Raw genomic sequence first — 144,179 nt, forward strand, 5'->3', positions numbered from 1 at the left:
GCATATAGTGAAAACCTATAGGTATCTACTCAGATGTAAGCCCCATTAAATTTAATGGGACTTGCTTCCAGGTAATAATAATAATATCTGTCTCCTGAGAAATCTCTATGTGGGACAAGAAGCTACAGTTAGAACTGGATATGGAACAACTGATTGGTTCAAAATTGGGAAAGGAGTACGACAAGGCTGTATATTGTCTCCCTGCTTATTTAACTTATATGCAGAACTCATCATGCGAAAGGCTGGGCTGGATGAATCCCAAGCTGGAATTAAGATTTCCGGAAGAAATATCAACAACCTCAGATATGCAGATGACACAACCTTGATGGCAGAAAGTGAGGAGGAATTAAAGAACCTTTTATTGAGGGTGAAAGAGGAGAGTGCAAAATATGGTCTGAAACTCAACATCAAAAAAACGAAGATCATGGCCACTGGTCCCATCACCTCCTGGCAAACAGAAGGGGAAGAAATGGAGGCAGTGAGAGATTTTACTTTCTTGGGCTCCATGATCACTGCAGATGGTGACAGCAGCCACAAAATTAAAAGATGCCTGCTTCTTAGGAGAAAAGCAATGACAAACCTAGACAGCATCTTAAAAAGTAGAGACATCACCTTGCCAACAAGCGATGGTTTTCCCAGTAGTGATGTATGGAAGTGAGAGCTGGACCATAAAGAAGGCTGATCGCCGAAGAATTGATGCTTTTGCATTATGGTGCTGGAGGAGACTCTTGAGAGTCCCATGGACTGCAAGAAGATCAAACCTATCCATTCTGAAGGAAATCAGCCCTGAGTGCTCACTGGAAGGACAGATCCTGAAGCTGAGGCTCCAATACTTTGGCCACCTCATGAGAAGAGAAGACTCCCTGGAAAAGACCCTGATGTTGGGAAAGATGGAGGGCACAAGGAGAAGGGGACGACGGAGGATGAGATGGTTGGATAGTGTTCTTGAAGCTACCAGCATGAGTTTGACTAAACTGCGGGAGGCAGTGGAAGACAGGAGTGCCTGGCATGCTCTGGTCCATGGGGTCACGAAGAGTCGGACACGACTAAACGACTAAACAACAACAACAACAACAACAACAACAACAATTTATTTATACCCTGCCCATATGGCTGAGTTTCCCCAGCCACTCTGGGCGGCTCCCAATCGAGTGTTAAAAACAATACAGCATTAAATATTAAAAACTTCCCTAAACAGGGCTGCCTTCAGATGTCTTTTAAAAATAAGATAACTGCTTATTTCCTTGACATCTGAAGGGAGGGTGTTTCACAGGGCGGGCGCCACTACCGAGAAGGCCCTCTGCCTGGTTCCCTGTAACCTCACTTCTCGCAATGAGGGAACCGCCAGAAAGCCCTCGGAGCTGAACCTCAGTGTCTGGGATGAATGATGGGGGTGGAGATGCTCCTTCAGGTATACAGGACTGAGGTAAAGAATTAAAAAAGAAGTGCAGCCTGAGATTCTGTTGCAAAGGATGACTGAGGCAAAAGCTGAACCATTTGAAATGGGAAAGAAGCAACACAATGAAACAAAATCTGGAAACACTCATCTTAAAACCAAATAGTTCACAATAGGTTTAGGGGAAAGAGAAAGCTGCTATTTTCTTTAATGGTCTGTAAACGAAATGTTTGTAATTTGAAAATCCTGCACTAAGGTGTAAATTACAGAATGACAAAGCAGTCCCTTGAGATATGCAAAAGTCACCATCCTTTTTCATTAGGCGCTCCTATTCTATCAGGAGTTTTTAGGGATGACGTTCTGTCTGTACTTATTGGAGTAACTTCTTTATAAATACACAGCAGCATTGCATCACTTGTACTTTGAGCCAAAATGCGTCTGGGACACAAAAGTGGTTTTCTTTAATGCTTAATTGTTTTACTGTCCCTCATGAAGAAAACCAATGACAGATTACTAAGTATCACTTTTTCAACAGGGAGTCCTTCGTAATCACCATGATCTAAAAAAAACCATACAGTCCTTTGGAGAGAGAGAAATCTATCTTTCTTTCTTTCTTTCTTTCTTTCTTTCTTTCTTTCTTTCTTTCTTTCTTTCTTTCTTTCTTTCTTTCTCTTGCGTTCTTGCTTTCTTGCTTGCTTTGTGTGTGTGTGTCTATGTATTTATTTATAATCTTTAGACTGAATTAGAGCTGGCAGTAGGTGCTGTGTATGAAACTAAACATAATGGTATCTGTAATGGTTCTAGGGGTTGCTCGTGCGTAAGCCGGTGCTTATCTCCCCGGCTGGGTGCAAACACCTGGCTGGGTTGCCTAAGTGAACCTTTTCTGTCTGGACAGCAACTCACCCGTGGCTGTCTCAATCGCTGGCAGAATCCGTCAGTGGCCGTTTCTTAAACTTCTTCCAGCAAAGAAGCTCAAATCAAAATCAAATCAAATATCTTTAATACGGTCAGTGACCAGGAAGCAATTTATAAAATATGACTTTAAGAGCAGTATTGTGTTACAAGTAGCAGTAAAAATATGGCCAATTCTCAGAATTGGTGCTTATATTTATGACCAGGTTTCGAGTTTTAAGTTTTAAAATTCAATTCAGAAGTCACTACTGTTTATTATCGTTCCTTCGATGTTTACAGTTTGAGCTCCTTTGTAGACATCATTGCTCATCTTATTCTTGTTGCAATGTAACAGTACTTTGCCACGGACCTGTTAATTTCGGGCTCTTTGTCAGCTAAGAGGTGTCTGATATAGGTGTCGTCTGTACTACGAGGTATTTTCCTCAGAATCGGTTCTCCTGAGCCCACGCTTCCTGGCGTACACCGATCGCAAGCACAGTCTTGGTGAGTTCATCCATCGACCACGGGCGGGGCGCTCTGGACAACTCATCTTTCACTTCGGGGTCCAAACCCGCTTCAAACAACATTTGTACTGGTTCAGAGTCCAGATCCCACCCGAGCTTGTGGATTAACATCGCAAAACGCGACCAGTAGTTTCTGACGGACAGGCTCCCCTGCTTGCACCCCATCAGCTCCCTCCGTGTCACACTTTGCTCAACCTTGCTGGAGAACATCGCGTCCATTGCCTGGTAGAATTTCTTAAGATCTTTCAATGCATGATTCCCAGTTGCCATTAAGGGCCTGATCCATTCGCGTGCCCCATCCTGCAGATGTCCAACAATGAAAGCCACCCTCTCCCCGTCATCAGCAAAGTCATTTTTCTGCAATTCCAAAGCGTATTGAATTTCCGTTCGGAAAGCATTGTAGTCTTGGGGCTTTCCACCAAACTTGTGTACCAGCCCCGGGACTTCCTCCCTATCGGGGTGGCTCTGACCTGTGCATCCTGAGCCCGCCTCTTCTCCAGCCGCGCAGACAGGGTAGCGACATGTGCCTCCAGGTCTCGGTTCCTCTCGACCAGACCTCGCACCATGGCTTCTTGCTCTGTCTCTCCAGCCGGCCCTGTTTGGCTCATCGTGCTGCCTCTCCGGGGCTGCGCACAAGTAACGTCAGAGACTGACGGATTGCTGTAATGGTTCTAGGGGTTGCTCGTGCGTAAGCCGGTGCTTATCTCCCCGGCTGGGTGCAAACACTTGGCTGGGTTTCTTAAACTTCTTCTAGCAAAGAAGCTCTTTGACGCCTAGTCTCCTCCTACTCTCTCTGCGCGAAAGCCTTCAGCGCAAGGAGGGCGTAGGCAGCGGAGGACCCCTACTCTCCCCGCTGGTCCCAGGCAAGGAGTCATGGGGCCACCTCGCCGCTTCCCCCATCTGCCCCCTTCTCCACTGGTGCTACGCTGATTCTCTTCCCCAGAAGATGGGCTGCTTCTCCCAATCCCTGGACGCTCTCTGGAATCCCTCTGGCTTTTGCTCTCTCCCTTCGGCACTGATGGCAGTTCCCTGACAGTATCTGAGGATTCTATTTCAACACTTGTATAAATCTTAAATCACTCTTAATTGAGTGTGCACGTGATACTGTATGGATCATATTTTATGACAGAAACTTTTTGATAAACGAATCCAGTTTACACTTGAAATGATATCAGTTTTCCTAGCAGGTAGCTGAGAGACAAAAATATTTTATAACCACAAGACATTGTGCTATGTTTGTGGCAGTGAGGTATCTGATAGCAGGTTGCTTTTTTATTATGTTCAACACCGCACACACGCATGCATGAGCACACACACAACCCAATGTGTGAATAAATGAATGCATGCAGTTTCATTATGGTGCAACACCCCCACCTATGTACACGTTGGGACAGATCATCCAATTGACTTTTACACTTGTAAAAATTGTGTGGGATCACTTGGTTGATTTCTTGAAAATCAATTTGGGGATTCTGTGTGATTTCTACACGTATCCGAGGCAATCATATAACCCATCCTTGTGTATATGTAGGTATGGGGAGCTGGGATGAGGGGGAGAAGCTTGTGCACTTCACACATTGGACTGGTTAAGGGAGTAGATATCATCAGAACCAACTGACTGGTTGGCTGAGATGTTGCCTGGTCTTCTCAGTCTAATGACAGAGGGCACAAAGCAATCAGCACAGTTTTGATTATGTGAGAAGGGGCAATTGTTAGTCTGGCTGGTGTTAAGCCTTCCTCCCATGAAGGAGAAGGCAATAGATTGATGGTGAGGGAAGAATCCCAGAAAGAAGGGAAGCTATAGAGAGAAATCCCAGCGGAGGTGGGGAGGGAGGGTGAGAGAGAGAGAGAAAATGCAGAGCATGCAACAGAATGATATACATGAAGCTGCGGAAAGACAGAGATATGACGGGAAAGACTAATGGATCACAGGCAAGGAGGCAAAAACCAGGCCATTTTTTTCTTAGCTCAAATTGTTTGTTTCCATATGTTGCCATATTTTAGCAAACAGGTCATTAAGGCAAAATGCAAGCATTATCCTGACAAGAAACAAAATATCTGTATACAATTTAGAAAAGAAGAAATAAAAAAATTAAAGGCACAGGCCTGCTAAGGTTTAGCACTTTGAACTCTAACCAACCGTAACTGGAAAAAAGTACGGATGTGTGTAATTCTCCAAGTGAAAGTAGTGAATTATTTTTTTTTAAGTCTAGTAAAGCAGATCAGTAGTTGGGTGTCGATTGAGGGTATTTGCTGAGCATCAACATGACAGCGATGGGGGATTGAGGATTGGAGTGATTGTTCTGTGGTATTGTGGCACTGGACAAGGCTGTGGTGTAATTCTTGATTTTGTGGGGAAAGTAATGTTATTATTTGTTTTAATATTAAATAAATGTGCTAAAGAAAAGAAAAGAAAAGAAAAGAAAAGAAAGCTTTAACTTTGGCAGAATCATGCGTCAAGTTTAAACAATGGGATAAAATAAATAGGTGCCACACAGGAACTTTGGTCCAGGCTGTCTAGTGACTGAGGCTGGCTGTGTTTGAACAATAATTCACTGTGAAAAGTGAGGGATTTAATCCATTCTTGAAGATGCACTGTGGTGCTGAGACAAAGGTAAGCCAGAGCATTCTCTCCTGCATTGGACAATATTAGGAAAATACATCAGTAAGATGGATGTCTGTCCACTCACACCAATGAGCTACACAAAGGTGCAAGGGGGGTGGGGGGGTGGAATACGAGTGATTATATCAATAGCTGCAAATGAAAAAGGCCATCAGCAGAAGATTAATTACTCCACACCCTCTACCCCTAATTGTCCCAAAAAGAAAAGAGAAGAGAGGAACTTCTGTTATTAGTGAAATGCCTGCTAAAGAGTGGGAAAGTTTGGATTCTGCAGCACAACCCAGCATGCCATTGTGAAACCAGGGATTTTCAAAGATGCAGCTAGGAAGAAAAGGGAGAGGAGATCAGAAAGCCACTTCGCTGTGTTTCGAGATACACTTTTCCCTGCTGCTGTTCCTACTGGGATTTAGTATTTAGAGTGCCTTTGCCCCGGAGAAAAGTCCATTACATTCCTGCCCCTCTCAACATTCTGATGGTACCTCTCCTGCCTGTTCCAACGAGACAATTCAGGAAGAAGTAGGTGCTCCTTGTTCACTTCAGTGAACGTTGCACTGGTGCATACCTTTGTGTGCATGGCGCCCGGGGAGGTTTGGATTGATCTTCAGACGAGTTGCTTACAAAGCCCCAGCTCACTGCCATCTCTGCAGCAGGCTCTTCTGTGCTGCCCATGCTGTGAGCCGGAAAGGAGGTTCCGGTAAAAGGGGATACTTAGGCAAAGGTCAGCCCCTTGCCCCATCAGAGCCAATCGGGGACAGAGCCTGGCAGCAAAGGAAGAACTTTAACCCTGTGCTCTCCTCCTAGGCTAGAAGACTTCAGCACCCAGGTTGCTGGTGGGGCTGACAGATTGCCCCACACAGCGGTGGGCCTGTAAGCCTGGCAGCTCCATCCTGGTGCCCAGCTTGTGGACTGGGGGTGAGACATCAGTTAGTTAGCAGGTGGGCTGGCCAATAGCCATATCCTTGCACTATGCCATGTCAGACTCTGCTATGCTGTACCCACACCCGGTCATATTCCTTTTGTAAACCACTTTGAGATTTCATTTACAATCAAGCAGGTATATGCATTTTATGAAATAAAATGAATGAATAAATATTTAACCTATCTCATGCCCTGGTGTGTCCACCACTCTTGAATTAGTCTCTCATTTGTGTGCAGGGCAGAACACAGGGAGATAATTCAGTATCAACTCCTGTGAACAACCTGCAATTTAGTTTCTAACAGCTATAAAGAAACCCTTTGTTCTAGAGCCATTAACATCTCTTCCGTTTATGCTTTGGAATCTCTGGAAGAGTACCAGAATATAAGATGTGACGAAGATTCTCTCTTAGTTTTCTTTACAGTGATCTAGTAGAATCATTTTTTTTTTTTCAGTTTCACCTCTCTGACTGCATTATGCTCTTCTGAAGAGATGCTAATATCTATGTGGTCAGAATAGTTATTGGGCTAAATCCTCCCCCTGCTGGTACATAGATGCAATTAGCTAATACCAGGCAGCATGGAAACAATGAAATGCCAAACACTCCATCTGTCCCTGTTTATCAGGGCAAGCCCCCGTTGCACAAGTGTCTCCATTTTCATCTGTGAAATACTGGGAGGTATGAAATGCAAAAGGAAAATGAACTTTCTAAAGTATACTTATTTGTCCTTCGGTCATAATTCCTTACCTTTAAGAAGAATGCTGGCAGAGAGTGGGAGTTGGCAGTAGAAATCTTCCTCAGGTGGAGCAGAGACGGCTATGACATGTGCCATAGGAACAGGATAAGGCCCATGATTTATAGCTCACCTTTCAAACCCAGTGGATTATGCAAGGCAACTTGCATAAATACCTTCAACAACTTAACATCACTATATTTATTTAAAAGATAAAACTGTTTCATTAGGTTTTGTATCAAGCTTTATGTACTTCGTACCTTGCAAAATGAAAAGCAGCACTAATCAAGTTTATCCAGGTTTATCCATCAAAGGTCTTTCTTTGAAAGCATAATAACTGGCTTCTCCTAAAGTCAGAGAGAGGGGAAATGGCTGGGAGGAGCTCCATACCTCTACTGAGAACAAAGTGCTAAACCCAGCTGGGCAGCAGCAAAGCTTACCAGAGTGGTGAAGCCCCTACTGCATCCGCAGCCCCAGTGCTCACTCTGGCCAGGAAAAGCAGGTGCTTCTGGTGTGGAAGCTCCATGCCTGACACAGCAAAGAGGCCCTGCTGCAGCTTGTGCATTGCTTGGCTGGCTTAGACTCCAGTTGATCCTTGGCAGCCCTGACTCTGTCCCCTCCCCACTTCCAAGATGGGGGTTTATACTAGCTGCTGGTGGTGATGGCTTCTGCACATCCATGCTTTCGAGGAGCACAGCAGGGATCTCAGTCCCCCTCCCTGCAGAGCCAGGTGCAATCAGGCAAAACTGGGAAGAAGGACCACTTCTTCTCATCCAAATTCCTGACAGTGTTTGGATTGCTTTGCTCTGTGAGTTCATAGGTCACCTGAGATTTGAACCATTGCTCCCTTCAATTCAAGGTCTTGGTTGAAAGACAGAGAAACTAACATAGCAAAGAACATAGGAAGCTGCCTTATCCCAAGTTGGACCATTGGATTGTCTAGCTCAGTAGTGTCCACATGACTTGCAGTGACTCTCTGGGGTTTCAGACGGGGATCTCTTCTAGACCTACCTGGAGATTCCAGTGTTTGAACCTGGGACCTTCCACACGCCAAGCCAGGGCTCTACCACTGAGCCACAGCCCTTCCCCACAGCTTCTTTTTCACACTTGTGGAAGGTGACTATGGCAAAGGAGTCACTTATGGCTTTAACTTCCAATGGGGTTTACCCAGCAGCGCTTCTCAGATGCTTTGGCCGTAGCCACTTCCTTGATGCATATCCATCCTTCTGCTTCTTTTGCCCATGCTCCCCTCCACAGCCGGTTATGCCTCTACAGTCGTGTGCAAACATTACCACCTGGATTCTATGGGTCCCTGGTAAAAATGAGAAAGAACAGGAAAACATTCCCAAAGTGTCAGATAGCTGAGGAGAAATAGTGAGAAGGTGCAAAATGCATAACAGGATTATAGCTCATAATGTGGAAATGCTACACATTCCAGCATGCTCATTAAACAACCTGCCTCAGAAAGTGGGTGGAAATTATCTTTCTGGGTCAACACTCCAGTAGCAAGCTGTTGAAGCAGAGAGAGAGAGAGAGAGAGAGAGAGCACAGCCTGTGTGAGAATCACAATAATATCTATTTATTGTTCATTTTTACAGGGAGAAAGACTTGCCTTGACTTGGAGAGCCCATTTGTTAACCACAGGAAGTGGTGGTTTTGTTGTGCAGGTTTGATGTACGAAAACGTGTGTGTTAGTGACATGGGGTTGAGGCAGGGAGAAGAGTGAGTTAACAAATTAGCTTTTAGCTATTAAAGCACAACTTGGTATTTCAGTACCTTTAATGATCCACAAGGGATGGAAGGAATAATAAGTACCGTACTGAGGCAGTGTTGACATAAATAAACAGAAAACATTAAAATGAATGGACTGTATTAAGAGACCTCAACATTTACATGATCTTCCAAGGAAGATGATCTCCCAGTAACCCAATTCATTAGCCACAGTTCAGCATTTCAGGCAAATCCATCTATTAAACAGAAGGCTTCCACATATGGCAGGAGTAGCCAACACAGAGACCTCTAGATGCCAATGAACTACAACTCCCATCAACCCTGTCATGCAAGCTGTGACTGATGGAGGCTAGGGCCCAAAAGCTCTGGAGGTTGCCGCATTTCACTACCCCGATGTATGGTAAGGCTGTGCATTGGCTGTGTGTATCCTGAATAATGAAGAAAATTCTGTAGCTATAGAGCAGGCTTTCACATTCTAGAATCGGACTGTTAGCAAGGTGTGTTGAGACAGACCAGGGAGTCCTCAGTCTTCAGAGTAACTCTGTTGCCTTCTTCCCCTCCCCCCCCCAAAGTTAAACACCCAACCTGCCCCCCTTTTCTGAGAAATGAACCTAAGATGACTGAGTTCAAGGGGGATAGGCTGTAGAGTGGATAGATGGGGGATGATGATGATAATTTATACCTGCCCATCTGGCTGGGTTTCCCGAGCCACTATGGGCAGCTCCCAACAGAATTAAAAGCACAATAGAACATCAAACATTAAAAACTTCCCTAAACAGGGCTGCCTTCAGATGTCTTCTAAAAGTCAGATAGTTGTTTTTCCCCCTGACATCTGATGGGAGAGCATTCCACAGGGCGGGTGCCACTACTGAGAAGGCCCTCTGCCTGGTTCCCTATAACCTCATTTCTCACAGAGAGGGAACTGCCAGAAGGCCCCCAGAGCTGGACCTCAATGTCTGGGCTGAATGATGGGGGTGGAGATGTTCCTTCATGTATACGGGGCCGAGGCCATTTAGGGCTTTCAAGGTCAGCACCAACACTTTGAATTGTGCTCAGAAATGTACTGGGATCCAAGGCAGGTCTTTCAGGACCAGTGTTATATGATCTCGGCAGCCACTCCCAGTCACCAGTCTAGCTGCCGCATTCTGGATTAGTTGTAGTTTCCGGGTCACCTTCAAAGGTAGTCCCACATAGAGCACATTGCAGTAGCCCAAGATTTGAAGCACAGGTCTACCTTTTAATATGAGTGAATTATTTTCCCAGTGTGATCCAATCACAGTGATTTGGAGGAGGGAATTTGAAGTAAATAAGCAGAGTTCTTCATGTGGATTATCATTCTCCTCCAAGTTTTGGCTGCAAGAGCAAGGCATAAGTGGTAGTCAGACAATTGAGATGGCCTGCTTCTTTCCCAGCCATTATTTTCCCGAACAAACAGATCAAAGTCATGCCCCTCTTTCTTTTATATTCACAAAGGGTAATGGCAGCTGGTGAGGGGGAAAGCTGATTTTTCCTCTTAATATTTATAATGTTGGTAAAATAGCCTAACACAATAGCACCTACTCCTATTTGTCTGAACTTTGCCAGATTTCTCACCCAGGGGCACCTCCTTCATGCCCTCAGGTTTCAAACTGATTGCCCAAAATATTAAGGGAGGGAATAGGATTTCTATTTACACACAGAGAGACACAGGTAATGTCTGCCCTTGAAGGAGAAATGCTATACCTATCTGTCAGAGCTGCTTGAAGATCCTAGCTCACAGAGGATCACGCTAGCCAGCGATCATTAAGTAAAAGTCTTTATTGAGTTACAGTTTCCATTCTCAAGCTGCTGCGTGCAACTCTACGTCTAGTAGCTAGATCGGTGAAGCTCTGTCTGAATCTCCGCCCCTTGTACACCAACTTAATATCCTCGCCCTGCTCCACCTTTTCCGCCTGACTGCTCTCCTCTGGGTCCCTCTGCCCCCCGGGGTCTCCTCCCTCCGGGATTCTTCTGACGCTGACCCCCCGGACCCTCCTGTCTCCTTGCGCCGGGCTTTAGGACCTGGCTCCCTTTCCGGGCTGCCTACTGCGCCGCCTTCCTGTGCATTTGAACTTGGCGCGCGCGCCCAACCTTCCACCTTCCGTCTAACCGTCTCTTCGCTCCCCAATGGAGGTGTGGCCACTCCTGACTCGTGCCCTCCCTCCTGTGGTGAGCTGCCAGCGCTTCCCCCCTGGCTCCCTTCCTCTTCCCTGCTTCCTGGCGGTGACGCTGGTCCCGATTTCCAGCTGCTCCCCCCTGAGTCCCCTCTGGCTCTATCTTCCTGGGGTGCCCCCCTAGACTCCCCCCTTGCCCTGGCCACTGGTGCTCCTTTCTGTGAATCCTCTGATTCACTGGAAAGACTCGGAGATCTCGGGTCGTCGTCATCACTCATCTTTTCTTCTGCCTCCTCCCCTTCGCTCTCTGTTTCCTCCCTTGCCCGTGCCTCTGCTCCTAAACCCCTGACACTATCTTTCTGAAATTTAGAAGACTTCATCTTCTCAGAAGGGGTGACTATGGCTGCAATTTGTGTCCAATTCTGGCAGGGGGGGAAACAGAGACTCTTTCTTAAAAGAAAAAAGAAAAGAAAAATGCCCCTGCATGAAAAACCTTGGGTGATCTGCCAGAAATTTGGCAGTTTTAACCCACTCTTAAGGAATCCCTTTGGCTGCAAATTTCAACCACTAGTGTAAAAGGGAAAACAAAAGGGAGAGCCATCTCTACAGGCCCATTATGGTCAACAGAGCTTCAGATTTAAGAAATCAGATGGAGACCCAGAACAGTCAATTGACTCAGAGGAGAGGTGAATGCCACAGATATAAGACAACTCTTTTTTCTTAATAATTTTTTTAATTGAAATTTTCAGCATAACATTTTATCCAACATATATCATCCTCAATTTTTTATTACCTCCTATTTTCCCCTCCCCCTCCTCAGAAAAAAGAAATAACCCACCCACCCACCCCTCCAGAGACTTCCTTCAGCTCCTCCCCTTGGTTTTTCAGCACATGTTAATCTCTGCATATTATTAAATTGTAAAGAGCCTTAATTTATTTATCTGTATGTTACCCATAATAAATTTGTGCATGTTTATTCAAAAGCTGCCAAGGAGTCCAGTTCATTTTGTTGTTTCTTTAAGTACTTTGTAAAAGGTTCCCATTCTTCTTTAAAGACACATTTGTCCTTATCACATAGTTTGTGTGTCAGTTTCGCCAACTCCGCATAGTCCATCAGTTTCTCTTGCCACAGTTCTTTGGTCGGGAGAGATATAACTCTTGTGGTTGCTGCCTACTGCTAATATATATAGATAATTAACAGCATTTTTTTAGCAGATATTGTAACGAAAAATGCTTACTCAAAGGCCTATTATATATTATTTATTTGTAAACATTCTCTAGTCATTTCCTACAATGGGATAAACTAGAGTTATCAAAACATAAGGCCCACAGTGTTCATCAAAATACTGAGCCATCTTAAGGACTCAAAAAGTGACACTCTTAGCAGGAGAAAGGGAAGGATTCACCAAAGGCACCGACCTTGTGGTGTAACAGTTAATATCTAGAAATAAAATTGCTTAGGGTCAAACCCAGCTGGAAGTTGCATCATTCCCTGATTTGAAAGCCCCTCCCTTGATCCCGATGTAATTGCAGAGATTAGTCAGTAGGGAACAAAACTGCAAAGTCCTCAAGACACACCAGTGCAATATGTGCATGTATGATTAAAAAAACACTTCTGGTTATCAGGCATAAACCTCCCTGGGCGTCAGTGCTCTGAAGTAGGCAACTAAGAGAGAACTCAGGGCCAGCTTTAGTATTAGGGAGCATGAAGGAACCACTCCAGGTGGCAGATTCTTGGGGAAGCAGCAGCAGCAGCACCTTGACTGTATTATTCTTTTGGGGGACAGAGTTGTGTGTCGTGGGGCCTGCAACGCCATAAGTACCTGCTGCTGTCAGATCCAGCGAAGGGCACTACCACATCACCAACATTAAAATAAGATCCAGCTGCCATTCTGGTCAGCTTCTGCACCATGACTGGGGCTTCTTTTTGTCCTTCACCACACATGGAGTCATAACCCAAAGTTGTTGTGACCTTCAGTGAGAAAGAAGCTATGTACATTACCATATGTTCCTTGTAGGAAAGGCACAAAGACAAACAGTTCTACATTATGACATGCTTCATGCCACCTGTTCAATACATTAGGCATACAAATTCATTAAAAACATTTCCAGCCCATGCAGACTTTTGCCTTCTATGGATTTTCCAGCTGATGAGTTCTTGAGGGCAGGGGAAACAAATGGAAATGCTCATCTAAGTTTAACAGTCTTGGGATGTTTAGCAATTGCTGGCAAAGTGATTTCCAAAATTGAAGGATTGCTATGTATGTACAAGACCCCTTCAGCTTATGCTTTCCAACCATGCGGCTACAAGCTCAATTACAGCTACAGTAGTAAAACACTGAGGAGGAAAACAGTGTCAATTAGCTAAGGCTTGTAACCACCAGGTCATGCATAATGTCATTTTTTGGATGCATCAGGGGAGAACAAAACCGTGCAAGTGCACCCACTTGTGGCAAATCTCATTAAACCGAAAGATGGCTGGAATGAAGTTGCCATTGCCTAGGAAGTCTAACATATTTATTAATTCCTCCCCCTGCGCATAAGCGATGCTGACATCTCATGACCCTGTAATGACTTAAGTGAGTCTTGCGTTTCTATCACTTTTTAATTCTTATCCAGGAATGCTTCTGATATTGCTTTTGGGCTGTTACAAAGCATTTGCCATTTGTGGCTGGGTGGATTAATTTGTCTTTGTGCTTCCTTTGTTGTGGCTCTCCTTTCTCATTCTGAGATATATCCTGCATTTGGGAAAGTTAGGATCCTTGCCCAGAAGCATAAGAACAGGAGTAATGCCTTCCCGAAACAGCCTAGGGACCAGAGGTGGATTTAGGGTAGTGTGACTGGTTCCTTGGTGCCGAGCTGAGGGAGGAGAGGGCAGTGGTGAGCAGCTTGCACTGACCGGACCCTCTTCCAGAAAATCCCTTTTACTTGGGACATTTTGGATTGCTGAGCAGCAGATGGCACAGAGCATGTGCCCCAATTTGCTTGCACCAATCAGCTTGTTCTACCATCATTGGAGGAGGAGGCTGCCAGATTTTGTCCTTGCACATATTACCTAAGTCTGCCCCTGTAGGCACCATCTAGTCCAGCATTCTACTGGGTTGCCAGCTACCTCTGAGCTAGGACAAGCAAGGCATGAAGATGGTGAGAAGGAAGCTGGTTTGTACGAAAAAGACCATTGAACCACCCAGCCTACACTAGGAGGAGCCAAAATGGTGCTCTCCAGATGAGACTGGATGTCAGCTCCCACCAGCACCAGCTAGCATGGCCAAAGGGCAGGGATGTTGGGAGTTGTGGCCTGACACATCAGAGAGCACATCAGAGAGCAACCATGTTGGTGTCCCCTGGTCTCTGCTGACTGACAACAGCTGTCTGAGGTTTCAGAAAGGGATGTCTCTCAATGCTACCTAGAGATTCATTGGTTTTATTACAATAGTTGCAGGCCACCTCTTAGGGCTTTCCCTCCCAAGGCGGAATCCAACGTATAAATTCACAATATAAAAATCAACAACAAATCTAAAAGTATAAACCACCGTAAGGATACAATTCATGGACAAGAATCAGCAACGGCACTGATCACAGTCAACCCAGTAGGAACATTAAAACCAAATAAATAATTATAAACTACCTCAGCACTGCATTTACACAGCCACCCAATAAAATCCTGATTTAAGAAGAGGCCCTTGTAAACAAATGGGTCTTTAGGGTCCACTTAAAGGCCTGCAATGATGGGGTCAGGCATATTTCAAAGAAAATCACCCCTGCTCATAAGTTGTGATTTGACAAGGGAGGTAGGGAAGCCGTTGTTGGCACCAGGAAGTGCTGCTGCTGCTTTACTGCACAAACACACAGACAATTTAAATGACAAAGAAATCATAAATGTTAAATGTATATACAGGCATTCAGTATATTAGCTACTTTGCCTTTATACATAAACTTTGCAGTATGATAGTGCTGAAATATTAAGATTAATTAGTTAATTAATACCCTCCTGGTAGCTCTTCCTTTTCACCATTGTTCTTGCTCCTTGAAGCTTTTCTTTAGTGCTGGGGTTGGGAATTCACTGGACTACAGCTTCCATCATCCCTGAACATTGGCTATGCAGACTGGGGCTGATGGGAGTTGGAGTCAAACAATACTTGCATTGGAGCTGGGTAAATATATTGCAGTGCTGTGCAAAGAGAAATAGTTTGGTGCAGTGGTGGCCAAACTTGGCCCTCCAGATGTTTTGGGACTACAATTCCCATCATCCCTAACCACTGGTTCTGTTAGCTAGGGATGATGGGAGTTGTAGTCTCAAAGCATCTGGAGTTTGGCCACCACTGGTCTGGTGAGACTGCTGGTTGAAAGGATAAAGAAAACTTAAGATTTATTATTCATGGCAAACAAAGCCATTCTGAATAGAGGTTTTGCAAGATGGAGTCAAGAAGTTGACAACACCACATGCTAACTCATACTGACTCTGGCTGAGCTTGGAGAAGCATCAGGAAGGAAGTAAAGCCTGAAATGGCAGGATCGACTTTACCACCAAGCAGTTACTTATCAGTGAGGATGAAGAACAGGTTGCTTTTCTGTCTGTAGCCCCCTACTGGTTCAGGTAAAGGTAAAGGGACCCCTGACCATTAGGTCCAGTCGTGACCGACTCTGGGGTTGCGGCGCTCATCTCGCTTTATTGGCCGAGGGAGCTGGCGTACAGCTTCCGGGTCATGTGGCCAGCATGACTAAGCTGCTTCTGGCGAACCAGAGCAGCGCACAGAAACGCCGCTTACCTTCACGCTGGAGCGGTACCTATTTATCTACTTGCACTTTGACGTGCTTTCGAACTGTTAGGTTGGCAGGAGCTGGGACCGAGCAATGGGAGCTCACCCCATTGCGGGGATTCGAACCGCTGACCTTCTGACTGGCAAGCCCTAGGCTCTGTGTTTAACCCACAGCGCCACCCGCATCCCACTGGTTCAGGTAGCTTATTGCAAACATTGTTGCTGTACTCCCAACTATCTGGAGGGCCACAGGTTCCCCACCCCAGCTTTAGTCCTTTGCTTCCCGCATGACCTGCCTAAGATTACAAGCTGAGGGCATTCACTCAAAATGCATGCCTTCCTTGAATTATTGTCCAATCAGATCTAGTTTCTCAGAGCTGCAGGTAGCTAGTATTGAATTGTGGGGAGGGGGGATCTACAAGGTGGTTTGGACAATCCATTTCGGATGAATCGATCTGTGTCAACTAATTTGAATGTTCTTGATGAGAAACATGCAAGCTGGCAGTTTAAAAAGATTCTGGCAGGCCATTTCAAAGGTCTTTGGGCGAGCGAAAAACCCTTTTCATGCAGCAGTAACAGGAATCTATCATCTTGGAACTGTGTAAGGTATTTCCCCTGAGGAAAGGAGTCTAAATTATCTCCAGAGAGGGAGTGTTTCACTTTCAAAAATTATAGCCAAATGGGAAAGTTGACTGAGTTGAAGTAAAACACGGGAGAGGGTCTTGTCTCATCATGTTATCTTGCTTTGTAAAGGTAATGAAAGTTTGCTTGAAATATTTGGCATGCCTAATAGTTAACATGAAACAGAAAGACTGTCAGTTTTTGCTCTTTTAAAAAAACAACCTGCTTTGAAGAACAAGTTTCAAGCATTGGATTCCACCTTACAGGGTTCTCATCATCAGTTTGTGGTGTCACCAAAATCATTTAAAAAGTTTTCACTTTGAAAGCACAGGTACCATTACTCTAACAAAATTGCTGTTAACTAAGGAACGGATGGACCCACCTGTTTCTGTTCCATATCAGTTGTGCATGCATTCAAATACGGCCTGTTCCATCCCATTTTGTAGATTTACAAGAGCAGTACACACATGGGTTTTTCTAGTGTACAAAATAAGTGTTAACGGGTTGGGGTGTGTGGGGTGTTAGGGGAGAAGTAGTACCTCTGGTGGGGGGCACGTTATGCTCCTTCTGGGGTAGTTTGTCCTTTGTTGACCCCATCCTGCACTCAATTCTCACCTGTGACTCCTAGAAGCTGGGTGAATCTGTTAATTTCAGCTTCTTTCAATTTCACATTTTGCCAATTCTGTTTAGTGATCATCTTTTGGGTCCTAAAGCATACCCAATCCATCTCTGGCTTTCCCCTCCTCCTCAGTACTAAAATCCTCTAGCTATCAAGTCAACACATTTCTTTGGCTCTGGACGTCTTGCCAGGCTTAGCCCCACCTCCAGAGGAGCGTCTGGTGGATTCTCTATGTGGGGTAATCAGAGGTGCCATGCAAGGCGTGTTTGGGGCTGGATACTTTGTGCTGTTTGACAATGACAGAGGGCTCCTCAGGGTCCACAGTGGCCATGGAGATCTCTGTGGAGTCCTACACTTCTGCCTCAGATGAGGTTCCCCTGAAGTTATGGTTGGGTTTGACTCTTGCATAGACTGAGGAGCAAAGTCCAGAGTCAGAGGTTTGTAAGACTGAACAGAATCCTCTTAGCCCTTTATGTCCCCTGATGCCTACTGAACTGGTAGCTGCCGTACCACCTTCTCACCATCTGCAGAGGTGGCACTGAAGCATCACAGAGAGAAGGCCAGATGTTCTTCCCTCCCACAAACTGTTCAATAAGCATCCCTCAGCCAGGCTCCCCAGCTGAAGACCTTCTGCTACCCAAAAGGGGGCTTAACATATCTTTCTATTTTTCATCATTTGTATTTTAATTATCAGGATTTGCTGAACATATGAGCATGACTTTCTAATCAACTATGTCTCCCCTCTTTGCCTCATTTGTCATACATAGGTACTTCATTTTGCTACTCACTGAGCTCATTTCTTAGCCCCTACTTGTATACTAAGGCTTAACTTGAACTTTAGAACCTTAGGAGTATTTATTAGCTTTAAGAAGCCATATGTTTTATAACCCCTTCTTGTTAGGTCATACTTTTCCCCCTTAGTACAGATTCTGAGCTGGCCCTCAGATTTAAGATTCCTTAAAGCTATCAGATTGCACACAGAGTGGAAAAAGCCATGCAATTATTGGGTGTTACTCATTAATGGGAATTCAAATGGCGACTGTTAACAGTCTATAACACCAGGAAGTAGGGCGTGTGTTTTTCCATGAGTCATAAAAAGAAAGAGTCTCAGTTACCACACGACTTTCCTTTCACTTCCAGTGTGACAGTTTATGTCTGGGTCAGTTTATTATTGCAAGGAGAATCTGCATACTAGCTGCAAAGTGCTTGACCAAGAGGATTTAGAAAAGGGGGAAAAAATAAACACTTGCAATTAAAAGATTCAGACCCATTAAAGAAGTCATACTACATTATGCATTTAAACAAACAAGCAAAAAAGGTTTAAAAGCACTTCAGGGCAAGATTGTGTCCAGTGAAGGCTCTTAGTTCCATTTAAAATGACAGAACACACATGGATTAGTCCAGCGTATAAAATCAGTGTTAATGGGTTGACTACAGGGAACTTGTTCTTTAGCTATTTTAACCTCCTAAAATGAATGACTTGTTGGATGTCCTTGTGCTCCCCCTCCCCCGCCCCCAATGAATGAAAGCACCATTATAGGTTTCTCAAACGGTTTTCATCAAAAAGCATCGCAAAGTATGTGCTATGGAGCTCATTATTCCTACAGCATATTTACCAGATGCTTCACAAACTTTATCTATGGATGCATGAATCTGTAGATTTTGGCTTCTCTCAGTTTCTCATTTGGTCCATTCTTCAGTTCTCCAAATTTTCACAGGTTGTTCATTTTAACTATATTTAAAATGATTCATGAAAAGTCATCAACCTTTTGTGCATATTTTTGTATTTGCTTTTGCCTAATATACACATTTTCTGCAAATAGGTTTTCCTAATATAGTGCAGTTTTGTATGTTATGTATTTTTATGTGTGCTTAACCCCCTAGTGTTTGCATTTTTGTATACCTTACTTGGCTGGAGAACTGCACTGCAAAGTCCAGAGAACTGTGGGTTTTGAAAGATGGCTGTGTTTTGGTTTGTGAAAGTGCAAACTTGGCAGACTTGTCTTTAAAGGCAAACGAATTTCTCCCCCACACCTCCTCTTACCTCACAAACAATCATGTGAAATAGGTAGCTGAAATTTCCATTTTAAAGACTGGACTTGCTCACATCATTTGATCATGGTGACTGGCAAGCAAGGGCCAGCCATCACATAGACATAACATATCAGAGATAAAACTTTCACATGAAGTATGCCAGTTTTTTCACTTCTGACCCACCCCCCTAAAAAAAAACCTGCTTTGAGAAACAAGCTGCAACCATTAGAACCCACCATATAGGGATTTTGGTGTCACCAAATTCATTTTAAAGCAGTGGCAAAACGAGGGGGATTTAGCTGGAAATTTTGCCCCCGATGAAGCATCCAGTGGGTGCCATTGAAACTCTGAGCTTCCCAGCCAACCTGGGATGAGCATGGACTGCCCAGCCATGCTGCTCCATAGCTCCAAAGCAATTTGCTTTTGGCTTTCTCAGCTCCCTCATGTGCCTCTACACTCCTTGGCTGCAGGCAGCTCCCTCTGTCCCTCCAGGGCTCCTTAGCTAGGGCAGCTATTTCTCTCCCTGCACCCAAGAATTGCCACTACTTCGGACTAGTGACATGAATGTGCTAGCCTACTTTCATGGTGGATTAGACCGGGGTAGGCAACCTAAGACCCGGGGTCGCCTTCTAAATCTGGCCCACGGACGGTCTGGGAATCTGCATGTTTTTACATGAGTAGAATGTGTCCTTTTATTTAAAATGCATCTCTGGGTTATTTGTGGGGCATAGAAATTCGTTCATTCTCCCCCCCCCCAAAAAAAAATAGTCTGGCCCACCACATGGTCTGAGGGGCGGTGGACCGGCCCACGGCTGGAAAAGGTTGCTGAGGCCTGGATTAGACTATTGATCACTGCTACAGTTGGTTTCATATTATCAGGAAAGGACTTAGAGATATGCTTAAATGGACTAGTGAATTGAGATGCTTTGGAGGGGAAGTCCTGATTTAACTGCTGCATAAATGAGGAGAGAGCAGAATACAATCTCCAAGAATCCACAGAGTTAGCCACAATATGTAATCTGTTTAGGGAAACCTGTAAATGGGCCCTGGTAAATCCCTTCCAAAGTATAACCAAACTCTTCTGAGTGCAATGGAGAGAGGGAAAATGTGTCGGACTTTTTCAGCCCTGCCAAAGAAACATTTAGAACCGCTTTAGAGTGTATTTACAAGCTAAGGTCAATAGCAAAACTTCCCCACTCTGCAGTGTATACAGACAGCATCATCTGGGCTGAGTTTATGTGTCAAGACAAGTGATGACAGATTGTTACAATTAAGCAACCTTCTAGGGAACACAAACCAATAATGGGCAGGACCAGATGGGAACATGGGTAAAGCAGCACATGTGAATTCTACCTTTGTACAGTAGACTAGATTCAACACTCTCTCAGTCCTCCATCCAGGGAAGCAAGCAGCATTCGCAGAATTCAGGGACACTTTCCAACCAGGCAAAACCACTCAAAGAGGAGGCAACTGGAAAGGGGGTGCAACCCAGGAGACTCGCAGGTGCCACCGAGAGAGGTTCCCCACATCTTTAAAAACACACACACACACACACACACACACACACACACACACACACACACCAAAAGAATGCAAATCAGTCATCAATCCAGGACTATACACCAATTTCCTAATATTGTAAGCCAGGGGTTGGCAACCTAAGGCCCATAGGCCACAAGCGACCCACGGGGGTCGTTTAACCGGCCCCTGAACTGCCCCCGAACCGAGCCACCCACTTGGCAAGTCCCCGTGCCAAGCACAGCCAAACCAGCACAGCACGGGGCGGGGACTCGCTTCCATGGTGCCAGAAATCGCATCTGCGCAGACGATGGAAATCCAGCCCATGGAGGGATCTCTGCTGGAGTGACCCAGCCCAGGCGAGGTAAACCTTGCTGACCCCTGTCGTAAGCTGCTGATCATATCAGAAAGACTGTGAATTTGAGGAAGTCTAGAAAGATAAAAGGAAAAGAAGATCTATTTTTTTCCAAGGGACTGATCAAAGAGAGAAGATGATGTTTAAGACCTCACTACTGTGGAATGAAAACTTACAGCTAGAGACAGAATGAAATGTTGTTAAAACTGATGCTCAATCCACTGGGATTCAAATCAGAGGAAATCAATTGCTTTTTGTCAACTGCTATTCTCTTAACTATTGATTTCAGTGCAGTTTTCCCATGTACCACACAATTGAGTGTGATTCCAGCATTCAGATTAAATGACTTTAAGTGCACCTAAGGGTTGGGACTTAAATGTTTTTGCATACTGAATCACTTTAAAAACTACCAGAACCAGAAGCCACAGAAATATTAGCATGCACTGCATAAATATTACACCTTTGTATACTGTGCAGGTATGAATGTACCTGCTTTTCAGCAGAAACTCCATTATAAACCAAGGGCTATGTTCACAATTGGCCAACCTTCTTCTGCCCCATGCTCTCATATGCACATGCAAATGCACAGAAAGAGGCAGGCAGACCCTTCTCTCTGGTTGGATCATTACCCTCTCTCACCCCTGCCTACTCTATTTATTTGTTTTGCTGCCACTGGAAGAATCAATAGGGTCTTGCAGTGGGTGGTGGTGGTTTCAGGGGTCAAATAATAATAATAATAATAATAATAATAATAATAATAATAATAATAATAATAATAAATTTTATTTATATCCCGCCCTCCCCAGCTAAAGCCGGGTTCAGAGCAGCTAACGACAGTAAAAATAGCAGTTTACATAAAATCACAGTCAATTAATTGAAATACATTCTAAAATCAATTCAGAGTCAAATTAATGGCAACCACTGGGCTAGAGTTCTATGAGGATTGCCAAAGGAGGGGGTCAGACTGTGCCCTGGCCAAAGGCCTGGTGGAACACCTCTGTCTTGCAGGCCCTGCAAAAAGATGTCAAGTCCCATGGGGCCCTAGTCTCTTGTGACAGAAAGTTCCACCAGATCGGGGCCATGGCCGAAAAAGCCCTGGCTCTGGTTGAGGCCAGCCTAACTTCCCTGTGGCCCAGGATCTCCAAGATGTTTTCATTTGAAGACCATAAGGTTCTCCGTGGGACATACCAGGAGAGGTGGTCCCCTAGGTATGAGGGTCCTAGGCCATATAGGGCTTTAAAGGTTAAAACCAGCACCTTAAACCTGATCCTGTACTCCACCGGGAGCCAATGCAGCTGGTATAGCACCGGGTGAATGTGATATATAAAGCCACTCTTGTTGCGAACAGTCATTCCACTTTTTCCACTGCATTGTTTCTCATATAATTAGCACACCATTGCTTTTCCTCTCATCTGGCTGGCCCAGTTGAACTTCATGGCTGAATCCAGACCACATTGGTATGGAGCTAGGCTAGAGGGAAAGTGCCTGAAGCAGTAGATTATGGGGGGGGGAGGTGTGGGATTATTCAGATCAGCTCACTTGTGTGCTCCTTTTGATATTAAAACCAATCCCCGCTTTATATCTGAACTAGACAAATTGTGTCTAGTTTTACCCTTAGCTATACTTTCAAAATTGGTCATGCTGGGAAATGATCTCAGTTATTCAAGCTGCCAGTTGACTTAATCTAAACATTCTGACCTGGAAACACTGTGGGCAACAAACCATAGAGACAGCAAGTGCAGATCTCACACAAATCATGATCAAAGTGGAGGACTCCATAATTTCTAGTTCTTGTTTATGCTACATGGTGAATGCAACATGCAAGATCTCATGCTTCCTTGCCTGAAAATGCAATAGTGGTAGAAGAGCAGTAACCCATCTTAAAGCTGACAGAATCTGTCGAGTTACAGCTCGGCATCCAAAGAAAAATCAGTCTCACACCATGATAGGTTCCGAAATATGGCTGCTCCTAGGGCTAATGCAGCACAGCTTTTATTGTGTGAAATCAGAAAGATACAAAATACAAGCCAAGCAATTTGTTCTAGCCAGCAGATAAAGACCTTCGTACTAGACCATGCGAGCGATCAGGCCATGCTACGTTAACCAATCATTTGGGACAGCACGAGCTGTTCACGCGCTGTTCATGCTCCAAGGATGCTTCTAGCTATGAAATCACCCTGTAACAATAAGAACTTTGCTCATGCTCTCATGTACAAGCAATCATTTTCCCACATGTCCCCTTTTCTTGTTTATATTATTAGAGGAAAAGAGGGACCATTAGTCCAAATCGTACACTTCATTGCCTAAGCGTCTACACTTTGCAACATAAATTCCTCTTGTAACCCCTGTGGTGGGCCGTGGTCGGTACCACCATGCAGTGCATTGGGAAATCAAAGAGGGTATGCATTGAATGCAACAACACACCATAATGAAGCCAGCAATACATGCAATTACAATCAATAATATTTTTCTTAACCATAATCCATTAGGTAACCAAGAAGACAACCACTCCCATGGATCAAAACCTTCAGGTGGATTCAAAGGATTATGGGCTATCATTTGTTCCATATGATCAATAGTAGCAGAGATATTGGTCGATTGATCAGTTATATACATGCAGCAATGAGAATGAATTAAGGCACAAATTCCACCTTTAGAAGCAAGGATCACATCTAAAGCATAATGATGTTGAAGAACTACATTTCTTATTTCTGATATTTCTTTGTTAATCATTTTTAAAGCCAAAATGGTGGAATTAAACAAATTTTCTGTCCAGTTTGCCAATTTATGCAAATCACGGTAATTCATGGCTGCACCTAAAGAAGGCAGAAGGGACCTAGAGATGGCTGTCCCTGTATATTGAGAAATAGGTGATTGTACTTCCCTTCTGTTACGCAAACGGACCGCTGGGAGCTTATCTATTTTATACACCAAGGGTACTACTATACCTAACGTGCAGGTACCAGAAAAGGCAGATGGGATTTCTTTGTAGGCACGTGTGCCACAAAATAACCATAAATCAGATTGAAGCAAACATGTAGTTCTGCTGCTCTTTCTCATCCAGTCGAACCAAACATAAAAGTCTCTACACGCAGCTTGTTGTTCATAGGTCATGTAAGTTGTGACATTATTAATTAAAACCTTTGGTCTGCCACTCATGGTTGTAACATTAAGAAAACAAGAAGATCCATTAATGTATTCATATGTCCAATTACAATATGGATAATGACCTAAAAATTTTTTGCTATTGTGATTAAAATGAAAACAATAAGACACTATTTTTGCAAGCAACAAAACACAGGGAATAAACTTATACGATTATCCTTCATATTATTGCTAATCTTATATGAAGCATTTACTGGAATGCTAGAATACCACCACCAAAAAAGCTCAAAGCTTTGTGAAGCTTTTAAAAATCATTTTTCTCAGCAGCTAAAAGGCAATAGCCAAGCATAGTCCGCTTGCTGTAACTAGAAAGATTGCAACAAGGTCGAGAACAGAGCCCATTGTCTTCGCGGGCCATGTTAAAGAACCATATTGCAACTTGCTTTCTGTCCGGGAACCATGCCAAAGCACAAAAATGAAACAACTGGAACACACTGAAATCCCTCACCCCTCCCTTGCCAAGAGTCCACAATAGTTCCAAGACAGCCCTCTGTACATGCTCAGGGGAACACATCATAGGGCAGGACTCCTGAGGGAGGAGAAAAAAAGAAGAGAACTGGGGGGTAAAATCCAAGTGATGCCAATAAGGATGAGAATGGTAAATTAGTCCAATGGCTATTTCCGAGCAAGCTGTGTGATATTTCGTGGCTCGATTATTGGCATGTAAAAACCACAATCCAGAAGAAGTCACACAACTATTTCTGCAGATACAGGAGCCCATTTGCTGTAAATAAGTCTGATGTATTGCTCCTTGTACTGCTGAGTCAAAAGTCCAAGCCCAATGAAGCATGATGATACAGATGGGATGGTCGCTATTAGGAGGCAGCAAAACTGTAATGATGTTTGGTGGTTGAAGTGGTTTCCCAGGGAAAAGGGGGGCCAATGCAGTAGGGATGAAGATGGCCTTTCAGCGTGCCAGGAAACACTGGAACAGCTGTGGAAGAGCCTCTTCCATTGCAGAGGTGATTGTGATCTTGTCTGCTGGATCCTTATGTCCTTTAAGGGCAGAAAATAGTGGAGACAGAGTGGAAGTGGGCAGGTCCAAATAACTCTTTATCCAATTCAGCTGTCCAAGAATTTGTTGTAAATCCACCAATCTAAGATGACCAGGAAACTGTAGTTGAGGCGTGACTGGAATGGCTGCACATTCTGTCAGCTTGTGTCCCAGGCACGTAATAGGTAAGGTCCGCTGGATTTTCTCCTTAGCCACTGTCAATCCAACAGGTTTTATCCTTTGCAGGATTTTGGGACACGGCGGAGGACAAGGCCGTGGCTAGCAGGCTGTGGCTAGCAGTGCCCACTGACTGGCAGGCTGTAAGCATATCAGCAATGGCTATATTTGATGTTGCCATTAGAAGGCGCAGCGCTTGCTTACAGTCCTCATTTCCATCATCAAACGCAAGCTGGCGTACAATCAGTTCTTGTGCTGCCAGGTCCTGAACTTGCCGCTTGAAGGTATTATACAAGCGATCAACAAATTGTCCATAGGGCTTTGCAGGGCCCTGTCTGATGTTTCCACATCGGCCATCACGCTCATTCCTGTCATCAGGGACAGAGGCCAGAGCCTCTTGGGCTGAGGCTGTGGTGGCTGCCCAATACATAGGATCAAGGGCCAACTGTTGGGCAATAGGAAGAAAATTGCCTCCTCCCGTCAGCCCATCGAGAACATCGGTTTGAGTCAGCATGACGGGGGCTGGGGGTGCAGGAGCAATCACAGGAAAGAGATTTGGAGTATCAGAATCAAAAGGCAACAACGGAGCGGCAGCACTGAGAGATCTTTGAAGAGGAATGGTAGGAGCGGTGCCAGATGCCTTGGGTGGAGGAGGTGGAAGAGCGGGGGGTGCTGCAGAATTTGAAGAATGCAGGGGAGTGACAGGAGGAGCCGAAGGGAAAATGTCCGGCGGTTTAGGAGGTAGGTTTGAGGCAGGCAAAGCGGGGGCCGGGAGGGCGGGCGAAGAAGCTGTTGCAGCAGCCAGAAGAATGTTTGAAGGAGTTAAGCACGACATAGCTTTGTAGACGTTACACCAGGCATGCAAAACCTTGACATCAATCTGAGGATGATTTTGAAAGAAGTGTCCATTTTTTTTCCAATCATCTAACTCCCAATTTCCGTCCTGGGGGAACCAGGGGCAGTGAGTGTCCAGGGCTTTTATAAGGGACTTAAGGTCAGCTTTCCGAACAGCAAGGTTGTTACTGGCCAAAAGGAATTTAAGGTCTTTAAAAAAATTTTTCTGTGGTGCAGAGAGAGACTTTCCCATGATTGCAAGAGTTGCAAAAAGAGCAGGGAGCACTTACCGGAGGGATCCTTAGGAGGATGAGGGAGGCGCCTTTTGCCCTGTCCGGGCGGAGATAAGTGCTGATAAGTCCGTAACGTAGTCCAGAATCACATTCACACGGGAGCTCTCACCGGGGATCCACTACGTGGATGAACGACGCGTCTGCAGCCCTGCCGGGCTAGGTGAGGCTGAACGTTGTAAAACAGCATGAAGTCCGAAAGAAATCACATGGGAGCACTCACCAGGGATCCACTACGTGGATGAACGACGTGTTGGTGAGTGCTGAATAATGAAAAACAACGTGAAGTCCGAAGGCAGTCACACGGGGCACCAATTGTCGAGTTACAGCTCGGCATCCAAAGAAAAATCAGTCTCACACCATGATAGGTTCCGAAATATGGCTGCTCCTAGGGCTAATGCAGCACAGCTTTTATTGTGTGAAATCAGAAAGATACAAAATACAAGCCAAGCAATTTGTTCTAGCCAGCAGATAAAGACCTTCGTACTAGACCATGCGAGCGATCAGGCCATGCTACGTTAACCAATCATTTGGGACAGCACGAGCTGTTCACGCGCTGTTCATGCTCCAAGGATGCTTCTAGCTATGAAATCACCCTGTAACAATAAGAACTTTGCTCATGCTCTCATGTACAAGCAATCATTTTCCCACAAGAATCTTTCCCCACAGAGGATCACAGGGGTTAAACTGCAACACACATGACTTTGTAGTGGGAAATGATGCTGGCCTTCCTGCTGTGAAGATCATAACCTTTAAAGGTGTTTCAACATATTTGAAATAAAGAAATAATACTAAAAAGCAATATAATGGCATTTAAATAAACAATAAAATAAACTGTAATCCATTTTAATTTACACAAATTTTAATATAAATTAAATAATATGCAATGGGTAGCATTCAGCTAATAGACACATTGAAATGAATAGATATGACTTAGCTGCATTGATTTCAGTATATGAAATCAGTTGAATACCGCCCTAAAATTCCCTTGCCATGTCACTAAATATGGAAATCATATTCAGCAAAGGCTTCTGAGATTACCCTAAGCATTGCCCTCCCTCTTTCAAGGATATGCTTCCAGCCACAAGAAATAGAAGCATGTTGAGTTCAAAACTGTGTCCCTGAGCAGCTAAGTTCTGCACCTCCTGTGACTCCATCTGTGCTTTTATAAACTCATGGTATACTGTACACATTGTGCTGCCTAAAGATGCAATACAATAAAGTAGCCTTCATATGATTCCTTGTGGAAGATAGCTACTGGAATAGCATTCATGCTGGCTTGCAATAGTTCCACAACAGGACAACTCCAAAGAATTAAGGCCTTCTGTTTAGGCCCTTTTCCAAGAAACTTTTTTTTGCACTTCTATTCATATAAAGCGGCAATTCCACACATTTTTTTCCTTTCCCAATCCTTCCCAGGCCCTCTTCCAAATGATTTCTTCCATCCGACCCTTCCCACTTCTATAATCAATGCAAAAAAAGTTTCTTTGACTCAACAGGCTTAATCAATTCCTGAAATGAATTTCAAATAGGCAGGAAGGATCATAGTTCAGCAATGCATTATGAACACTGAGCATTGTAGTCTGGCACTGTCTCCCTCGCTTCTCCACTTGAAGGGCCCAGTGGCAAGCTAACCATCTATTTATAAAGAAGAATGCTTTGATATATTTGAACAGCTCAAGTTTTAACACAGTTTTGGCCCATATTCCCCATTAATATGAAATATACTGAGAAAATCTATCCTGACATTTTTATGAATGGAGCCCTTTGTTGAGTTTCAGCTCTGAGACATTATTTATGGGTTTTGCTTAACGTTCCTGCGAAGCTGACTGAGCCAGGTATCATTTATTTATTTTCATATTTTTTTTTAAAAAAGCATTCCTTGTGACCAGCAAGATTCCTGGAATGTGACAGTTTATAAATTACTTTCAGCTTTGTAGAACAAATGACATCTTAATTGGAAACAACACTTTTTATCCCAATATATTGTGACGGAATCCTATACATGTCTACTCATAAGTAATTGGATCTAAGTGCTTTAGGATTTAGGATTACAGCTTCAGTCTCTCTAAGTTTTCTGCTTAAATGTTAGACAATGGAAAATGGCCACGTTGTGCCACTGAAAATACTAGATTATTCCCCTAACCCCAAGAAAGAGATACGCTGCCCCCAAGAGAGGTTTAAAAGCAGTGATCAGAAGATTTCATCTGTTTCTCTTTAACCCCACTACATATCTGAAGTCATAACCAAACTGAAAGGGATATGAAGTAGGAAGAAATCTAAGTCTCACACTCCATGCATACTGCTATGATCAGGAGACCTATTGTTCTATTGTTTTTCAATTCTCCCTCCCATTGTGTGTGTGATTTTAATTTAAAGGCTTCACTAAAAGGGCATTGGGGTCAGCTAGATTCCCCCCCCCCATAAAAGTGAATTGAGGGGGGGACGACAACGACAATGAACCCTGGGCATTCAACTGTAATTTAATTCCACAACAAGTACTTTCTGTGAGTGAAGGAAGTCAAAATACGGACGTGTTAATGATTGTTGTTGTAATTTTTAAAAATGCCTTGAGGTATTTTTCTAGGGGGGAAATTTTGGGTAAATATCAAGGTATATAAGACCCCCTAGGAATGAACATTAATAGTGCTGATTCCAGTAGGCAGCCCTTCAAAGATGGGAGAGACAAAACTCATAAACTGGTGAGAGAATTCTCTTAGGCTGCATCCGAACTTTTTGGATATTTAATGCAAAGTGGAAATGGTAGCATTGTGGGCTCTTTCCTGGTCTTGGACCCCTAGCAAACGCCCTTCCTTTCTACCTTCTGACTGTCATGATTACATATCCCAGATACCATTTCTGTATAGTTGTAACCTGTGCTACAAAAATGTACCATAATAAAACTTCTTATTTAAAAATGAAAGATTAAATGGAGCTTTTGTCAAGTACACCTCATCAAAAGTACATTTCTTAAAACTTTAATTAAGGTCAGATTGGTTAAATTTGATTACAGTCAGGTTAGCAAAATGCCTTTTTAAAAACGAGTTTAGAAGGCTTAAGATCTTGCATGTCATTAAATTTAGTTGTCAAGACAGTAGCCACCCAATGGTCCTGTCCTAATCTTGAAAAGTAGTCCACAGGGCAGGACCATGGAGAGTTCCAAGTGAGCAGTTCACTCCCATTAATCCTAAAACTGAACTGAAGCATTGTATGCCTCCAGGGCCAGATCTCCCTTTTCAGGCTTAGCCCTTCTCAAGGGATGGAAATCTAAAGGGACAGGACTCTGCCTTGGAGTCTATAACCTTTTGAACTCTTGGACAAGTCTCTCAAACACTTGTTGCCTGTGCTGACAAATGGCAACAGATCCTTGGAAAGTGCAGGCTCTGAGGGCATGGACCTCTGAGGGTTCCAGTTCAAGAGTTCCTGGGTCAAGGGTACATGATCCAAAAGGCTTGGGTTCTGGTTCACACCTGGTCAAGGCGCTGGGGTCTGGGTTGGTTTTCAGAATCTCTGGCTCTTGTGAGGCTGGTCCATAGGATCTGGCTCTCTGCCCATCTGAGACAAATCCCGAATTTTTGCTCAGGGTGGTGACACAAATAAAGGAAAACGTGGAATTTATCCACATGCATACACATGGGTTTCTCTACACTTTTCTGAATCTAGTCCATTGTTCTCACCAGCTGAGCATATGATATGTACTATTGCTGATGTTCCCACTGGTGTTATGGATGCTCAACACAAGCTGCTGGGTTGGCAGGCAGAACGTGAATGCAAGGCACCCATCTGAACACTCAGTTTGTGTTGCAGCTAGAGATAATGATGATGTCAGTTTCAGTTTTCTTGGTTTCTAATTTTCCAATCTTAAGTTCTGTTCTCCACAATTCAACTTCAGTTTGCATTTTTTTTAAAAAGGCACCATGAAAATTAACCAGCCTTTTGGTGCAAATATATCTTAATATAAACATTTATGCATGCAATTTCGCCTAATATATGCACTTTTGCAAAGCAATTTCCTGTAATATAATGCATTTGTGTATGTTATTATCACTAATACATGCATTTAAATGCACACTTTATTGTAGCAGATGCTTTTTGTGCACATTACTTCACTGGAGAAATGCACTGCAGAATTCAGAGAAGTGTGAATTTTGACGGGTGGCTGTATTTCACTTCACATTGCTGCAGAAAATATAAATTTGATAAAATGGCCTTTAAATGTGAACTGGATCAAATCTCTCCACCACCCCTACTTAACAGCTTGGAATATGTGTATGGAAGCCAGCTTATGGGGCATGGTGAGGTTGGACGCCTGCAGTGTTGGAATAAACATTAGCTCAGTTGGCATGAGATTCTTAATCTCAGGGTTGTGGGTTCAAGGTCCACGTTGGGCAAAAGATTCCTGCATTGCAGGGGGTTGGACTAGATGACCCTGGTGGTTCCCTTCCAACTCTATAATGCTATTATTCTAATACTCCTTGGGGTTGGAGGAAGATACTGAGTCAGGAAATATAAATGGCCATTAGTCCAGCAAACCAGCTTGGGCAACTCTTGACTATGGGCTATGCTATGCAACTAATTATTGACATTTTGGAGAAAATTAAATACATCCCTGTTCACCAAGGCTGAAATATATTGTTCCTGGCAACACTGAACTTATTAGTTAAATAATAATAATAATAATAATAATAATAATAATAATAATAATAATAATAATTTTTGTTTGTATGTATGTATATATGTTTGTGTGTGTGTGTGTGTGTGTGTTTTATTAAAAAATGTATAGTTTGGCTTGTTTATTGCTTTGCAGCCTGCACTTCCTTGGGAAGACTGGTGGGATGGAACACTAACAAATAAATAAATACTTCTTGGAATAAGCTGTGTCTTTAATTTTTTTAGGGTGCATTTAGTTGGGTGTGCATGAAAAGGGCTCAGAGTCAATCTGAAATGTCGGAGGGGAAACACTCGGAATATCAAATTTGCTACGATAAGATAACCTCGCTGTACAGCCGTGCGAAAATATTTTGTTTTAATTCTGGCATTCACCCTTCAATCAGTCTATCTCTGCACACATTTTTATTTAATCATCCCCAGCTGGAAGATTGGCTGTTGCTCCTTGCCTTTCCCCTGCCTCTGCCATTCTCCCCCTGACAAAGACTTTCCTCATACCGTTTGTTATTTCAGTTTAAAATGGCAAGACAGCTATCTTACAGTTAAGCACTTAGGGCCCATGTTCTGTTGACCTCACTCCCCGTGTGAGCTGTTACATGGCTGTGATGTACAGGAACCTCCTGGGACTGGTCTCAGAGAACAGTGAGTGCTGAGGTTCAAGCCAGTCCTGTGGGGGTTTTGTTTTCTGGAAGTAAAGGTAAAGGACCCTTGGTTGTTTAAGTCTGGTCAAAGACTTAAGACTTATGGGGTTGCAGCGCTCATCTCGCTTCAGGCTGAGGGAGCCAGGAAAGCACCACCTTCTGGGCCATTCAAATCCGCATGATGGTGGTGAGCTCCCATCGCTCTGCCCCAACTTACCTTACCTGCGATGGGAAGGTAAATGGCATTTCCATGCGCTCTGGTTTCCATCACGATGTCCCATTGCACCAGAAGCAGTTTAGTTAGTTATGCTGGCCACATGACATGGAAAGCTGTCTGTGGACAAACGCCGGCTCCCTCAGCCTGAAAGTGAGATGAGCGCCACATCCCCATAGACGCCTTTGACTGGACTTAACCGCACAGGGGTCCTTTACCTTTCTCTTTTTTACCTACGCTTGTGAAACATGGACCAACACCATAAACACCATCTCCAACTCCTCGAAAGATTCCATCAATGTTGTCTCCGAAAAATTCTACATATCACTTGGGAAGACAGGAGAATGAATGTCAGTGTACTGTAGTGGATCCAGAATTGTGTGGATTGTGTGGATCCAGAATTGGCCTCCACAGTCACCTACAGACTCACTGTTTAGTTGATATGTTTCTTTCTTCTTCTTTTTTGTAGTAAAGTACACTGGTTTATTTAGTTGTACAGACTCACTGTTAAGAAGACACTGTTCATTGAAGACAATCTTACTTGGCTATGAGGTTAGAGGAGGAGGAGGAAAAAGAAGAAGAAGAAGAAGAAGAAGAAGAAGAAGAAGAAGAAGAAGACACACAATATAAATGGACAACCCCCCATACACAATTCAACTACCACACACAATTTATTGTAGCTTTTCTACAACTAGGAATGAAAATAAGGATGCTTGTACATTCTTTTTTCTGTTAAAGCTCCCCAAACAAAGGTGTAAATTGCCTTGGGAGGTGAGATTGTCTCTTATCAAACTTATTTCTAAACCTATTGAAAGGCTCAGAGGTCAACATCACTCATTCCAGAGAACAGAAAAGACTTTCAACTTTAATGTAGAGCAACATTGCTGTTAAAAAATAATGGGGTGAACCCAAAGGGTGCATACATTTCTGGAACTAAGAGGTTCAGGAAGAAAAATAATTTGATGCTGTTAGCATCAAAGAAGCAGAGAAACAAAAATGTAACTAAATCATTCAGCAATCTGAATTTCATTGCCACAATGGGAACATATAAAGATTCTTTAATGATTCCCATTACCTTTTCTCTTCCCAATATACCACTGTTATTTCTCTAGGAATTATAGTAGCTGCTTAGATCTGACAGTACTAATAGATCTCAAGATAGAAAGCCTGTTTGCCTATGAGATTTGGGAGCCAAGCTCTGAAAGAAGTTTGGCAGTACTTTTCCGATTGACACAGTCTGGGGCTGGTTACAGCACACGTACCGAACAACAGCATTTAGCCGACAGCTACCACATTCTCCACTGAGTGCAACAATAAGGGAGCCAACTTGAACACTGTGACTGCAACCCGCGAAAATCAATACAGAGATTTCTTTCTCTGTGTGCTTCCACCCCCTGCAACACATGTGGCATGGATGAGATCACCTGCTGCTCGGGAGTGGGAGGTCTCTGCAGGAAACACAAGTCCAGTTGCCTTGTTTGTTTTCCCAGAGAAAGTCATCCTTTGGAATTACAACAAAGCCAGCACAGCGTGGCTTTTACAGCATGCGCCGCACGACACAATAAAAGTGCCTGGGAATGTGATCTGCGGGAATAGGCTTGGAGCAGCTTGCGAAAAGCAGTTCAGAGCAGCTAGGCCAAGGGTTGCATTAGCAACCATGAAATGCCAACTTGGGAGGAAGAAAGTTAGAATGCAGGCAAGAATGTTTATTCCCACGTTGTCATATCTTGGCAATGAAGAGCGGCAAAGGTCATTTCGCATCTCCTTTGCCCATCTGGCATTTTAGCACACTGCTGTGGGGCTTGGAACCTCGGTCACCAGCAATCGCTTCATATGTTGGGTAGATTCTGTTAAATACTTCTCGGATGCTCAAGCCCAACCTATACACTCTGGGAGAAGTGTAGTGGAGTCCCTGCTCCAAACCACATCTCCTTGTGAGAGAAAATGTATGACACGTGACATCACCGCAGTCAGCATTTTCCCATCCCATGGCGAGCGGCAGGCAATGAAGCTGTGTGGGAGATGTGATGGAGTCTTTTCACACATCTTCTTCCAGTAGCTGAGGTGGAAGTGATTAGAACAGAATTGTCAAGTCCTGGCTTGTTTTTCATGCAGCCCTAGATGCAGGTACATGAAATGGAAGATTTCCTAAAGACAATGTATTATAGAATCATAGAATTGTAGAATTGTAGAGTTGGAAGTGACCCCGAGGGTCATCTAGTCCAACCCCTTCAATGCAGGAATCACAGCTAAAGCAAGTAGTTTGGCGTTTGCCAACCTGGTGCCCTCCATCAGCTCCAATCAGCCGCAGCCCAAAATATCTGGGTAAAAGCAGCTTGGTGAGAAGAAGAAGAACCCCTATGTGTATGTGCATAAGAAAAACCTGGATGCAATCATGCATACACTGACATCAAGATTGCATTTTTTTAATGCATGTATGAGCAAAGGTAATGTGGAAAGGGGAAAAGATGAAAAAACTGAAAGCTGCGTTACAACACTCAGAAATAAATACATAAATGTGTAAATACGTAGATGAAGATAAACAGCAGCAGAACACTAGAGAATTTGAATGAGTCACTTCCACTGAGAACAAGACAAAGTATACCAACTCTGGAGAGAATAACTGGGCAATGAGGACAGAAAGTAAAGGTCCAACTGCCTTTCTAGCCAGTCTCCTGCTATGAATGTATTTAAACAGTATTTTCTTGCTGATATTGGTTTTAAACAATGCCCTCTTAAAAGAAAACAAAAAACTTTTTTTCTCCCTGGTGGAGTATAATGTCAGGTTTAAGGTGCTGCTTTTGTCCTTTAAAGCCCTATGCGGCCTAGGACCCTCGTACTTATGGGACCACCTCTCCTGGTATGTCCCGCAGAGGACCCTAAGGTCCATGAATAATAATAGCTTAAAGGTCCCGGGCCCTAAGGAAGCCAGGCTATCCTCCACCAGGGCCAGGGCTTTTTCAGTGACGGCTCCAACCTGGTGGAATGCTCTGTCTCATGAGACCAGGGCCCTGCAGGACTTGATCTCCTTCTGCAGGGCCTGTAAGACAGAGCTATTCCGCCTGGCCTTCAGTTTGAATTAGCCTGATCCTCTATTCCCTTTTCCCTTTCCTCTTCTATGAAGGAACCCTTTCTAGGACCCCACATTTAAATTCTTATTCACACACCTCCTTGCTGGCCCTAGTAGGACCAACTTGGCCAATTAGCCCTGGTGATCATTCGATGTCTACTGACTGGGTTGTGTCCCCCCCCCAAAAAAAAAATGACCCCTGAATTTGTTAATTTTATTGATATTGATGCTGCATTTTATGTTGTATTCTATGCTGTTTTATGCTGTCTTTAAGTTGCATTTTAATCAATTTTTTATATTTCCTGTTAGCCGCCCTGAGCCCGGTTTTTAAACCGGGAAGGGCGGAGTATAAATAAAAATGTACTATCATCATCATCTTGCATTTCTTTGGTCAACATTTGTGGGGGGTTTTCTTCTCAGTTAGACAAGACTTCCATCCATGCACAAGAGACTCAGGGAACCCCCAAGGGTCAAAGAAGCACAAAAAGTCTTTAGAAAAGCACAAAGGGAGAAGGGAGACCCTCCAAACAGCCAGAGGAGGGGAAAGGGGTGATGGACTTTGCTGAATAGCAGCACTTCACACTGGAATATTATGTTGTACTTGTTTTAATAATTACAGTCCACTCTAATCCGAAACCTATCATTTCTCTTTTTAACATTTTAAATATTTCAAAACTGGCTTTACAAATTCACCACATCTGTTTTCCATCTGAGAAGAATCCATTATCCAAAGCACAGTAGTCTGATTTTCATGATGGTTTGTGGAAACTCTTAGCTAAGCTAATTTACTTTTCTATTTCATTTTCTACATTCCTATCCAACCATCTTCCAGTCCCCCCCCCCATCTCTTAATATTGGTCCCCCACCCTCATTTGCTGTCCATTTACATCAGCAAATCTCACAGTTCAGAAAGATAATTGCATTTTTATCTGAAAGTCTTTGTCAGTCAAATATTTAAAAGTATTTTAAGATTACATGGGCATTATACCATTCTTTTGCATTTAGGAATAGAACAGGAATAGGAATAGAAATAATAGAAATAATAGAAATAGAAACAGAAATAGAAAGAAATAGAATTAGAAATAACTACTGTTAACTCACAGTTCTGTGATCTTTACTGTATTATTGCTGTCTGCAGTAAACTGCACTACAGTAGAAAAAAATGAGAGGGGGCAGAACTCTTTTTGTTAAAAAGTTACAAGATTTTAGTAGGTAGACATGGAACATGCCCTGCTTGGAAATTAAGCAGTATGTCTGTCCTGAAACCTTGAGCACTGCAAACAGCACAGGAAGTGGGATCATGCATAACCACCTTGATGTCATCATGAGAACAAATAATCATGGATGAACAATACAAAGGGAGTCTGGAAGGGCCCTCTGCACTCATGAAGAGCTCCTGCAAATGCCAACATTTGTGGGAAGAACGTACAGTATGTGGGAGGAATATTGCCCTGATGCCATCATAAGCAGAAACCCTCAGGTATGCACATTGAAAAGGACATCTGGAGAGGCCCTGGCTTCTGCTGGTGAAAAACTGAAACCTCTCAAGTTATTTTAAGGGGGAGGAGGAAGAGGGGAGAAATGAACAATCTGAAGCTTGTGAATTCTTCTACACAATAAGCAAGAGAAGTTGTCTCTTGCAATATTATTGTAACCTTATATATTTGTCTCCTGGAATTTTACCCTCCACAGCACTTCTCACTTTTTCAAAAAGGGAAATAGTAAACTCAGTAAGCGAGTGTTATTCTGGTAAGAGCTTGGCTTCTTCGGATGGGTTACTAGAGGGTGAATATACTGCAGATTTTCTATCTTTAGCATATACGGGACAAAGCAGGGACTGAATTTCTATCCAGAATAAACCAATAGTAGTTTTTCAATGTGCTACAGATTTTAATTCCATCTATCATTTACAATTTGAGGAACATGAAACCAGGAAAGCTTTAACATATATATTCCCATGTAATTGCTAGGTTAACGAGATGTAATACTGAATTTGAATGGTTATGGCCTATGTGCTGATGTGTTTGTCCTTCCTTTTTATTGGCTGGTCATTCCACATTAGATTATTGCATCACTGCAGGAGGACGCTGGCAAAGTTCTCCATGCTTGGGATTTGTTTAAAACTTGCCTCAAAGGAGATGTGAGTTTTACAAGCCTTTAAATTATGTTCCAGCTCAGATGCAAATCTGACAAGAAATTTGGCCTTGCCTCCTTATGGATCCTCTCTGATACCCCAAACACCCCTCTTTCCATGAAAGCTTTCTATTGTGGGTAGTGGACTTTATCCAATGAGAGGGGAAAGGGCATTCTGTGCCATCCTCCCATCCCCCATTGCTGCCCTGCTGTGCTCTGAGGCCCAACCTGGTAGCCCATGAGAGTTGTTATATTATAGTGGCATCATTGCAGCTTTCAGTAGGAGAGCCAATAATCCTGCAATATCCAATGCCCTGTCCCTGCAGGGCAGGGCAAAATTGGTGGGCAAAATTACATGTGACATTAATCACATGGTTTGTCCTTGAGGCATTTGTCTTGTAAGAATAGGCTGTGGGGGGTGGGGTGGATGAAGTGGGAATGAAGACCCCCCCTCTCTGATCCCAATCTAGATCATTTGTTTCAGTTAATTTATATATTTCCATAATTCATAATTACAGCACTGCTATCAATACAAGACAGTTTCAGATTTTAGAGCAAAGAATTTTTGTCATGGACAGCCGTCAGCTCAAAATGACCCTGAGGCTGAGCACCTGGTCCTTTAGGCGCACAGTTACCCTATGGAGAACCAGGGAGTCCCCCACATTTGCCCTCCCCCAGAAACAGTACTTTTGTTTTGTCAGGATTCAACCTCAATCTGTTGGCCTCCATCCATGATCCATAAATATATTTGGCATCAAATCTGGAATTAAGTTGGATAATTCTTCAACATCTCCAAAATCAGTCAGCTCTGCTTAATTTTCAAGTAGATAAGCACAATTTTAAAAAAAAAAGTGAGATAACAGTCGCACCTGAACTTTGTGACGGGAAAACAGAAGCTCTCAGCCAAAATAGCACAAGTTTCCTCTGAATTTCTGAAACTCTTTCGTGAATAGTAATGCTTATTCTATTCCTATGTAGACACAAGGAGAGAGGAACCTGTTCAGCTAGAACTGCCACAATCTCTGGCTGCGATTGGTGAGACCTGCATTCCAGATGTTGCTTCTATCTGCTAAAGAGAGAGAAAGGGAGATCCAGTATTCACTTAGGTTTCTAGAAAATTAATCAGCAACCTGAGCAATTGCTGTTACGATCAATACTTTAAATGTACCGAGAAAAAACACCAGCTCAGCATTTTCACAATCAACTCATACCACATACTCAGTTGGTGTCACTCACAGGCCTAGCTACTTTTAGAATTGTTATTCTTTCAAATGCCAGAGGTCAGATTGAATTCTGAAAGCATGGGGATTTGGTCATTGACAGGCACTTCTCCCGGAAAGCTAGAAATGCAAGGCAGGGCAAAGACAGGTTGAATCCCCTTGAGGATCATACCATAGCACTGGGAGAGGTCAGTCAGGATCACACAACCTCTTCAGACATACTGCTGTCTAATCCTCTTTGCTTCTCTGCCTCATTTTACTTGTGCTCGGTGCAATACACAGGCCAGAGGCTGCCTCAAGCCACAAATTTTCAGTGCGAGCAGCATCTAGTTCTAAGAGGTTTTATGTGCCGTTTTTATGGAAATCACCATTTGCACTCCATAGAAAAATCCTAGAAAAAACATATATAGAATAGAAGCTAAAGTGTGTGTACCTACATGCTAAAGTGATGAAATATTCAGCATTACTTTAATGAAAAATAAAATGTCTCAATCCTGAATATCATGAAATAATGAAGGAAGCTGGTTAATATTCTACAAAAGTGGCGTACTATGGCATCTCCTGGAAGAGAGAAATGCTGTGAATATGTTATTAATATGGTCAATTATGTATTGTTGATACACGGATCACATCCAACCTTTGTGGGATTTGTGGGGATTTATGTGGCTTAAGCAACTGCACATTCTTTTTGATAACTGTAATAAAATTCAGGCACTGCATGAAACTCACGTTTGGTTTACTGGGGTTTCATATGATGGTTTGATAGATTCACCGCCTAAAGAAAACAGCATGCTCATTACTTTGCTTATATAAAACAAAGGTATTTGAATAACGGCAGGACTTTGTCTTCTAAATATTATCTTTATAAAGAGGAGTTTTAAAAAGGCCCTAAGAAATGCACACATCATTTCCACCCAAAATTCCACGGCTGGAAAAGTTGTTTTTGGAAGCATCCTTACAACTCCCCAGTAAAACCTATGGGAGTTTCATACTTCTGTTTGAAAGCAGAATGTGGCTGCTTCACTATCAGTTGTACAAAATGACGAAGGACAGATAGAATTTGCTCAAAATATGCACAATAATGTAGGTCGGGGGGGGGGGGAGAGAGACTTAACCACGCTGACCTCTCTCCATACCTGATGTCCAAGAAAAACCTCCCCCTGCCTCCAATTGCAAAATAGCTCATTCTTGGTAACGTAAGAGAATTACAGTAGATACTTAAAATAAAACCAGAATTCCTTCCAAAAGGAATAATAACCATGCATTTCAATTGTGTGTTCATAGAAACAGATCCAAAACAAGCTAGCAAACCTCTTAGGAGGGAACAGTTTGAACTTGAGTTCACCACAAAGCTTAGTTTCGGTCTTGCGACTCCGGCTTGGAGATGCAGAACAGTAGTAAGGGCAGTAGGTAAGCCCATAAAAGGCACCAAAACACCAAAAAAAGAGCTCCAATACCCGTATTGCTTACATTTAGATTATTATTACAATTACTATTACAGTTATTGTTTCCGTTAATTCAGAGGCATAGCATGGGCAGGGCAGGGGGGAACGTTGCCCTGGGCACATTCTTACAGTGGTGCCTCGCAAGACGAAATTAATCCGTTCCGCGAGTCTCTTCGTCTAGCGGTTTTTTCGTCTTGCGAAGCAACCCTATTAGCGGATTAGCGGATTAGCGGTTTAGCGGCTATTAAAGGCTTAGCGGCTATTAAAGGCTTAGCGGCTATTAAAGGATTAGCGGATTAGCAGCTAAAAGGCTATTAGCGGCTTAGCGGCTTAGAAAAGGGGGGGGAGCGGAAAAAAATCGGAACACTTGCAAGACGTTTTCGTCTTGCAAAGCAAGCCCATAGGGAAAATCGTCTTGCGAAGCAGCTCAAAAATGGAAAACCCTTTCGTCTAGCGGGTTTTCCATCTTGCGAGGCATTCGTCTTGTGGGGCACCACTGTATTTTATTTTTTGGGGGCACATTTTGCTTCTCATGCTGCCCTTGCCAGCCCTGCTCTGCTTTGTGAGTCTGATCCCATATCCCAGGCTCGTGAAGCAGCGTGGGGCTGGCAGGGCGCCAGGAGGAGGCAAAAGCTGATTGCAAGGGGGCCGGCCTGCCTTGCTGTGTCCTTCTCACGTTGCCCTCCCAGCCCACACTGGCAGAGCACTGTGAGGAGGAGGCAACGGCCATGTGCCCTTTGATCCCAGCCTCACAAAGCCAGTCCGTGACAATAAATAAACCCAGGGAGCTACTGCCAGCGTAAATCATGTGGAATGTAATCCGCTGGGAACAGTCAAATACCACGTTCCTTGTTTTGCTAGAGTGGACATGCAAGGGGATGTTTGGTCCAGCCAGTTGAAACTTCCTTTTCCTCCTGGCTGGAGCATCCTTCCTTGCATGTGACTAGTGGGTGGGTATGACCTTTCCAGACCTGGTAAAAGGCCAAGGCAGGCTGCCACACTCTCTCTTTTCGTCCTGTGAACTGCTGGACTGCTAGCCGGCAGTCACTAGGTAAATCTCCCTTATGGGGTAAACCTGTTTGTATATGTTTGAAACTTTAAGCCTAAAGCCTGTCTTCAGGGATCACATTGTGTTTGTTTACTTATGAATAAGACTGTGGTGTCTTTATTCTTTCAGGAGGGATTCAAGGGGTCTTACCAGGAAAATATTAGAACACATTTCAATCTGGACAAGCCAGATTGAATTGCGTACAGTGGTACCTCAGGTTAAGTACTCAATTCGTTCTGGAGGTCTCTTCTTAACCTGAAACTGTTCTTTACCTGAAGCACCACTTTAGCTAATGGGGCCTCCCGCTGCCGCCGCGCCGCCAGAGCACGATTTCTGTTCTCATCCTGAAGCAAAGTTCTTAACCCGAGGTACTATTTCTGGGTTAGCAGAGTCTGTAACCTGAAGCGTCTGTAACCCGAGGTACCACTGTATTGTCTTAAGAAACTCAAACGAGTTTGCAACTAGTTTTCTGCTGTGTAAAGGGGAATGCACTCTGCTAAGTAAAAGAACTTGCTAGCGCACGTTAGGAAGGATATTAATAAACAATATATCCTCTCCTGCCACCCTGAACATTCCCACAAATCAGGGGTGAGGAGCCTCAGGCCATGGGGCCAAATGGGGCCCTCCAGGCCTCTCTGTCTGGACCAAAGTGCTCTCCCCAGTGGGTGTCCTCCTCCACAGCACCCCCCCTCACACCTCCTCCTTTGCATCTTCTTTGGGTGTTTCTGCCTATTTGGAATTTTGTCTCTTGCTTGGCCGCTTGCTTTTCCTGTGATTTGAATGTCACCGTTGCTTGTCCTATTATTTCGGAGCAAGTGAGAGACAAAAGAAAGATAAAGATTTTGGAGTGTTTGGCTCCCAGTAGAACACACACTGTCATTCATCAAAATCATGCTGGTAAAATAATAATCTTTGGACAGGAATTTTCAAACTCATGAAATTAGAATTGGGGGCCAAGAACATCAGAAAAATGTACAAACAGATGCTTGCTATTTCTGAGGTATTAATATCATGCATTTATCCATTTTCAAAAAAGAGAATTCACTCAAAGACAAACAGTATCAAACACTATTTCTTGGAAATATCACATCCTTTCTTTCTTAAGATTCAGCAACATGATAAATGATGTGTTGGATTAACCGAAGGTATGAAAATATTGCCATAGCCAAATGCAGATAGAGACAATTAACTATGCCAAGAAGCACACAGAAAAACTTTCATTGACCTTGAGTAACAGCAACATCTGTAGATATGCATCTCTCAGATATTTGCAGACACCCACTGGGTGAGATGTGGTGCCATAACTTGCGCTTCCAGTCCAGCACAGGGTGGTATACTGGAAGAAATGGGGAAGGGGGTGGGTCTGGTTGTGGTCTATAAGCCACCAGCTGGCTTGATTAAATGAGATCATGAAATATATGAAATTGGGAAGAGAAACATAATTGTTTTAAAGAAGCTGTGTACATATACCAAACGAGTTGGGTGGTTTGAAGGCACATGATGCTCCACCTTGCTGAAGCTAAGCGGGTCAGTGTCTGGTTCAGAGATCATCTACAAAACCCCAGATCAGGTGCCTTATATAATAATAATAATAATTTATTATTTATACCCCGCCCATCTGGGCGGCTTCCAAAAGAATATTAAAATACTATAATACATCAAACATTAAAAGCTTCCCGAAACAGGGCTGCCTTCAGATGTCTTCTAAAAGCCTGGTAGTTGTTGTTCTCTTTGACATCTGGTGGGAGGGCGTTCCACAGGGAGGGCGCCACTACCGAGAAGGCCCTCTGCCTGGTTCCCTGTAACTTGGCTTCTCGCAGTGAGGGAACCGCCAGAAGGCCCTCGGTGCTGGACCTCAGTGTCCGGGTAGAACGATGGGGGTGGAGACGCTCCTTCAGGTATACTGGACCGAGGCTGGTTAGGGCTTTAAAGGTCAGCACCAACACTTTGAATTGTGCTCGGAAACGTACTGGGAGCCAATGTAGGTCTTTCAAGACCGGTGTTATGTGGTCTCTGCGGCCGCCCCCAGTCACCAGTCTAGCTGCCGCATTCTGAATTAGTTGTAGTTTCCAGGTCACCTTCAAAGGTAGCCCCACATAGAGCGCATTGCAGTAATCCAAGCGGGAGATAACCAGAGCATGCACCACTCTGGCGAGTGCCGTGATGTGCTAAATAAATCTCAACCTAGCAGAAGCCCCGGGGGCCACAATGTAATTTCCACAATGTCCATTCCATCTCAGTTTGATGAACATCCTTTCCCCAAGTCCACTTCCTGATGCCCACACTGGAGTATACCTTCAGAAGACACTGGGGAAGGAGAGAAACAAGCCATTGAAAGCGGATCTACTTCCCAATCTCTGTCTGTAGCAATGCAGAACTAGCCTTCAGTCTTTCAAATGTCTTTGCTCATCTCCTCCATTTTGCAGAATCCCACTTTTTTTATCTCTGTTCTTGGCCAAGTGCTAATAAATGCATTTAAAATGACAAAATAGCATTTTCCTTAAATCTCTGATATGTTGAGATACCCCACACCCCAATTCCAACCTTCTATCCCATTTCAAAGAAGCAGTCGGCCTTTCCAAACAGAGAGTGGGTATTAAAACATTGTCATCCTGAACCCAAGTAGGGCTCAAATTCCTGGCCCCACACAGATCTGTTGGACTTGTGTCTCTGACATCAGTGAAGCCAGGTTTTTCCACATGTGCCTTTAACTACAAGCTCTGGGAACTTCACTATTTCCATTATTTTCACCAGATGAATTAAGTCATCATGTCCAATTCCATTAGTCACACTGCAGAATGACAATACACACACACATAACCAAATGAACAGCTGTGGACAAACATGTTAATGGATGAGGGCAGGAATTTAAAACCTTAGGGTATATATGTGAGTTTTTTGGGTGGGGGGCTGTATGCCTGCGTCCTTTCTGATTCCTGGATCCAGCAAGGGTTAAAATCCAGTGGATGATTCAACTGTTGGAACAGGCCAGGCCAGCTTCTTGGCAATGGCTCTAAGTATAGGCCATTTGTATAATAAAGGAAGCTGCTCTGTGCCAGAGGGCAAATGGGTGTCCCCCTCCCTCACCCGGCTGGTGGTGAGAAGACAAAGGTCAGAGGCGTGAGAGAGAGCTAGCCTAGAATGGCGGATGAAGGTGATTGACTACATGGAACTGGCTGAGATGACTGGCAGAATCCAAGACCAGGGAGAAGAGTCGGTGAAAGAAGACTGGAAGAAATTTAAAGACTATTTAAAGAAATATTGTAAAATGAATGAATGTTAGAAAGATGTTGGATAGAAACCAAGTGGTTTCCAGCTGTAATGCTTTAGGAGACATGAAAAAAGGATTATAAATGGGTAAAAGTTTAATGGTAAGGATTTGCTGAACTAACAAACTGAAATGGAATACAAAGAAGGGAAGTATGAGGAGGTTGGAGGAAATAAGGGTATGGAAGTTATGTTATTGAAAATTAATGTGTGTTTTTAATTGTTTATTATTTTGTATGTTTATTTTTTTATTTTTTTCTTATATCCAAAAAAATTTCAATAAATATCTTATAAAAAAAAAGAGAGAGAGAGCTAGGCTAGAGGCAGAAGCCCAAGAGAGTGGCTGTGCCTGGGGGAGAAGCAAGGCCTGCTGGGGTGCTAATGCTGTGAGCCCCTCCATCGTAGGCTCAGGTTGCATAGCTGTGTAAATAAGCCATAAAGAGGCTGCAGTCTCTGCTGCCCCTCATTCCAAGGAAACCAAGCCCTGGGTAAGTGCCCAGAAGATTGGAGTGGCTGCAACAATACTGGCTGTACCCTATTCCTGTAACTGTATTTTATTTTAACTCTCCTGGAACTTGCTGGTTAAGGGCAAGTCGTAAATTCTATTGTTGCTGTTGCTGTTGTTGTGAATTATTGTTCACGAATTCTTTCTTTTAGTATGAACCAACTGAAAACTGACCTGCTGAATTCTGCATTTGGGCCTTATTCATTTCTCCTTTCTGAAACATTTCCCAGGCAGTTGGGAAAAGTTTCCTACCATAATACATCATAGGAATGTGGAGGGGAAATGACAGGTAGGCCTTTTTCAATTAATTCGATAGATTGAAAAGCTGCAAATAAACAGAATGACATCTTTATAAAATATACAACCGGGTTGTGTTATGACATCGCCAGAAAGAAAATGGCACCAGATCAGATAATAGAAAAAAGGCCAGCCTTTACCCCGTTAATCAGGCTTGTTCTTTTGCAGACCAGAATGTAAACAAGTCATGGAAGTGTGTGTTAGTGATATATGTTTATTATCATATCCTCTCAACCCAAGAACTATTTTGCATCTATAATAATGGATGGCTTGGTTGATTGCTTAAAAACAAAATCCCAACTGCACTCAAGTGCGCAAACATCACTCAGCAATATTAAAAAGTTGTGCCCAGTTGATTTATCTTATTGTTTGTCTAAGCATCATGACCTTTGGTCCATGGGCAGCTTGTCATTAAAGGCAAAGCTCCGATTTCACTGGTGAGTAAATTATTATGGCATTTTAAATATATGCTCCATTGGTCTCTATTTACCAGGACTGTCCCTGCTTTCTGGTACTTGCCCCTAGTAAATCACCATACGCCTAGTGTCCCAATTTTTGCTTGGGAGAGCCTTTTTTCAAAGCATGTTAGTGAGAGTGACTGAAGTTACCATTCTCTTCTGTTTTCAACCATTTCCTGAATCTTCTAGAAGTTAAATATCGGGGGGTTAAACATATCCCCGCCTCCAACAAGACCCCTTTGGAATGATGATACATTATTTCCGAGCATCACTCCCATTGGGCCACTCTGTGGCAAATTAAAGATAGCGGCAGGCTGTTCTGCCATTGCAAAAAGCCTTTGAACACTCCACCACCTGCTTCCCCAAAATTCCCAGTATTGACCATAATGCCCCCTGCCTCCTGGCTGGTGAAGGGCTATGCCCAGATGGTGGTGATTAGGATGAGCAGTGAAAAAGGTGGGATATAAATGGCAATAAATAAATGGAAAAGGGGAGCTACAACATCACAGGCTTGTTCCCAGTTCACCTGCATCCTATTAGGATGCAGGGGGATGAAAAGCTGTGTTAAATGTTATGAAAATTAGTGATTTAATTTTAGAGGTTTGGAGAAATAAAGAAGAAAAGCAAATAAATAAATAAATAAATAAATAAATAAATAATATGTCCCCCAATCCTATCAAAGGCACCAATGTTATTCAGGCCTTGGCAATTTATTGAACAAATCAAGGAAAAACACTTCAAAAAAATCAAGGAAATAAATGAATTTGTAGTTGGCAACAAAGCACTTATAACACATATAACAACCACATAAGCCAGGTAAATAATTCTATGGAAACATTCAAAATGAGAACATTACTTTCAATGCCCAAATTCCGTAAATAGACTTCATTATTGACTATTAGATGGTCAGATAGTTTAATCAATAACTTCTCACTTCCAGGTGAATTGTTTGAAAGCCATTTTCTCCATACATCTGGGGCCGTCAGACAGAAGAGATGTGAGAAGTGTTGGTATTAGCAGGAAGTAAACGTTACATAGTAGAGGTCTTCTGGTTTAGCCACTGGACTTCGCCCGTTTTACTGTTAAAGAGGTACTGCAGTCCTGTTGCTAGAGAAGGGGAAGATGACTTGGTCTTAGTATTATTTTTATAAATAAATAAATAAATAGCACTTTTTCAGCACATCCAAATGTTCCAAGTACAGTGGTGCCTTGCAAGACGAAATTAATTCATTCCACGAGTTTTTTCGTCTAGCGAATTTTTCGTCTTGCGAAGCACGGTGTCGGAAAAGTTTTGGAAAAGCTACAAAAATCGCCAAAAACCTCAAAAAAGGCTACCACACCGCGTTCTATGAGTTGCTCCTCGAAGTCAAGTCGCAACTGTATTAACGGTGTTAAGAAAAAGGAAACAAACTTGCAAGACGTTTTCGTCTTGTGAAGCAAGCCCATGGGGAAATTCGTCTTGCGAAGCAGCTCAAAAACCGCAAAACCCTTTCGTCTAGCGAGTTTTTCGTCTTGCGAGGCATTCGTCTTGCGGGGCACCACTGTATATCCTATACATTATCTTCTTGTAATCTTTATAACACTATTGCAAGGCAAAGCAGTTTTCCCATACAGTCATACCGTGAAAGTCGAATGGACTCTGTTCCGGAAGTCCGTTTGACTTCCAAAGCATTTGGAAACCAAAGCATGGCTTCTGATTGGCTTCAGGAAGCTCCTGCAGCCAACTGGAAGCTGCAGAAGTCCCGTCGGATGTTTGGCTTCCAAAAATAGTTTGCGAATCGAAACAGTCACTTCTGGGTTTTGATCATTTGGGAGCCGATTTGTTTGGGAGCCAAGGCATTTGAGATCCAAGGTACAACTGTATTGAATCACCTGTGATTCAGAATGCACTTTCCTCTTTGCAGAATTATAGAATTGGAAAGTTGAAAGACATGCTGAGAGTCCATGACAAATGACCATCCAACCTCTGCTTAAAAACCTCCGAGGAAGGAGAGTCCAGCAGCTTCCAAGGGAGTCTCTTCCACTGCCAAACATCTCTTGCTGTTAGAAAGATCTTCCTTCCCCATTCTTTGGAACTGTTGCAACCTTGTAGACAGGGACTATAGCTGAATACAGTGGAATTATCGTGGAATCTAGCACAAGGTTAGCACTTATTTCCATATTATTTCCAAACATTTTCCTTTTCTGGAAGGAAATAGGATGAAAATGAGCATCAAACATGCAACATATTCCACTATAGTTCCAGAAGTGGCTTCTACATTGCATGAATGCAGCCCAAATCGTATGAGAAGTGTTTGAAAAAGATGGGCATGATTAGCCTGGAGAAGAAGAGATCAAAGAGAGACATAAGGACCATCAAACAGAAGATGGAGCAGACTTGTTCACTGCAGTTCCAGGGGCAGGAGGAGAACAACTAGGTAAGAACCTTCACGGATGTAGATGTTGGCGGGGCTTTAGAAGGACCTTTTTAACAGTGAGAACTCTTCAAAAAACTGGGAACAGTCTGTACACTGGGTGATTCATGGTACACTAGCGACACCATGTGGACAGGCTTAAAAGGTCTACTGCTTGGATTTGAGTAGTTTTCTCTCATTTTTATGGCTTCTCTCAAGGAATATTCCATTTTATGCTTCCCATCACAAGAGCTGGAACCTTGATAGACCGATTGCTTTGGGAAGCTGTTAAATTTATTAAACAAAATGAATGTACATAGAATCTGAATTCCAAAATACACAGTGGAACGAAACCTTTATTGGAAGGAAGTGTTCAGAGTTTCCCAAAACGCCAAGTTAACAATATTACTTAACCGACACGAAGCTGATTCAATTTACAGATACCATGAAACAAGACCCCTGGTGTTGGAATCAGTAGTTCAGAAACACCTGAAGCAACCTTAAAACAATTGGTTGGTTTGTTTCTTTAGAATGGCCAATAATGTGCACTTTTGTGAAGGAATAGGTGAGTGAGGAAATCTGAATTCTCTCCTAGGGAAAAACTGATGTGTCAGAATTTTAGCATGGAGATTATTACGTGGAGATTCAGCTTGAATGCCTTCCGTTGTAGACTCTCCATCGTCACCTCCATAATTAGGCAGATATTTTGTGGGCACCAGCTGAAGAGGCATTTCTTCCTTTGGGCTTTGGGGATCAATATGTTGTTGAAGTTCAAAAACTGAGGGTTTTTGCCTGCTGGGTTTTACTACTTTGCTTTTAGAGATATAGTTTTAAATATTTTAATCAGGTTTTTTTTGAGAGTCGCTGAATTTAACAGGTTGTCAACCCGCCAGGGCTCTTTTGGGAGGAAAGACAATATATTAACACAGCAGATCATTGCCATCAGTACCACCACCATAGGGAGGGACGGATCCAGAAGAGGCTTGCGGGGGGGGGGCAGAGCTGCCATGCTAGCCTCCTGGCATGGGGGTCACTGTTGCTTACTAGGAGAGGGAGGGCATGTAGCAATCCCACCAATAGGCACACTTGATAGTTTCCCACATGTGACCTTTGAGAGCTTAAGCCAAATTGATCTCAAGGTGCATATTCTGTGAGATTCAACAACAGCAAACTTGAAAGTGTACTTTAAAACCCATATTGATATTTACCTGGATCCAGTGCACAACCGTCATAAATGATAGAGGGCTGAAAGGCAACATAAATCACTGTCGTTAGCACACCTGTACTCTCAGTGATTCTGGTCACCATTGACTTTTGAACTAACAGAAGGTATTTTTGTTTATTTTATAGATTTATATGCTGCTTTGCAGCTTGGGGCAATGAAAGCAGTGTACAACAGTAGAATTATTATTTTCTAAACAATTTCTATAATGCACTAAAAGCATTTACATGACATTCTAAAAACAATGAAACAATTCCTACAGGTGTACAATTAATATTCCATAAAATGACCGATTCACACTTCAGGGAAAGCTTTCTTAAACAAAAGCATTTTAGCTAGTGACTTAAACATCAAGATCCTAGCTACCTGTCTAACTTCAGCTGGTAATTGACTCCAGAGGGCTGGAGCTGCAAGACTAAAAGGCTGGTTTCTAGCACAAACTAAACCCCTGTTCTAACCACTATACCTTGACAACCTTTTTCACAGATATAGGCACACCTCAGCCAGTGCGGTATAGTGCTTAGAACAGGGGTGGGAACCCTTTTTTATTTTGAGGGCCACAGCCCCTTCTGGGCATCCTTGGGGGGGGCACATGCCAGTGGTGGGTGGGACAAGAGGCAAAAGTGGGCAGAGCCATAAATGTGAATGCTCATAGACTCATAGAATGGTAGAGTTGGAAGGAACCACGGGGGTCATCTAGTCCATTGCACGAATCTTTTGCCCAACATGGGGCTTGAACCCACAACCCTGAGATTAAGAGTCTCCTGCTCTACTGACTGAGCTATCCCAGCTGAACAAGAGACTTCAAAACTGCCAGAGCTCTCTCTGGGATCTTGAAATAAACCACACCTTTCTCTACACTCAAACATCCCTTTCTACCCTTCGCCCAGACAAGCAGGAAGCTTTGCCAGAGCTCAAGGGCACATTCCAGGCAGGCAAAGGCAGAGAAGGAGGATGCAAAGCAAGGCTGGCAAAGGGCTTCAGGAGGGCGTGTGGCTTGAGGAGAGTCTGAAGAGCCAGACAGAATTGCCTGGAGGGCCACATTTGGCCTCTGATACCTCCAATCTCTGGCTTGGAGTATCAGGCCAGGGCAGCAGAGACCCTGGTTCAGATTCCCAGTCAGTCATGCAGCACACTGGGTGACCTTCTATCTGTCAGCATGACCAGTAGGATAAAATGGAAGCAGACTCAAGCTCCTTAGAAGAAGGATGGGAAATAAATGTAAAGAAAGAAAGAAAGATCCTTGCCCAGTCCAATGAAAAAGGGGTGAGAGAGGGTCTCTCTCTTGAAACGCAGCTAAGTTCATGGCTGGCAGACAAAACGTGCAGCCTAAAACTTCTTCCCACACCCCCATGGGATTTTGACTGGCAGCACAATGAGCAGGGGTGTTTCCGCTTGCAAATAACAAGTGCAATTCCACTTACTTCGGAGCTCACAGACAGTTTTCTGTATGTCACATCTGACTGGGGTAGATTCACCGTTGGATTCATTTTGCTGGTAGAGAGAAACAGGAAAAGCAGCATTAGACAAGTGTTTCCCGCAATGTGTGCAGGGGAGCCACTTGCGAAGCAGGATCAGGCCAGCAGCTAAGAAGCAGGATCTGCTCCTATGTGGTGCCAAATGCTGCTGCTTTGTGACTCTCTTTGAAATACCTCCTAAATCCCTGTCTTGCACCATTGGGATCCACTGGGATATTTCAAAGTGTGAGCACCGTGGCAGAAGTATTGGCCTCACCAGGCCACCAGCACAGCACTGGCCTCCTGGCCACCTTCTCCTGCCTCCTCTTCTGCTGCTGACAGGAGGCCAGGTGTGTAGAATCCCCTCTCTCTGCCTGTCACTCCTGAGTCCAGCATCTGTGCTGCCATTTATGCACCATCATTCTGCATTGTTCCAGAATGTGGAGAGTTATGGCACGAGTTTCACAGAATCTTAGATGATAATATTCATATCTGAGTGGATGCCATCATCTTCTGTGCTCTAAAACAATAATAATCTATTGTCATAAGGCTCAGAAGAACTCATGGTTGTGGATGCAGTACTGCCTGTAACATCAGAAATCCCTTCACAGGAATATTGTCCCTGTAGGTGTTCTACTAGGGATGCGGGTGGCGCTGTGGGTTAAACCACAGAGCCTAGGACTTGCCGATCAGAAGGTCGTGGTTCGAATCCCTTCGACGGGGTGAGCTCGGTCCCTGCTCCTGCCAACCTAGCAGCTCGAAAGCACGTCAAAGTGAAAGTAGATAAATAGGTACCGCTCTGGCAGGAAGGTAAACAGCGTTTCCGTGCGCTGCTCTGGTATGCCAGAAGCGGCTTAGTCATGCTGGCCACATGACCCGGAAGTTGTACGCCGGCTCCCTCGGCCAATAAAGCGAGATGAGCGCCACAGCCCCAGAGTCGGCCACTTTACCTTTACCTTAGGTGTTCTACCAGGAGGCCTTACAAACAGCAGGAAAGAGAAGGCAAGCAAAATGCAAGGGAGATAGTGAAAGATACAGGATATTGAATGCAGATTTCCAAAGAACAGCAAGGAGAGACAAGAGGGCCTTCTTCAACAAGCAATGCAAAGAAATAGAGGAAAACAATAGAATGGGGAAAACCAGAGATCTGTTCAAGAAAATTGGAGATATCAAAGGAACATTTTGTGCAAAGATTACCATAATAAAGGACAAAAGGACAACCAACATAAAGAGGTACAAAGCAGCCTTGAATTCCTGCCGATTAAAACATATGCTGCAAGAGATAAATGAAAATCTTAGAGGTTTCCGACAACTCTCTGTGACTCCAAACCACATGGAAGAAATGAGTGCCATTTATATTTTCTGGCAATATTCCTAAACTGGCTACACAATTTGTGCTAAAGTAGCCCGATGAGACACAATGCACATGAGACAGAAAACGACCCTTACCTTGGAGAACCGGCATGTTTTTCAGCGTTCAGGACTGGCTGTTGGTTTTGGTCGATACAGCACTGTGGAAAGAATCTTCCACATTTGGGAACACTGTTGAGGGTAAAAATGCCATCTACATTAGAATCACGGGGTGTGTATTGGGGAGCAACACATGGAGAGGTGGAACTTTATTGGAAAGGGCTGGCACAAAATGTATTGTCAGTAGGGCAATACATTGAGGTTGGGGCAAGGGAGATTGTGGGCAGAAGAACCTCCTCTGCTGGCCGTCTTGTCCTGGCCAGGGAAAATGGTGTGCAGGAGGCAGCAGCAGGAAAAATATGCACTCCAGGCGCAGGTTGCGCATTCAGCCCCTCCCCAATCCCAGGGATATATTGGGAAAAGACGAGGGCTTTGGATCCAGATCCTGCAATCTGCACCCCCTTTTTGGTCACTCTCATCAGTGGAGCGGTAAGGTTAGGAGACATTTCCATAACAGAAAGGTTTGTGAGGCCAGACCTTCTTCTCTACCTATGGGCTTCACTCTCTGCAGGAACGGAGGGAGATTCACTCTATTCCATAGCCTCTCAGATTCCCTTCCACAGACCAGAAGACTGCTCCCTTAGCTCCTAAGAGATCTGAACAAGGGCACGCAGGAACATCCATGTTACCTACCACCTACAGAATTCTTGATACGCACATTTGTATTGCTGTAGTATATGAAATGTGGTGCTTATTTGTATCAAACACAATTCCCTCTTGATGAATAGCAAACCACTTTTAAAACTCCTCTAAGTCTCAGGACTGGTGTCTATTGCAGTGGGTGGAATATCTATCAACAGACTAGTCTAGGTGTACATTTTCACATTCACTGTCTCCTCTGAGCTGTCCCCAAAACTGAAGGAGTCCTTACTCTTTGAAGCAACCCCACACTGCCATATACAAGGACATCAATAGGAGGGCTGCTGCTATAGTTAGGACAACAGGAAACCAGTTTTCGGGATGCCAATAATATAAAGTCTGAATCAGCACTGAGGTGGTAGCCTAGAAATAAACAAACAACAACAGACATTTGCAAAACAGAAATGGATATCCATTAGATTTTTCAAAATGCAATATAATCTGGAAAATTCAAATTCAAAGTTAATTCCAATTAAACGTGAATATGATTGGGTCCAGAAGGGAAGCATCGTGGTTCATAGAACGCCCTGAATAAAAGGCATGTGACATGCTTTTAAAGCTTTTTTATAAGCAAAAATGCTCTAAAGAAATCTCAGATTCAGTTAGCTCGGTGTGCTAGTAGAAGCCATTACAAGACCTCTACCTAGCAAAGTGGATGCATGTGCTAGTGGAATGATTGTATTAGCGCAGGCATAGGCAAACTCAGCCCTCCAGATCTTTTGGGACTACAATGCCCATCATCCCTGACCACTGGTCCTATGCCTGTATTAGCACACTGCTGAATCCTGCCACCCTCAGTCTCCATAATAGTGAAAACTATGAAAAACTTGGAGTATGGGTGGGGAACCTGTGGCCCTGCAACTATGGCTAGGTTCCAACTCCCAAATGGAGGATTGAGTCTAACAAAATCTGGGGAGGTCACAGGTTCCCCATCTCTGATCTACATGGTAATGGCGGGAAAGGGCCAAAGATTTCTGGGTGGTTCACAATATAAAAAACAAAAACACAAAATGCATAATAAAACAAGAACGGAACAAACCAATAACCCTCCTCCCACAAACACATTTAAAAGGCCGGAGAATGTTAATCCAACAAAGGTCTGGTTACAGAGAAACGTAACCAGAGAAACTTGGGGAGAGCATTCCACAAACAGGGAGCCACTGCAGGAAAGGCCCTCTCTCATGTTGTCACCCTCAGAAGATGATCTCCAGGTCTGAATAGGTTCATATGGGGAGAGAGATGGTCCTTGAGGTATTTAAAGCTTTATAGGTCAAAATCAGTGCTTTGAATTGGACCTGGAACATAATCGTTTGCCAGTGCAGTCAGGCCAGATTGAAATATGGCCCTCAGCTTGAAAAAGTTCCCCCGTCCCTGGATTATGCCCTCTTTTTCCAGTTTTACACCCCTCACTTGCTGTTAGTTTTTTTTTAATGTGGAAAATCCTAACCACAGTTTCCCCACATCCTGTCTTCCTCCATCCTAAACTCACATTAAACAGGAAGTTTTGAAAATTAGATTAATTTGTACTAATGACACACCTATACTTTGTCCAGTAGGTGGCAGTGTTCCTATGTTAAAAGAACAATTGTGTATTGTAGAACAAGAAACACTTACTGGAGGGGAAATAAGTGAAAACTTAAGTTTCGACATACTCTTGAGAAGTTGCAAAATAAAAGCAGAATTTTGTCGTGGGTGTTTTATTTTTCTTTTCAATTTGTTGGTGGTGCAGCATTCTTAGTACCAGAAAAGAAAAGAAAAAACCTAGCTAACAGAAAATAGAAGACATTAATTTCAGATTTTAGAAGAGAGAGAAAATGCACTAATTATATAAAATTAAATACAAAAAAAGCATTCCCAGAAAACACCAGCAACTGCTGACCCCCCTGAAAAATGTGTTCCTGGATGTTAAGTCGAGATTATGGCAAATTCTACACATTGTGTAGACATTAAATAGGCATTGGGTCTATTTAATCATTGTAAAATTATATTATATAAGTATTTTTATGAAAGTGTGACTTCTATATTTTAATAAATAATTATTTTGCATGAGGACCATGCAGACTATTTCTGCAACAGGGTCTCAGCAGGGTCCCTGTCTCAGCATCCTAAAGCTGCCCCATCAGCATGAATGGGGAGTTTTAAGCCTTCTTCCCAGAAGCTCATCTCCTGAACTGATCTGCAGCTAATCAGAGTAAAAGGAGGTGAATCAGGCCCTGAGCCCTGGCTCCTGGGGTCACTCTGAAGAAAAGCACCAAAGAGGATTCGCTCTGGCTGCTCTTAAGCACCAAAAACACAACATGATTTCGTTTCAAGAGAATGGTGTGCAAGTTCTGCTACAAAGGAACTTCAAGGAAAGCACAACATGAGTGACCCTGAAAGAAGACACTGGCACTGTCCAAATCATTTGCACATGTGCACACACAGAAAATAGGAGATCTGGCCAAAAGGCAAGACATGCAGATCGGCACTGATGGTTGCAAGGCAACCCTAATTATTAATATTGTTTAAATGTAAGATTATTGTATAATCTTAGAAGGGGGTGTGGTTATGAGGGGGCCTGGCTGTGACCCTGAACTTCCGAATTTGTCACTCCACTACTGTTCCCAAATATCTCCAGAGCAGAGTTAGGTGAACAAGATAATTCTAGAGAAGATCTGGCTAGCTCCACATCCTTATGTCAGTTCCCACCCACCACCATTAATCTTTGAAGGGCTGCTCTGCCTACTTCTGAGGATTCCCGCCAGAAAACTGCCGCAAACTTAAGAGGCTGTTCCGCTGTGTCAGCGGAGAGTCACTCAGCTCTCTCTCCAAAGACTCTCCTCCCTGAAAGAGAGGGGAGTGGTTGTGGACAGGAGCCCGAGCACCGCCCCTAGCAGGGGGCATAGCCCCCCTGCCTCCACCTCACCTGGCTGGCGCCCACGCCCCCCTGGGGGCACCCAACCAGGTGCCTCGGAGGGGGCGTGTTCAGCAGCCTTTTGCTGCAGCGCCAGCTTCTCCCTGGCCTCATTCCTCGTCGTCGTCGCCGTCGCGAGTCACCCACCCTCCACTCCCTTTTAGTTAGGGCTTAGGTCATTGGCCTTGCTATGGACCTTAGGTTGGTCGCCCTGGTTGTCTAGGGGGTCTGGTAGGAGTTTTTCCATTTGGCATTAGGCTTTTTGGTTTTTTCGCCTACCTCGTAGCAATCGTCACAACTTTTGTGGTATTGGTGGGTAGGTTAGGCATTGGAATAATGTGTTGTGGTGTGTCGAAGGGCTAGGTGTGGCCTTCGCCTATGCCTTCAATTTTTGGGTATTCCGTTAAAGGAATCTGGGGGTCGTGTGTTCTGTCCGATGCCTGCTTGGCGGGAGGCCATAGCACGACCCTCGGTGACATCAGGGGAGAGCCTATAGTTGGATTAGCATCAACAGGCTCCACCTACTGGTGAATAAACCCACTTGTTTTAGACATCCAATGCCTAAGCCAATACCTTTTCACTGCTGTAATCAATAAAGTTGTGGCCTTTCCATGCCCATTAACCTTATATCATGTGTCCTTGTGTATTCATTTCACATCGCGGGGGTTGGGTCCTCGAACCACAACTGTTCTCTTCAGAGCTATCTTTCTAGAAAAAGAGGAGCTGGAACCCGTGACGAACGCCTCCCTCGTTCTCTCTTAGGATGGCAATGGCGCCCACCTGAGTTCCAATGAGTTCCAGCTCTAAAAAAGCCCTGGTTCTCTTTTGACCATCTCTCTTCCTCCTGAGCATTCTCTCTCTCATCTTTATAGTAACCAGCCCCTCCCTCTGGTTGGACTCTGTCAACTGCCCCCCTCCACCACATATGAGATTCACTGTTCAAGTTATGGACCACAGGTATGAAGTTCATGGCATGTAATGCCTTAAGAAAGAATATTATGAAAATGATATACAGGTGGTACATGACACCAGTCAAGCTTGCAAAAATCTATCATTTGCCCATTAATAAATGTTGGAAATGTAAAGAAACTGAAGGTACATTCTTTCACCTTTGGTGGACGTCCCCAAGGATTAAGGCTTTCTGGGAGATGATCTATAATGAAATGAAAAAGGTATTCAAATATACCTTCCTGAAGAAACCAGAGGCCTTTCTCCTGGGCATAGGCGGCCAATTGGTGCCAAAGAAGGATAGAACTTTATGTATGCCACAACAGCAGCAAGAATACTTATTGCAAAGTACTGGAAGACACAAGATCTACCCACCCTGGAAGAATGGCAGATGAAGGTGATGGACTATATGGAACTGGCAGAAATGACTGGCAGAATCCGAGACCAGGGAGAAGAGTCGGTGGAAGAAGATTGGAAGAAATTTAAAGACTATTTACAGAAATACTGTAAAATTAATGAATGTTAGAATGATGTCGGAATGAAGCTAAGGGGTTTTTAGTAGCAATGTTATAAGGAGTATGTAAAAATGGACTGCTAACAGATGAGAATATACAGTTATTACATATTAAGACAAAGGACTAAGATAAAAACAAAGAGGGAAAGGATTTGCTGAATTAACTTACTGAACTGGAATACAAAAAGGGGAGGTGTGAGGAGGTCCGGGAAACAAGTGAATGAAAGACAAGATATGGAAAGATTGATTTGTTTTTAATTGTTTTTACTTTTTTGTATTTTGTATTCTCTTTTTCCTTTTTTATTCTTTTTTATTGTAACTTTTTTTTGAAACTTTAATAAATATCTTATATATATAAAAAAGAGATTCACTGTTCAGCCTCTTTAGCACTACAACATGGCTTTGTTGAGGGGCGCGCCCCCATACTAATCATTATTTCAGATGAAGATGGCATGGACCTGGGACATGCTTCGACATTCAAGCCAGTGAAGTACTACTTCCCTTTCATTTTTAAAGCATATTTTAAGATACAGTTCATTAAAGATATCCCTTCTTCATGGACCCCCCCTTCCCCAGAGATACCAGACAGATGAGCATGTGCAGATTGTCCTGTGTGATAAAACAGGCTGTCACCAGCCTACGATACAGATATTTTGGGGCTAGTGAAGTAAACTGGCTGCTATTGGTCAAGGCACTGAAAAAACAAAGGATCTGAATACAGTTTGCATGAGTGTCCGATACTTATCTCAACATTATGTCACCATGTGATGAAACTAAAGGATTTAGACAGTTAACATCTGCTGTGTCTGTTTTGCCAGTGGACTCGGATGTAAAAGTTCCCTATGAGTGTGGCCAGTTAATTTGATTTCCTGGCTTAACATCTTAATGATTCAGCTGGCTATCTCATTTTAGACTTACATTATTTATATGTATAGGCACAGGATATGCGTATCCATGAACGTGGCTTTCTGCCCCAGGGAAAACATGCGAAATAGAAGATTCTGAGGGGGGCCTCACACCAAGGAATAGAGCTTAGCTATCAGACCAGATGCTGGGAATAACACACAAGGGATTGACCATCATAATCGACATGGGATTTCTACAGCAAGCCCGTAACCATTTGGGGGGATATCCCCCAACAGAAAACCAGTAGGTCCCATGAGGAAGGTCCACCCTGTCATGGCCACAACTGGCAGAAGACCCAGCAGACCAGCCCTGCCATGCACAACATGTCACACACTGACCACACCACCTCTTCTTGCCACCAGGCTGGTGTGGGGCAAAGCACATGGTCTCACCATTGTTGAATGAGAGCAACACATCAGCTCTCACATGCACAGTGATGTCTAACATAAAACCGCAGCTGGGACATTGCATGTTGGATAGTTTTAGGATGGGCAGCCACCGTTCATGGAAGCTGACATTTCGCTCCCATTACAAAACACAGGCACTGTGTGCCTTCACACCCACAGTGCTGACATCTCCATCCTGGCCCCAGATGCCGGATGAGCCAGAAAAGGACTGAGGAAGAGACACACAGCATGGCACAATCAGCTCCTTTCTGTAATGTGAGCAGGCCTTAATAATATTTATTTTTCAAAATAAAATCTGCACCAGTTTTTAACTTGAAAACCTCAAAGTAGATTTGTATATCATATTGTTGTTTTATTGCTATGTTTTATTCATTCAGAGCAAATAGTGAGGCACTCTACCTGAGGGAGAAGATTTTGGGGGAACCATTTAAGCCGTAGCCATCCGGCGGGTGTTCCAAGGGTGTGACGATGCTGGCACAGTATAAACACACCAGCAGAGCCAGTCCAGTTCTCCCTTCTGCGTATTTGCACCACAATGACCTGGCTGCCACCCCACCCCTCCCCCTCTCTGTAAGTCACAGAGATACCAGAAACATTTTGAACTGTGCTCTCCTCTATCAACTGCCCCAGATGTCTCTTGACGTCCTGAAAAAAAGAAGCATGCTTGGAAACTTACGGCAGTTGTGGTTGTTTTTGTGGTGGTTGAAGGCCTGGTTGTTCTCCAGGGAACCACATGCAGTATTACAGTTGCTGTTGTGGACAAGCGGTGAGCTAAACTGCCATGCAGTTCATCAGCAACTTCTATCAGTAGCTGAAATGTGGTGGGATCCTGAATTCCTCTAAACACATCATACTGGAAGTTCTGTGTCGTCATCAAAGAAGGTAAGTCAGAGCCTAATCTCTGAAGTTTGAACCGAGAATGGATATTGCCTAGAAAGAATGGGGTTTGAAGTACCATAAAAATAAAAATGGCATCCTATTACAATTCATATCTAGCTTTCAGAATCTTGCACTTCAGGTGAATATGGCATCTCTTAATAAATGTTTGAATTATGCTGCGATGAAGCAAAGAGCCTCTTAGGCACTGGTACAAGAGAACAGCAGCTTTTCTTCCCTTAAAGAAACATAGGAAGCAAAAGAGATTGCAGTTCAGAGCAGGTTCCTTTCCCAACGCCTGGCCACTGTTCAGAGAAGAGAGGTGTCTCTCTCAAAGCACAGAAGGTACATATTCATATATAGCTGAGTTGGTTAGAGCGTGGTACTGATAATGCCAAGGTTGCAGGTTCGATTCCGCATATGGGATGGCTGCATATTCCTGCAGTGCAGGGGGTTGGATTAGATGTCCCTCAGGGACCTTTCCAACTTATGATTCTATGATTTAAGGTCAGATGTGAGGAGCCTGAGGCCCTTCACATGCTGAGGGACTTCAATTCCCATCAGCCCCACCCAGCATGGCCAACAGTCTGGGATGATGGGACTTGTAGTCCAGGAACATCTAGAGGATTCCCTAGCCATGATTTCAACAAAACACTCTTGGTGTGTGCTCTTTAGCAACTGACCTACTCCAAGTTGACATATTTCTATGGTTAGAACAATCTCTGGCTTGCTAATATTGTCATAAGGTGTGTGTGTTTTAGGTCCTAATTTCTGGGCAGCTCCCAAATGGCTCACCTTTGAAGGGCAATAGACTTGAAGGTGCTTCACCAATTCTATTCACACAAAAAGAAAGAATGAAAACTAATGAATGGTCATTACAAAAACTAAGCTATATATAGTCTTACCTCCCACAATAGTGTAGCTGAGCTGATGAGGGGGAGAATCTTTGTCTGAGCAATTCAACTGCAAGATGGGTGTTTTAATAGTAGAGTATATAGGTTTGCTATAATAGGGTGGCCTACAGACCGGAGGTTCATCGTTCACATTCTGCAAAAGAAGAAAATAGCAGGTCGCTTGAAAACCCTTTGACCAAAAGTTAGGAACAAGAACATTCTAGCAGGGAGAGCTGCAAGCTCCCAGCATTTTCCTACAATCATTACACAGCAACTTCACAAGTCAGTTTCTGCAGACACTGACACATTAAGCCTGATGGTGGCAGAAGCACTTTTCTGATTATTCAGAGTATTCCTAGCCTTCTTCAGAAAATTGCAATGTACATATGCACAAAGAATAAAAGTTTGTGTCTTGGGCAACAGGTTTACAGAGTCAATAATCACACAATTATTCAAACTGAACATGAATTACTACATTAAAAATCTTTAGTTCCATACTATTGGAAAGCCGATTTGAAGTTCCCTTGTCACACCTCAGAGCAAACTCTGTTGTTGAAAGCCTTCTTTCAAAAAACCACGTGACTCTCCTTTCCCAGGTCCTAGGGATACTGTAAGCCAGGTGTGTAATGAAAACATGATGGCCTGCAAAGCAGCACAAGCAGAAGGCAATTTGGAGCGGGGAAGCTGTGGAGAAGTCCCAGTCACCCCCTCCCCACACTGCTTTGCAACAAAGAAACAGGGTATCAAGCTTTTAATAGATTAGACCTGAATGCTACTGCAGGACATCAGCAGTAGCAAGAGATGATGGGCACAGATGTTTATGGTCTATGCTATATGCCTTTAAGTGCTGCTGAGGCATCGCTTTTTTGTAATTAGCTGCAAGTGGGATTGAAGTGGAGGTTCTGCGTCTTTATTTATTTAAAGCATTTTGACCCTGGTCTTCAGACACAAAAGACTCTCACAGTCCCTGCCCTCAGGTTTACAATCTAAAAGGCATGACACAAAAGGAAGGAGGATAGCAAACTCAGGCACTAGACCCAGTGGCGTAGCGTGGGTTGTCAGCACCCGGGGCAAGGCAAGTAATTTGCGCCCCCTAACCCGTGGATTTTGCGCCCCCTAACCCGTGGAGCGCGGCCCCCCAGATGTTGTGCCCGGTGTGGCCGGCCCAGCCTGCACCCCCCCACGCTACGCCACTGTAGCACAGAACACCATCCCTAATCCTGCAACTGCAAAAAGTTCTGCAACACAGCACAACAGACCATGCAAAAGGATCGTTGTTGATGCTTTTATTAAAAAAATGTAAACAACAGCCATCTTTATTTACACTATGAGCTAACTGTCTGAGATGGGTAAAACCAATCCCAAAGGGCCCTTACAAACAGTAGATTATGCTACATTTTCCTTGTTTAAATCCACAATGTTTTGGTTTTACCTCCCCACCCTTATACCCTTTCCACCCAAGACGTACACCTGATGCCTTTGTCACACATTACATGCACCCAACCCCTTCCCTGCAGTCAGCTAGATTTCCCTCGCAATAAACGTGGGAGGGTAGGTACCGGAGAAGGGAAACCTGAAAAGAGAAAGTGGCTGCTTTCCTGCATTCTGCCTCAGGGTCTTACTGCCCACCCTGCTCTGTTTCGTTGCTGTGTTTGCTCAAACGGAACAAAGAGCAGGGAAAGCCCCTCCCCTCCAGGCAGAGAGAGAGAGAGAGGCGCCCTCCACAAGTTGTCGAGCTTGGGCAACGGCTGCGCCGCCGACGGCAAGGCGCTAAGGCGCCGGCTCCCCAGGCTGCAGCGCTTGGCCAGGCGCTGCACTTGCATGCCTGGCCGCGCCCAGCTCGCCTCAGCGCAGCGGAAAACAGAAGCAGTGGCGGAGACGACGACCCCCCACCCCAACCAAGCCTCGATTGCTTGTCCCTTCCCTCTGGACTCGCGCCCCCCCCCAGGTGTTGCGCCCGGTGCGGCTGGCACCCCTGGCACCCCCCACGCTACGCCACTGACTAGACCTGTTGAACAGCAGCTGAAGAATTAGGGATGAATAGACTCTTAACAGTCCCTGACTGTTTCTGTTTGGGGGGGTGGCGTTAATCTCTAATTTCCTTGCATTGTTCCCCCCCCATTGCTATATCCAAATTTATTCATTTAAATATTAAATCAGGTCCTCCCTTAAAGAGGGCACGTAGTGCGGTGAGCCCTGGAAAACCGACACCCTGTGTTGTGGGTGGGTACGATTGGTCAGCCACAACACCCGATTGGTAGGTCCCTTGAAGCTGGGTGCAATCTGGCCAATGGGATGCAGTCCAAACGGTTCAAGGGACCTATTTATGCCCATGCACATGACCCAGAGCTTCCTCTTTTGGCGCTTGCATTCGGAACACCCGCCCACCTCTCCCCACTTTTCGGGCTTTGCGCTTGACCTTGCTATGCCGTTGTGTGTCATCTGTCATTGGGACAGGGGCACGGCAGGAATTTTCCCCACTTGGCTGATTGGCTGCTGCCTTTTGGGTTTCGCCTGCCACGTAGCAAATCGTCACAACTTGTAAGGTTGCGGATAGGCTCTGGTTCAGGTGATAGGGATGGGAGAACGCTCTCACCATTCCTATGTGAAGGATATTCCATTAAAGGAATCTAGGAACTCGATGGTTTGGTCTACCCCTGAGAGGGGGTTGTGCCCATGCCTGAGTCCAGGGGGACATTTGGGTGGCAGAGTTAGCCCATTCCCGGCTTTCTGCTACCCAGGTGTTCACCCTTGGCTGACCTATGCTGGAACCCTGGGTCAGCGCTACCTGCAAGGCAGGGAGCTAGTCAAAGCAGAGCCTATGCAACCAGTCACTCTCTGTAATCAATAAAGTTGTGGCCTAAATTCTGCCAAAAACAAAAACCAAAATTTGAGTCAACTGTGAATTTATTTGGGGGGAGGTTTCTGGGTCTGAACATGCAAATAGTTTCTACCCCACATGGGCCCCCCAGTGATGACTGTTTTGCTACTTAAAATGAGAAGAAAGGAAAAAAGAGGACCAGCGATCCTCTGCTAGCATGGAGAAAGTACGCACAGCTTTTAGAAGTGCAAGTTTACCAGTTGCCTGTGGAATTACTTGCTTTCCTCTTCTAAAGTGAGACAGCCAACGCAACACCAGCTCTGTTTTCTGACGGAAAAACCATGCAATGCTTTATGGATATAGCATTTTATGCCGCCACTCAAGGCTCAGCTGCAAATCTTATCAATCAGCATGAAGAAAACATGGCTTCTTTTATTGTCTGCTCTCAATTAAAGGAAAATCAATCAATCAGACAGGCTTTGCTCAACATTACATTACAAAGAGAAATGGCCCAGACTGTTTATCTTACTAAATGCTCCATTAAATTATTTGATAAGGTATGTAAAGCTTCTGTACACTTCCCCCGAGAGTTATTTTCTTGGGTACAAAACAAGATACCACCAATCCATATTTATTAAGTGGATTGACACAGCTCATAGAAAAGCAGGTGAACCGTGAAGCCCTATTAGCTGCAGCAAACATGGTTTATTAGTGAACAAGACACAGAACTGAATGTATGACACACAAAAGGGCAGGGCTTTAGCGACCTCTTCATCATGTAGTGCCCTAGAGAAAAGGCCCCAAATCCAGAACATGGTAGCAGAATTGGGCCCTGGGCCCTCTGGGCTTCCATTTCAGACCTGGACATAATGAAATCACCCAGATCTAAAAGAGGTCCAGTATGTTTGGAGGATTGCTACCCCCTGGCATGAGCTGATGATGTCACTAACATGCGTCAAGACCTGCAGCCTTAAGAACAGACTGAAAAGCAGGGATGAGGATATGAGCTGATCTCCTTTGCTTAGGTTATCACCTGCTCTCAGCATCACGGAAAATGTAGCTCCTGTTTAAAACACTTGCTTAAATCATATGTTTACCAAGGTTTCCTGGACCTTTTTCATGTTTTGTACACTGCTCAGATGAGGTTGTTGAATTTTCATTGGCTTTATGCAAGTTGATTAAAGATTTTTTAATGATAATAAGCATAATTCAAGGGTTTAGCACAGGGATGGGAAGGTAAATATGTATCTTTCTGTCCTCTGTTCCACTCCGTCTTGCTCCATTACACGATACAGGGGGATGGAGATTTCCCAAGCACTTAGGGCCCTCCCTGCAACGCCTGACAGGCCTCTAACTTGTATTTATAGTTAATTTGAGCCTTGGTGCCTGAATTACAAACTGGAACCATAATTTTAAACCCACACATTTGTACCTGATCATTTCATTCATGTTTTAGAATCATAGAATCATAGAATCATAGAATCATAGAGTTGGAAGAGACCACAAGGGCCATTGAGTCCAACCCCCTGCCAAGCAGGAAACACCATCACAGCACTCCTGACATATGGTTGTCAAGCCTCTGCTTAAAGACCTCCAAAGAAGGAGACTCCACCACACTCCTGGGCAGCAAATTCCACTGTCGAACAGCTCTTACTGTCAGGAAGTTCTTCCTAATGTTTAGGTGGAATCTTCTTTCTTGTAGTTTGGATCCATTGCTCTGTGTCCGCTTTTCTGGAGCAGCAGAAAACAACCTTTCTCCCTCCTCTATGTGACATCCTTTTATATATTTGAACATGGCTATCATATCACCCCTTAACCTCCTCTTCTCCAGGCTAAACATGCCCAGTTTTGTTGATAGAAGTTTTATTGCTAAGCCTCCATTCATCAAAAGAAGTCTGATATCCATTTACCTAGCTTCTATAAGGAGGCCAGAGTCTCAGAAGGTCTTTGCTCCCACTCAAAGCATTTTAATAATACTCTCTGATTTTCAAGCCTCCCACGATATGATATAAGACTTTTTGCAGTGTTATTAGCTTGGAGCTCAATTTACATCAAAGCACTATTGCTAAATGCCCACACTGGAAGGATCCACCTGAAATGTTGCTTCTATTACTGCCTTTATCTACATTGCCGTTATTTGTATTTTCATATTCACTTATGTCTGCATCTTCTTGGAAAAGTGGCGTTGCCCAAATGGAAATGAATTGTGGAGGAGCCTCATAGTTTGTATTGTGTTTGCTATTTCAAGCCTTCATTTCAGGAACAAATGTGGATGATTTAGGATGTGGAGTTTTTGGAAAGTTTTAGGAATCACATGTTTGTTGCGGAAGGTAGAAGTTGGCAGAAGGCTTTGGAGAGCTGGCTGGGAGAAAGTGTGAACAAGAGGACGTGGCAAGGAGACCCACCACAGCAGGAACCACCACCACCGCTCTCCAGGTGTTCTCAACTGTACTTCTGCTGTAGTGGGAAATCCTAATTCTCCATAGTCAATAGCGGTTTGCAAAGTGATGGGAACCGCTGTTGGTGATCCATATGGAGACAATTTGGGACTTCTAGATTCCACAACACAGCCCTCGAGTTTAAGGAACTCATTATCACCCCCGTGTCCAAAAAACGTGAGATGTGTCCCTCTGCATCACTCAGTTCTCAGAGGTCACTCAGAGGTCACATGGGACATGACACAATGAGAACGAGCCTGCACTACGAAAGGTACATTGTCTCCAATCCAGATAGCATATGTTTAACTCTTTTCTGCTGTTCTATAATGTAATCATGATTACTTGAGTGAAAGTAGTTATTTGCTGATTGACTTTACTAGAAGTGTTTCAGAGCATTCATTTGCAGCGCTAAAACTTCTGCAGCAGCTTTGTAGAGCTATAGCATTGCCATATATGTTGACATCACTGGAGAATAATATCCAGTGGTAGATATAGCCAGTGCTTTTTCTAGGGGGACACAGGGGGATCCATACCCCTAGACATGTTGTGAATCTTTGTACTTTTGTCCATTTACTGTATTTATTTCCTCCGATTTGAACTATAAAATGGTGGTTTTTCTTGAGTCAAAATAAGAGTACACCTAAACATTTTTAGAGGGGGAAAAGCACTGGACATAGCCCAGGGCACTCTCACCATAGGTAACTCTCATTCCTCCATTACATTACAGGTGCAGATTCCCAAAAGGTATCCACAGTAACAACCAGGAAGCTCACATTTGGCTATCTTTGTGCAGATCTAAATTGGCTTAACTTCTAGCAACTCCACTGCAGTCCAGGAGTCTCAGACTATTTATAGAATACAATTCTATAAATTGGACATGCTTTGAAGGCTGATCTACAGAGAAAGGTCAAGATAAGATTTTTGCATCTGAGAGGCATCTTCATTGTGCGTGAGCAGGATAATATCATTTTTCTTCTCTACAATTATTGTTTTCCTTCTTAAAATCTAATCAGCATTTTTCTTTTTAGAAAACAATTCCTCTTCCTATTACATTTAACTACGTTTAGTGAAGAAGGCAAAGGTGTTGTTCTCATGACGTAATCCCAAACATGAGAGTTCCTGGATTTCTTCTATAATTACACGGTTTCCAACCAATAAATGCCTTTGTGTTGATTAATGGCATCTGTTTACACAGATAATTAAATAATTTATGTGCCCTGCACCTTATCTTTAAGCAGAACAACACTTTGAGCATCATTTTAATTGTTCTTTGAGGGTTGTGTGATACATGTGGTTACAATTAATGGAAATACAAACAAAGATAAATGATAGCTACTGTAGCTTTTTCTGAGAGGTCTCTCTTAACTTGATAAGGCTATCAATGACTACAAGCCATCATGGCTCCAGTATTGGAGGCAGTGTGCAGCTGTATGCCAGTTGCCACAAGCAATTTCCCCTAAAATTTTGTATGCTATTTTCACTAATGTGTGCATTTTATTCACACTTTCCCCTAATATACACATTTTGGTACATATGGATTGGACAACTGCATCACAAAATATGGAGAACTGCGAATTTTGAAGGATTATCATGTTTCAGTTTCCATATTGGTTTGAGAGGTGTGAATTAGCTATTTACTTATTAAAATGCAAACAAAATCAAAATTCTCTCCCATCCCTATTTGGGCATGAGGTAGGTTTACTCTGGGCAGGAAAAAATGCAATAATCATCAGCCTTCTAAAATCTGAAAGAAAGCCACATTTACAAGGGTGAGTCATTGCAGAGACAGATTAGGAGTGTGCATGTTTTGGATTTTTACTAGCAGGGTTTTGTTATTTAAAGCCATGTTTGGGTATCTGAAAATATTAAAACATAATCTCCAATGGCCACAAAATGATAAGTGAATATAAGAAACCTTATTAGGGCCATGGACATTACCCATTACACTAAGAATCCCATTGATGTGGTCTGTTTCATACTTAACGGCTTCTGCTAGAACATAACAAACTGATCCATGGCTGGAGATTTTCTTCCCCCAGCCATTCCACCCCACAAATACGTCCAACCTGTGCCTGAGGCACTAAGAACATCAATCCCACAGAGACCCTGAGTCAGCATGAGGAACGACGGATGAGTCAGATTCAAAGTCTCACTAGGAATACATCAGGCAATAAACAGTGCTTGTGGGTAACCTGCAAAAACCATTGTGTGACCCCACCAGTACTGTTAGGCTTACTCCTTTACTGATGTAGGAAAGGAGAACATGAACTATAAACTTGATAGGTTCAAGAGAAACACTACGGCATTAGGAAAACATGACTGAGGTTGGAGCCTCTAACATTTGGAAGAACTATTGGGCTGGACTTCATGTGCCCTAATACTAAGCTGGCCTCCTAAACAAGACTATATTCTTCAGCCTATTAAAAGAAAGAAAAGAAAAGAAATTCCTGGTGGCATTCAGCTGAGGGTGCATTCAGATATACGGATTATTGGGTTAGTTTTCCTTGTTATAAGGCTAGTGTTTCCTTTTGGGTTTCTGATGTTCTTTTTGAATTGCATTATCTCTTGCATTATTGCATTGTATCTTTTTGATCAATATACTGCCATGTCACACTTTTATTCACACCAGTGGGCATAGCATGCCACATCAGCAGACCTCATTTGACATGTTGCCAGCCTTTATGTGCATGTGTTTTTCTGTTCCCCCAGGTGGGAAAGAACCGCCTGATGGAATGCCACCCCAAATTTTGCAACATGGCGTGATCTATGAAAGCAGTGGGAACATTATACCACAAAACTCCCATGATTTGCCGAGTTCACAAGGGTGCAAACAGATTTTTGCCTAAGATCAAGGACAAAGTGAAGCCTTTCAGAAATCCCGGTAATGTCCGGAAAAATCCAGACATATGGCAGTCCTAACCATGCCACAGACATAAAAATCAGCAAGAAGATTCAGTGCATGGATCCACAACTCATGCCATATGTTTGTTCATAGTCAGTGATTTCATTGAAATTGCTCCTGGTTTACGTATGAATAAGTGGATTTGATTGCAATACTATGACTTTGAAATTGTTGGCAATTTTTTTGATGTCTAGATTTTAAAGATGGGAACAATGTGATGGTGAAGGAGGTTCTACTTTGTGCATCTGCATCTTTTTCTGCCAGTGTGTACAAGTGTGCAAGAGAGAGGGAAGAGATCTTTCTTATAAAAGGTAGAATTCAAGCTTCATTCAAGTGACGGCAGTGACCTCAGCTAGCATCAGTTACTGTTCTCAGTTTTAGCCCTTAAATGTACATATGAAATGCAGCAGAGATAACTGTCTCAGGGGGCTGTTACAACCTACATGAAGTCATGCACTTTATATGAAATTCCTGTCATGTAAGATGTATTTGGATCAAGTTCACTAAGAAACTTCTCTTTGTTTTAAGAAAGATGAATCTATTACTTGAAACAAAACACTAAGAGAATGAGCAAATTACTAGGATAGAAAATCGACACTGGAACACACTGTGGCATAATTAAGGATCCCATTTTATTGTAGGGAATTATTGATATATAAATGTATTTCTGTGCCACATTATAAAATATCAAGACAATGTTCACTATGAAATATAAAACACTATTTCAAGGTGTTTTTTTAAAAAAATACAGATAATCATTAAAGTGACTGGTTAATCAGGAATTAAATGGCTGAAAAGCCTGTCTTTGGGTGGATCTACACGCAGGAAAAAAACGCTATAAATAAGTCAGAAATTAAATCATTATAATAAAAGAAAAAAAAACGCTATGTGACAATCACATAGAAAATGTTTTTGCTATCTGGCACCATCTGGTGTTGTGTGTTTATAATGCATTCAGAACATTGTGTGTGTTTTTTACTAATGTAGCTGAGTCCTTTAAGAGATGCCTTTAAGAGATGTGAATCCTTTAAGAGATTCGCAAGTGAGAATGTCTGCTGATTATTTGCTGGAAGAGTGTTCCCCAGCATGTAATCAGTGACTCTAAATGTCCAACTCATTTTTCTCTTCTCACCTAATTGCATATAATAATCCTTCAGGAATATAATAAAGAATGAACAAACAAGCAAATAAATGAAAAGAGGAGCTGAAGTTATTTGGTACAGGGGTTTTGCTTCAATTTGTCATGTAATCAATTAAATCTAATTTGTGCCTTGTGTCTCTGCATAATACTTGGTTATAACTTTTAGGGAAAAGGCTACTTCAGCTGTCAGTTTAGAGTGAGCTGGGCTCCATATCCTTCTCTGACACTGATTTATATTGAGCCATTAACTTCAAATAAGGCGAAAGCTGACTTTAAGCAGACTGATCGTGTGAGCTTAAAAGCAAATCCTTTAACAATGCCATAATTTCCCCTAATGAATATTTCTTGTCTCTAAAATGCTGCTTTCTGTTAAAGGAACAAAGCACACACACCCCAAAGCCTCTGCTGGGTCACTGATGTAGTTTGACACAATAAATTGCCAGTCCCCAATTCCCATATTGTATAATGCAAAAGGAGACATGGTTATTGTCTGTTAAATAAACATTGTAGAATAAATACCCTGCCATATTGCTCACTCGTGCTACAATGTCATCACTGTGTCGGATTCAACATAAGTACAGTAATGCATTTTCTTAATAGTAGCTTTCTTTGGGACATGCACAAATGGCTGCTGTTTTCTGTTATCGGGAGAAATGGCATCAGGTGTGCAAGATAGGCCTTTTAAGGGCTAACAGTCCCAATAATTAAATTGAAACATTACATCCAGAGGTGATATATCTCTATGTATGAGATGCTGAGGACCAATTAAGAGAGTGGTAGCCATTGCTCTCGTACTGTGAGTTTCCTAGAGGCTATTTATTTACTATATTTTTAAGTCGCCCTTCAGCAATGCTGTCAGAATGGCTTATAATAAAATAAGAAAACCCACAATTTGAAAACAATCATCATTAAAACTGGGGGATAACCTGCATCTTATAACCAACATGCTTACATCTAATTGATGCATGAAGGGGTTAATAGAGTAAGCTGTCCTCTTCCCATCACCTTGGAACTAGGTAATCAAGCCTTTACTCTCTGTCTACCTGATGAACTCACAGGGCTGTCTTAAGCATATGCTGCGCCGGAGTACAAAGTTCTGCCCAGCACCCCCCTGGGTTGCCCAGTCCCAGGCGCGCAGGAGGGAGGAGCCGGCCGGCTGCCTCAGCGTCTTGCTGGCTCAGTCACCCCTGAAGTCGCGGCACAGAGCCACCCGCAGCAGAAGATCCCACCATGGCACTCCGACCGATGGGTGGGCTCTTCCCCGGACTCAACTCTCAGGCCCTGGACTCTCGGCCTGGTTCCCCTGAAAGCCCGGCGCCCGGGTGCCCTGCTCCCCTAGCGCCTATGGGTAAGACGGCCCTGTGAACTCAGCATGGGAAGAGGTTTCAGCTGGTTGCTCAAGCTTAGCCGTGTGGCTCTCACAAGTCATACTTGTGTCCCTATACCTAGCATTTAGGAACTTTCACCATTTTGTAACCAACTAAGTTTTATTGCAGATGCAACTTTTCAGACTGACATACGGGGAAGCAGATGAACCAGACCTCTGAAGCATTTGTAAGCAAACCATTTTTAACCTACCAAACGTTATATTTTTCTACACTAGGGGAAGTGGGAAACTTTGGAAGGAAATTGGAAGGGTATATATTAACGGTCTAACAGCCTGTATTGCTGCACTTTACTGCTTATTTTGTGATTTTAAATCTCTGCTGGGGTCCCTCACCAAAGACTACTTGCTGGAAACCTGGATCTTAGCATCCAGGGAATTCTCCTTTTTATATTATTTTTCCCCCCCCCTAAACAAACAAAAAACAGTAAATCACTATTTTAAAACCCACAATAAAGCAAGACACAGCAGAGAAATTAAAGAAAAATCATTAGACACTTAACCTACTAACATAACCTGTAGCAGTGTTAGAGCTTTAATGCCCTAGTACCTAAGGAGGCTTCAGAGAGGCCTCAGGGAGCTTTTGGAAATTTGTTTGATAGGGGGCAGCCTGGTAAATAATGATTCTCTTACCTGGTGATGGTGAGTCTCTCAAATGGAGAAACGGAGGGTGTAAGAAAAGAGTATATTCTGTGGAGGCCAGGTCTCTCTTTCTCAGGGAGCCCAGGATCCAGGGCATAGCTGTCAACTTACAGTTTTGAAAATAAGGGACCAGCAGCCTTGAAAATAAGGGACCAGCAGCCTTGAAAATAAGGGGCCAGCAGCCAAAATAAGGGACCTGCAGCCTCACCTGTTCCAGGCACTCCAGTCTTCCTGTCCTCCTGCAGTCTGCTCAAACTCATGCTGGTAGCTTCGAGAACACTGTCCAACCAACTTTGTAACCAGAGGTTCAACTGAATAGAATCTGAATCACATGCACCACAAGGCCTATGCAGCCTCAACTTAAGATGGCTCCCCGGCCTGGCTTTGCACTGCAAAGTTTGCAGCAGCACATGTAACAAAATGGCGTCCAGCATTCAAAAAACCCCTCAGCTTGCATTAACTAGCCACGCACAAGGCATGCAAGCTCCACCCCCCGGTCGTTCTTAGACTTCTTATTGGGTGAGCAACACAGCCAAGCAACACAGTTGGAGCCTCCCTCCTCCCTGGCTGGCAGGGAGGGAGGGAGAGGAGCTGCTTCCTTTGAAATTTAAGGGACATCATTTAAGGGACATTTAAGGGACATCCATCAATAAGGGACAGCAGCGGGACATGGCGCTGGAATAAGGGACTGTCCCTTCAAATAAAGGACACTTGACAGCTATGATCCAGGGTTGCTGCGTGGGGGTGGGGAGGTGGTGGGAGTTAGTTGAACATCATCTGAAGGTCTTTGCTATCCCTGGTAGAATCCACTATTCTTCTCAGTCAATAATCTCTTTATTCTAGTTGCTACTAGTTTACAAATAAGCCATGCTCAATATATTATTGTAACTGCTTTACAACAGATACATATAGAATCAAATGCTCCACACTTCCCCAAACAAACCCTTTACTTACCAGAATGTAGACTGTGACCATAGCAATGCTGGATCTTTGCCGGACGGGGTCTGGTTCAATATCATTGTCCAGGTCAATAGCTTTCACCCAGAGAAAATACTGAGACTCACTTTCTCTATCAAGCATGTTCAAAACTTTTATAATACCTGGCATGGACACACACACCATTAAATCACTTTTAAAAAATACATTCCTATTTTTTTGAGCAGAAAAATACATTAATCAACCTTGGTGTACCAATAACGAGGTCCTTTAAAACTGTGTTTTGTGAGAACAAAAGAGATGATGCTTGAAAGCTGCTTGAGCAGCATCCTCAAATCTCAGTGGATTTTGCATAAGCTCACATATTGAAGATTCAAGGTCTTGTACTAATGTAAATTTCCATGAAGGCCTTTTTTATGAGGGGTGAGGGGGCTAGCAGGGCAAAGAGCAGAAGGGGGGCCTATGTGACGCTGGATCCTTCGCCACATTTTAGGCAAGGGCATGGCAGGATTCAGCATCTTCCTAAAGCAATGGGATGGCAAATCTCATTGACTGTGGACAGAGATGAGGAATCTGTGGCTCTTCAGTTCCCATCAGCCCATGGTCAACAAACAAGGGGTGTGGGAGTTGTAGTGCAACCCCATCTGGAAAGCCACAGGTTCCCCATCTCTTAACTAGGTAGTGCCAGAAAATCCTGGATCAGATAAAATGGTGTTACAGCATGATAAACATTACGGAACAGCACACATGACAGATTTATTTTCACCCTGCCTTTTCCCCTGACAGGGCTCAAGGTGGCTTAATGATGAAAACAAGAATCACTAAAAACGAAGAAAAAAATCATTAAAATATGAAACGTCAATAGAATTAAAACTATTTAATATAGAAAATCTGTTTAAAACATGCAAAGAATTCCAATAAAAATAGCATGGCACCAGCACATTACAGTAATCCAAACATGATGTAAGTGAACTGTGTGTCACTTGGCCAAGGAATGGGCGCAGCTGGTACACTAGCTTTAACTGTGCAAATGCCCTCCTTGCCACAGCAGAGACCTGGGGAGCCCAAACTGCAGGAGCCCAAACTGCAAAGCTGTGTCTTCAGGGGGAGTGTTACTCCATCCAGCAAAGGCTGAATCCCTATTCCCTGTTTTGGCTTCTGACTGACCAAGAGCATCTCTGTCTTGTCTGGATTAAGTTTCAATTTGTTCACCCTTATCTGGTCCATTACTGATGGCAGACACCAGTTTAGAACCAAGACCACTTTAGTAAAGTCCAGGACTGAATCTTGCCTAAAACCATGTTCTCTTCTTAACTCCAGTAAAATGCTGGATGAAAGCTAAGGCAAATTTTCTTCCTGTGGCATTCATTCTTCTTGAGCAGAGAAGCCTTTAAAATAATTGGCAGTACCTGTATCTGGCTCTATATAAAATTTAGGAGGATGCCCTGCACCATCGCCAACAAGTGTGTACTTCAGATTATTGAATGGCCAGTCTTCGTCTGTAAAGGCGACTCTTCCAGCCACGGTGCCAATGCTGCTGTTTTCAAGCACGCGGAATATATTTGTGCCAGTATGAGGATCTATTTCATTAGTACGGGTGACTTTCACGATAACCCTAATTGTGCCTGAAAGGGGGTTTAAAAAAAGAAGATGAGCAATAAACAAGTTTCAAAGAATGTTGTTGGAGAACTTTGCCTCATAGATTGTCTGCAGTGTAATTGCTAGAGGATTATGATCTGACTGCCATGAAGGTGCCTAGGCTTGGACAGAATAGGGCTACTGGAAACAGAAGGATTAAAATTCAGCAGCCAGGTGTGTCAGCTAGGTCTTGCCTACCTAATAGGCCAGAGTGGCTGCTGCATGCTTCCCCAAATCAGCTGGATCTTCCTTGAGGGCTTCAAAAGGGGTAGGTGGTATACCTCCCTTCTCTTTTCCCATCTCCCATCTCAGTCCCTCTGCCCAGTCAACAAGAGAACAATAGAAGTTGCAGTTTTGCTCTGGACATCTAATCCTGCCAAGGCCTGTTAGTGGCCTTGGCTGGCATCTTTATAAAAAACACAACATGAAAAGCCTTCAGTGGTGATTGCACTGCTTAGTAGTTAGAGGGCTTATTTATACACTCTTTGCACTTGTCGTCCTAGCTGTAAGCTGTCCCCTTCCTTTTATGTCCCTAGAACACAGACCCTTCTGTTTGTTAGAGCTGCTGCAAATGAAGAATCCCTGATCTGGACCTTGTGCAAAATAGAAATGAATTTGCTCTCCACCACAAGAATGAGTTTCAAAGTTTCACTGCAAAACAGCCTTAACATATTTACAAATAAACATCACAAAATACAAATAACACATTGCTCTTAAACAAGCAAGTAATGTGGTCCACTCTTCTTTTTAGTCCTTCATGCAAACCACAAAGCCTCAGTAGGTGGTCCTTCTATGAAATTCCCAAAGTGACTGAGATTCCCATCCCTCTTGGATGTTCCCTTAGTGCTGTACAGCAGGTGTGGGGAGAAGAGTACAGGGGTTCCTCTGATTGTGCTAATTTGGGGAGGGGCATAAAGGCTTGCCATTGAGAGTGGAGAGGTGACTGAATTAGAACAAACATTTAATCATCTATGTTCCCATCACCAGCAAGGGTAGTGGTAGAAACAAAAATATTTGTTTTCATACTAATGATAGAATAATACTCTGATTGAGACTGCATTTTTCTGATAACAGAAGTGCCAAGAGGTTTCGGTGGGGTATCATATTTTTTATATTCCCTTTTCGGTTAGTATTGCTGCAACACTGAGGTTTTAGGATGTGCCTGGCATACAGCGATGAAATTGGATCCTATGGTGTTGAAGAAGAGAGCAAGACTTGGATTCATGGGAGTGAAAGAATATGGAAGGAAGACAAATCTAATTGATGGAAGATGGTTTAGATGCCTACAAGCTTTCCCCCTTTTCAGTCCTTCTCCAAAAATTCTGATCCCAGAGAAAGCCCTGTTTTCAGTCCACAAAACCTTCAACTGCTCTTTTATAAATGCCAGATCGGTGCTTCAAAAACAACTATTATTACGGGATTTTACTGAATGAGCCAGTATTCAAATGTGGGTGGCAAGAGCTATGCATCTTGTGGGGGGTTGACAGGTAGAGGGAATCTTTTATTTCAATCACAGGGATTTGGGAGAAGGATTGAAAACATTTCCTTTTCATGTGGCTTTATGCCTTTCTATGTCAGTGGAGATATTTCTATTGTATTCCCCCCCCCCAAACCCATGGTGGGTAAGCAGAAGCCTGTCCAGCCCCGGATTCCTGGGGTAACAGGGTCTTTGCTGAGAAGGTGATCTTCCTTCACATGAATCTAGATACATCTAGGTCTTCCACATGCTCAGGACAACTTACGTGTTTGTGGTGGCTCACCACCATCAGAAACTTGGATCATCAGTACATGCTTGAACTGCATTGCGGCAAACAGATCAGAATCACAGTTTAGGTGCTGAGGACCAACCTATAGGGAAAATTTATATTTATATTACTGGGAAGGGATTGTATATATCAGTTGTACACAGCTTTTGCTATTGGGCGAACTGAGCCCAAGCTAACAAAATGAATTTCAATAGAGAGAAATGCAAAGTTCTAAACTTAGGCAGCTGTACAAATATAAAATGTGGAACCCCTGGCTTGCCAGTAGTACGTGTGAAAAAGATCTAAGGGTCTTAGTAGACCACAAGCTTAACATGAATCAAGGGTGTGATGTCGCAGCAAAAAAAAGTTAATGCTATTCTAGGCTGCAGGGGATTGGACTTGATGGTCCCTTCCAACTTTACAGTTCTATGATCTAGTACAGCACTCATTAAAATTGCTACAACAGGCAGAAAAAACCCATTAATTGGTGCACCAAGAACTACAGCAATTTTTAAGTGGTGCATGAGAAAAACAAGCTTAAGAACAAGTAAACTAGGATATATACAAGTTGGGATATTGTGGTTTTCCTGCTTTGTCATTTGATGACTGCAGCAGCAAATTATGTCCACATAAGTGAAAACGTCATTATAGATCTAACACCATAGATGACAGCATCATGTCACCTCCAACCATTTACATTCCCCCCCAAGGAGATAGTTCACACATTCAATTTCCAAGTGTTATATAATAACATGACAAGTGACCAAACTATGTAGATGCATATCTGGGTCAGATGTTTTGGTGTTGGTTTTCAAGAGCTGTTCAGCACAGAATTACTGTCCCAAACCACACCACCATGATCTCTTAGTTCTGCATAGTCAAGCACCTACCCTTCTGTATTAATTTCTATGTCAACACAAATCGTCTTTCAATTAACAATTGAAGCTACAATCTAGCTGGCTAACACACACTTGTGCACAGTAAAGTGTTTTGTGATAGTACATACTTTGATTTCTTTGCCAGCTAGCGTGAAAAAATTATTGGAATAATCATCCAGTGTGAAGGTGAGAACATTGTTGGGAGGTGTTCCATCTCTATCTCCACACTCTAAGGTGTACAAGAGAGTCCCAATAGCAATTGTTTCAGGCACTTCAATGCTATAAATGAGAAAATTCATAGAGAACATGCATGTAACTCTAATTGACATACCTATGATAAAAACAGGACATCATGCACAGAGGCATAGGAAGGTCAGGTGGTACCCGGTGCAGAAAATTTCTTGTCACACCCCACATTGTTTTTTGTTTTTTTTTTTTGTTTTTTTTTTGGCCTACAAAAAACATTTCATATTTTCATATTTCATATTTTCTTACAAAGGAATGTGGATTCTGGGCCTCTGATAACAAGTAGGCGACTATGGACAGATACGTAAATCTACAGGATGGATTGTGGTTTGGCTTGTGTTATTTTATTTATACTTATTGTTTATTTATTTAATAATTTATTTAATAATTTAAAATTTATTTAAAATTTATTTTAAAAAACGTGCAAAGTGGTTTACCAAAACAAAGCAAAACCACAGCAGTAAAATCATGAAAATCGGCTGCATGAAGGGGTGGGATGAAGGCAAGACAAGGCATAATCTACTCGACCTAGTCTCATTTTCTTCACATAGGGAAACCCAGCCAGAAGGGCGGGGTATAAATAATAAATTATTATTACTATTATTATAGGCCGACTTTCCAGGACCCAGGAAGCCCAGCGGAGGGTAGGGCAGTAGGCTGGTACATAAAGAACTTTTTTTAAAAAAACAACAACTGCCTGTTCAAAAGGTCTTATCTTACTAAACTAAGGATTATATAGCCATATCTGAAATTTCATGCAAATAATAATAATAATAATAATAATAATAATAATAATAATAATAATAATAATTTATTATTTATACCCCGCCCATCTGGCTGAGTTTCCCCAGCCACTCTTGGCGGCTCCCAATCAGTGTTAAAAACAGTACAGCGTTACATGTTAAAAACTTCCCTGAACAGGGCTGCCTTAAGATATCTTCTGAATGTCTGGTAATTATTTATCTCTTTGACATCTGATGGGAGGGCGTTCCACAGGGTGGGCGCCACTACCGAGAAGGCCCTCTGTCTGGTTCTCTGTAGCCTCACTTCTCGCAATGAGGGAACCGCCAGAAGGCCCTCGGCGCTGGATCTCAGGCTGAACGATGGGGGTGGAGATGCTCCTTCAGGTATACAGGACCGAGGCCGTTTAGGGCTTTAAAGGTCAGCAACAACACTTTGAATCGTGTTCGGAAACGTACTGGGAGCCAATGCAGATCTCTCAGAACCGGTGTTATGTGGTCCCGGTGGCCACTCCCAGTCACCAGTCTAGCTGCGGCATTCTGGATTAATTGCAGTTTCCGGGTCACCTTCAAAGGTAGCCCCACGTAGAGCGCGTTGCAATAGTCCAAGCGTGAGATAACCAGAGCATGCACCACTCTGGCGAGACAGTTCGCGGGCAGGTAGGGTCTTAGCCTGCATACCAGGTGGAGCTGGTAGACAGCTGCCCTGGACACAGAGTTAACCTGCGCCTCCATGGACAGCTGTGAGTCCAAAATGACTCCCAAGCTGCGCACCTGGTCCTTCAGGGGCACAGTTACCCCATTCAAGACCAGGGAATCCCCCACACCAACCCGCTCCCTGTCCCCCAAAAACAGCACTTCTGTCTTGTCAGGATAATATCAGTTAATATCTTGACCCTGCTCCGCTGAATTGAAATTTCAGCCTTCACCACATAGGAAAACGGCCAAGTAAACAGCTATTTTCATGGAGGACGGTCAAGATATTAACTGATATGCATGAAATTTCATATACAGCTATATAATCCCTAGTGTAGTAAGATAAGACCTTCAGAGCAGACATTTAAAAAAAATGTTTTAATGAACCACCCTAGTAGGGCAATAATTGTTCCTTGATAATTTGTCATCCCCCTCCATGATGGCACCTAGGGCGGACCACCCCCCCCCTTTCCTATGCCCCTGATCATGCTTTTTTTTTTTTAGTTAACATCCTACATTCAGAACTTTGGCTTCACTGAATACTCTTGGACTTGCTTTGATATTTGGGTTTTGCAGTGTCAACTAGTAGCCAATGCTGCTTTCCCCCAAATGCCGTGCTTGAAATTGGTTTGAAAGTGCCAGACAACACATTCCGATTGAAGAGGTTGAACATTTACATAAACCATTTTTTTCTGTGGCACCTTTTCTCTTTTCTCCTTTCTCCTTTCTCCTGCTTCCTCCTGTAAAGTGTCAGGGATTTTAAACCAGGACCTCTGCTCCCCACACCACTCTGGAAGCATGCATGTAGGAGCTTTAACCTGATTCCTTGAGTACTACACTAGTGCAGATGGTCGAAGGTAGTACTTCAGTGTGCAATCTACCAGAGATCAGGTCACGTAATGGATCCAGAAAAACACATCTGGCCTTATAATTCTGTTGGCTCCGGCTAAGATCTTTATTCTGGGGAGAAACAGCTTGATCTGCTTATAGACTTACTCCATTATTGATTCCTTAACGTACCACCCTACTTGCTTGCTTCCTTGTTTGTTTGCTTCCTTGATTTCCCATTGCGCCTTCTGGCCTGCCTCTTTGCTCAATCATTTGGCTGTTTCCTTCTACTTGGAAATCTCCCTTCTGGGTTAATCAACAGGGGTGATTACACTAACCGGACCTCCATGGTGAACAGGATGTCACAACATTGCATGGCCAGGCCAGGCTGCATGCTGATGTCATGGGGGCAAGAAGGAACATTTGAGAGTAATCAAAATCAGCAAACATTTTAAACTTGGAATTTGTGGAGGGTGTCACATTTTTTTTTCTGCGCAGCTGAAAATGTACATGGGAAAAAATGACCTCAGCCATGTTCGCAACACCCAGATAAGTCAGAACTGAACTCCTGTTTACTAGATATGATAGGGTTGCCATATTTCAAACAGTGAAAATCCGCATTGAGATTTTTTTGGCAAAGTCTGACAAATCCTGACAAGACAGAAGTACTGTTTCTGGGGGACAGGAGGCGGGCAGGTGTGGAGGATTCCCTGGTCCTGAATGGGGTAACTGTGCCCCTGAAGGACCAGGTGCGCAGCCTGGGAGTCATTTTGGACTCACAGCTGTCCATGGAGGCACAGGTTAAATCCGTGTCCAGGGCAGCTGTTTACCAGCTCCGTCTGGTACGTAGGCTGAGACCGTATCTGCCCGCGGACTGTCTCGCCAGAGTGGTGCATGCTCTGGTTATCTCCCGCTTGGACTATTGCAATGCGCTCTATGTGGGGCTACCTTTGAAGGTGAGCCGGAAACTACAACTAATCCAGAATGCAGCAGCCAGACTGGTGACTGGGAGCGGCCGCTGAGACCATATAACACTGGTCTTGAAAGACCTACATTGGCTCCCAGTACGTTTCCGAGCATGATTCAAAGTGTTGGTGCTGACCTTTAAAGCCCTAAACGGCCTCGGTCCAGTATACCTGAAGGAGCGTCTCCACCTCCATCGTTCTACCCGGACACTGAGGTCCAGCGCTGAGGGCCTTCTGGCGGTTCCCTCACTGCAAGAAGCCAAGTTACAGGGAACCAGGCAGAGGGCCTTCTCGGTAGTGGCGCCCTCCCTGTGGAACGTCCTCCCACCAGATGTCAAAGAGAACAACAACTACCAGACTTTTAGAAGACATCTGAAGGCAGCCCTGTTTAGGGAAGCTTTTAATGTTTGATGTATCACAGTATTTTAATATTCTTTTGGAAGCCTTTATTATTATAAAGTTGTTGAGCTTTTTATGGAAAAACGGCACTGCCGATATTTACAGACATATGGCAACACTTACAATTAAAATTGAGCACTTTTTATTCTACTACTGAAAACAACGGCTATAGAAAGTATTTCAGACACTTACATATAAAGGTCTTGGGTGCAAAATGGAGGATTATCATTTACATCCTGCAGGGTGATAATCAGCAGAACAGTGGAAGAATGCAACCGATCATTGTCAAAAGCTCTGATTTTCAATGCAGTTTTACGGGGGAAAGTGAGGTCTTCATAGTCCAAACGATAGGTGGTTGTAATTTCACCAGTATCTAGGTACCAAAATATATATATATTGGGGGTAGGGAAGAGAATGCCTTGATTGACACTGCAAAACATTTTAAAATAAACATTTTAAAATAATGGAAGCAGAAGCAAGATATAAGAGACCAGTTTAGAATGATAATTATAATAGAACATATTGGCTCCCTCTACAGGTATAAGCTTCCTCTATAAGTGGGTAACTTTATTTTATAGGAATTGTGTTTATATCAGATTGGATTCAAGTCCCATTGATCTGCTTATTTGAGCTAGGCATGCTGATAGCATTACTACACTGCTATCAATTAGGTATAAATAGGCCTAAAAGATGAGCATGAGTCAAATCTGCATAATTGCGTTTCAGGTCACAAAGCGGTTTAGATTAAGTTTTAAATACATAAAAATATCAGTTTCAACATAATCAATAATTTTACATCAAAAGCAGCCAAACACGTTGTAGCACAGCATATTAATCAATCAGTTGATTGTATTTTATAGTTTACATTACAGTGGTACCTCCGGTTAAGTACTTAATTCGTTCCAGAGGTCCGTACTTAACCTGAAACTGTTCTTAACCTGAAGCACCACTTTAGCTAATGGGGCCTCCTGCTGCCGCCGTGCCACCGGAGCACGATTTCTGTTCTCATCCTGAAGCAAAGTTCTTAACCCGAGGTAATATTTCTGGGTTAGCAGAGTCTGCAACCTGAAGTGTCTGTAACCCGAGGTAGCACTGTAGTATTATATTGTAAGTAACATAGTTTATTAGCATCTTCAAATAGCCTCTCAACATCTATTGAGAATGTCCTCTCACAGTATTAATTTAAATACTACAGACCTTTGATGTTTATATTCTTATCCCTTCTATTGTCCATCATCTAACCCTCCATGCTTAAAATTTCCAGAATTCATGATTAAGGGAACCAAATCTTTGCAGTAAGAAATTGACAATGAAATCATTTCCACTATACAGTCATACCTTGGGTTATTTCCGGGTTTCGGCAGTCGCACATGCGCAGAAATGCTAAATCGCGCTTTGTACATGCACAGAAGCGCCGAATCGCAACCCGTGCGCGTGCAGACATACCGCTGCGGGTTGCAAACGCTGTAAGTTGCAAACATGCATCCTGCATGGATCACGTTTGCAACCTGAGCATCCACTGTATTTGAGTCTAAGGGCAGGTGCGTAGGAAGGGGAGTGTGGCCCACCCTGGGTGTCATCCTTGAGGGGGGTGACATAAAGGCACACCACAGGGGGCAGCACTTACTGTGGGGCCTGGCCTGCAGCATGCCCGAGCCACGCGTCTCTCCTGGGAGTGATGCTCAGGGCCCCATGCTGTCCGAAATGGCAGCGTGGGGCTTGCTTCTGCCAGGCGGACTCTGTGTGTCGATCGCTGTGGCACAGCCCTGGGCAGATCGCCACGCCGCCCCCGTGTGTGGATCACCCCGCCCCCATGGGCAGATCGCCCCGCCCCCACAGCTCCAGGTGCTGGAGCAGCTAGCTACTCCCCTGCCTATGGGAAGAGGCTGAAAGTGAGTGCTGGAGCGCACACATTGTAGGAAATGCCCCAGGTTAAATCTCTGATACAGTGGTGCCTAGCAAGATGAAATAAATCCATTCCGCGAGTCTCTTCGTCTTGCGGTTTTTTCGTCTTGCGAAGCACGGCTATTAGCGGCTTAGCGGCTATTAACGGCTTAGCGGCTTTAAGAAAAAGGAAACAAACTCGCAAGAACTCGCAAGACGTTTCGTCTTGTGAAGCAAGCCCATAGGGAAATTCGTCTTGCGGAACGACTCAAAAAACGGAAGACTCTTTTGTCTTGCGCGTTTTTCGTCTTGCGAGGCATTCGTCTTGCAAGGTACCACTGTATCTCCAGTTCAAAGAATCAGGCATCCAGGTTGGGAGGCACCTCTGCCCTAGACTCTGCAGAGCTGCTCCTGGTCAGAATGGGGAACATTGGGCAAGATGGGCCAGTAATGTCACTTTTCTTAAAATAGAAGGCAGCCAGTTGGGCAAGATGGGCTAATATTCTCAATTTTAAAAATATATAAGGTAGCTTCCTGTATTCTTCCCGCCCTCTTTCAGGACACTGGAGCCTTTTGTTGCAGACTTCAAAGTTAAATGAAACCAGCCATTTTTGGTGGCCGTCCAATGAGACATGATAAAACTCCTGGTTGTGTTGCTTGCTTGGAATGCAAGGTGGGGGTGGGCCTAGCACCATGTATGGATGCTGGAGTCTATTTGGCTTAGTGTGTCACAGGTTGGGCTGTCTGGTTGAGTAGATGCATTCTGCTGTTCTTCATAACTTAGATTTGGAAGCATTTTCCCCAGTTGTGAAATGTTTGATGATCCTACCTTACCAGAATCAATAGCAAAACCTTTGTAACTGCCCACAAATTCATAGTAGACTCTGTCCCCTATATCTCTGTCCACTGCAACCAGTCTTGCCACCGATGTCCCAAAAGGCAGATCTTCCAAAATAGTAATATGAATTACAGATGAATTCCTGTGGGAGAAAGAAAGACTGCTTCAAGCTTTGACCCCAATCATCAAGTTGTTTAAAATATGCAGAATGTGTAGAGGTGGCCAATGACAGCAACACTACTGCTGCTTAGCTCAATGGGGCGGGGACCGGGTGGCGGTGAAGTCAAGGCTGCTGAGGTGCACCAATGGGAGTGCCAGACTGGTGGAAGTGATCCTGCTCACACAACCATGTGCCCCTGAGCTTGCCACTGCCTCGCCTTACTGCAGCCCCATCAAGGTACACAGCAGTGGCACAGATGCTGGAAAGGCAGCCATGCCTCATTATGTACCACTACCACATATAATGCAGAAACATGTACAATATACCATGCTGTTTTTGAGGCATGCAGTAGAGTTGCACAGTCCACAGAAGCTTTCAAATGGGGCGAACTTTGACCATCTCTTAGCCTAACCTTCCTCTTAGACTACCGACCTTAGCCTAGTGTGATGGCCTGGGATTCCGATTCGGAGGATGAAACAGAGGAATCCCAGCCTGCACAGGAGTCCCCGCCTCCAGGGCCGGCTGAACTGGGGCAAGGCCTAGATGCTGAGGAGCCTGCACCTGTGGCAGTGCATCAGGAGCTGGCCCCAGGTGAAGCCCTTCTGGCCCCAGAGGGGCTTGATGACTCAGTGGCCACAGGTGAGCCTCCTCCAGGGCCCAGTAACCCTTCGGCCTCTCCTGATCTGCAGAGGCTTAGGGCAGAGAGGCGAAGGGAACTGGTTGCCCCCAGGAGGAGTGCTCGCCTTAAGGCCAGAGGAGGCGGGGCTCCTGGGGGCCGGGACCGCCCCTGGCCTTAGAAGAGGATAAAAGCCCAGTCAGGCCGGCCCCAGGTTGCGGGAGCAACGTCGTTGTTGGCTTCGGACCTTCCTGTGTTCTTGATCCCTGCTCGGCCTCCTGTTCCTGACTATCCGGTACTCCTGTTCCCTGCTCGGCTTCCTGTTCCTGACTATCCAGTACTCCTGTTCCCTGCTCAGCCTCCTGTTCCCGACCATCCGGTGTTCCTGTTACCTGCTCAGCCTTCTGTTCCAGCGTTCCTGTTCCCCGCCCGGCTCTCTGCATCGGACCTCGCCCCTCTTCGTGTGGACTCTGCTACACTCACGGTACCTTACCCCCGGGACCAGCACACCTAGCCTAAAGTGACTGTTATAAGGATAAAAGGCAGGCCCATGTATTGTATGTTGCTCCTTAGAGCACGAGTTGCCAGCATGGTACTCATGGGTGCCCGTGAACCCTGGTGCCCACAGGGTCCTCTTTCTCACCCCTCCCCTGCTGCAACTAGGATTGAAAGAAGCCTTCTCTTAACCAGTGTGGTTTTTTCCAAGCTTGATTGCCATACAGAGGTTTTTTTTGGTGGGGGTGTTACAGCTGTGACTTCTCTACAGGACACCCCCCCACACACACACATTGGTTTTAAAAAGATAATTCCTTTGGTTCCCAGCTGATACCTTCCTCACCACATCTAGCTCAAAAGAAGCCTTCCATGATAGCCAACAGACGGGGTAATTGGGGGTGGGCAGTCAACTGGAGAGCTGTGACCCCATCCAAAAAGAAAGAAATAGCTGGCCTTCCATTGTAATCAGGCTTGAAAATGGCTTTGTGTTGGCTCCAAGCCATATTGGTGGGTAGGAAGGGGGCGTAGAGTGATCACTGTGCCCCTGGGGGAGGGAAGGTTAACTCTTGCCTCCTCAGCTGCACTTTCCAAGCCTAATTGCTTGTGGGGAGAATGAGTGTGTGGTGTTCATGGTGCCTGCAGCAGTTCCTATTGTTCATAAATGGTCCCATGAGCCCAGAAGGTTTTCCAATGCCTGCCTGGGCAGAATGAAAATGCAATGCAATGTAGAAAAAACTCAAGGGCCTCATTTGGCCCCTATTCTATTTGACCTTCAGGGCTCTTAGCAGGCCATACCTGCTCTCTCCCTTTGCCATCTCTACTCTGCAGCTTCCCTGAGCATTTCTTGCTGCCTGGATTGAGTCCTTGAACTGCAATGATGCTTCTTGCTTGCCAAGATGGAGAGGACATGTTTGTGTGCAAAGCTGGAATGTAGCCTACTGAACCAAGGTATGTGCCATATCTATTGATCCACCCAGTGCTTTCTCCTGGGGGTATGCAGGGGTACGCATACCCCTAAACATTTTGTGAATATAACAGGAAAAGAAACTTAAAAAATTAAAAAAATTTAGTTTCTTCTCTAGCACAGTGAATCGTTAGTTCTTTTGCTACCCCCAGTGGTGGCCTCATTTCCTTTCCCAGTGTTTCCTGAGTCTCAGACGGAAGTGAGCATTTAATGTGTGAAGCAGTGTGGAATGTGTATGTGTGGTGTTTTACTGATGAAACCTCATGCCAATGCAGAAGTTACTATGAGCTGTCAGCTGTGTAATATGAGGTAATGCATGTTCTTTGTACTTTGTATTTATTTCCCCTGATTTGAACTATAAAATTGTGATTTTCTTGAATCAAAATGAAAGTACCCCTAAACATTTTTAAAGAAAAAAAAGCACTGGATCCACTCACCTTTGCCTTTGGCTCTGCTCTCCATTGGTATGTAGTTCCAAAAGGTTTATCACAAATCCCTGTTCTAGAACATACTGCAATCTGCATAACATCTTTCATCAATCCATAACAAAGTCTGAAATCTGACCTTATTGTATTTTGGACATGGCATGGACCATTAAGGAAGGCAGCCATCTAAACATACTTACCTGGATATTATTAATCCAAGGTAACTGAAAACACACCATTCTGATATCAGAATCCCATATTTTCCCAATAAGAATACTGCATCAAAGAATACATTGTTAAAATAGTGCATGAAAGAATATTGCTTCTGAATGGTCCCTTAACATACGTTTGAGATGACAGTTAATCTATCTTGACATCTCTGTCTAGCTGCGAGCAAAATAAATTCTGTCTTTTTTCACTTTCAGAGGAGAGCTGATATCCAAGATGTCTCCCTTGACTCTTTTGTTTTGTTTCTAATGCATATTTTATTCATAACCCTCACTCACTTTCTTTTCCTTCAGTGACCCACCAGGATTGTAGATATTCGGAGGGGAATATTGAGGGAACCGCACGTTTATTCAAAGGGGCTTTGATGTTCTGGAAGGAGGGAAGTACCTCTGTTTTAAACAACTGTGACATTTTTTTAAAAAAATACTGGTTATTTAATTATTTTAAAAGCAATCATCATCCCTTTCCTACTCCAATTTTATCATTTAAGAAATACCACAGTAGTTCATATCTTTCAATGTACCACCAGGGGTATTTCCCACATGATCAAACACCAAACCCAACCAAGTCTGCATCACAAATGGTACACTTTGCCACCAAAGGTGCAACGGCAGACATCTTTGTTCTCTGGTGAGCGTTCTGGTATGATACTCGTGCTTTCAAATGCATTTGTCTTATTCATACAAACATTATTAGGTATAAAGGTAAAGGTAAAGGGACCCCTGACCATTAGGTCCAGTCGCGGATGACTCTGGGGTTGCGGCGCTCACTTCGCTTTATTGGCCGAGGGAGCTGGCATACAGCTTCCTGGTCATGTGGCCAGCATGACTAAGCCACTTCTGGCGAATCAGAGCAGTGCACGGAAACGCCGTTTACCTTCCCGCCGGAGCAGTACCTATTTATCTACTTGCACTTTGACGTGCTTTCGAACTGCTAGGTTGGCAGGAGCAGGGACTGAGCAACGGGAGCTCACCCCGTCGCGGGGATTCAAACCACCGACCTTCTGATCGGCAAGCCCTAGGTTCTGTGGTTTAACCCACAGTGCCACCCGCTCCCCATTATTATTAGGTATATACTTTCATAATTCTTACACCTCCAAATGTAACTGTGAACTAATCATAAGCCAAAGGAGACAGCTCATAAAAGGCTTACCTAAAAACAGGAGCCTCATCATTTACATTCTGGATACTGATAGTTATGGTTCCAGTACACGACCCAGGGCTTGCTTTTTCTTTCTCTTTGGCAGCAACCACCATCCGGAAATGCTAAAATCAACGACATTCATAAATCCTTAGTATTCTGCATTTTACATCATTTGTTCCAATCTTTTGTCTTCCAGGTTAGGAAAAGCAGGCAGCTGGATACCTGAATACACATTGTACAAGTGTGATGTAGGGGATAGACAAACTATTGAACTTGAGCCAGCCAGAACTGGATACAGATCCCTGATTAGCAGATGTGAAAATCACAAAGTGACCTTTAGCTGATCAGACGTTTCAAGATTTCTGCTGCTCTCTTGTTGAGAGACTGGTGCTGGATCACATATACCCTGCTTGGAGTTCGTGGGAACAATAGGTAATATGCAAATGCTATGAACAGTTGATGTGGAATGAACGAATTTCCCTATTTCTGCAGGAAATGTATGGGTTGGATCCAGAAATCCCCATCCGTGATTAGAAAGACTCCTCCTCCTAGCAGAATGGAGTTTGAGCCAGCACAGGCTCCCCCTGGGGAGGTGAATTTTACCAGTTTCCCTTCCTACTTTCCCCATGCCACCTCCTTCAAGAGGGGATTTTCAGGAGGATGTAGAAACAATCATTTTGTTTTTATTTTGATTATGTTTTCTGTGTTTTTATCTTGTGATTTATCTTATCTTGTGACCGCCCTGAGACCCATGGGTATAGGGCAGGACACAAATGTAATAGATCACCATCATCATGAGTGAGAACCACCTCGTTTCTCATCCCATGAGAGAAGTTCTGCTCACGTGAACCAAACCTTTGGGTTCTACTCCAATTGTTTCAAGGTAAAGCTTTGAGCTTTTTTTGTCAGGCCTTCACGAAAAAAGGACATCCACCAGCACATTATGCTGAATGCAGATTTTTATCACTTAGTCCAGGCATCCCCAAACTCAGCGCTCCAGATGTTTTGGCACTACAACTCCCATCATCCCTTGCTAACAGGACCAGTGGTCAGGGATGATGGGAATTGTAGTCCCAAAACATCTGGAGGGCCAGGTTTGGGGGTGCCTGACTTAGTCTATGGCTCAATAAAACTCCTGTTTGGGCTGCTGGTGCAGGACTTCAAAGACGGCAAGGGGAGAGCTGTCCAGCCGGCGGCCAACCACAGCATGTGGCTAGTCCATTGTGTGACTTGTCCATTGTGCTTGCTTCCATTCACAAGTTGTGCAAGACAATGCTAGGTGATATTCTTCTGGTTCTTTAGGAGCATAGGAAGAGCCCTTATACCAGGCATTCCCAAATATGCTCCATGGACCACCAATGGCTCATGAGTTTCATTCAGGTGGTCTGTGGCATGTCTGCATAAAATATTCATATTGATCCTTCATTGTATTTTTATGGCTACTTTTATTTCTGGCATTATACTGCAACTTGAATTCCATACACATTAAACTGTAATAAAATAAAATACATTATAATAAATAAAAGCAATAAAATTAAAATTAAAAATCATACAGCATCTAATGAAATTACTACAACAGGCAGAAAAATCAGTAAGTGGTTTGCCTCAGCAATTTTCCGGTGATCCACGGGGGACAGGTTTTGCGAACCATTGCCTTATACAAATCAGACTCATACCGCATCTGTCTCAGTAGTAATTACACAGCCTACCAGCAGTTACCCAATGCTTCAGACTGATCTTTCCCAGCCCTTTCTGGGGATGCCAAAGATTGGATTAGAATGCAGGGATAGGCAGGCAGGCAGATGATACTGTACAATTCATTTGGGGGCAAAAGCTAGAATGGTGGAAAACACACTACCTTAGAACAAACATCAGTTCTGAGCATTATCAACGGATCTGTATCTGGGCAACCTTACTTTAGGGTCTGCTTCATAATCCAGAACTGCTTCAGCTTTTCGATAAATCCCACCGTTTGCTGAATCCAGTGCAAAATAAGTTGTGGTGTTGGCTGAAGAAGAGATAATAGAAAACTGAGGAGGAAAGGGGGGAAACAGTTAAAAGGTAGAAAAGGACAAAGTAGCTTTGCGTGCTTTTTGTGTGTGAAGTTTTAAAGAGCACTCTGAAAAGAACACACTGCAAATTAACATTAATCTAATGAGCACAGTTTATATAAACTAAGCCTTTCCACTCATCCAATTCCAAACATCAGATGAACTTCATGAGGGTTGTTAAGTCCTCAGTTGTAAGTTTCTAAATTATTTCTTTATACTATCCCATTCATTTTTAATAATGGGCTTTATGTGCATAAGTCATAATATTTTTATGGCTCCCTAAATCCTCAGATTTATTAATAAGGAGAAAATCTGGATCATATTTGTGCCCTCTACCGTTTGAAATTAAATGCCAGTAGATGAAATCTGTTCCCCAGATTTTGAGGGGATGAGAGTTACTACACACCAGGGTCATCCTGGTTAGATGTCGCTGGTCCACAGAACAGAGAAAACTTGGCATGCCTCTTGGCTGTTATGGAACAACTATTGAGTGTTTGCTCTGAAATGGAAAGCGGATGTAATTATACGCAGATGGGGGACCCATGTTTATAGTAGTTTCACCTTTGTCGACTGCAGGATTAAAATTTCAGGAGCAGTCAAATGATTATATAACCCATACCACCTGGCATTTGTCTCCCCTCACCATGCAGAGGTTCATGAGTCTGCTAGCAGAGAACGTTCTTTGTCAGTGTGAAGAGATCAGGCTTTGATATAGACCTTGATATAAAAGTGGACCAGAAATTATCTCTCTGCTGCCTGATTCATATAGTACATTTGCAGCATTGGTTTGTGGAATTAGGGAAACGAATAAGACATCTGAACAGTTTCCGCTGCAGCAACATGGATTACCCATTTTTTTTGGGGGGGGGGAGAGGATTGGAGGTGGATTTGGGATTTTAGACAGAAAGAACCCCCCATGGAATTTGGGGGGGACCAAGCAACTCATATACAAAGTTCAATTTGTATCCCCTGAGTTTCCCATTGTACCACACATACATGCTTTAAGGACACTTGGGTGGAATCTAGACACACATAAAAAACCCCGCTGTGAAAATGCCTTTTTTAAAAATGTTTTGAAAACTATATTGGATTTGCCATGAGCTCACCATCTCCATCTAGTGTCACATTTGTATAATGCACTTAAAACACACTTAAAATGTTATATTTGCATCTCTATAGCCGAGCCCTTGGTTTTGGCTTGTGCCAAAGTTCCCATAGTTTAAGATTCAACATTAATTTAAAAGCTAAAAAGCTAGAAACTAAAATTAAAAAAAACCAACAGCTGTGCAGTTCCCGCAGCACTTCACAGCAGTGCTAAAGTACATTTGATGCCCTCGCCTCCTGCAACGGAGCCGAGACTCATTAAGGTTTTCCTATTATCTTTTATTGAGAGAAAGCTTTGGTACATCAGCCCCTCGAGGCATTCCAGGCATTACGCAAAGATTAGTCCCTGTTCTGAAGTGTGTAGTAAAGAACAGGGGCTAATCAGTGTGCATTCCTAATCACCTCTTTTACTACTCCGATTACCAGGCTGTGGAGAGCAGGATGAAAGAGTTCAATCCTGATGGGTCCTGCTTCACCAATGTCTTCACTGTAGGAAACATGCTGACAAGGCAGAACCCTCCTGCCACCGCCCCAGCTTTGACATCTGGTGTCTGGAGGGGGTGTAAAGATGTGGTCCAGCTGGCCAAAAGGGCTCCCCTCCCCTGTGTAAGGGGGAATGGACTAATGTTAAATATCTAGAAAGCCCTTGTAAACTCTCCTGTGTTCAATACACAACTTAATTTTGTACAGTCAGGACACATTGTCCAGACTGCAGTTTAGACTCACAAAGCATATTTGAAACACAAATACAAAAGTTGTTAATCACACCAGGTATTTCAGTTCTCAAGAGAGGCTTTAATTGGCTAGTCAGAGAATTTTATTCCTTTCCATTTTCAGGGCTTCTAAAGGAAGTATTTGCAAGAGAAGGAAGAGCACTTGAACAATTCTCCTTCAATTTTGTTTGCTGTTGAGTACTAATGGTTATGCTTATGTAATTAGTTGCAAAATGCAATTTCAGTAGAATCTCTGAAATCACTTCTTTTCCTTCTGTTTGCAAAACCAGAACTACTCTCCCCCCTCCCCAAATGCATACTTTCAGTTGTTTGAAACAAAAAGAGAATGCCAAGGAATACTTGTGGTGCAAAAACAATGGCTAGGATGTTTATCTTACTCCAACGCATAATTTGTTCCCTATCCTTTTACCCTCTCTTTCAAACACCCTTGACCTTCATGTGATAAAATATTGTGTTCTTAAAACAAATCAGCTTGTGAGAGAAGAGCTAAACAAATCCATTATCTCAGAATAAACAGTTAATTGCCAAACAAGAGGGCTTAATGTGGCATATTATCCTACAGTGATGGATGGATGACAATGTCTTTCTATTCAGCTGATACAGTGGTGCCTCGCAAGACGAAATTAATTCGTTCCGCAAGTTTTTTCTTCTTGCGAGTTTTTCGTCTTGCGATGCACGGTTTCCCATAGGAATGCATTGAAAATCAATTAATGCGTTCCTAGGGAAACCGCTTGCCAGGCTGGCGGTGCGGAGAAGGGCTTTTCTCCCCACCGCAAGCCTTCAGGACAGGTATGGGAACAGAGGGGAAGGCGCGCAGCGCTTTCCCTCTGTTCCCGGGGCTTGCGTGGGAGGAGGGTTTTTCCTCCCCACCGCCAACATTCAGAACAGCATTCTGAATGTTGGCGGTGGGAAGGAAAACCCTCCTCCTACCCCAAGTCTTCAGGAAAGCCATCCGATGCCAGGCGGCGGGAGGAGGCTTCCCCCCCCCGCCCGGCATCGGAGCTTCGTTCCGATGCCCGGCGGCGGGAGAAGGCTTCCCCCCCCCCCGCCCGGCATCGGAGCTTCGTTTCGATGCCCGGCGGCGGGAGAAGGCTTCCCCCCCCCCGCCCGGCATCGGAGCTTCGTTCCGATGCCGGGCGGCGGGAGGAGGTCCGAGGACAGTGGGGAAGACGCGCTGCGCTTCCCCGCTGTCCCGGAGATTTCCCTATGGGCTTTCGTCTTGCAAAGCAAGCCCATAGGGAAATTCGTTTTGCGAAGCACCTCCAAAACGGAAAACCCTTTCGTCTAGCGGGTTTTCCGTCTTGCGGGGTACCACTGTACTTTATATCTCAGAATTAGGCTTCTTACAGCCAATAGCAATGGAAAACCTGAGCATGTGAACACGAGGATATAGTCTGACTATAATCAGCATTTCTCTCTCCTTTTCTTGGTGGTGGTGTGGCACTAGAAAGTCCTCAATCATAAGCAATATGCTTCAGCAGGGATCCATGAAGTCTATTGTTTTGCAGCTTGTCTGCTAAGGTCCCTTGCCCTAAATCACAACACAGAAAGGGGGGGAATGGGCTGTAAAAAGTGAATTGGGGTTGCTGCTTTATCAGTGCAGGTGGAACTAAGGAAGAACGTTAGGGAAGCAGGCAGGGAGAATGACGCCGTGACACAGAGGAGAACGGCAATCGGAAGAATCAGAAGACCAAGAGAAGGAGAGCAGAAGGAGCGCAGAAGGTGGGAGGTTCAGCAGACTGGGTTCATAAAAGTGGCTTTAGCTAATTATTGACTCAGGCATTGTTAGTAGCAAGCATTATTTGCAAAATCTCCACAAGTGCCCCAAAGTCCCATTTCGAATATGGGCAAATATTACCCTACAGGCCACTGGCGTGTTGTGTTGTGTTGTGTTGTGTTGTGTTCTCTTCTGAGACTCACAGCTTGTGCTTAGTGTGGCTTTTGTTCCCAAGGACTTTCAATGATGTTTGGGAAATAGATCCTTAGTCAGATAATAATCCGATATATCAATATGAGAGTAGGTATAGGCTAACCACCTGTCTTATTTTACAGGTGAAAGTTCTCTTTTTGAAGGGCTCTCAGAGGTTAGTCTTCTGCTAGAGGACTACTTCAAATAAAAGGACTCTCCTGCCTACATCCAGTGTGTTGTAATGGTTATAGTACGAGACTAGAACCTGGGAGACTCAGCCATGAAGCTCACCCTGGGCCAGTCACCATCTCTCAGCAAAACCCACAGTACAGCATTGTTGTGAGGATAAAATGGGGAGAATCATGTGTGCCACCTTGAACATACTAAATATACCACTGAGGAGAATACCACTGAGGAGAATACACTGAGGAGAATACTCATAATAAATAATTGAAGCAGCTTCAAATGCCCAGAAGGCCACATAAAAAGTAAGAATGGCTATTTGGAGTAACAGTATAACAAAACAAAAACCACCTGCATTTTAATGGGAATGTCTTAGAGTACAAGGCTGCAAACCACCTTACTTGGCCCAGGAATATTCCCTATTCTTCATGTCCTGCATGCAAACTTCCAGAGGCATCTTGCTAGTTACTGCTGGAAAGAAAAGTACTGGGCTACATGGACTGTTGGTCCAATCCAATACAGTTTTTCTTAGAACCAGTTCTCTCTTAACCCAAACCAAATGTTTGAAAATAACAAGAAAAACTTTGAGACCGCTTCAAAAAATCCATGATTTTGGGGAAGTATTACTTTACTAGGGCTGCAATCATATACTCACATATTTGTGACAAGGGATGGGCAAATATGACAATTTAAGTTTCTTGTTTCCCCAAATTTCTAAATCAGTTTGCAGTTAAAAAAAAAAGTTGTGAAAATTCACCAGCATTTTACAGTGAATTTATCCTAATATACACTTTTCTCCATGCAATGTCGCCTAATTTACACAGTTTTGCAAATAATGTTCCTTAATATAATGCATGTTGTATGTTGTTTTCATTAACGTATGCATTTATCTGAACATTTTCCCATTGTACATGCACTTTTATACACATGACTTGGCTGGAAAACTACAGTGCAAAATTCAGAGAAGTGCAAATTTCAAAGGTTAGCTGCATTTTGGTTCACAGGTTGCTTTGGAAAATGCTGATTTGGCAAGTTCACCTTTAAATGTGAAGTGAATAGAATTTCACACATCCTCACCTGAGAGAAACCCCATTAAAGCCAATGAGACTTACTTGTGAATAGTCATGTGCTGAACTTGGAAATTCCTTAAGCAAGAGGGGGGGAATTGCAATCTCAGGTTCTGCATTAGGAACCCAGATATATAAAGTTGCATTTGTAGGGTATCGAGAACTTAGTAGAGGCAAGTTCCTACTGTGGCATACTCCATTCACTGACTAAAACATTTCTGGAACACCCCTTGTCCACATACTTCAATTTCTTCGCCTGGGTCCGGATCTCTTGCCAGAACTGTGTAGACAGCTGGGGCAGCTGGAAATGTTTCAGGAACTGATACAGAAATGCCTGGGCAATAAGAATAACAAACCAGACCCATTAAAATAAGTCAGGCAAACAGAATTTGTGTAACAACCATAAATGGTTTATTTGAATGTAGAAATCGTCTATACCCATTTGCAATGGGGGAGCGGGAAAAACATAGATTCCTTGCAAATAATAGGCCCAGTCTAAGGCTCTGCTGTCCTTGTGTAGGTCAATAGCAGGTGAGCATCCCACTGACATAATAATAAATAAGGAATGTAGAAGCTCTAACTGAAAGGAAAATTGAGCAGAGCTAGGCTATTCTCTAGTGAGACCAAGCTAAGTCTCATTGTGAAGCCAGAACTTTAGCACTAAAATTCTACCTCACAAGATTTCCCAGCTAGCCAAGAAAAACAGATGTTTGTACACAGAGCAAGGCTTCAGCATTTTTGCACCCCAGGCAAAATAAAACGCTACTCCTGACCTCCCACCTATACTAGGCCATGAAATGTCCTCTTCTTGGCAGTGATAGTTCAGCATCTTTATGGCTGCATTCAGAAATGAGGTTTATTACATTAGTTTCACTGACTATAAAGGCAGTCCTTTGGTCCCAATTTCTAACATTCTTTTCACACCACAGTGTCTGTTGCATTATGGAATTGTGGCTTTTTGAATGATATACCAGCATGTGGCCCTAAATTTCATTTACACCAATAGAGTGTTGTGACACAGCAACGAATGTCATTGGACAAGTCACTACCCCCCCTTACCCATTCCTTACATCTGCCTTTCTCTGCCCCCCATGATTCACCCATAAAAGAGCTATATGCCCATACACCATGTACCCAAATCCCATCTCTTCCACAATTTTCTGGGTTAATGGGTTTGGAAATATTCTTTTCTGGAAGGAATTAAGGCAGAAATGAATACTGAACTTTCACTAGATTTGCTTTTATGTTGTGTGAAAATGGAATAATATGCTGTCTGAATGCAGCCTATGTTGCTTCACTACAGTCTCTGCTATAACTAACCACTGTCCTCTCAACTGCTGATGAACTTCCCACTTCATATCATTTCTCTCTTTTTGTACAATTAGCTGAATGTTTCCACTGTGCTCAAAGACAGCATTAATGCCAAAAACCCACCTTCTAATGTCAGTCGGATGAATGCAGAGCTAAAGTACGTGTAAATCTACTAATTTTTTTCACAATATGTAATGTTCAAATTACCCATGTTAGTTTACATACTTTTAAGTCCCACTGTAGTCAAAGAAGATTAAAAGAGTTTAACTTTGCCCATTGAGAACTGATTTTCAATGACTTTGAGCTAATAGACACAGTCAACATCAACTTGCCTGTTCCTGTAGAAAAACTTGGATCACACACTGGTTGGTCATTCACATCTTCTACAAATACGATTAGTGTGTAAGAGGCAGTGTGAATGTTTCCATCATCCCTTGCCTCAATTTCCAGTGGGTAAACTCTGACATGTTTAGTACTGACTGAATCCAAAGGCTCTAAAACAGTAATTGTGCCTCTTTCTGATTGTGGGGGAAAAGGAACAGAAATGAGGAAATTGTGATGGATAGATCATACTGAATGTCACTCTGAAATGTTCCTACAAGAACAGAGAGTACGGTGCAATAGACTAAGTCCTATCACTTGTAACCTTTAAGGTAATTTATTGGGACAAAAGGGACTAGTTCATTGTGTACTCGAGGTACTACACATAGTGGGACCGTAGATGATTGCACAGTGCAGTGGCAGACATAGAAGCAAGCTGCATCAAGATCACCTGAACTGGTTGTGTAAATCACCGAAGCACAAAGAAGTACGATAGAAGATACTTTATAGGGAGATTTTGTGTGAATAAAAGTTCTAGAAAGGGACGCTGAGGAAATTAAACCATTTCACAATTCTTATGAATCATAGAATCATAGAATCCTAGAGTTGGAAGAGACCACAAGGGCCATCGAGTCCAACCCCCTGCCAAGCAGGAAACACCATCAGAGCACTCCTGACATATGGTTGTCAAGCCTCTGCTTAAAGACCTCCAAAGAAGGAGACTCCACCACACTCCTTGGCAGCAAATTCCACTGTCAAACAGCTCTTACTGAGGCCTATGCTGAAAATGTGCAAAGATATCACTTACTTTGGTCCAAGCCAAACAGTGCCTGTGGCTTTAGGAATGCATAGGTAATGTTGCTGTTCTCATCTCGATCCACCGCTTTCACTGTGGCAATAATACTTCCCACCGGCACGTTTTCGGTCACATTCACAGAATCTGAAGGAAAGGGTCTAAATGCAGTGGCAAACATGAAAGTAAGATATATTTACTGGTGAAGCTGCGATCTCGTGATTTCTTATGCTTTGTTCAAAAACCTATGGCTCCATCATGTGCAACACCGGCAAGTAAATGCTTACAATACAGCAAAATGCCCTTCTGCACATTACAAAGCAGCAAACCCAAATATATCACCAATTGCCCAATTATTGGGAATCTTCAGCCAATCCCAACTCCCTGATGTGTGCATCCTTATTATTAACATTGGGTTGTTGTTCTTGTTACTATTTTTACTATTACTAATATATTAACAGCCCTTCACCCTATAATTACAATTACAAAAAAAATGCAATCACCAAGAATAGGGTGGGTTCTGAAACTATACATCTCAGGAATCAAATCAGGGCAAAGATTTGCATCCTCAGCATTCATTGAAAACTGTTCAATGAAGTGGGAAGACGGATCTCTGTGGGGAGGGAATTCCATGGTTGTGGGCTATACTGCCTTAAACTGAAAATGGAGACACATCTAAAACCTCCATTTAACAAAACCAATTTTTATAGTCTTATTTTAGTCAAATGTCATCAAGCTTTGAGTAAAAGCCAAGACCATATAAGTTACAAGAGCATATTATCTTTCAAGTGTTTATAAACATTTCTGTATTCAAGCAAACTTGGATAAAACAGTCCTTTTTTGTTTTATTCCTTGATAAAAAGAAGCACATTTCTTACTCAAATTCAGGTTTTTCATCATTTAAGTCTTGAATATTCACGGTTAATGTTCCTTGACAGAAGTTTCCTGTTGTATCTGTGGCTCTCATCAGGAACAGAAATTTCTAGGAGAAAATATTGGTGGAACAGAACATCCCATTTATTACAGCCATAATTAAATAAGCATCTAAAATTTAAAAAAATTACCATCTAAAATTTACAATTATGAATATAGGACATTCATAGGAACAGCTATAGTGGAGTAAATCAATCTATTATTATTATTATTATTATTATTATTATTATTATTATTATTATTATTATTATTATTATTTACAAAGAAGGGCGACATTTTGGTTTGTCACTTAATTCAAAATGGTGGCTGGTGTTCAAATATTGATGAAGACCGCTGCCCCCACCTCAGGAACCCAAGAGGCATATCTAAACCCATAGAGAACAGCTGGACAATCAAACCACTTTCAGAAATATATAGTAGATGTGCATATTTATATACTTCCCTTCATCTTATGGTCACAGGGCAAGAATCCAACAAGTACAAACGTAATACTAAATATACTAAATATTTTATTCTTATTATTACTTAACTGATTTCTGAGCTATCTTTTATAGTGAATACATTTCACCCTTTGGGGAAATTCCAATTTCTCTTCTGGTTTCACTCTATGTGAAATTTGGTGACAGGTCTAACTGAGCAATCTAACATCAGCATTTCATGGAGGAGCATTTTAAAAACAGCAACAGTTGTGTATGGGATATATCCTGCACAGAGTAAACCTACTAAAATCAGTGGACACCTTTAACTTCAGTCCCATGGGTGGTATCCAACAAAGTCATCTGGATATCACAAAGACTTCCACCAGCACAACAGGACTTCCTCTCCCTCTCCTCTCTTCATGGTTCCACCAACTCTCCAGGGCATCTATGGGAGAGGGACATGGGGAGAAGAAGTTCCATTGCACAAGCAGAAGTCCTTGGGCTAACATGATGACCTGATTAGATACAACTCATTGATTTAGTGGGTCTACTCTAAACCAAACCAGATGCAACCATTTGTTCTGCTGGTGAAGGTGAGGCATGGTCGAGATTTTTGGCCACAACACATGCATAAGGTAGCAATCCTGGCACATCTAGTCATTCTATGCTAGCTAACCTTACTTACACGACCCCTTTCCTCTCCCCACCCTGAGCTAGACCACAGATTCATTTATTTTCAAAGAAATCCTTTTCCTGCCACCCTTCAGCAATGCACAGTATTACATCGCAGTGACTCATCATTATTACATGATATCCTTGATCATAGTCCAGGGGCTGGTTTGCATTCCGTCTCAAAACACCAGTATCTGGATCCAGGACAAAAAACTCTCCCCCTTCCTTGGGTGCAGACAATGTTCTCTCCACAGTGAACTGCAAAACAGCATACCTATCATTTGCATGGTGCAGACATATCATAGGTACAGCTGAGATTCAGAAACAAATACAATGGTGCCCCGCAAGACGAATGCCTCGGAAGACGGAAAACCCGCTAGACGAAAGGGTATTCCGTTTTTGAGCTGCTTCGCAAGACGATTTTCCCTATGGGCTTGCTTTGCAAGACGAAAACGTCTTGCGAGTGTTCCGATTTTTTTCCGCTCCCCCCCTTTTTCTAAGCCGCTAAGCCGCTAATAGCCTTTTAGCCGCTAATCCACTAAGCCGCTAATAGCCACTAAGCCTTTAATAGCTGCTAAACCGCTAATAGCGCTAATCCGCTAAGCCACTAATAGGGTTGCTTCGCAAGACGAAAAAACCGCTAGACGAAGAGACTCGCGGAACGGATTAATTTCGTCTTGCGAGGCACCACTGTAATTCAAAAGAGGAGCAAAGGTGTAGAAATTGCAGCAAGAAGGGACCTTTTGGTGACATAGCCAGCAAAATGCAGTCCCTCCCCAAAGAGGAAACTGGGGGCCGTTTTTTTTCCTGAAAACCTAGTAGCAGCACTTCAGCTTTTTAAAAACAACATCTTTGGAATGTACTCTACTACAACAGGAAAAAGAGAAGTACATACCTTTAAATGATCACCATTTACAAGATCCTCATCTACTGCTTCCATTCTGTAGATTGGCGTAAATACTGGCAAGTTTTCATCAACAATTACATTAGCTGTGAAGCAAATAAATAAACAAAAACTAAAATGTGCTTTTACAAGTAGTTTACCTCAGAATACTGATACCAACAGCAAGGCTCTACTGGTGAGATGCTAGAGGCATGGGATTGGCTGATTGTTAGGAGTTACTCGCACCATGTGCAGAAGCCCCATGTGATGAACTATAGAATTACTGGTGGAAACTTCTCAGTGAAGAACCTTCTGGTCCTGAAATGACTTTGCCTACTCAGGGTGGCCATTGGGTCTTCCTAGAAAGGAAGGAGTATAACAGGATTGGGGGACCTTTGGCATCTCCAGATGTTGCTGATCTACAACTCCCATCAGCCTCAGCAAGCACGGCCAGTGCCCAAGGATGGTGGGGATTGTAATTCAGTAACATCTGGAGGATCCAAGGTTCCCCACCCCTGGAGTATAAGAATACTTCCTGTTCCAGTAGAGCATTGCTTGAGCAATGTGGCAGCTCTAATGTGTTCTTGTATCCTTGGCTGGTGTTTTGCTCTACCCTTCTCTTTTTCCTCTGGCCCAGAAAGAGCTTCTCCCACAATTTCTGGTTCCCAGCTCCTGGGTCACCTCAGACTGCTGCTCACAGCTCGCCACCAGCAAGTGGGGGACTGGAATAGATGGAGCTAGCATTGTTAAGATTAGCACTTTATGCATTCATTTATGGTTGGGGTTTGTTGGGGAACTGAATGAGATTTTTTATTTTTCTGGTATATTTAGTACTGTACTGTATTGGATCAAATTTAGTATTTCTCACCTGTTCCTAAAACAAACTCAGGGTCTGTACAGTTGGGTTTTTCAGGAACATCATGAATGTTGATGATGAGAAGTTTCCTTTTTGCGAGAAGGCCCGACTTAATGAGCAGCTCATAATGTTTGTCATCTCTTTCAAAATTAAATACTTTCTTGTTTTTAATGATGCCTGAAACTTGGAAGAAAGATAGCTGCTTTACAGTTTACCACTGTTGTTTTGTCTAGATTAAAAAATACATGGACCAATAAACCAGAGCATTTGGGATGGGGGCAAGCACATTTTATATATCAGTTTGTATCAAGTGCATGCACTGTTGTGTGGGAACCTCGGTAGTTGCAACATTAATGGCTACTGTTGTGAATTCAATGATTCTAGCTACACCTAGCTACTAGCTACACCTGCCAAGGCCAAAATAAAGGGCCTTTCAGAAAGGGGTGACTTTGTCTGTGTCAATGATACTGTTATGGTTAAAATAAGTTGGGGGTTTAAAAAAAAGAAAATCACTTCTGCTTTTTTAGAAAAAAGAAAAAAAACAGGTTTCGGAGGGTTGCACCCGAGCCTTGAATGAGCAACTTGTTAAATTTTACTGAACCTTGCCCGCCCCCCTGAAATGCTGATCCTGGGACCCTCAAGGAGGCGCTGTGACCAATTTGCTAAGCACATGGCAGATAAAATTGCTCCCATCTGTGCTGATCTGGGTGCTGTTGTTGTGACAGAGCAATAGATGGATGGGATCAGCGAGAGCGGATATCCTCCCGCTTGTTTTGCATGACCATGGAAACAAGCCGCTTGAAGCAGCAAGGCTTATGACCTGCTTACTTGACTTTTGACCTTCGGAACTTTTGAGATGAGAAAGATCAGGTCCCACATCAAAACACCGAGAAAAGCCCACTATCTAAAGCATCCAAGCAACTAAAATGGTCTCTGCCTGGTGCTGAAAATATATCAGGCTCTGTGTCAGGTGAGTCTCCCAAGGGAGGGAATTCCAAAGTCAACAGCCCCACAAAGAAAAAGGAACCAATAGATGGGCAAATCTGTGAAATTTGGCTTCTCTCAGTTTCTCATTTTTCCAATCTTAAGTTCCATCAGTCACACTTCTATATGAGTTTGTGATTTATTTTATTTTTTTGGTTAAAAAGCAAGTACTCATGAAAATTCACCAACATTTTAGTGCAAATTTCTCCTGATATACAGTTTTGTGTGCAATTTTGCCTAATAACCATATTTTTGCAAAACAATTTTCCTTTATATAATGCATTTTTATTATTTTCACTAATATGTGAAAATTTTTGCACACTTTGTGCTTGTATATTTATTTTTGTACACATTGCTTAGCTGGAGAACTGAACTGCAAAATTCAGAGGAGTGTGGATTTCAAAGGATGGCTGTATTTCAGTTCACTTATTGTTTGGGAAAGGGCAAACGTGAGCCTCCATCCCCAGTTGTACATCATCACTGGGCTCACTTCTTAAGGCAGGAGAATCCAAAGAAGAGCCAATGAAAGCGATGGGAGCATCTGGATCTCCAGGCATTAGTGGACTATGACTTCCATCATCCTAACCATATGCAATCCTGTCTGGGGATGATGGGAGCAGAAATTCAACAACATCTGGAGTGCTGTAAGTTCCCAATCCTTGGCCTTTCAGGAGGATCTGAATAGTCAGAAATTTATTTTTGCAGAGGATGCAGTTCTCAAGTTACTCTTGTCTCAAGCTGTTTGGGGCTATAAGGCTGCAATCCTAACTCATTTCACTAGGAATAAGACCAACAGAACAAAGTGGAGCTTAGCCTCTGAGTAAATATGCAGAAGATTGTGCAGTAAGGTTAAACCAGCCCTCTGAACTGAGCCCAGAAAAATTCCAGTAGCCGGTACAACTGCTTTAAGAATGGAGTGATGTGGTCCATACTTCTGATCCAAAGCAGTAACCCACCGGGTGGCGCTGTGGGTTAAACCACAGAGCCTAGGACTTGCCGATCAGAAGGTTGGCAGTTCAAATTCCCACGATGGGGTGATCTCCCATTGCTCAGTCCCTTCTCCTGCCAACCTAGCAGTTTGAAAGCACGTCAAAGTGCAAGTAGAGAAATAGGTACCGCTCCAGCGGGAAGGTTAACGGCGTTTCTGTGTGCTGCTCTGGCTTCACCAGAAGCTGTTTAGTCATGCTGGCCATATGACCCGGAAAAACTGCGGACAAACGCCTGCTCCCTTGGCCACTAAAGCGAGATGAGCGCCGCAATCCCAGAGTCGTCTGCGACTGGACTTAACTGTCAGGGGTCCTTTACCTTTATAGCTTCTAAACTGTCTTCAAGGGCAGCCCCACACACCAGATGTTTCAGAATGTTGCCAGAGATCTGCAGTGTGGGATGGCATGGTTTACCACATGGGCAGGCCTTTTTTTAAGCTAAAGAATGATAGTGAAGCATTCCTGAAGTTACGGTGCTCTCAGTGAGTTCAGTGTTAGGTCAGGCCCTTGTTGCGATTTTCACTTTTGCCTTGTCTCTCACCTTCTGTAACCTGCACATTTTTAGCTGCTCTCAATAACACCATTGACACTTTCCCTTGCATGTACACACACAGAAGAACTCCAGTCTGCACTCTGCCGTGATCTCGTTCCTCCAGTGCCCCTGCCAAAAGCATATCCTGTATATTTGGCATACAATGTGTGTATTTTAATTTCATAATAAGAAATAATAATTCAGTGGCCAGCAATGGCCCATGTTTACCCTGTTCTCATTTCAGGAAATGGTTTTGGTTGCAAAAGATACTTTTGTTTACTGCAAAATTGATTTATAGGATGGGAGTGCATTTGTAGGGAAGCACTGTAAAAAAATATATTAAGTGAATTGTTCCCAAAGAGTAGACATCGTGTGGTAACCAATTAAGTTCTGCTCAGAGCAGACCCATTGAAATTAATGGATGAAAATTAATTGTATTCAAAAAATTCAGTGGGTCTACTCAGAGTAGGGATAGTATTGCAAAGAACCCATTATGGTTCTTGACCTACCTGAAGTATTTGCTTCCTTTTGCTAGTCTCCTTTAAATTCCTTAGGGGGAGGGGGGCTGATACAACTTTGAAGGGGAAATTTGGGGCAAAACTATTTTAAAAACCAAAAGGATAAAGAGGCAACAGTGCAAAATGAATTGGGAGGAAAGGCTCACCATTGAGGCCAGGACAACCTCTTACGTCCTGCCCATTTTCTGCCCATTTTCTTTTATATTGTCTGTACTTATAAAAATACTTTATAAAGCCATGAAACACACACTTGTGATTTCACCCTCTTGTTTTTCATTCATTCTTCACCCCAAAATTAAATTACGAAGATACTGAACATGTCCAAATGAAAAAGCATTGCATACTTACCTGGATCAATGCTAAATTTATCCAAGTGATCAGCCGTCATGTAAGTATTTGTAGTGTCATTAACATCAGGGTCAGAAACTTGACTTAGCACCGTTCCTACAGGGGTCGACTCATTCAGATTGACCGGGTTGAAAGTAAATATGAGGTCAGCTGTCATCCTTGAAACTGCTAAAATAGGGAGAAAGGTCAAAGGAAGAAAATCTACTTCTTTCTCTTTGATTTTTCAGATTTCAGGTTTGAACTACAGATACTGCTTACCAAGATCCTTATCTGAGAAAGTATTTCTTAAGTACAATTTCTCTCAATATATTCACCTGCCTCTGTCATAGTCCAACTTACCTGTACACATTAAAAGGGCAATTAGACTGTTTCTTGCTAATGCCATGACGCACAGATTCTAACATCCAAGATCCATAAAACCAACAGCTCAGGGGGAAATGTATGTGCTGCTGCACTTGCGAGAAACTGAGTGCAGATTAAGGAAGCAGCACTCCATAATCATGTTGTTACCAAGCACAAAAGATCAGCATTGTCTTGAGGGTGTGTTGCACGTTCCAAGTTCACATAAACGCTGATAATGTTAAGTTTGCTTCTCTGCCAACTTTCCACAGGCAGGACAAACTCAACCCAAATCCCATTCAAAGTCGTGGAGGCCTTTAAATCAGCCACAGTTGCTAAGGGCCAAGCTACATGTTACACTAATGTAACATGTACTAATGTACTCAGGTTTGCCCCTGCGTACAAGACTTTTCTTTCAAAAACAGCCGCCATATATGAGCCACCATCTCTAACACAGCAGAGGACAGAGAGATGGAGCTCTTGATCCTCCATGCCAATGTCACAATCCAATTTGCTTCCCTCCTGACCCTCTCCTACATTGGCTATTGGAAAGAAAAATCTTGCACTGAAAGGCAAACTAGATGATTAATGTAGCGCGCAGTTTGGTCCTTAAAGACTTAGGTCCCATCTGCACTATACATTTAAAGCAGTATCATGCCACTTTAAATTGCCATTGCTTCCCCTGAAGAAGCCTGGGAATTGTGGTTTGCTAAGCATGCTCAAAATTGTTGGCACACCCCTATTCCCCTCCTGGAGCTACAATTCCCAGAGCTCCCTGGGAAGGATTGCCATTTAAGCCAATCTGAGACATATTTGATTTTCAGTTCAGAAAACATGTCTAGAGTCTAGTCTTCCAAGGCCTTATGTTAGCTTCGTTTCATATAATGGTTCCAGAATGGAGGAAATAACAGCAACACTCTCGAGTCCAAGTGAATTGAACATTGAAACAGCAAAGCCAGTAGCTTGAAGGAAATATACCTCACAGCAGGGAAAAGACACCAAGGATCAGCAGCAAATGGACACCCTTGAAGCAAAACTAGAAACCTCTGAGCTGCAAACTGAGGCCTCAGAGCAGCTTAATGAAGATCTCAGAGCCAACTTGAGCAAATGCGGCAGTCTATGAAGTACATCGCCGAGTCAAAATTAACATCATTGCCCATCTATAAACAGGTGGGCCTCCTGAGAGGTTCTGAAAGACCACCATTTTCTAGAGAGACTACAGATTAATTCAACACACCTTAAGGTCAAAACTGGATCACCCCTTCTTCCTTTGATGCTCACCTCTTTCTCCTGTTCTTTTCCCTATTGTCTACCTTTGATTGTAAGCTCCTTGTGGGTGGGGACCTGCATATCCTGCCTTTGTAACCCTGTAAGGCGTTATGTATGGAATCAGATTCTTTTGTATTTACTAAGACCTTTTTGACGACTCAGCAGCTGGGATAATAAAAGGGAACTTGCCCATTACATCCAGGTGGCTGTTATCTTTTATGCACACAGGCATACTGTAATTATTATGAACTAATGGCTTATCAACTGAACATCTGCTGCAACGTGTAGAAGTCAAAAATGTGAAAAAGCTATTAAACCATCAACTCATCTCCCAGCAAGGGAGGAGATCAGTTCCAGACAATGGATGAGATGCTCAATTAATGGGCTGGCAGTGGGATTTACAGACATAGAGAAGCACTGTTCATGGACTCTCTATCCTGTTGATGACCGAGTCTCAGTATTATCCAGGGATCAGTGTACGTTATTTGTTTTGTCATTCTGTTACTCCAGTCTCCTACTTCACCCAGACTTTCCTTATTTGTTTTGTTACCTGCAGAAGCTCCAGGTAACCATGTAAGTATAATGCCTAGATACAAAGGAATACATGACTCTCCCTCTCTCCCTCCCTCTGTGCTGGATCTAGTTTTGCAGGGATAAAGATACAAGAATTCATAAGCCTCATGTTAGAAGGCGATCTTCAAGAACTCACCTAGTCCATCCCCCAGATCAATGCAGGATCTGCTGTAGAGAATGCAAAAAACAGCATGCTTGGTAGTTAGCCATCCAATTGCTGCTTAAATAGCTATAGTGAAGGAGTGTCTGCCAACTCCTGATACAGTCTCCCAGATATCCAATGCCTTTCGCCATTAGGAAATTTAGCCCAATGGTGCTTTCCTACTCTTTCCACCCATTGGTCTTAGTCCTACCAGTCTTTTTCATTGTGTTGTGTGTCAACACTTGCCATCAAGCAAGCTCAAATATAAACACATGAAGCTGTCTTCCATCGATTGTCAGGCCATTGGTCCTTCCCTTCTAGTTGGCCATACTCTATGACCAAGGGCCTTTCTCAGGCCCACTACTAAGCATCTTTTTAATGACACTGTGCCCAGGATTGAACCAAATTACCAAAGACACTGTTTTACCACAAAGCTATGGCCCATATCCAGACCATCAATTCAGGGCCAAACCAGGCATGTCCTCAGAAATGCACAAATTCATCTCCAAAAACTTTGCGTGTGTTTGCTTAAAAAAAGCAAAAAACAAAACAAAAACAAAAGCTGAAGTAAATTTGGACCAGGCTTGTGGCAAAGGGGGTGGCAAGTTTAACCCTTTCCCCCTGGCCAATTTCCTGACATAAATTAAGTCCCATCTAGATCTGTTCCTAGTTCCGCAGGGGGAAAAAACAGGCAGGCATCTGCATTGTCCCTTTATATACGGTATATATATATTTCTTCCATAGCTAATAGGAGGTCAGGGAGCAATTGTCTTGATTTGGGGCTGGGGCTGGAGCACAACCCTGATACCAATCAGCACGCCCAAAGTTGCACACATTAAAGGAGACAAAGACATCAGAGATGAATTCATGTATCTCAAAGGCCACAACTAGCTTTGTCCTCATAGGAGTTTAAAAAGCAAAATTATACTGCCCATCTAATCTACTTCAGGGATGAAGAGCCTGTGGCCCTCCAGAGGTTGTTGGACTCCTATCTCCCATCAATCCCAACCACTAATAGCATTGGGTTGCCAGTGGAACTGGAAGGCCAGAAGGCAGGGCACCAGAGCCACCCCCTGGCTAGTTGTAAGTAAGAAGGCAAACAGGTTGGGACTTGCTGGGGGAAGAATGAGGTTTGATGGGGCAACTCTAACTGTCATCCGCTGCCAGCCAGCATGGACAGTGGACATGAATGATTGGAGCTGTGCTCCAACATTTGATCTACTGTGTTGCTTGTTGGAGCTCCAAAACCCAGCCACCATTTTAATTATATGCTCAGTATCGAAGAAACAAGTGAAGGGCACCAGCAGCCAGCAGCAGATTTGGAGAAAGGCACGGTGCAGTGGTGATAAGGAGAAAAGAGACAGTCTTGGCAGGCCATCTGAGGAGCATCTTCTCTTTAGTGGTAAGCGGAGCTGGCTGAAGAAAACCCTATTAAAAGCAGATGTCCCATTATTTTGGGCAACTCCTCATGCCCCAAGTACTTCACTGGGAATTGTTCAAAAATGAACAATGAGCTCATTTTTGCTCATTGTTCATCCACACACTTGATTTGCATGGTTTAGATTTTGCTGTTTTGCACGACCTTTGTCCAGGTGCATTGCCAAAGAATCAGCATCAAGATGTTCTAAAAGGAATGCAAAAGCAAAATAATAATATTTTTTTGTGGGGACTTCTTTTAAATGGGCCTGGACAGAACAGATGATTCTTTCAACCTTAGATACCTTCTAAATTTCACTTTCTTCAAGTATTGGCCCTTCCAAAAATTTCATGATGGATTGGATTTAAGATCTGCCTACAAATATAATATAAAGGTGTGATACTGTGTAGACACAGGAAGCAGAGGGGTATGGTCTCTCTTGCCACCTATATGACCTCTCTTCTCAGATTCTTGAATCTCGCTTTTACCTAGGCACCAGTGTGGGGCTCCCCTTGAGTATTTGGTGAAGAATATCAGCAGTAAGTGAGCATTTATGAAAGGAAGGGAAAGCTGTAAAAGAGGACTTAGAGTCCTGCATGGAATGGAGATATGGGGAGAATGGGGTGTGGTCCATTTTAGCACCAATGTGAATCTCCTGATGGACTCATAATTCTCATTTTTCCTCAACTGCAGTTGTGCAGCTGGTCTTGTCTGGTGAAGCAGACTGGCTCTGCGTGGCAGATGTGATCTCAGAACCACTGGGCAGTCATCTTTGAGAATTCCTGGAGAACAGGCGAAGTCCCGGCAGACTGGAGGAGGGCAAATGTTGTCCCTATTTTCAAAAAGGGAAAAAGAGAGGACCCAAATAATTACCGCCCAGTCAGTCTGACATCAATACCAGGGAAGATTCTGGAGCAGATCATTAAGCAAACAGTCTGTGAGCACCTAGAAAGGAATGCTGTGATCACCAATAGTCAGCATGGATTTCTGAAAAATAAGTCATGTCAGACTAACCTGATCTCGTTTTTTGACAGAATTACAAGCCTGGTAGATGAAGGGAACACAGTGGATGTAGCCTACCTTGATTTCAGCAAGGCATTTGACAAGGTGCCCCATGATATTCTTGTAAAGAAGCTGGTAAAATGCGGTCTTGACTATGCTACCACTCAGTGGATTTGTAACTGGCTGACTGACCGAACCCAAAGGGTGCTCATCAATGGTTCCTCTTCATCCTGGAGAAGAGTGACTAGTGGGGTGCCACAGGGTTCTGTCTTGGGCCCGGTCTTATTCAACATCTTTATCAACGACTTGGATGATGGACTCAAGGGCATGCTGATCAAATTTGCAGATGACACCAAACTGAGAGGGGTGGCTAACACCCCAGAGGACAGGATCACACTTCAAAACAACCTTGACAGATTAGAGAACTGGGCCAAAACAAACAAGATGAATTTTAACAGGGAGAAATGTAAAGTACTGCACTTGGGCAAAAAAAATGAGAGGCACAAATACAAGATGGGTGACACCTGGCTTGAGAGCAGTACATGTGAAAAGGATCTAGGAGTCTTGGTTGACCACAAACTTGACATGAGCCAACAGTGTGACGCGGCAGCTAAAAAAGCCAATGCAATTCTGGGCTGCATCAATAGGAGTATAGCATCTAGATCAAGGGAAGTAATAGTGCCACTGTATTCTGCTCTGGTCAGACCTCACCTGGAGTACTGTGTCCAGTTCTGGGCACCACAGTTCAAGAAGGACACTGACAAACTGGAACGTGTCCAGAGGAGGGCAACCAAAATGGTCAAAGGCCTGGAAACGATGCCTTATGAGGAACGGCTAAGGGAGCTGGGCATGTTTAGCCTGGAGAAGAGGAGGTTAAGGGGTGATATGATAGCCATGTTCCAATATATAAAAGGATGTCACATAGAGGAGGGAGAAAGGTTGTTTTCTGCTGCTCCAGAGAAGCGGACACGGAGCAATGGATCCAAACTAAAAGAAAGAAGATTCCACCTAAACATTAGGAAGAACTTCCTGACAGTAGGAGCTGTTCGACAGTGGAATTTGCTGCCAAGGAGTGTGGTGGAGTCTCCTTCTTTGGAGGTCTTTAAGCAGAGGCTTGACAACCATATGTCAGGAGTGCTCTGATGGTGTTTCCTGCTTGGCAGGGGGTTGGACTCGATGGCCCTTGTGGTCTCTTCCAACTTTATGATTCTATGAGTATTTCTGGTTCAACTGAATAGCATATAGTATTGAGGCAAGAGAACAGTTATGAAAGAAGACTTAGGGTGCTGGGTGATGTGCCACTAGAGGAGTACAACTAGAAGGGTGAGCTCCTTTGGTGCGTTCAAAGGTGAAGAACCACGGTCAGTTGAAGAAAAGACTGAGCAATTATTGCGCTCTGCTCTTTTTTCCAAGAAACAGTTTACTGTTGTGATATAATTAACAGAGAGGGGGGGTATTATGCTTGGACATTGTGCAATACTGAGTGTAGATACTTTTTACTGTAATATTATGTAAGGTGATAGGAGTATAAATAAATTTGAAGAGGGCTTGTGAATTACACAAACAGTGGTATAGTTCATTAATGCTCAACTCTAGTGAAAACCATTCAGGGCTTAAGGGTAATTTAATAATGGAGTGGTGGAATGCATAATTAGTTGATAAAAATTGTGAATGTTCTAATGCAATTGATGAAGCTTATGTATATAAAATGCACACACACATATATATACATGGATATTGTGTGGCTATGAAGAGAATAATCATGAATATGTTTTGGAATATTAATACTGAAGCTTTTGAAAAAATAACACAATGCAAACTAATTTGAAAAAAGAAAGGCAGACTCAGAATTTTAAAAATTAAAACTTTCTGAGAAAGATTTGAAAATCTAACCAAGGGAAAATAAGTAAGGAATTGCAAACAGCAGAGGAAGTACACAGAAAAATCAAGACAAGTGGAAAAGACAAAATCTGACTTATCGATGTGATTAGCAAGATCAATGTTACAAAAGACAGATTAGTTAGAAAGTCATAAAGATATTATTGATGATAAAAAGAGTCGTGCTAGCATTAAGGTCAAAGGTATTAAAGAGAAAGAGAAAGCAAATGATTTAAAGATGTTTCTATAAGAGTTCTTTGTTACAATCCTAGGAAGAATTGCAGACAACGTGGTGATCAAATCAGTATGTAGAATTAACTCAGCCCTTTCACGAAAGAAAAAATTAGATAGAGACATCTTGATAGTCTTTTCTGACATTAATTCAAGAGCTATAGTAATGAGATCTGTTCAAGAAAACCCCAACATAGAAATTGATGAGGAAATTATCTGCTTTCTGGCAGATTTATTGCATATTATTTTATGGGAAGTAAAAATATATATCAAAGTATACAAAAGAAGAATATAATTTATAAACTGGTATTTCTTTTTAAGTTAACTTTTAAACTTAGACGAAATAAAATAAATAGTGTGAGAAAATAGAAATCAGAGTCTGTGAGGCAAAGAAAAATAACTATCTCTTCCCATTGCAGAAGAACTCAGTTGTGAAATGACAAGCTCCAGCCCTTCCAGAGAAGGAGCTTGATATGAGCAAGACCTTCAATGCACAAAAGAAGCTTCATATGAGCCAGGGTTAAGGCAAAAAAGATATATTAAAAAATAAAGGGAACACTTCACAAAGATAATTGTCTTTTCGTGGAGACCTTTTTGTTCTCCAAGATCCATCATAGTTCCATTGAAAGTTCAATGTGGAACTTTCAACCCATCTCTAAATAGAACAGCAACAGAGCCAATTCGTTTATTTCCTTATGAGATCCTGGAAGACTGCTCAACTAAGGAATGGAGAACATGAAGCACACACTCAAAGCAGAATGAAAATATATGGAACAAAAAACCAGCCAGGTGTCTGGGGAAAGAAGAACTCACTTTAGCATGGAAACTTCTTCCTAAATTATATTACTTTTTGTTTGTTTGCTCTGCAGTGCTTTTGGCCCCATGAAATACCCAGCATAAACTATGAGTTTACCTTTTTTTTGACACACTCCAGAAATGTTTGTGCTCTTAGTGACTAATTTCATTTCCTTAATATGTCACAAGATCCTCTTGGCGAGGCTGACAAATGGCAGTAAAGTTACAATGCAACAAAATGTGTTACAGATAATTGGATGTATAACAATCACAAGGCATTATCCAAAACGACATCCAACCATCTTCCCTTAAAAATGCCACCAGAGCTACACCCTGACCTAGTGAAGTTGCAGCTGCATAATGAAGAACAATGACACAGAACATCTTGGTCCCGTGCACATGTTAAATCTTAGGCTTACCTTGGCACTGTCTTCAAACAACTCAATGGCTTTGAACTAGCTCCACTGAAAAGCTATGACTATGAACTGCCACAGCAAGGAGGACCCAATAGAATTATGGAATTGTCAAGGCAGCAGCAGGTGATACAAATCTGAACATTATTTGGTTCCCGTTATTTGGGAATCATAGTTTGTCAAGGGTGCTAAGAATTATTAGGTCACCATTGTTCTCATGGAGCTACAATTCTTAGAGCTCCCTGGGAAGAGGGATTGACTGTTGAGGAAAACTGGGAAATGTAAGATCTGTGAGGGGAATGGGGGATCTCCTCACAACTCTCAGCACCCTTCACAAACTTCAATTGCTAGGAGTCTTTGAGGGAAGTCATGACCATTTATAGTGGGGTCATAATGATCTAAATGTTTGCTGCAGACGAGACCTATATAAGAAAGACAGAAACAGAGCTTCATGTTGTGTACCTAGCAAATGTGTAGTTAAGCCCTTAGTGCCATGAGGCGATTGATGGCAGTATGAAAAAATATCATCTAAACAGTCCATCCTAATCAGCTAAGATCTGAAAGCAATTCCTAATGAAATGAAATGAAATGCAGTGCATTGTATTTTTTTATTATTTTAAGGAACCTGGAATCCATTTAATGTGTTGGCCCATGCTGGTAAATAGGTGACATCATTTCTTTTTGAACAACAAAACAGAAAAGAAATATAATTTCTTCCTGATGTTAGGTGTAGTAAGCAGTGAAGAAACGGGTTTTCTTCCTTTCACATTAAACTTCCTCACCCACACAAACAGACCATTCAGAAAAGCAGAATGTGACCTTATTAGCTTCATCCTGTAGAAGGAGCTTGGGCAGAATGAGTAATAGCACAAGCAAATGCTTCATTAGGATGTTCCAGGACAAAAACGAGGCCACTGAGCTCTTTGTCATGTTCATAAAACTAGCCTATTAATGAGTTAAGATGCTAGACCATCCAGTTCATCCTAAATTGATGTTAGGATGGACCTCTGGTCCAATCCAGGAAGACGCTTTTCATGTTTTTAAAATTGGGTGTCATGGGCAAGGCTTCAACTCAGCTTTTTTCCTGACATGCTATTTTTCTACAATCCAATAGGTCTCTTTCATGGGGGAACATGGAAATATTAATCTCTATCCCCTCAAGTGGACAGTCCAGGAAGATAGTTAGGATTTGATTACGCTGTTTGTATAATTTGTGCCAAAGTTTGGTGGGGGGCTTGAGCTATTTTTTACAGGGGTAGCTAATGTGTTGCCCTCCACATGTTTTTGGACTTCAGTTCTCATCAGCTGCAGCCAGCATGATTAGTGGTCAGAGATGGTGGGCTGGAGTCTGACAACAGTGAGAGGCTACCATGTTGGCTATCCCAGTTTCCTTAATACTTAGGTACAGCTCTTGTACATAATTTGTATTATAGATGTACATGCTGCTTTCTGGCACGTGTGACCTCACAGCAGTTTATAGATAACAATCAAACAATATAAATACAAAACACAATCAAAGCATCAGTGATAAAACAATTGCATTCAATTCCACAGTGCAAAAGGAGAGTAAAGGCTAAAATGATTGACACGTGGCCATCAGAAGCTTTAGAAAAGAGAGGTAACTTTATCATGTGATAAAACCCCATCAAAGTTGCAGCCATCCACACCCCTCAGCCGCCTATGCTCTATAAAGGAAAGCATAGAACACTGTTTCAGCAGTAGAAGGAGCGAGGAGAGACATCCTAACCCTGTTATACTTTCGCCATGATAATGAAAAGGGGGCTCAGCTGGGCGTTGCTGGCCGAAACAAATCACCTTCCGGGAACAGGGTGGGCATTAGTCATTGGGCCTACCAGGGTACTAGGCTCTGGCAATGGCCTGAGGTTGCCCCCTTTCACACCCCTGCCTTTGAGCCCCTTCTTCTGTAGGAACTGCCTTTGGCAAATGCTTTCACCCATGTTTAAAAAGCCATGCTGATGACCTGGCTGCTGTTTTTCAATCAGGTGGATGAGATGTTCCCTGCCTCCACTGGGCTGGTCTTCTTTAGCTTGTCTGTACAGAGATCTATCCCAATGGTTAGATCTGCTCCTTTACTATTTCTCTCAGCTATCTGAAGCATTCCCCTCACCCCCACTCCCCTGCTCACCCCTCCCCTTGATCACAGGAAAAATCCTAGACAAAAGAGATGACAGCTATAAAAAGTACAGATTGCTGTAACTTTTGGATGACAAATACGATGATGGAACAGGGGGGATTTCCAACAAAAATAAACCACATGTCAACTTGCAGCTATGATTTCAGCCCCTCTCTCGGCAAAGGAAAGCATGCCTCAGTTATAGATCATGGCGTAAACACTGGGCTACTTTTCTCCAAGCCATCGGTAGAGAAACAAACAGAAATATAAGAGCTAAAGCTAAGGAAAAGAATAAACAGAAGACAGTGCCAAGAGCAGGTCACCACATGCCTCTTTCCATTGTACCTCCCTGAAAGGAACAAACCAACATGTCTCCATGCCCTCGGCAAGGCTTAATTTGTTTACACCAACACTATAGATCTTCAGATTAGCTTTTGCTTGGCTGCTCTGGCTCTTTTGCTACCACAATTGAGGCCACAATTGAGAGTTAGCATTCAACCGTGGTCTTTGTCACATCCAGAAATCCTTCCCCGTTTCAAGTACACTCGCTGTTGGATCCATGCCAAAGTAGATGGAGGAATAAAACCTGGATGAAATGAACCAATTTATTATACAGAGATCAAGAGGGGATAAGCAGTTTGAAAACTGGCCCTTGTTACCCGGAAAGCTAGCTTGTAAGCAAAGATTTAGAGCCCTGTCCCTGCAGATAAGAACCAGTACATAAGGATTAAACTAGCACTGCTGGTTTCACATGATTGCTAAATTAGAAAGTTAGCTTTCTTGAGAAGTATTTGAATGTTACACCAGATGACAAGTGCCCATAATTTGATACAATGAATACAAGCCTGCAAAATAATTAATGTACTTTCCATTACCAAATTAACCAGAGCCAAGACGTGGTAAATAACAGCATGTTATGGATTGACATTGATCAAGAGTAATGTAGTGGTTTAAGTGTTGGACTATGACCTGGGAGGCTCAAATCCCCACTAAACCATGAAGCTGATTCAGTGATATTGAGATGGCCACGCAAATAAGGAGATCCATGGACACCATCTTATGCTCCTTGGAAGAAAGCTGAGTTATAAATCATAAAGCAAAATAAATAGTGGATCCATATTTTGTCAGTATTTTCAAAAGAGATGTTTTTTAAAAGGAGCATATTGGGGCAGAAGCGAACGTAAGACAAGCCTGCTGGATCTAGCCAATGGCCCATCTAGTCCAGCGTCCTGTTCTCACAGTGGCCAACCAGGTGCCTATGGGAAGCCAAAATCTCTCTCATTCTTTTTAAACCCACCCACGTTGGTGGGCCATCACTGCCTCCTGAGGGAGCAAGGTCCTCCGCCAGTTGTGAGGGGAAGAGATTGAAAGCTTCCATTTTCAGCTTTGCATGAACCATCGCTTTCTGCTAGATCTGAACTTTGTGGTTTATTCTAACTTTCTAAGCAAAGTTTATTCTGAACCAATAGGAAGCTTTGGGGTTATTCTCCTTGTGCACAAAGGAGTAGGAAAGAAGAGAGGGAAGTGGTCGAGGCTTCCCGACATCACGCTAAACTATCTTTTCATAGTCTGTCTGAATGTTCTTATATCATTCCACACATCATTACATGTGGCGATCTATATTCAGGTCACTTTCTTTATTTTTTCACATGAATATTTGAAGTATTTCTCACTAGCTAACAAAAGAGGCCTTGAGATTCATGGTTGGTGGAGTACCATGATCCTAAAGAAAAGCTCACATCATTCTACACGTTTGTGTGTGAGAGCTGAATAAGTGAAGTGGGGAGGCTATTAGGGGAGGGGGGAGCGCAAAGCCCTCGACACTCCTCTAATTCCAGCAAAATAAATGTGTCAATGAGAAAGAAAACAGGGTTTTCAAAGGCATTCCCCAGAAGCAATAAATACGCACTCCCAGGCTGGTGCCTCAAAAAAAGGGGGAAAAGAAGAAAACCCTTATGCTTTAGAAATATAAATGCAGTTAAGGTCCACATTATCATGGCTCAGTTTTCTTTAGATGATTAATTCTGTTAACAGTTTTAGGCATCCACCACTTTTGCCCATATGCCCGCTTACTCATAGTGCTTTCCAGGAAGGTAGATGATTTAGATATACTTTTACATTTTAAGAGATGTTGTTTGGAATTTGAGATGCTCTATTGGTCCTTTAAAATCAACAACACACAACTAGCTCACTCCTTCTTATTTGGATTACTCATGTTCTTTTTCTAGCCCCATTTTAGATACTCCTAAATATTTACATTGCGAATAGGATTGTGTACAAGCAGAGCATGCAGAAGGGAATGCCTCCATCCCAGAGTTCCTCAAGTTTTCTTTAATGATACTTGAATCCGTGGTGCTATGAGTAATCACCTGTGGAGTCATCAGGTGGACCGGGTTTAGGAAGCCTTCAGTTATACAAAACTTAAGTCTTCACAGTACTCCACAACAATTAGTCAATTTGCCTCCAGTGGGGATGTGTGGCTCATATCATTGGGAAGTGCTGGTTGAGTCCAGCACAGTGCAGCCGGCTGAAGGGGCAGGGCTGCAAGGTGAAAGCACTTACTAGAATGTCCTTAGATAGGAAGGGGGGGATAAATTCAGTTTAGTTTGGAATTTAATGTGAACCTACCAAATTCTTGCTTTCTGAACTTTAAAACACAGGTATCCCTCCAAATATGTACAAAAGTGCATCTGCTGGGGGAGAGTGTAGCTAAAATGTATATATTCTTGGAAATAGCATATGATGATGAATTTTTGCGAGGACTTCTCTTTAAAAAGAATCAGAAACTGATTGGGAAAATGAGAAACTGAAAGGAACTGAAAGGGGCAGATTCACCCATCCTGCCTTTAGGGATTTCCCTGTGCACACAATGGGACAGGGTACACTGCTTCCCAGGGAAGCAGATCCACAGAAACCATTCGCTGGGTAAATGTAAATATCCTTTTTTTGTAAATAACAGCTTAGTAATAATTCACAAGTAGGAACAGAACCAAAGTTTCAGTTTAGAACTTCACTGGATCCTTGAAACCTCGTCCTGGATGAGTTGCCTTTCTTGTGTGGTAACTTGCTTTTCCTAAAACCCTATGGGGTAATGAGGAGAATAATGATGAATGTATTGACGGATGGCTTCCTGTTCTAAATGACTTTACGAACCTTCTGGGATTCCCTCCCCCTCCCTTTTTGTACATCTGGTAGATTGTGATTAATGCAGGATAATCAAATTAGAAATCATTCAGACAGCAAAAGGTCTAGTGACCACAGCATGGTCCACTGCTTACAATGAGATTAGAAGCCCGCATGTGTAAATCACAACCAATTCTAATAAAGTCCAGATGTATGAATTCAGATAGGTCATTTTGAGGAAGATGTTAGAAAAGATTAGCAAATAACCAAGTGGCTAAAAATAATGAAATATGATCTATCTTGGACTGAAAATAACTAGTCAAGGTTGTACAAATTAGGAATAATCTCAAATTGGACAATAAAAGTTTTCGGCTCATTAAAAAAGCAATAGAACATTGCTCTCCAAACACTTAGCAAAAACCCTACAATTATTCACTGTGCTATTCAAACAATGACTGTCACAAATTGTGTGAAAGCTACAGGTGTAAAAAGCCTTCATATCTTCATTTTATTAGTCTGGATCAAATCCATAAGGGGCATGTGTGTGTTTCTAATCTCTAGAAAATCCATGCTGCGGTCAGCACTTTTATGCTTGGGGAGCCGGTGTAGCCTAGTTACTAAGGCCAAACAATGTTACATTAAATGTCCAGTTGTATTTAATGTATCTGTTTGCTTGCTTTATTTAGAAGGGGGGTTTTTTTTGGGGGGGACAAATCTAGCAGCAGATCAGCATTGGCCTACATGGAGGTGGAATAGTCCTTTCCCCGATGTTGTAGTCCTGACAAAAAATCACTGCCTGAGATGGAAGTTTCTGTTGAACTTTAAGGGTTCAGCTCACCTGCTTAAATGTGATCTAGTTGCTCCTGTTTCATTTGACTCTTTCGCACAGCTCTAGATGTTGCTCTGCACAGGTTCCCAAACCCAGCAGGAATGGGGGACATTTTTCCAGCCTAGGGGCCACATTGCCTTCTAGGCAATCTTTTGGGGGCCACTTGCCAGTGGGGAGTGACGGTGAGAGGCAAAAGTTGACAGAGCAGAAAATGACAACTTTCACCTTTGGACAGTAGTCTTCTTCCTTCCCACTCACACGGCCCTCTATTCCAGTCAGGCAAAAAGCCAAGGAGGGGGCCAAGGAGGGCCAGTTAGGGCTGTGCCGGGGGCCATTTTGAGAGGGCTGCATTTGGCCCCAAGCCTGAGGTTTCTTATCCCTGTTGTACAGAGACCACAAAGAAGAAGAATTAGGGAGAAATCTGAAACTGCTATCAATGAAAACAAAATGTTATTATTAGGTTCAGCCAACTCTAGCACCAAAGTTGAAGCTTCAACTCTCATTTAATTTTCTTTACTCTTTGGCTCACAATTAACAAGGGAAAGTCTCTTTATTTCAAGACTCATTCATGCATGTAAGTAGGCACAGGCTCAACAACCAGAACACTGGGAGGCCAATATCCAGCCTTCCTCTGCTTTAAATTTAATAAAAATCTCCTTATAAATAGTAAGTGAAGCCTTGTGAATATTTGATGTCCCTAAAGTTATTGCAGTCCATTCCACAATCCTATTGATTATACATCTGGAGAAGTTGTATTTCTGGCCAACAGGAGTTGAAATGATGTAGTGAATATGATTTTAAACAATTCAATGAGTGATAGATATGCATACCGAAAGGTACAAATCTGTTTGCCTTCCACCCACCCAAAGAAGTTGACCCAAAGAGTGAAATATGCCGGAATGAAAGACAAACAAAATGAACCATGGAAGGAGAAAGAGGGAAGTCGCTGGATATTTAACAGTATGTAAAATGTTTATTCTGAGATGTATAATTGAAAACTTAATAAACATTATTCTAAGCAAAAAACAAAGAGGTGACTGTCCTATATTGCTGCAGCCATTATTGCATGAAAAAGCATGAAAAATAAAAAACACAATCAGGACTTGTTTTGCAACAGTCCTCACCAGTATGGTGAACTCTGATCATGCTTCTTGCTTGTCTGGACAGAGGACAGAGATGGGTCTGTGAGTGTGAGCAGGAACTAGCCAACTGGATGCAGGTAACATGTTCATTGGTTATGGAGCCTACTTTTTCCTCTGGCTACCTCCACAACTCACATGTGGCCTTCAGAAGATTTTCCATCCCTGCTATGGATAAATGAATGCAAGGGGCCACTCTATTTGCCAGCCCGTTTTGAGTAAAAAGCAATGTACTAAAAAAAAAAAAGAAACAGAGCAGGCTGGTAGAGTAAGCACGGAGTACTCCCTACCTCCTACCCCTTGGGAGGGATCCACACTGTACATTGAAGGCACTCTTATATCACCTCAACAGTCATGGAGAATCCTGGGGACTGCAATTTGTTAAGGGTGCTAGCAGAGAGCCACGGTGAATCAGGGAAGATTTAAGTCTGTTTTAGGTGTTGATAATGAAGGCCTTTCTGCCCATTTCAGCATTAATCTTCCTTCAAAGAAAAAAATCCACATTCAAATTTCGGTCAACATATATAATTCTACAATGCATTTTGATAAGTTATTTGAGCCAAGAACTGGCCCATTGAGGAAGTGTGAAAGCAGGTGGAGAATGAAGAGCCCAACCACACATTAGGCCAGCAGCTGTGGCTCAGATCAACTGATGCTGAAATTCACAAAGCTCAAGTTCTTCAAGTATCCCATTCCTAAGAACATAGGAGGAGCCTTCTGGATCAGGCCAATGGCCCGTCTAGTCCAGCATTCTGTTCTCAAGGTGGCCAACCAGATGCCCATGGGAAACCTGGAAGCAGGATTCGAGCACAACAGCATTCTCCCCTCCTGTGGTTTCCAGCACAGAAAGGTTGCTGCCTCCCACTGTGGTTCCTATCAGGACAATGTTTCTTTTCCAAAGCGAAGCAGCCTTGCGATTCTGTAATAAGTCAAATATTGGCTTTGAGTACAAATACCTCCCCCCAAAAAACTTCTTTATCACTTTGAAACCTGTCAGGTGAGCTTATTTTTTATGTCCACTGAAACCAAAGGAAAGGACATGAGATATCTAAGAAAAACAAAAGATATCCCATAAACATTTCACTGTTCTTTTCAATCCCAGTTTAAGGATATTTCCCAGTTAGCACTCTAGAGAAATACACTAGACCAATAAAAAGAAATAAAGTTAATGTATTAATTTATAGCTTCTGTCTAACTCATTTCTACGCATCAGGTATTTTCAATAGCCCCAAATGACAAGAAAGTAAGTAACTCACATGATATACTGCAAAGTCCGGGATCAAAGCAACACCCCCTTAGCATGAATGTGCAGCTCGCTGAGAATTAACTAGATGGCTGCATAATGGTAGCCAGCATGATTTAGAAGGCTGCTGGAGAGCAACAATACAAATTGTGTAAAGAAATGCAAATATACAATTAAAACACAGCTGGCTGTTGAGCTTTGGGTGGCAGTTTTGAATAGGATCAAGCGACTTTTATTTCTCCAACCACCATTTCAAAGATATAACCCCACATACACTGAGTAACAGAGGAAAGAAGAAGAAGATTCTCAGTACGGGGTTGCCAAGAAGGGCAGGTCTGTGTCCCGCTCTTACTTGCCACATAACCTACCTGTGTTATGATATCACCACACTTTGCTTCTCCGTTCCCAACCCACATCATTACCTACTCCAACGTGGGTATTTGTTTTCTTTTTTTAAAAAAAAAAACAAATTAAGCACAACACTACAAAAAAGCAAAAAAAAAAACATACAATACAATACATAAAAAAATAATAAAAGAAACAAACAAGACAAAACAGAATGTCAGGGGTTCAGGAGCAGAGACGCAGAGAAGGGAGGAGACAGAGAGCGAGGGGGAGGAATACGAAGGAAGGATGAGTGGGGATGACGACCCGAGATCACCGAGCCTGTCTAGCGAGTCCGAGGATTCCCAGAAGGGAGCGCCAGCAGCCAGAGCAAGGGGGGAGAGCAGGGGGACACCCCAGGAAGAAGGGTCCAGAGAGGGATCAGAAAGCAGCAGTTGGAGATCGGGACCCACGTTCCCAGCCGGGAGCAGCGGGGAGAAAGGGGACCAGATATCGGGCTCCGGAGACTTTCAGAAGGAGGGAGGGCATGAGTCAGGAGTAGTCACGCCCACCTCGGGGAGCGAGGAAACGATCAAGAGGAAAGTGGAGAGTTGGGCGCGCGCGCCAAGTTCAAATGTAACGGAAGCTGGCGCAGCCAGCAGCCCAGAGAGTGAACCGAGTCCCAAAGCCCGCCGCAAGGAGGCGGAAGGGTCAGGGGGGTCCGCGTCAGAAGAGAGTAGGAAAGGAGAGACCCAGGGGGGCAGAAGGACCCAGAGACGGAAGGAAAGGCGCAGGAGGTGGAGCAAGGCTAGGGTATTAAGCTGGTGCGCTAGAGGCGGAGACTCAGACGGGTCTTCGTCGTTCTGACCTAGAAGAAGTAGGGCTGCACGTTGCAGTTTGGAAATGGAACCTGTAATCCAATAAAGACTCTTTGAAACTGAACGCTGGCTGACTTGGTCCTATGTGAGCTGGGACTGGGCGGCAGCCCTGACAGTAAGACCCGTCTCTCAAGCTTCTGACACCTGATACCTCGCAGCGGAGACAGAAGCAGCTGGAGGAGGGGATCGGTGTGTGGGAGCAAGCTCACGACGGTTGGCAAAGATGACGGAAGCAGAGAAAGTTTCAGCGCTGCAACAGGCAGTTACCCAATTGAATGCGGAGGTACTGGCATCCAAGAAAAGGGAGGAGGATGTGGCAGCCGCCTACCGAGATCTCCACGCCAGGTTTGAAGCATGGGTTAAGCATGGGCAGCCAGGACCCAGACCGGAGGGGGTTGGGTTGGCACGGAGAGCAGGAGGGCTGGTGGCTCACTTCGATGGGAATTTACAACAGTACCCCAACTTTCGAGCAGATGTGATGTGCGCACTGCAACTGCTGGCAAAAGACTTTAGAGATGAGCAAGAGAAAGTGGGGTTTATACTGTCCCATTTGCATGGGGATGCGAAGGCGTGGCTGCGCAATTTGTGGAGGGATAAAGATCCGGCGCTTCAGAGTGCAGATGCCTTTATCAAAGCGATGGATGCATGTTTTTTGTCTACCATTGATGTGGATCTTGCCCGACGGGAGATTCATGGACTGAAACAAGGGGGGGCGAGCGTCCGACAGTACCACGCCCGCTTTTTTGCGCTGGTCAGTGCATTGGAATGGGACCGGGACTCGCCCCCAGTCAGGGACCTGTTCTGGGAGGGTCTCAGCTCTGCTGTGAAGGATGAAATTGCGAGGGGGGAGAGGCCCCGAAGCACGCAGGAGGTGGTCCAAAGGGCGCTGACTGTGGGGGTGAGGCTGGAAGAACGTCCATGGTGCAGAGATGAAGGACGTGGAGGGCGCGAAGCAGCGAGAAGTTTCTCTTTCGTTCCAAGGGAAGCAGCGCGTGCGCAATCCACACCTCCGCCAGGAGGGGGAGTGGAACCTATGGAAGTGGGAGGCGCCAGGGCTCAGTCAGCTAGCAGAGCCTCTGCACCGACAGCAGTCAAGACTAAACCTCCTAGAGGGACCAGGAAGTGTTACATATGCGAGAGCCCTCAACACTTGGCGAAAGAGTGTCCCCAGAGGAGCTCCAAGCACACTGCAGCCTCCGCAACGGTGAAAGTGGCCACACAATGCAGCGAAGCCCAGCAGGGAAACGACGATGTCTGGCTGGAGACAGAGGCACTGGGGCCCAGCCAGACGCATCAGTGAAGCAGTCCCCAGCGATATTGCAACCCACGGACCCCCTCCCACCCAAACCAGTAGTGCAACTCACAGCGTCTCTCCAGCTACCCAATGGAGTCACCATCGAAGTGCCGCTTTCTGTGGATTCTGGAAGCAACGCAGACTTTATAGCACAGGATTTTGTGGAGCAGCACGCTATAAAGCTGCTGCCTGCCACTCTGCCCCTGCAAGTCGTCACAGTGGATGGCAGAGAGTTGCTAGGGGGGCAGGTGGTGAAGCAGACGCCACCAATGGTGATGCAACTTGGTAACCACAGGGAAGTCATCAGTTTTAATGTCACCCGACTGTCGGACACGCCCATTGTGTTGGGCATGAGTTGGCTGGACAGGCACAGTCCAACGCTGGCTTGGTACCAGAGACAGCTGATCTTCGGCTCCTCTTACTGCGCAGAACACTGCATCCTGCCCAGGCAGGAGGGGGAGGAGGAGGACTCACAACTGCAGTTGGGAACGTTGCAAGCAGTTCCCCACAAATACGCGGACTTTCTGGAGGTCTTCTGCGAGAAAGAGGCAGACAAGCTACCACCGCACAGGCAATATGACTGCAAGATTGACCTCCTGCCAGGGGCGACGCTGCCGAAGGGGAAGCTATATTCCATGTCTGAGGACGAACTACAGGAACTCAAACAGTTCATCGATCACAATTTGCAGCGCGGTTTCATCCGGGAGTCCAGCGCAGTAGGGGGCAGTCCTGTTTTCTTCGTGAAGAAAAAGGACACGCCCCAAAAAAGATTGGTCGTGGATTACCGCCTCTTAAACAGAATGACCAAGCCCTCCGATTTCCCTATGCCCAGGATTGACGACCTGCTGGCGACGGTGCGCAAGGGACGCGTGTTCACCAAGTTGGACCTGCGAGGAGCGTACAATCTCATCCGTATGAGGGAGGGCGATGAGTGGAAGACAGCCATGTTCACGCCTCTGGGCACCTACGAATATAGAGTTATGCCTTTTGGATTGCAAAATGGCTCCCACGTTTTTCAAGCTTTTATGCATCACGTGTTGGCGGGACTCCTCTACAAGAAGTGCGTCTGCTTTCTGGATGACATCCTGATATTCTCTGACTCGCAGCAAGCACACGACCAGGACGTTCGGGAGGTGCTGAAGAGGCTGCAGCAGCATAGACTGTACGCCAAACTGGAGAAGTGCCAGTTCGACACGACGGAGGTGGATTTCTTGGGTTACAAGCTGTCGGACAAGGGGCTAGCCATGGACAGCGCCAAGGTTCGTGCGGTGTTGGATTGGAAGAGCCCGCGCAACCGGAAAGAGGTCCAGAGGTTTGTCGGATTCGCCAATTTCTATCGCAAGTTCATCAAGGGGTTCGCGATGCAGACGGCAGCTATTACGGACACGCTAAGCTCCAAGAAAAAGAAATTCATCTGGACGGAGCAGGCGGAGCGGTCCTTTCAGACACTCAAGCGTCTCTTCGCGTCGGAAGAGCAACTGCTGCATATCGACCCCAGCAGACCGCTGAGGGTGGAGACAGACGCGTCCGATAGAGCAGTGGGAGCGGTACTGCTGCAGAAGGACCCGCAGGGGGTCTGGAGGCCGGGGGCGTTCTACTCCAGAAAGCTCAGCAAGTCGGAGCAGAACTACACCATCTGGGATAGGGAGCTGCTTGCCATTCATGCAGCTTTCAAGGCGTGGAGGCACTTCCTGATCGGCGCCAAGCACACGGTGCAGGTCTGCACGGACCACAAGAATCTGGAGCACTGGCGCACGGCTCGGTTCCTGAACCAGAGGCAGATCCGTTGGGCGGAGTTCTTTGCTGACTTCAATTTCCGAATTGAGTACGTCCCGGGCGACACCAACATCATGGCGGATGCCCTGTCCCGAAAACCGCAGTACCTCGAAGAGGCGACGCCAGCGGCGGCCATGCACATCTTCGCGCCAACAGCGTGGGCGTGCGCTTCAGCCACAGTAGACCTGGATGCGGTGCGAAGGGCGTTGACGGACGACTCATTCGCGCAGGCGAAGATGGCAGAGGTGCACAAGGGCACGGCGAAGGGCGACGAGTTCCAGATACGAGACGGCTTGCTCTTACGTAAAGGGGCCGTCTACGTGCCGGGAGACGAACTTCGCGCCCGGGTACTGCAGCAGCTGCACGACGCACCCACGGCCGGGCACTTTGGCACAGAAAAAACGGTGGAATTGGTCGCAAGAGACTTTTGGTGGCCCAGACTGAGGGGGGAAGTCGCGGACTACGTCGCGAGGTGCGACACCTGCCAGAGGGCCAAGCCGGTGCACAAACCACCGGCGGGACTGCTGGAACCGCTGCAAACGCCGTTTGAACCATGGGAGAGGGTGGCCCTGGACTTTGTCACGGATCTACCCAGCTCGAGAGGCAAGACAGCTGTACTAGTGGTGGTGGACTTGTTCACCAAGATGGCACATTTCATACCGTGTGCGAAGGTGGCCACGGCAGAACAAACAGCCAAATTGTTCATAGATCACGTGTTCAAAGTGCACGGGCTGCCACGGTCTATACTGTCCGACCGCGGACGCCAGTTCATCTCGAATTTCTGGCAAAAGCTGATGGGCTTCCTGAACGTCAAGATCAACCTGACATCGGCAAGGCACCCGCAGACCAACGGGCAAGCGGAGAGGGTCAATGCCATCATGCAGCAGTACCTGAGATGCTATGCCAATCAACAGCCGGCGACGTGGGTGGATTACCTGCCGCTCGCCGAATTCGCCTACAACAACACGAAACACGTATCCACAGGGGTGACGCCGTTCTTCGCCAACAATGGGAGGAATCCCAGAACCTTCCCGGGACTGGACAGAGTGGGGGAAGGGGAACCACAGACGGCGGACGCTTTCGCATCTGAGTTGCAAGAGGTCCACGATCAACTCAGACGGCAGCTGGAGCTGGCGAAGCACGCATACAAGGTCCAAGCTGACAAGCACAGGCGAGTTGGCGAGGAGATCCGAGTGGGAGACTGGGTCTGGTTGGCAGCCCACGCGGTGCCGACCCGATCGTTAGCCAAGAGGAAGCTAGGGCACAAGCAACTCGGTCCATACCGAGTCGAAGCGCAGATCAACCCGGTGGCTTTCCGGCTGGTGCTACCAGAGGGTTCCAGGATGCATCCGGTGTTCCACAGGTCGGTGCTCACTCCCTACAGGGCACCGCACAGGTTCCAGGAACCAGGAACGGCACCGAGTCAGTCTCCAGAGCGGACGGAGGTGGGAAGATTGCCACAGCAGGACCCCATCAACGAAGTCACGGAGATTTTGGACTCCAGATGGGGGGAAGACGGAGTAGAATATCTACTAGCAAGGGAGGGCACCCGGGCCAGTACTAATAGCTGGGTGCCGGACTACGCCTTGGAGGAACCCCTGCTCAAGGATGAGTTTCATGCCCTTTTCCCACACAGACCTATGCCAGCGGGCTTCTTCGACGACTGGTTGTTCACGCCCACGCTTTCCTCCAGCACGTTCCATGGCTTCGACTCGGAAGGGGAACCCGCACCGCGCACACGTTCCCCAGAGGGGTCACCGGAGGGTTCGGCGTCCGACAACTCGTATTGGTGGGACGATCGGCCAGAGGAGCAGTGGCGCCGGAAGTGGCAGGAGACACCAGGTCCAGCGACAGACGCAGAGACGGACATGGACGTTTGCGGGGAGGACCTTGGTTTCGAGCACGGCGGCACCGAGATGGAGGCGGAGGAGACCACTGTTGACGAACGCGGGGAGGAAGACTCGGAGGTCTTCAGTTGGCGGCCAGCAACGGGGAGCGAACTGTATCCGACATTCACTCCCGTGATGACGGAGCACCCACCAACCACCCTTGAAAGCGGGGAGGGGGGAAGGGGGGGCTTCGAGGGGGGGATGGATGTCAGGGGTTCAGGAGCAGAGACGCAGAGAAGGGAGGAGACAGAGAGCGAGGGGGAGGAATACGAAGGAAGGATGAGTGGGGATGACGACCCGAGATCACCGAGCCTGTCTAGCGAGTCCGAGGATTCCCAGAAGGGAGCGCCAGCAGCCAGAGCAAGGGGGGAGAGCAGGGGGACACCCCAGGAAGAAGGGTCCAGAGAGGGATCAGAAAGCAGCAGTTGGAGATCGGGACCCACGTTCCCAGCCGGGAGCAGCGGGGAGAAAGGGGACCAGATATCGGGCTCCGGAGACTTTCAGAAGGAGGGAGGGCATGAGTCAGGAGTAGTCACGCCCACCTCGGGGAGCGAGGAAACGATCAAGAGGAAAGTGGAGAGTTGGGCGCGCGCGCCAAGTTCAAATGTAACGGAAGCTGGCGCAGCCAGCAGCCCAGAGAGTGAACCGAGTCCCAAAGCCCGCCGCAAGGAGGCGGAAGGGTCAGGGGGGTCCGCGTCAGAAGAGAGTAGGAAAGGAGAGACCCAGGGGGGCAGAAGGACCCAGAGACGGAAGGAAAGGCGCAGGAGGTGGAGCAAGGCTAGGGTATTAAGCTGGTGCGCTAGAGGCGGAGACTCAGACGGGTCTTCGTCGTTCTGACCTAGAAGAAGTAGGGCTGCACGTTGCAGTTTGGAAATGGAACCTGTAATCCAATAAAGACTCTTTGAAACTGAACGCTGGCTGACTTGGTCCTATGTGAGCTGGGACTGGGCGGCAGCCCTGACACAGAACAAAACAAAAACCATTTAAAATTTCAATTTCAACATCTTATCTTTCTTTCCCTTATTTCCTCGACCTCCTCACACCTCCCTTTTTGTATTCCACTTCTGTTAATTGTTTCAGCAATTCCTTTCCATCTTCCTCTGTTTTCTATCCTATAATTGTCTTAACGCATTCTAACCATATTTTTCCCTTTAAAGCTCAATTAATCTATTTATACTTAATTCCAATTCCTATCCATCTTCGCCTGTTTTCTATCCTATAATTATCTTAACACATTTTAACCTTATTTACCTTTAATACTCTATTAATCTATTTATACTTAATTCCTTATAACATTTCTACTGAAGCCATCTAACTTCATTCCAAGGTTCTTCTAACATTCATTAATTTTACAATATTTCTATAAATAATCTTTAAACTTTTCCCAGTCTTCTTCCACCGACTCTTCTCCCTGGTCTCGGATCTTGCCAGTCTTTTCCGCCAATTCTATCTAGTCCATCAACTTCATCTGCCATTATCCAACACTTCTGTGCTTCCAGGAGACAACCATTCTCTCAGCCAGCAAAGAGCAGATGATTCACAACAAAGTTTAGGGGTCTGGCAGGGCAGGTCCACCTCCTTCTTTAGCATCCGTCAATATCTTAAGTTTTACTCGAGGCTTCATGCCCTGCCAAACAACTCCAAAAACATCCCTCTGCCACCTCCTGATACAATCCATCCCATCCAAAACTTGCACTGTTTGAAAAGAAAGCAACATCCCCGGCATCACAGCAACCCTCATCCCCACCACAACGACTCGGCCCAACAATAGCAACTTCAGATTTGTCCATATTTCCCAATCCCCCTTCTCTTCAATCCAACGTCCTTCACAGTTGCCCTTAAATAAATTCACATTTTTGGCAGTCATACTGGCCCCCAAAAACCTCTCTTTCTCAACCGATGTTAGTCTAGTCTCCTCCTGAAGCTCTGTCAGGCTTTCCTTTCCCAATTCAGGTAGGGCTCTGGTCCTCAAATTCTTCTGTTTTCCTTTAAGTTCCATCATAACAGATGTCACATCGAATTGCCCTTGAATGGGTGGGGCTCTTTCACACTCCAATTGTATTATTTTACATTCAGCAGCAAGGGTTTTCTCCCTGACTTCATCCGCAGTTTGCCGTGTCGACGTAAATTCCTGTATCGATCTCTGGATGGTTTCTGTGTTAGTGTTCACCTTTTGTCCCAGATTGTCTATTTTCCTGTGAAGCTGTTCCAAAGAATCATTTATTTTCACTAAAGTGACCACTAAGGCCTCTTCTGTCGACATTTCACCTGTTTTTTCCCTTTCCATTTACCATAACACTTGAGAAATTCAAGGTCAATTTCAGAGTCTCACAGTTCTTATCTTGCAGCTGGAAGTCCCCCTAGCCCAGCTCTTATAAAGTAACCAATTTCAGATATTTCCACTAGAGGGAAACAATGTCCCCTTTAAACACAAACTCATACAATCCAAAGTTAATTTCAGATTTCAGATACTTTTTACTCCTTTTTAGAAGCAGCCGAAGACAATAGAAACAATGTATTTCTCTTCCTTTGCTAGCTGTCAAGGAACGTTCTAAATGCTGTCAATGAACATTCCAAAACGTCAGTCCTACTGGCAGCCCGTTTCCAGGGTCAGAGCGGCTTTATTTTACTCCTTTCACTCTCTCCTGCAGGCATACTCAGTCCACAACTTCCCCCCCTCTTCTCCTGCCTCCAAGGGGGGTTTTGTGCTCTTTACCGATGGAAATTTAGGCTTTTACAAAAGGCTTTCCAAGACTTCAGCCTAGAGCCTCCTTGCCTCAGTCTGTTTACAAGTAGGGAAGGCGGACTTCCTGTTTTGAACCTCCCCGTTTCGATGCCAAATTAAACTTGTAAAATCTGATTCTTCCGTCTCAGCTCTACTCACGGGTAATTACTTTGAAGTCAAATTGTCCACAGGAAAAAGTCAATGTTCTCCGGCACCACTATGCGGCTTCGCTCCGTGGAAGAAGCAGACAATTCGAAGCACCGCTCCTCTCACCCCACGTCGCTCCGGATCCCTGAAACCGGGTTTCCCCGCGAGTAGGGGAGGCGCAAAAGGTGCCCGCCAAATCCCGCGTTCACATGCTTCTCCCACGTTGATTTTTACGGGTCTCTGCCTTCGCCGCGGTGGTACAGACCCAAATTCCCACGGGGCAAGTTCCTCCCGATCAGAGGAACTCCGCCATTGCCGGAGGCACCAACCCGGAAGTCCCGTGGGTATTTGTTTCTAAGCATTACAAGATAGAAGAATTCAGGAGAAAGCTTCGATTTTAGCAGTGGTTCCAGGCCAACTCTCACATTTATTTCTACCCTGAGCATCGACCGTGACTGAAATCTGAAACTACCTCCTTGATCTGATGTCCAGGGAGGGAAATGAACAAGGAAAGAGGCTGCTGAAGGCTATTTGCCTTAGGCAAAGGCTGACGCATTATGAGCGGCACCAAATTTGAGGCCTACCACTTTACATCCTGAAAATTAGGGTGGGCTATAAATCTAAATTACTATTCCAAATTTTATTTCCCATTGGATCAAGGCAAATTACATAGTATTTTAAAACATACAAAAAAGCAAGATTCAAAGTGGGGGTAGAACCCCCCTCCCACCTCGTCCCCAAATGAATTACAACAAAACATCAGTGGAATTCATCTGATGATCCCTTAGAGGAAGATTTGCCACCCACAAAATGAATTACCATGCCAGACATAAATCCTGTAAGTTTCAATAACGGCAATTGCTTAACAAAAGCCTGATGTTTTCCGATGGAGTTTCTCCCAGCTAGTGTGTGAACCTACCAGATCCCAGAAGTTGACCCCTGTCTGAACAATGCAGTTCAGTTTTGCTGGTAGCGTGCTAGTGACCTGCGCTAATCAGACGTGCCTGCTGATAAAACACCATTTGAAATGTGATGCCTGAAAATCACTAATAGGTCTGTTTTGCAGCTGTCACTGGACATCTGGAATTTCTCTGCTCTCCTAGCTTTTTTGGTGGTGGTTAGCTGCTCTGCAACGATGTGTAACAGAAAGACTTCGGACTTCATTCCTCTCGCAAAACTCATATTCTATGTTCTCAGCAGGGGAAATGCAGGTACAATTGCATGCCTTCAGCATTTCCTTTCTGAATGTCCAAAAATCAGTCCTTTGAGGTTGATAAAGCATAAAACACGACCAGAGTTGAAGAGTAGCCACTGCCTCATGGTGACTCTCCATGCCCTGTTCAAAAGCCAGCCCTAAGGCAGAGTTCAGTTGTCCCGCCTGAGGCAGTATACGCTGATAACTATTGAAGGATAGCAAATGCTTAATTATTTTCATTTATTATTATATACAAGATCATTATTTTCAAGATTATTAGCAAGATACTGGGGATGGGGGCAGCAGACATGGGTGGTATAGGATGGGCAGCAATTCACTTCCAAAATATGTTCCACTTCCCTAGCCAATGAACAGAAGTCCAACTGCTCAGTTGGGGCTGTGTTGGAATTGGAGCAGAGTTCATATGCTGGAGCTGCTTGCACTGTGACAAGCCCAAACGGCAATATAGTGTCTGTAGACAAGAATCAAGGACAAGAAGGGCATGTAGCAAAGAATCATCAAGGATGCATTAATTCAATTATGCAACAGCTAAAAGCAAAGGGACGCGGGTGGCGCTGTGGTCTAAACCACTGAGCCTAGGGCTTGCCGATCGGACCGGCAGAAAGGTAAATGTCATTTCTGTGCACTGCTCTGCTTCGCCAGAAGCGGCTTAGTCATGCTGGCCACATGACCCGGAAGCTGTACGCCGGCTCCCTCGGCCAGTAAAGTGAGATGAGCGTCGCAACCCCAGAGTCGTCCGCAACTGGACTTAACTGTCAGGGGTCCTTTACCTTTACTTTTAACTTCACCTTAAAAGCAAAGCAATAAAGTGTGCCAGACGGGCCTTTAGGAGTGGGAGGGGGCTAGCTTATATATGTTTGGAAATAAGCCAAGCCATTCTCCACTTTTGTGAAAACAGCATGGCTCATTTCTCAGCCAATTTGACATGAGCATCTCTAAAAAGAATTCTAAAACCAGACAGATTTGAACCAGAATTTCTGTAGATAGCGGCTGTTTTTCCTGCAGCAAAGTTCTGAAACTAAAGCACAGCATTGTTTATGTAAAATTGACAACTCCTAATTCAGTGTATCTGCTCCATCCATTCATCTGATTTCACCAAGGAGGAAAAGGTGAAGGGAGACTTGCCATGCCTTGGAAAGCTTTCAACCGCAGAACTGTTTACTACAGTCCAATTAGATGGATCTGTTCAAATTCATCTCATGGACCAGGCTGAGTCTACTGGGATGAAAATTAGAAAAAGGTTCTTGTTTGAAACATGAAATACTTAAAATGTATTGAGCTGCTACGCTAGACATATTTACCTATGAGCAAGTCCTACTGAATTCAGTGGGCTTACTTCTGTGTAAATGTGCAGAAGTATTAAAGCATTTTAAATTAACAGGAAATCACCTAAAATCTGACCATGTTAATTTACTCTTGTTTTTTTAAATAATTAACAAATATTTGCATTGTTACAGAATGTGGGCATGAAGAAAAAACTTGATATTCTGATTGTATACTATAAAAATAAAATAAATTTCTTTCCTTACAGTTGTGCAACAACAGGTTATATTATTTAAAAGGGGATCAGAAATAGATGCCATCTTTAGGGGGATCAGAAATATGATTGGTCTGATCTTGCAAGGTATATCTCACAATTCTGGTGTCCTTTACCACTTAGACAGCAAATATTCCATCCTAAGTCATTTCTACATCTGCAGCAATCTCTCAGATTTCTGAACTCCCTGGGTAGGAGTTACCTACATTCTGATTTTATTTAATATTGGTATTCTGCTTTTCCAACAACAAAGCAGCTGACAATTAAAATGAGATTTAAAATGAGCAGACATTATAGTCACTATAATCATATGAAAAGCACAAGGCAGAAAATGAAGAAATTCACCCAACAATGAATGTAAGAGTACCAACTCATTAGGGATGCGGGTGGTACTGTGGGTTAAACCACTGAGCCTAGGGCTTGCCGATCAGAAGGTCGGTGGTTCAAATCCCCGCGACTGGGAGAGCTCCCATTGCTCGGTCCCTGCTCCTGCCAACCTAGCAGTTCGAAAGCACGTCGAAGTGCAAGTAGATAAATAGGTACCACTCTGGCAGGAAGGTAAACGGCGTTTCCGTGCGCTGCTCTGGTTCTCCAGAAGTGGCTTAGTCATGCTGGCCACATGACCCGGAAGCTGTACGCCGGCTCCCTCGGCCAGTAAAGCGAGATGAACGCCGCAACCCCAGAGTCGGCCACGACTGGACCTAATGGTCAGGGGTCCTTTTACCTTTACTTTTACCAACCCATTGTGATTCAAAATATCAGAAATAGCTCCTGGCAGTGGCACTGACTTGGGCCCCAGACTGTGGGTGCCCAGTGCAGCACTGTGTAGTGACATCATGGCAGCAATGTGCGCCATGATGTCGTGGTGGCATGGTGGTGTGGTGGCGGGTGTGTGCATGTTCCGGCACCACAGTGACGACTCATAAAGAGCCTGCACCTCTGCCATGGGGCCTCTGTCTGAGAGAGGCAGCTGCGCATGCACCCCAGAAGCACATCCATGACTGCAATGGGCCCCAATGGAGACCCTGCTGTGGAGACCCTGGCACAGTTGCTGCTGCTGTGCCAGAGCGCCAGAGGCAAGGAGGTGGCCAGTGGCAGCGGACAATAGAGGCTGGGCACCCACAACAATTTGTGTGTGTGTGTGTGTGTGTGTGTCCAGGCCCCTGGGGCCCCCTGGAGTTGGCGCCACCGGATGCAGAGTGTCACCCCTGTGTTAGCTGACACACACTGTCTGGAATGTATACAGGATTATTTAATACTTATTTAAAAGTGATTTTGTGTATGTATGTATGTGTGCAGATTAATGCAAAAACAAGACATTGTGGATTTAAGAATTCATGTATGTGAAACTGACATGGATTAGATATAGACTCATGCGACTTGGGATGTTGTAATGGAGCAACAATTCGTCCACCCAGTTCTATGTACATTTTGTTTTATACTGGAAACTACAAGATTATGTTGTTTGATTTAGTATTATCAAGCTAAATGCAATAACTAAACTGGAAAGCCTTCAAAAATGCATTTCATTTTTGCATTACAAGCCTGATAATCAAGCCAAGTTGACTAAAAAGGTTCACTCTGTTGGGCTCTATTTCAAGAAAAATCTGGCTGGCTTTAAGTGAAAATGAATTAAGGCTCAGTCACAAATTTTTCATCAGATTAAATCCAATATATGACCTTGGATAGAATCTTCAGTTTGTACACAGCATCATTTAGCAGGAAATCCTTGGTTGAATGTTTACATGTTATTTGCCACTGTGGGGAACTTGAAAAATCAATAAGCAGCATTCTGTTTCTCCTTAGTGTGTGTCATGTCATTTCCTTACATTCAAATTATTCCATTTGCTTCAATAGAGGCCATCTGCCCAGATATGTGAAAAATGAACTAAAACAACAACAACATGGTCCAAATACAAGGAATCTGAAAATGTATCATTGATTCATCATTGATTTGGTTAGATTTTCTGCCCTTTACTCTCAATTGGCATCAGTCCATTGCAAGCTGTGCAGTACTCAAACCAATGTAGGTTGTTCTGTGACAACGAAATTCATGTCATACAGTCCCAGTCAGTAATGTAGTGAGGGCTGCCGGTGCCCAGGGCCACACAGAGGGAGGGTGGGAGCAAGGGAAACAGACGGAGGACACATGCATATGCAACTAACCTGCTGAGAACCCGAAGACCCCGTTCCTCCCTCTCTCCACCTGGCCCAGGTGAAGAGGCCCGACTGGCCTCATAAGGACTGCTGCTGTTGCTGCTGCTGCCCAGCAAGGCCTGGTGTATTTTAGGGGAAGTTTTGTCGGGAGATTTTGCTGTTATTGATATTAATTTCTTTATTTTTATGTGGAAATTGTTCAGTTTGGTTATGTAGTTTTTGGTGTGTTTTATTTATTTTTATGACTGTTTTGCTATGTTTGCAACTAAGTAAATATTGCAAGCTGCCTTGAGCGTTGTTTTAACTGTGGAAAGGCAGCATAAAATTAAATGGTGGCAATGACAATGATGAACTGCGTAATGGCATCCGCGTCACCCAGGAGATTGCAGCCACAGATATAAGAAGAATCATTCCATTGCATGGAGAGATCACTTCCTGGTTCTTATGGAGAAGCCCAGCAAAGGAAGCGCATAGCTTGTGCCCCTAACAATTTTGCGCCCAGGGCGACCATCCCTGTCTCCCCCCCCCCACACACACACACACTATGCCTCTGGCCCCATTTACCTTTGTGGAATGTTATAGGTAATTAGCCATGCACATTTCACCAATGAAATTAACATGCCTTGCATAGAGTTGAACCAAAACGGGTTGCCTCATTTTCAGTGATGAGAGAGTGTTATCTATTTTCTGAAATGTTCTGAACGTATTTATATTTCAGAAATTAGTATTTCCATGTTGCTACACCCCTTTGAATGTCATTTTCTTCCTCCTTTGTCACTGTCCTTGGTCTCCTTTACCAACACTGCCAGATTATTGCCATGATCCACACAACTTTGTGGATGGTCTCATGGCACTATATTTGATATGATATCATGGATTATGTGTTGTTGTTGTTTAAAAAAATCACCTTAGGCAACTGTATATGAAGAAATATGGGTTAAGCTTTGAAAAGTCTGTCTGGATTTTGGTGGCCTTGAGCTTTGAAAGTCTGTCTCAAATTCAGGTGAGGATGGCCTATGAATTGGAGGAGGTGATTTACAAGAGCTCCCTCACAACTTTGTTGGGCTTCCCCCCACCCAACACCCGAGAGCCAGTGTGGTGTAGTGGTTAAGAGCAGTTGTCTCGTAATCTGGGGAACCGGGTTCGCGTCTCCGCTCCTCCACCTGCAGCTGCTGGGTGACCTTGGGCCAGTCACACTTCTTTGAAGTCTCTCAGCCCCACTGTTTGTCGTGGGGGAGGAAGGGAAAGGAGATTGTTAGTCGCTTTGAGACTCCTTAAAGGGAGTGAAAAGCGGGATATCAAATCCAAACTCTTCTTCTTCTTCTTCTAGACTGGGGGTTGCCATAATGGGCCAGGGAGGGAGAGCAGCCACAAACCCAACAGAGCTGTGAGGGAACTGGTGCAATATTTGTCAATCCCTCCCAAATATTCCCAGCACCTGCCCCCAAAGCCAACCCGCCCCCCCTTATTTGCGTCCTATGAATGGGGCTGCAAAAAACGGACCATTTCCCCCTGGATTGAGCAGTGGTATGCAGACAAAATAGATGGAAAATGATGCTGAAAAGAGCAGCCAAAGGAGTACAAGATTGCCAAACAGGATTTAAACAATGTGAAGTGAGTATTTTTGTTGGCTACTTTTTCAGCGGTTTGGAAGGTGCAACTTTGCAAGCAAATAGAGGGTGATACCCAATGTTCATCATACTCAGAGTAGATTCATTGAAATAAATGTATTGAAGTAACTTAAGTTCACTGAATTCTACTCTGATCTAGTCTGAGGATGAATAACACTTGATATAACCCATAGGAATTACAGAATACTCTGTAACCTTTGCCCTGCACAGTTTTGCGACATTTATGAAGTACCCCTTCTTTAAGTCAGCTTAAGCACTCCATAGATATGAGGCATAATTAGGAATGTGCTATTTTGCATTACTCAGAGTCAAAATTCAGTGAAGCCTATTTTACAAAATGGAGAAGTTCAGTGGCCTGGTCTTTTCAGCAATAGCTCAGTGCTGTTCCTAATACCAAACATTTCAGCCTTCTCATTAGGAGCAAGAAGAAGCAATAGCAAACCACTCAGCATTTATATGGGGACAATGACAGCATAGTGAACACTCAGGTCTTAAATTGGGAACAAGGGCAAGTCATAACAAACTGGCCAGCGGAATTTTGAATGGGGAATGATGTAAACTTACAGAAGAGCACTAGCATGCAAACTAAGCATTTAGAAAATTCTAGCCTAGAAAAACAAATCTCTTTATTTGCCAACCAGTGTCCTTCAGTTGCAATGTCACTTTTTGGACAAGGCTGGCTTAAATATCAACTAATATCAACAATAAGCAAGTTTTGCACAGCCCTAGCAGAAAAGCATACAGAACAAACTCAGAAACAAAGGCTTATTTGTTCTTACTTCATAAATGCATTTAGGCACCTGGTCCATGCCACACATCAAAGCATAACATTATTTGTTTGTGCCAGGTACAAACCCGTCAGTCAAGGGCTCTGCCTCTGCTGTGACTGTCCAGGTGTTGTTTCACTCCAGCTCCACCCAGCATGACCAATGATTGGGGATTATGGGAGTTGTTGTCCAAATGTCCTACCTTTGACCTGCGCACCATGGAGACCAGGGGCCTAATTCATCAACTCTCTCATCTATGGCATTGGTCCTATAGATCCTGCCTGGTTCTTTGAGATCTTGATGATCCTGACTTATCAAGGTGCTTCTCCCTTGTCTACCAACCAGCTTCTGCATCCTAATGGCTTCCCTTCTTGCTAGCAGGAAGTAAAAACTATTGAACTTGTAGCTCTGAAGGAAGCATGTCACATAGTGGAGCACTCCACTCTCTTCTCTCAAATGACAATTCTAGAGTTTTCTCCACAAGGGCTCCCTCTCTACCTCCCTCTCAGAGCACTCTTTCCCACCACACACTTGGGGATCATGTTTCTATAGCAGGACACGGTCCAGAGCGACTCGGAGCAACTCTGACTGTCCAGTTCTAGCCTTTCCTTACCAGAGATGTTTAAAACAAAAGGCTTGTCTTTTAGATAACATTACAATAAAGTAAAGGTAAAGGGACCCCTGACCATTAGGTCCAGTTGTGGCCGACTCTGGGGTTGCGGCGCTCATCTCGCTTTATTGGCCGAGGGAGCCAATTACAATATTACATTATTTTATTTTTAAAAAGCTAATTGTCAGACTGATATGCAGCCTGCTGAATTAATACAGGTTGTCACCAATTAGAAAGGTCTCCTGCACCCACTCTGCTGAAATTCATGGTCTGATGGGGTTTTCCCCCCTGATACGATATACTTTCTCTCTCTCTACTGCTTTCCTTTATTGTATGACATTTTTACTGATGTCTTGTTTCATTTTTATGGTAAACCAATTTAAGAGGTTGCTTCTGCCTCAAAAGTAGTATATAAATAATTGCAGTAATACTAAGAACAACCATAATAGCCCCTCTGCTAGGTGAATGTAACAGCAGAGCCTTTACTCATACTCAGAGGTCCTATCTGCCTAACTTAATGAATGGTGTTTTTCTACATACATCAAGTGACTGCAGGCCTTTAAAGTCTCCCTATATTTTGGCAAGAACAACAAAAGGAGTATTAGACAAGGTAACGTTCTTCCACAAGCACAAATGTATTGTGCTTGCCATCATATGGAAATAACAGATCTGCAGAGATTATAATGTTGAGCATAATAGAGTTCATGGTTTCTCAGCTATGGTCGTGTGAATGTAGCAAGAGTCCTAAGCGCGCTCTTAAATGTGCAACTGTGGGAGTCAAACAGCTTTGCCAGGCCACATTTTCCTTACAGAGCGTCTTAGTTCATGTAGCTGGGTTTTAAAACTGTTCTGGGCCCCGTTAAATTGTATTCCAGACACCACAGAGCATCTTACCCAAATTTATTCTGTGGCCTCTGCTCCGCTTGCTACCAACAGCTGCTTCTGGTTTGAGATTTTTAGATGGAGAAGTGGGGGTGGGGGAGAAAAAAATAGTTCTAATAGTACAAAGACAATTTGCTCTCAGGGTTTATCCCGACATATTAAAGGCTAGATTAAGAGATGCTGGTTCATCTGCTTCAAAAGAGAGAAGATTACATGTAACCATAAAATGTCCTATTTAACGTTAAAAGGCCTAGTTTTATGAGGCCATTGGGGTGCATCTGCTGAAGCAAAGCTTGCAGCCTTGGCTTCCAGAACTTGATTTTATTAGAAATGCATGGCCAGTCTTAATGGGGGAGAGGACACAGCACACAAGCTTAATCAGAAGATAATTTGAAGCCACTGAATTAAATTAACAAAGAATGGTCTAACGCCACAAACAGAACATCCTCTGGGGCATATCACAAGCTGGTGCAGGATGTGGCCTTAAACCTTGGTGATAAGATTGGGAGCAAATTGTCTAATCCAATTGGACTGAAACCCTGGTTAGCCTTGGCTGTGATCAACATTACTACCACTAAAACACAGCCCGGTGCAAATGTTGTCATCTTTGAAGTGCAGGCTTAAGAAGTTTTATTCTCTGAGGCATCTTAAATAAAATAACCTCGTTTTCACAGATCTGATGGAAAAAGGAAGCTATAATGCAAAATTTATTATGTATATTTGTTCTGTTGAGTTTATTTCCATTTTCATCAATTTTATTAGGTCTAAAACAAGCAGACATATGAAATTTATCAATATATAGATAAAATCAACAGTTTTATTGTTTGTAGTGGTATTTCATTATGAAAATTTTATATTGTTTTATGTAAAACACTTAAGAGTTCTTTCTCTCCGTTAAGTACAGCAGTATATAAATCTTGTTAAATAAATAAATTAAATTAAACTGTAACAACCTATTAGACTCACATTTCCGCTTGCCTACCCAAGATTGCTGCGTGGTCCATAGTTCAGCAGGCTACAGCAGGAATGGGGAGACTTTTTCAGCAAGAGGGCCACATTCCCTATTGGGTAACCTTCGGAGGGGGGGTCACATGGCAGTAGTGGGTGGGGCCACAAGCAAAAGTGAGTGAAGTAATTACCAATAAAAGTTATTCTTGCACAAAGGCTTGCAAGAGAGGTTAAAAATTATTTTTAAAGTTTCTTTCTCTATGTTCGAAGCAACAGGAAGAACAAGCAATTGGTCGATCCTCTGTGTGGAGAAAACAGATAAATGTTATTGGGTAAAAGAGAGAAGGCGGAACTGCTCAACACATGCTTTGCCTCTGTATTCACCCAAAAGGAAAACAATGCCCAACCTGGTGATAAGAAAATAAATTATGTAATGAGTGATAGGCAGCCCAAGATAGGAAAAGAGGTAGTAAGGGAACACCTAGCTCTTTTAAATGAATTCAGATCTACAGGGCCTGATGAGCTGAACCCAGTGGTGGAGCGACATGCTCTGGGACCCGGAGCAGTGAACAGGTGGAGGCGAGGCTGGTGCACGTCACAGGGGAGCATGGCGCACGTTGCGGGGGGCATGTGTTGTGCTTCCTGGAGGTGCACAGCGAGTGGCACACATCCCGGGGGCGCAGCCGCAATGGCATCCCCCCCGGAAAAGCACCCGGGCCAGGCTGCTCCCCCCCCCCACCCCGCCTTCGTCCGCCAATGGCTGAACCCAAGGATACTAAAGGAGCTTGCAGATGTAAACTCAGAGCCTTTGTCTGTGATCTTTGAGAATTCTTGGAGAACAGGTGAGCTCCCTACAGACTGGAGGCAAGCAAATGTTGTCACCATCTTCAAAAGGGGGAGAGAGAAGATTCAGGTAGCTACTGACAGGTGAGCTTGACATCGTTACCGAGAAAGGTCCTAGAACAGATAATTCAACAGTCAGTCTGTGAGCACTTAGAAGAGGAGGGCAACCTAGATGATCAAGGGTCCAGAAATCAAGCTGTTAAGTTGTGGGTTGACATAGCAGACGACACAGCGATTTCTCCAAAGCAGCTCTTTATTTTGTAAGCTGGAACAGAACTAAGCTGAGGAGCTCAGTCAGCCTGCTTATATAGAGCTCCAGAACAATGTAACTGTTGCCATTTTCTAAAACTATCCGATCACTGAATGTCACTTTTCGATCCTTCATTTGCATACAAAACTATCCAATCACTGAACGTCACTTTTCTATCCTTCATTTGCATAACTATCTACAGTATCCCCCTGCTGGCCCAGGGTGAGAACTTCAGTACATAACACAAGCCTTATGAGGAACGGTTGAAGGAACTGGGCATGTTTAGAAAAGAGGGGACTGAGAGAAGTCACATGGAAGATGGAGCAAGCTTGTTTACTCCTGCTCTGGAGGGTATGACTTGAACCAAAGGCTTCAAGTTACAAGAAAGGAGATTCCAGCTAAACATCAGGAAGAACTTCCTGACAATAAGAGTTGTTTGTGAGTTGAATGGTCTCCCTCAGGAGGTTGTTGACTTTCCTTCCTTGGAGGTTTAGAAGCAGAGGTTGGGTGGCCATCTGTCGTGGATGCTTTAGCTGAGATGCCTGCATTGCAGGAGGGGGTGAACTAGATGACCTTTGGGTCCCTTCCAACTCTACAATTCTAGGGTTCTAGGTTTTCTACACCCACCCACCACACTCCATCAATCCAGGAAAGCAAAAGGCGTTATCTGAATTCAAGGGATTAATTCTATCCAGACCAAAGCACTCAAGGAGGGAGTGAAGCAAGCCAGTGAAGGCTACAGCCGGGGAGGGAATACGGTGATTATGGGAGGAGTGTGGCCTGGAGAGAGTCCCAAGAGTGAGAGGAGCACGGAGGGTTGCATTTTGCCTCTCGGCCTCTTGGCATCCCATCCCTGAGCTATAAGCAACAAAGCACAGCAAGGCACACTGTGGGGAGGGCAGCATTTGTATCGCAACATGCAGCCATGTGGTTGAAATCTCTACTTTAGATTTGACTTGTGGCGTACTTGCCAGCAGGAGAAAAGTTTTCACCCATCAAGACTAATGCTTTGTGATTTCCCTGCAACCCCACCCCCACCCAAACCCCAGCCTATTTGTAGGTTTCATTTCCCAAAAACTACACCGTAATGGTAAAACCTTCCTTAAGTGGGGGCTCTGCATATTCCACAATTGTTTTGAGCCAAAACAGACATTTGTATTTAACACTGAATTAGCATCATGAGACTTTCAAAGCATTTAGACAAAAGACACATTTCAGCCCCTGGTGAATGAAATGGTACAGCAAATGAGTTTTAAGACCTGGAGTTTTCATCACTGCCATATGCAAGAGATACACACAAACAAACAAATCTCTCTCTCCCCAAGCCCCCTCCCGCTCCCCACAAATAGCTTATCTAATGTCTGGCAGGCACCTCAATCTCCAAGCTTCTTCCCCTCCCCTCCATAAACGCCAATAAAATTCCCCATCTTTGAAGAATGGGGACAAAGTAGGTAAAAGCAGTACATGCTGCTCTGTGGATTCTGTTCTCTCAAAATTAAAGCACAGTGTTCTCAGGAATCAGTGAAACCCTCCAAAGACAATAATAATAGCCCTGATGAGATTTGCTTCTTCCAGAAACACTGTCTTTGAGACAATCTCTTCTGTTCCTTGTGTTCCGCCTGGGATAACTAGTCTCCTTTTGTTCCCATTGGATATTTCACTGGCATATCTATGAAACACTTACTTGAAATCAGCCATTGCAATATTTGAATGATCTAATATTTGATTTCTTACGGCAATCTAAAAGTAGGCTTCTGCTATTGGGATCAAATGGAGCCCAATTAAGTTATCTACATATTAAATTACACACTTTACAATAGCTCCAGCTACAGCTGCAATCCTATGCATGCTTACATGAACTGAATGGAAGCCCCAACACCTAAGATTTGAAATATTCAAATTAGAAAATACGTAATTTTATAGTGCATGAATAGCAGCAGGAGAGAAGCTGTAGCTGGGTCAACTGCAAAGCAGGTAAACCCTTTGTTACCATCTTCCTGCTTTGCTTTGCTACTGCTCCTCTCTGAAGGGAGAGGAGAGAAGCTGGACCATCTCTGGAGGTAGGTGTGCTATGGGGGGGGCTGAGCCCCTCCAATTTCAAGAAGGGGGATGGACCCCATCAAAATTCCCTGGCAGCTGCATGCTCGCCAATGTTGACATTGTGTAGCCCCAGCCTCCTCCATCACGGGGGCAAGGCGGTGCACTTGCCTGGAGAACATGGGACCCCCACACTACTGATTGATAACAGCTGGCCTTGATACCAGACTTCAGGGTAGTGTAAGGAGGTTAAATGGGGGGAACTGCTGGTTCGATGTGAATGAGTTGTAGATGAAGCATAGGCTGAGGTTTTGTTTATTCGCCAATTAGTGGGTCAGAGCATTGCTTTGTTTATTATTTGAGTATCGTTAATGTTGCTTGCTACTGTTTATGTAGCTGGTATTTTTTCCCATGGATGCTATGCTATATGAAATATTAATGTATTGTATGATGCCCCCCATATTGTATCTCTTTCTTTGCTGTAATATGCTTGGACACCTTTGAGTGACAAACGACTAAGAGTAGTTGAACATGATGATTTTGATTATAAGTATAACAGAGAAGATATGAATGCAGCTGTAGAGATATAACTCTGGAGCCCGTAAGAACATCCATTGGGATATCTGGCCTGGGAAAGACCCCTGCTGGAAGCCCTGCAGAGCTGCTGAACGTCAGAGATGGATCCCTGGTGTGACTCAGTGCAAGGTGGCTTCCTGTGTTTCTAAATGCAAAGCCCACAAAGGTCAGTTGTTTTGCAAGGAACTAAGGGAAATCTACCCCCCTCCCCAAATTTGGGGTGGACTTCTGTATATTTTCTTCTTTAGAAAAATGGTAGAGGGGAAGAGCGATGAGTATCAGATGGTATTGAATGAGGTTTTCTATAAAACAAAATCTTGAATCCAATAATCAAGGAACAAGGGATTTAACAGGTTTTGGGATTGCTGTTTTTCATACATTCAATATATTTTTACCTTTTCAATTCCTAGCTCTGCATTTATCCTCAGATTAAGCTGACAACGAGATTGCTTCAAAATGTAGCTAGAGAGCAATTACATCTTGGTATAGAGCAGAAGCAGCCCAGATGTTGCTGGACTGCAACTCCCTTTATCCCTGACCATTGGCTATGATGGTGGGGGCTGATGGGAGTTGTAGTCCTGCCACATCTGGAGTACCAAAGCAATGGGATACCAAATGCTTTGAATCCCAGGGAACTTTTTTGTGTTTCTAGTAGCCAAGTCTTTTCTGAGTCAATATGTGCAGCAGACCAGTCTTCTAGGAACCCGTCTATGTTTGGTGGCAGTATATCTGCCTATTGCTGTATGCCAACATGAGGATGGTGTCACACTGGCCAGAGCAACCATGCCAGAAAATGGAGGGTGGCACTCTTCTGTTCAAACAATGGGAACCTGAGGGGATGTTTTTGGACATCTTGTGTTCTGGGACAGCTCCCATGGCCAGACCATGGATGCAGAATAAGAGAGGCAAAGTTCAAGACGCATCTCCTTGGACCATTGTTGATTGTATGGCGGCAATTTGGTTAATGTCAAAGGCTTGCTCATGTTTTGCTTTGTCTTTTTACAGCTACCTTACTGTGAATAAGGAAAAAGTAGTATTCCACATGATTGCTATTTCTGCTTTCAGTCCACAGCTGTGACTTTTTGAAGAGAAAAACCCACTTGCTTATTAATGTCTAACAGATTGGCCTACAACTTGTTTTATAATTTGTTCTTGGAGGAGAATGAGAATCTAACTTTTCTCTTAAACAAACATTAAAGAAATCTGTAGTTTTACCTTAGACTTTGTTCCAAGGCTAAAAACAATGCAGTTTTTGGAGAAAAATTTAAATAGCCAATATCCTGCATGTTTGGCTCCAGTTTTGTTTCTTTTTTAAACAAAATCAGTAAATGAATCAGGAAGCATCGAACTTTTTAGCACTAACTTTAGCTCTGAGTTCAGGTACTATATATCTCCATATCCATAATTATTTATTTATGTAAAACTGATTTTGCATTAAAAACTCTCTTTAAAATCATGATAACTTGATTTATCTAATGTAATAAGAATGGGAAAATAGATTTATAATATCA

General features: G+C 43.8%; 1 protein-coding gene and 1 long non-coding RNA gene across 2 annotated transcripts; both read right to left on the reverse strand.

The window, feature by feature from the left end:
- Window positions 1-22,800: 22,800 nt before the first annotated feature.
- Window positions 22,801-24,799, reverse strand: LOC310688130. Its single transcript, XR_014516794.1, has 2 exons — window positions 24,171-24,799; window positions 22,801-24,098 (listed from the first exon to the last, which is right to left on the reverse strand). It is a non-coding gene; the product is annotated as an uncharacterized lncRNA (long non-coding RNA).
- Window positions 24,800-46,109: 21,310 nt separating this feature from the next.
- Window positions 46,110-104,039, reverse strand: LOC310688185 (cadherin-related family member 4-like; the record flags this gene model as incomplete). Its single annotated transcript, XM_083464318.1, has 24 exons — window positions 46,110-46,387; window positions 48,882-48,918; window positions 50,320-50,389; window positions 51,802-51,894; window positions 52,694-52,824; window positions 58,806-59,059; window positions 59,911-60,052; window positions 72,181-72,326; window positions 73,572-73,787; window positions 75,543-75,648; window positions 76,552-76,702; window positions 80,490-80,670; window positions 83,016-83,161; window positions 87,060-87,172; window positions 88,967-89,080; window positions 94,341-94,432; window positions 95,742-95,927; window positions 96,539-96,684; window positions 97,402-97,505; window positions 98,683-98,805; window positions 99,443-99,537; window positions 100,299-100,463; window positions 103,655-103,822; window positions 103,994-104,039. The coding sequence occupies 24 exons, from the start codon at window positions 104,037-104,039 to the stop codon at window positions 46,311-46,313; spliced, it is 3,102 nt and encodes a 1,033-aa protein (XP_083320444.1). The 3' UTR covers window positions 46,110-46,310.
- Between the last annotated feature and the right edge of the window lie 40,140 nt (window positions 104,040-144,179).

The sequence above is a fragment of the Podarcis liolepis genome, assembly GCF_965112155.1.
Source record: "Podarcis liolepis genome assembly, chromosome: 10".
Taxonomy (NCBI): domain Eukaryota; kingdom Metazoa; phylum Chordata; class Lepidosauria; order Squamata; family Lacertidae; genus Podarcis; species Podarcis liolepis.